The 136,101-nt window shown below is 43.6% G+C and overlaps 1 protein-coding gene and 1 long non-coding RNA gene across 2 annotated transcripts; both read right to left on the bottom strand.

Moving 5' to 3' along the window:
• Positions 1-19,030: 19,030 nt before the first annotated feature.
• Positions 19,031-71,364, bottom strand: PRKCQ (protein kinase C theta). The gene is made up of 19 exons (XM_053943362.1): positions 71,253-71,364; positions 55,993-56,376; positions 54,725-54,850; positions 50,179-50,378; positions 48,913-48,973; positions 47,148-47,310; positions 46,530-46,561; positions 46,348-46,433; positions 45,105-45,234; positions 44,383-44,492; positions 44,111-44,228; positions 42,905-43,080; positions 39,263-39,436; positions 30,235-30,326; positions 28,737-28,799; positions 25,065-25,203; positions 22,218-22,406; positions 21,540-21,668; positions 19,031-20,908 (listed from the first exon to the last, which is right to left on the bottom strand). Exons 3-19 carry the CDS (start codon positions 54,840-54,842, stop codon positions 20,753-20,755), a joined length of 2,136 nt encoding a protein of 711 aa, XP_053799337.1. The 5' UTR covers positions 54,843-54,850; positions 55,993-56,376; positions 71,253-71,364; the 3' UTR covers positions 19,031-20,752.
• A 60,543-nt stretch (positions 71,365-131,907) lies between these two features.
• Positions 131,908-133,820, bottom strand: LOC128788709 (uncharacterized). Its single transcript, XR_008431170.1, has 2 exons — positions 133,684-133,820; positions 131,908-132,171 (listed from the first exon to the last, which is right to left on the bottom strand). It is a non-coding gene; the product is annotated as an uncharacterized LOC128788709 (long non-coding RNA).
• Positions 133,821-136,101: the final 2,281 nt, after the last annotated feature.

Here is a 136,101-nt window from a genome sequence, read left to right as displayed (position 1 = left end):
AATGTGATTCATAAATGTCTCAGTCACGTGCACACAGGGCTTAGCCACAGAAGCCAAGAGAGGAAGGGTTTTGATGTTGTGAGGAATTGGTTTTCCTCATTTTCATTAAAATTTGCTAGTCTGACACATCTTTTCTGGGGTGAGCCTCACATACTCACGTGACTCCTGGAGCAGTGAGTTGCCATCTGCTCCATCTCCCTGGTAGCTGATGCTTCTTTTCCTCAAGTTCTTTTTGGTGTTGGCTCAGTCTGGTCCAGTGGCTCAAGTCTCACACACGTCAGTCAGAGCTTTTCCTTGGAGAGCAGCAAAGAGCTGGGAATTTGCATTGCATCCACAGTGGACTGAGAAGTCTTTCCCAAATGCTGACATTTCCCAAATGTGCTGCAGACACAGCAGCTCTGAATTTGGTTACAGTATAATCCTGGATAGTGCATTTTTTTGTTGCTAGTTTTTGCTCAGCTTGTGATGTATTTGCCATCTGGCACTTTCTGCCTGGACTAATGAGGATTTTCATAGAATCAGAGCAACATTTAGTTTGGAAAAGATCTCTAATGTCATCAAATCCAACCATTAATGCAGCACTGCCAAGTCTGACACTAATCCATGTCCCTAAGTGCTACATCTACACATCTTTTAAATCCTTCAGGGGTGATGACTCCACCACTGCCCTGAGCAACCCATTCCAATGCTTGGCAAGCCTTTCAGTGAAAGAATTTTTCCTAATATCCAGTCTTAATCTCCTCTGGAGTAATTTGAAGCACTGAGTTTAGATATTCTTCATTTGGGTTATTGATCCCACAACATTTGTGAGGGAGGAGCCCTAATTTCTACATGACCATGCTCATTTCTAATAACTCTCATTTTAAACATGCCAAGGCATTTCTAATAATTCTCCTTTTAAACATGCCAAGAATCAGAAGCAGTGTAAGGTTACAAGCAAGGCTGGCAGTTGGTGGATGGCAGCACCATCTTGTGTTCACTTCTGGAGAAGGGACAGAGGCTTTTTCCTTCACTGAACAGGCCACAGATTCTCAATCTCTTCTCAGGCAGCTTTCCTGAGAAAAATAATTACTGGCAAACACTGGATCAACACAGTCAGAGGCACAAAGACATCTAGGCATCTAGGCCAGGCTCCATCTCCATCCCACCCAGGGTCTCCAGGTAGTACTTTTATTTTTTTTGCACATCATAGTTGATTAAAGGTGTGTGACACTCATATCCCAGGAGGTGCTTCAGCTTTGTGCTCACTCCTATCATAAATGGTCTGGCAAGTCACTACAATCACCCTTTAAACCCAGACATTTGATTATTTTTCCCACCCTGTAAAGTTTCAGTGCATGGAGCCTTTGCATTATCTAGTCTTACAGGCTATATCTGGACTTCATTATTGTGTTATTAAATCCAGCCAGCAATTCCCTCCCAGAAAAAGCTCTTGAAAATTTTCAAGACAGTTTTGGCCTCTTTTCAAAAAGCAGGGAACTGCCAGATTAAATCTTGCCCAGTCAACCTACATGTACAAAAAAATTGCTCACAGCAACATTTGTATTTGTCATTTTGTGTAATTCCTACCACACTGTCACCTCAGTGCCCAGTTTTTGACCAAGACCTGCACTAGACATTTGCAAGAGAAACCAGGTGACTTTTGGCCAGATTTGAAGCAGTGACAGATTTGCTGCTGGTTGCAAAATTGCTGGTGTGTGTCATAACTCACAGTTTTCTTTGGGAAAACTGTGAGATCAGAGACCATGGTTCTGAAGGAGGGATGAGATTGACCATCATCTATGCATTTATGTGACCTGCTTTGAGGGATAATTAAGAATTCCCACTGTGGGCCAGGTCTCCCTGGACACAAGCACACCAGTACATGGATATACCCCGTGTATAATTATGCAGATAAAACTGGTCAAGGGTGCTGGAAGTATTGCTGGCCACTGCCAATGTTTGTGAAATATAAGAACATTCCCTGGCACAAATTTGGCTTATTTCTACTAATTTCTACATTCCCACATTTGGGAATTAATCCAGTCCAGGGACCATTCCCAGCTGGCAGTTTGCTCACAGCCTTGCTCTGGCTGCTGGGTCAGTGCCACAGCGTCAAGCCATGACATTCAAGGTGGCCCCAGTAGATGGGAGCATCCCCTGGCACATTTATTTCACTCATTAGTGTGAACGGTTTTAACCCCAGAGCACTGGAAAGGTGGGAAGTTTTATTATCCAGATGGAAAACAGGAGAGGAGAGCGTGATCCAGGCACAGGAAATATGCAAACAAATACCACGAGTGGGAAGATTTGCAGTGGCACTTCCTGCCCTGCTGCCCACCAAACCACATCAGTGTGGGAAAAGATAATACAGCTGGAGAACTTCTGGAAAAGTCTCCCCTTTCCTTTCCAGGCACAAGGTTTGGGAGCTGTGTTTCATGACACAGGCAACTCAAGGAGAGGGTTATAGAGTTTGGAAAGATATGAGCTGCGATATAAATTGTCATATTTGCCAGCCATGCAGCTCTTGCACAGGCAGCACACAGGAGGTGCAGAGAGAAAAAAAAGTAAATTGTGGCCCTCCCTGAGTGCATCATCATGGACTCCTAGGATCATTTAGGCTAAATAAGACCTCACTGAGTCCAACCCTTGAATCATGAAACAGTTCAGGGGGGTGTGAGTGCCCTGTTCTGTTGCCCTGAGAAGGGGTGGCAACTTTTGCTCCCTCTGAGTTCAGAGGGGGCCTGGGATAGTGCACGATTCCCACCCTGTGCATCTAAGATCAGCTTTGCTCACCCATCCTGAGGCTTCTCTGTATGGAATTGTATGGGAATTATTGGTGAGGCCTCTCAGCAGTGGGAAATGAGCTGTGATTGCCAGCTGATTTTATTGTTACCAACAAATGGCTGTCAGATAAAAATTACTTCCTTTCATACCCGACCTCAACTGGATACAGCAGCTGTACAAGTGAAGTGGATGTATAGAACAGACTCAGACAACTTCAGTACTCAGGAATCATGGTTCCAGGCATAAAAGTGCCCCAGATTTAATGCACCACAGCAATTACTGTCAAATCAGTGCAGTGGATATTCACTCTAATTTCTAGACACGCTCACAACTGATAGATATTCTTCTGCATTTACCTTCTATGCATATTTTAGCAAATGAGTTTGCTGGCAGAAAACTCCACTCAAACAGCTAATTAAAGCAACTCATTTGGAGAGCAGATTTCAAATTTGCAAGAATCAAACAGGCACGCTGGAAATGTGCTCTAAGTGCAACACTCACCCAGGTGGGCACAATAAAAATGCTCTGAGTGACCTTGATGGGGCTCACAGTCTCACAAGGATGGGCACAAATCAGCAGGCTTGGTCACCCAGAGCTACAAAATATCTTCTTTAATTCCTTGTTTTCTCAGGAAAAATCTTTGCTAAAAAGCTCCAGCAGAAGGTCATGGTCTTAGAGCTATTTTCAACTCAAGGGCATGAGACCCCAATTAATGTGGTCCACAGTTAGTCAGACTGAGTTTGTGACAGGGAAGTGTTGCTTGTGGAAGAATTATAAATAATTCACGAGATTTGGGCAATGCCTGACCATCAGCTGGGATTCAAGTCTGAAGGAACATCCCCATCTGCTGACTCTAAAAACAAGGGAAAAGAAGCTATTTTAAATTATTGGCCATGTGTTCTCCATGTAGCTTGTACTGTCCTTCACTTTAGAGCAGTTTGGAAAGGATTAGCTTCTTTCAGAGAAGCTCTTCTCTTCCCCTTTCAGAATTCTGTGAACCTTTGAGGCTCTGATGGCTCAAAAACAGAAATGTGGAGTAATCTGGCAGTACAAAGATGGTTCTTGACTTGCCACGAATGGGCACATTTTAATCACATGTCCAATAGCAAGAAATTGCACAAGACCTGGACTGCAATGGTTCAGTTAATAGAATGACTAAAAAAAAACCTCAAAAAAATAAACTCTCGCTGCCTGAGGTTCTTCCAGACAACTTCCACCATCCAAAACTTAGCATGGGTCAAAGGTTAGAGTTAGGGTTAGGGTCATCAAAGTCAGTTTTGATGAGATCTTTCTTGAAGGTGAAAGAGTTGCACTTGATGGAGATGATCAGGTTGTTGTCTGGGACCTCAGAGCCACAGAAAGTGCCCTGACTATGGTGACTTTCCTTGTAGGCACTCTCCTTTTTCTGCTTATTAATTTTGTTTTCAGTAGATCCAGAAGCTGAATGGAGCACAACAGAAAAAGATAAGCAAAGAAGAAACCAGAGCATAAGATTGTTAAGTCTTATTTAACTAGAAAAGGAAGAGGAAAATGAAAACTGAAATATTTTCTTTACTGAAATAGGTTTCAATTCAGTGTCCAGGGTGGTATGTTTAGGGGTGCACTGCATTACATGAAGTCTGCTTCTTAAGTCTGGGTTATATCCTAAATTCAGCTCAGGTGCTTGAAAATGAATTGCTTTTTCCTCTTGACTGTACAGGATGGCAGAATCTGTTAGATTTGTGTTTTAGGTGGCCATAATCACTTCCTGGAGGTATTAAATAGCCGTGTTGACCTAGTTAGTGTTTAACTTTGTGAGAAAGGTCATTATGCAGGTGATTGAAGTTAGGCTCAGGATCAGGCTGCTATCCTGAGTCAGAATTCCACCCCTCTCCTGGTTGCTCTCTGTTATTCCTTCTTTTCTTTGTCAGGAAAGCACTGACACAAGAGTAATTTGAGGAGAGAAAGGTGACTACAGATGGGTATTGCTGGATCTGTCCTTTTCTATGCAAAGGGTCTAAGGAGAGAACAGTTCAGAGCCAGTACAGTAGCACCAAATATGGTTGAGAGTAGTCTCCTTGAAGTCTTTCCCTGAAATGTGACTGGAAATTGGTTGATTTTGAGCCAGCTCTGTCTTGGAGAGGCTTCTTTCATGCCATTGTTTGGGTTTGAACTTGCCTGTTCTTTATTTTTGAATCTGACTCAAGCATACACAAGGGTAATCAACTTGCAATGTGGTTTTCTGTTTCAGAGGAAAAAAAAAAAGTTCTGTGAACTATGAAAAAAAGAAAAGGCTGGTGCCTTTCTTATTCCCATTGCCATGGGAATAAGATGTAGTTACAAGGAAGAGGGGTTCTGCGAAAATAGGACATTTCTCTGGCTCACAGGAACTAAAAAGTTCATAAGTTTTCTGCAATACCTTCCTTTGCTAACAAGCTCAGACTGGCAATGAGCAAATCTCTGCATTTTTAGCTTGTTTTATACTTTTTAAAAATTTATTTCACCCTGTTCTCAATCTGAGGAGAACCAATTCAGGGGAGACAAAATCCATAGATTAAAGTACCAAGCCTAAATCACTATCCACCAGGAGAAGCTTACAGTGGACATGAATCTTGGATTTAAATTTATCTCTGTGCTCAGGCGGGGCTGCAAATAAAACCCAAGGGCTTTAGTAACTAAACACCAGGAATTTGTTAGATGAAAACAAAGCATGTAGTTATTCCTGGAAATACAGTGTTCCCTTTAACCAGAAGAGATGTTAGTTCCAGGTTTTGGCTAAATAGAGCTGCCTAAAAGTGAAGAGTGTTTTAGACCCAGAACCAGCAAACAAAGTGGAAGATTTACAGTGAGACCATCACCCAACCAGGCTCATTAAATGCAAATAAATACAGATGTTGCAAAAGAATAAGCTACAAAGATCAGTGATGAGATGGCTGCTGAAAGCACTCCTCAAATAGCTGTGACTGACAAATGAGGTGGTCATTAATATTAAAATGAAAAATTAAAAGTCTGTGAACAGACAATTGTTAATCAGAAGATGCTGTGATTTTTTTTTTTTTTTTCCTTTCCTCTATTTTGATTTTTAGCTGGCTCCAGAGCTCCAACATCCAGATGCTGGATGTACAGCTCTGGAGCTTCTGCCTTTGCATATATTAATTACTATGCATGGAAAAGTGAAAAACATTATATCTTAAATTCCAGTTATGTCTAGGGAGTCCATCCAAATCTGTTCTGAGATTTTATACATGTACAGAGAGGGAGAGAGTAGATCTGTGCCAGAGAGCTTGGTGTAATTACATTGTGCCATATCATCTACAGTGACTTCAGGTTTCCAGTTTCTTGAAGGAAGTTAAGCATCTCAATATTCTGAAAATAGAAAGCACTTAGTTACAGCTGATATTGAAATTATACCTAATTACATGAAACCGGTCTTTCTAAGTAGACAGCATCTCTGAAGGCTTTGATACACCACTAGGAAACACAGAACACATGGATTTAGGAGAACTTGGGCTGTCTACTCCCATTTTGAGTAAATTTAATCCTATTTTACCTGGGGTCCTGGATATCTAGAGGGTTCAGTGATGGGTTTTGTGGATCACAGGCCCCTCCATTCTCTAAACACTGCTGGAAAGGCATCTGCAACAAACCACCCATGCATGGGGAAGGCAAGACACGTATGAGAGGGGCTGAAGAAGTCAGATGGCATTTTGAGCTCTCACGTGTGATTCCTTCATTGAGCTAAAATCTGGCTGTGCTCCTTTTGCACCCAAAAGTTGTCAGTTCTGTTTCTTTTCCATCGCTGCACATGCTTTTTGCTAGTCTGATTTTCTCTGCATCTTCAGAATTTGTTTACAGACATCCACATTTAACGAGATTAAAAGGAAATACTGAATAATTCATTCAAACGAAGAATTGAACTGCAGTGACCTATATGTTAATAAAAGTGCCCCTTTCCTCTGTGCAAACCCTTTAGCCTTTGCAGAGCAGGGAATTCACTGCATCTGTTGAATTCACAAGTGGCCTTTTTTTTTTTTTTTTTTTTGTTTCTGTTTGTTTTGTTTTAAATAACTGCCTAATAGCTGGAACCAGCATTGTGTTCCTCCTGCTGACTCACTGGTTTGCAAAAGCTCTGCGATGAGTGTGACATCTTTAAACACCACAGAATATACTGTTTCCTTTCAGCCAGGCATAATCTGCAACGATTCAACTCCTGCAAAAGAACCATGTGGGGAAAAGTATCCCAGCTGAATACGTCACCCTCCATACCTCCAGCCTCTGTGCCTTGCACCCGACGTGCTGCTGTGCCATGCAAATGCTGCTCACTACGGCAATCCATGAAAGGATTCTGCCTTTGTTTCAAAAATCGTGCAATGGACGTGGAATTTGGCCGAGGCAAAAAGAGCCCGTGCTCGTTAAAGTGGATCATTCCAGTTCTTGCCTCTGCTAGGGTGTGGAGTGTATTGACACTAACTACAAAGTGCTTACTTAGGGGATGTGATCCAGGACAGGCTGGAGATGTGGCTCTCTGCAGACCTGGTGAAGTTCAAAAAGGCCAAGTGCAAGGTCCTGCACCTGGGCAGAGGCAATCCCAAACACAAACACAGGCTGGGGGGAGAACGGATTGAGAGCAGCCCTGAGGAGGAGGACTCGGGGTGTTGGTGGATTGTTGGAATCCTGGATGCTGAGGATTTTAAACTTTCTGCGCTGAAAGGCACAGACCCACAAGAGAACACTGCATGTGACCTGAGGCTGTGGAGAAGACTTTAAAAATTGATTAGATAGTACTGGGATTACAGGTGTGCAGTTGGTTAGAAGTGTGTAGTATCACAGAGTGGAAAACTTAAGAGTTTGGGGTTTTAGAATATAGAAATAAATATGAAGCAAGATGGAGGTTTTAGGACAGAGGCAGGCTGTTCTTTACCTTCTTCTTCCTTCTTCTTCACCTTCTTCTCCTTTCTTCTTCCTGGGTTTGGGTGATGTTTTGTAATTGGACAGAAAAGTCCACATTAAGAGCTTTGAGGGGTCAGTTACTGGGTTAAAAGGGAAAATAATCAAGGAGTCATTTATTAATTGGATAGTTTAGTCTTAAAAGGCCTTGTAACAAGAGATTGTTAGCCATTTTGCGCCTTGCTAATGAAAGATTGCAGAACTCACAGTTGTGAGGCTGTTTCACTGATAAGAAACAATAAACACCTGAGTCCAAACACGGACTGCTGTCTCAAGTGCCTTCAATCCCGACCTCGAGAAACCAATAGTGGATGAGAAGCTCAGAATGTCTGGGCAAGGTGCACCCACAGCCTGAAAGCTCAGCCACATCCTGGGCTGCATCTCAAGTGTGACCAGCAGGTCGTGGGAGGGGATTCTGCCTCTCTGCCCTGCCCTGCTGAGACTCCACCTTCAGTGCTGCTTCCAGCTCTGGAGCCCCCAGCACTGGAAGGACGTGGAGCTGTTGGAGTGAGACCAGAGGAGGTCATGAAGATGCTCCAAGGGCTGCAGCCATGCTGGGAGAGCTGGGGGTGCTCACCTGGAGAAGAGAAGGCTCCAGGGAGAGCTCAGAGCCCCTGCCAGTGCTTAAAGGGGCTCCAGGAGAGCTGGAGAGGGACTTGGGACAAAGGCATGAAGGGACAGGACAGCGGATGGCTTTAAACTAAAAGACAGTGGTTTTACATTGGATATTAGAAGGAAATTCTTTATTGTGAGGGTGGTGAGGCCCTGGCACAAGGTGCCCAGAGAAGCTGTGGCTGCCCCTGGATCCCTGGAAGTGCCCAAGGCCAGGCTGGATGGGACTTGTAGCAACCTGGGCTGGTGGATTGTGTCCCTGCCCATAGCAAGGGGTGGAACAAAATGGTCTTCAGGGTCCTTTCCAACATGACTAAGATTTTACATAGGGAACACTTTGTGGGGTGGTACATTGTTTGGAGTTATCAAAGAGTGAAAGGCCAAAAATCCACGCACTGAAAAGTCCCTGAATCACTGCCTGGCAAAAAGCACCTAGACCTAACCTTGTGCAAGGCTGGATGCTCAGGGAGAGCAGAGGCTAATTTTGTTATTTTTTTTTCTATTTGCTGTATAATTTAGGAGAAGTCGCCTCTGTGGTCAGCATCAGCACCATGTTTGGAAAATGAGGACAGTACTGGATCTTTTTTTTTTTTTTTTATGTGCACTTAAACCAAACTCTCCACTAAGGAGGTAATTTCTCATCTGTGCCTCTACAGAACTGAACACAAGAGGGCTTTTCTTCTGGCTGAGATTTCAAGGTACCGCTGCAAAATAAAGGATCTGTGAGTTTTCTTGTGTTTATGTGCAAAACCTTTTTATTTGCTTTTTGTAGACTGAATGTTTACTTGTAAGAATGTCTGCAGAAAGTTAAGTTGTCAGGAGAATTGGTGAGAATAAATATTCATGAGAATACTCTCGTTTCAAACACTTTTGTGGCCATCTGTAAAAGCTTTTTTTATTATTCAAACAATGCTGAGCTTTTTGCAGATAATTTGCCAACAAAAATAAAAAAAGGAAAGGATGTTTCTTCCCTTTTTTTTTTTTTTTTTTTTTTTTTTTTTTGAGAGGCAGCTGATGCTGTAGTGGGAAAATCATAATTTCTGATGTGTGATTTGATATCCAACAGTGACACAAATAGCCAGGAAGGACTAATGAGAACACTGTTGATGTGCTATCAGAGAGACAAAAATATGTTTAAACCAACTATTTTGAACAGAGAGCAAATTAGTAAAAATACCACCTGTTTGTGAATAATTAAGGCAAACAAAACATTCTCAATATATCAAATAACTTGTTTATAGCAGCAATTATCTTTAACGTTGCTGTGATGCCTTAGTGTTGTTACACAGCAACCTTCTGCTCATCAGGAAAATTCTTCACTGTGGGAATTTTCTTTTCTTCATGTGAATCAGGAGTAACACAAACAACTTTTCCTTTATTGGTCTTTTTATCTAATATCTGTGGTTTTCATAATCATATCAGGAGATAATCTCCAAAGTTCTCTGGCTCTGTATTACCACACCTGCTTTTTAAGGAAGACTGGTAATCTCTTTTTCATCGGAAAGGAAGTGTGCAGAGGTAATATTTGCCCTTTGCTAAAGGCAAATCTGGAAAATGGGATTATACCCAAATGTCTTCTGTATTGCCATTGCCACAAAATTATTTTTTCTGTTGGTATTCTATTCCTTCTTTACATTAAGTTTGGAGCTGAAAGAGAGGGACATTTAAGAGGATCCTTTTTTTTCTTAGATTTCCCTGCACGAGGACTTCTCACCATGGTTGGTGAGCTGATTGTGCACCATGAGTTCTATTGATCTGACCCAGCTGGGAATTTCTCTTTTTATTCTTTTCCTATTCCACAAGTGTATTTGTTCAAGATTACTAAAACATTTGATGTGCTGTTAAATTCCACATTATCCTTCAGCAGCGATTTCCACAAGTTAATTATTCATTGCATGTAGCTGTTTCAAAATCTTTAATGGATTTGTCTTTTTGGTTATGAGGCTGTGTAAGGAATTTTGCTTCCCTGCAGTGCTGTGTATTCCAATGTGCCCATATCTCAAATTCCTAGGCTGTCACTTCTGCTGAAAGTCCTGGGGCCAGATATTTAATTTATCTCTACACTGAGAGGTGGAATCTGCTTTAAAAGTCGTTGGGATCTCTCACTTTTTCTTTAAATGGGGATTTTTCCACAGCACCTTGAATCTGTAAGAAATTTCACCTGAAAATGTCCCAGTGGAATCATTTTGGGCATTTCAATTTTTCTGAAATCAGTTACTGGAAACCTTGAACAATTCATAGGTGCAAAGGAGAGAGTTTCCTCCTGGCCCATTGCCCCAGGGTGGGAAGAAGGCAGGGACCCACTTCATGGTGCCCAGCCCATCGTGGGTGAAATTCAGGGCTCAGGGGATGAAGGCAGTGAGATCCCAGCATTTCCTTCTGCAGCAGCACTGATGAACACTTGAGGGAAGCAATGTCCTTCCAGAGGAGGCATCTCCAGCATTCCAGGGGCCAGCCCTGCCATCAGTCTGGGTGCACCACATCCTTGTGCACCTTCTCAGGTGAAATAGGTCAATATGCAGCCACAGGGAATGGGTCCAGAGGAAAATCCTCTTTTCTCCCTAACAAATGACTTGCAAGATTTTTTTCCCTTTCTTTTTCCCCTCTTTTTTTTTTTTTTTTTTAACATCCTGTCCCTCATCCTGAGCTATTATTATAATTTTGAACACTTCTCCTAAAGTGACTCAGTCTCTGCTGCAGACTCTGTCCAGATTCTGATTGATAGCAGAGACATGGATCAGGAAAACATGGCATTTATATGAGGGAGAATAGCAGCCCAAGCTCAAAATGAATTTTCTTTCTCCAGATCTCCTCTTTGATACCTAACCTTAGAGTTTTAATCTGTTTTCTTATATCTACTGTGATAATTGGGAGCCACCATGATAATAGTACCCAAAACCAGCTGGGTACTGTGTGGTTTGTGGATGGAGGAACAGATGGATTTTAAGCACAGACTTCACAAAGCTCTCAATTCTGAAGGACTTTGTACATATCAAACCTGAACCAAAATCAATAAGGATACATCTCATCCATGGCTTTATACCATGCCCTGCCTTAGACCCCCATTTGGATGTCACACACTGCAGTGAGTTTGGGCCCAGACTCTGAATTTATGATGAAAAATAAATTTCCCTCCCCACTCCGAACAAAACTGGCTCACATTCTGCAGCTCCTGTCCTCCTGCTCTCTCCCCCTCATCAATTCTCTTTTCCCTTTTACACATCAGCTGCAAACATCTCATTTGGCTGGGATGCTGAAGGCAGGCTCATCTCTGGCAGTTCCAGACTGTTGATTCAATCAGTTCTTACATCAGCACTAACATAAGTAAGTGGAAAAGGCTCTTGAATTTCATCACCTTGCTAAAAAACTCGGATGGATTTCTGGAAGGATTACTCGATTTGCTTCACTAGGTTTTATAAAGGTTTGTACACAGCATTTAAACTATTATTATTTACTTTTAACAAGCTATTTATGTCCTCCTCTCAACTGCCTAATCAATACTGCTCTCCCATCTGTTCCGAGATCCTGACATCAGCAAATTTCAGTTCTCTGCTGAGTGAGTAAAAAGGAAGGAATAATTTAAACACAGTGAGTGAATGAGAGAAAAAGAGCCCAAGAGAGACTGAGATGAACTAAATCTCCATGTCCAAAGATGGCCAGACATGCAGGAATTGTGGATCCAAGTCCTCAACTTGCTAAGGACTCTTCATAAGAGTTGGTTAATTTTTTTTTAATACATTTTTATCCTGGCTTACGGGTAAATCCTTGCAAAACCTAAACTCCTGCAAAATAGCTGGGTCACCTGCATCCAAATAGCAAAACTCCTAGAGGTGATGATTGAGGGGTATGGGAGTACTGCTGAGAGCACTGAAAGAAGATGCTAGGATTCAGAGTAGATAAAAGTGGTTTCTTTCCCTCACAGGAAGACTATTTTGATACTCATTAAAGCTACTAGAGGAAATTTTATTTCAAGTTAATTTGTTGAGGCTTCTGGATTTTTCTTTACTTTGCCCTGGAACAGACCCAGAGGTTTCAGCCAGGCATTTCAGAGTGCACGACTGGCACAAAGTGACTTCTGAAATAATTCTGGAGAGATGAAAGCCCCCCTCTGTGAGCTGAAAGGTGAGAGAAGGATGAACATCTGCACATGCAGAGGGGTGCAGAGGAGCAGAGGGTTGATCCAAAGGGAAGAGGTCTCAACCCTTTGCTGCCCTGCCATTGTCAAGGACTCAGGAGATACCTGGAATGTTTTACAGTGGTGTAGATCTGGAATAAAAACACTGATTTTTTTGGATGAGGTCACTTCAGCATGGGCTGATTTCTCCTTATTCGGAGATGGCAGGTCTAGGAAGAGAGGGATCAGAGCAATATCTTCAGCCTGTTGGCATTATCATCAGGAACTTAGCCAGATATCACAGAGATGACACCTGGGTTTACTTCACTATGGGGTTTTTTGAAGGAATTTTGAGTGAGTTAGAGATGGGATCTCTGAGTTTTTTAGATGATGTGATTTATTTTTCTTATCTTCTACACAGACAGGAAGGGTGAATTTGGCTCACATCTTTACTGTATAGTTCAGAAGGTCACAAGACCCTTAGTTAGAAGACCTTTTAAGGATTTATTGACTAATAAAACACTGCTAATAAGGATATTTATGTTTTTGATCCAATCCTTAAATATTTTGTCTTATAGACTCATATTGCAGTCTAAGTTTTCTTAGTCAGTCATGTTATGATGCACAAACTTATAGTACTGTATTCTAAACTTCTTGTTTATCTTTGTAATTACTTTTATTTTTTATATATCTTAAACTCTAAATCTCTCGACTTTCTTCTTCTTAACTTAATGTGTCTCTGCCTTAAACTATAAATCCACATTCTTTCTTCTAGTACTTTAGTTTGGAAGTCTTTTCCAAAGTCTCAGATTAAATCTTGTGTTTAATTCTGTTATGGCTTACAGTCCCACAGTTCTAAAAATTGCCTGCATTTTTGATTCCAACACTTCACAGCATTTTTGGTGCTTGCTGTCAAGGTAATAAACCCTTAGCACTCCATGGGCAAGCTGTAAGAGGGTTATAAGTTTCTCTGGCAGTAATAATTAGTCCTTAGTGACTGTAGAGGGAGCTGAGGTTGTGCTTAGTCAGGTACAAACACCTACACTCCACACACTCGAGTACAGGTATAAATCACAGGCTTGATTTCTGCAGCACTTTAATGTCACCTGGGCTGTAAATGTGTCACAGACACAATATTGGCTCAGTCCTGGTCTTACAGGCAGCTGGAGAGTGTTTCATTGGAATTTTTGTTGGTCCCCTTTTTGGCATGGGATCAACCTTCCTCTCCATGTGCCTCTGCTGATCCTGTGAGAAAACTCCGTGTGCTGTTGAGCTGGAGCCTTGGAGTACCAGGCAGTGTTGGATTCATGGCTGGAATCCATGGAATTAGAGGGTTTTTTTCAGTCTAAACAATCCAATGATTCCATGACCCCTATAGGTAAAGTCAGATGAAGAAAATAAGGCTTGTCCTATCATGGAAAATAGATTCCAAACTTAAAATCCAACTCAGTTCTACAGACTGTGAAGAAAAGGGATCCTTACCACGTTAAGCAAGGTTTATGTCGTTTGCAGAGCCACACTCAAATAAAAACACTTTCCAGACCTCTCCTCTGTAGCAGCAGCAGAAGCACAAGGTTAATCCAAAATCTCTAATCAAATGAACAGGCAGATGTTTGGGGCTGATTCCCTGGTGCAAATCAGGCATTGTGCCAGGGACACTGAGCTACACCTGTGGTAAGTCATGTTGGAAAGTTGCCTCCACTTCAGTGCTGACTTATTTCCTCTGAAAATGAGGAGCTTGGTCATAGTTTCACCACTCCAGTGTCAGTGTTTGGCTGAGCACAGATGGTGAGTAAGAATTGTGCATTTCAGAGAGTGACTCCACAGCAACCAGTCTTTATTATTTCTTTATACCAAGTGAAAAAAATGCACATTTTCTCCTACAGTGGCCCTCTGCAGCCCCAGCCTTGAATTTTCCTTGTCACCTTCTCAGCTATGTCTAGACATAAAATTTTGGAAGGCTTTGGAAGCACGAGATCTTAATCTCCCATATGCTCCTGTGCTGATAAAGAACCACATCACAGCTCCCTAGAGCTCCATTGGAGACTCTCCATTTGGAGCATGGGAAGTGCTGCAAGGTGGTTGCTGCTGCTAAAAGCAGTAGTTTGAACTGTTACAGCTGTCTCTCTTCAGTGGTTATTCCACATAAATCTGTGAGACTGTTGCTGATTCTCAACAAGGTATTTAATTGAAATATTAAAGCACTTAGTCCTCATTTCAGAAGGTTCAAGCCCTGCTTTTGGCTGTTTTTCAGCCAAAGCTGCTGTGGTGTTTTGTGGAGGCTTTCTGTCTATTCCTTTCTTTTCAGTACGCCCAAAGAAAAAGAAGCAAGTCTGTGATTTGGTGTAGAGACAGCCCAGCACAAAGGAAAACCAGCATTCCTCTTCCCATCTGAATTCCAGTGTCACTGGATCTCCTGAAGAACCAAACCACATTATTAAGCCTTAATGTCTTTATGAGAAAGGTCGCTCGGTGGCACTGCTGACCTCTCCCTCACTATCTCAAAAACTGTGCCCAGGATTTATTATCCCCATGATGATTGTGTGCTCCATTTCCCCCATTTTGTCAGTTTTTTTCACTCTTTTCATTTTGCCCAGAATGACCAGAACTGAGTTGATTTGCTGGGTGGATTATTGTTCCTTTTCAATGAGCGTTGCTATTTTGTCCCTTTTTCTCCACTGCTTTGCCCTTGTGACATTTTTTGGGCAGGAAGAGGGGAGGCAATGAGTGGCTATATCTTGAACAATTTCACCCTGGTGGAAAATACCAATAACTTAAAATAAATATGTTCACTGAGATATCACATTATCCTGCTGAGCTCATGTACAGCAGAGATAAAATGGCTTTTTTAGAACTTATTTTTCTTTCTCCACCAGCTGAATGGAATATCAAAATACACAATTTAAAGTAACTGTTAGAAAAAAGGTTACACACGATGCTATCAACAGAAGGGAGCTGAAAATTAAATGGAAATGATTACCAAAGAACTCATTTCCTTTGCTACTGGGAGGCTAACAACAATAATAAAATAGAATTTAGAAGTGAAAGCTGAGATTCTTCCTTTGATGTCTGAATATTTTCAGTTTATGTTCCTTTAAAATAAAAGGCCACATCATAAATTAAATGTGATACTTAATTTTTATTTTCTCTCCACTCAAGCAGCATGTTTTCCTCTAGGTGATTATTAAAATAATGATTCACCTCCCCAGCTGCTGTGTACTGGCAGGTTTTTGTTTAGGCAGAGGAGCAGCATGAGTTGGGAGATTGCTGGGTCCCAGACAAGCAGAATCCAGTTGACTCTTGGAACAGAGATTAAGGGTTGTTTTTTTTAAATTCAACATGTGAAAATGCAGAATGAGAAAGAGCTGATGCCCTTGAGCTTAATTGTAACTGAGCATCTCCTATGATCTATCTCCTGTGACTGAACCACAGAATGGTTTGGGTTGGAAAGGACCTTAAAGCCCATTTCATTCCACCCTCTGCCATGTGCAGGGACACCTTCCACTATCCCAGGTTGCTCCAAGTCCTGTCCAGCCTGGCCTTGGACACTTCCAGGGATCCAGGGGCAGCCACAGCTGCTCTGGGCACTCTGCCAGGGCCTCACTACTGTCTGAGTACAAAAAAAAATCTTAACATCTGATCTAAACCTACCTTCTTTTAGCTTAAAAGTGTTCGCCTTCAAGAGCAAAGACAGTTCTCAAAACATCATAACTGCTGAGCTTGGTGTCTCTCTCATTATCACTGCTTTAGTAGGGGAGAAGGGAATAGGCTTGCCAGTGAACTTGGGAATGCAGTGCACCTCTGGTCTCCCTTAATGAGCATGTACCAGGAGGATGGGGGATTTCCTTCATGCAGTTTCTTTAGCAAATGCAGAAAACATGTGGATAACTAATTTTTGATGTTTCTTCTTACAAGACTTGAGTGCAGGTGCCTGCTGGAGGGTGAGCTGATTCCGCTGTAAGCCTGATTCCACTGCTTACAGAGAGGTGTCCATGGCTGTTGAGGGTATTTGGGGGAAATAGGACTGTGGGATAAGCCACAGGTTGTAGGACAGACCCATATTTAGCAAAAGTCCTCCAGGATAACCCAAGGTGTCTCAGGGGTGCTACCTGACTAAAACCAAGCAGTTAAATTGCATTCCTCTGCTATAGACAGCCTAATGAAAATACTTTAACAGGGACTTGAATCCAGATTCAAAGCAGAAGTATTTGGATTTTTAGAGGAGATGTCAGAGCAGGAATGGCAGCTCTGTGCTGCCTGGGAGGCCAGATCAGAGCCATTCTGTTCTCAGGCTGTCCCATCCTCTAAAATCTCCAAAAGTTCTGTGCTTTGGCCACAAAAGCAACTCCGGGATGGTACTGATGGCTTTGAAGGAAAAGAGCAGAGCTCTAATTGAAACCAATGGATGAAGGGAAGTGTTACATAACATTACACCAACTTGTATCCCTCTTTTCTTCCTTACTTGTCTTTTCTGCGCTTGCTTCACCTTCCACAACTCGATGCTGTTTTTTCCTTTGTTTCACATCTCATCTATTTTTCAATTCTATCTTTGTGTACATAAACATTGAGGTGATGTAGAAGATAAGGGACTCCAAAGTTCCTGTTACCAACAGTGGAATGGACCCCAGTACAGCAGGTACAGTCACTGGGCTGTACCCAATGCCAGTTACAGAAGAGCTAAAAATACACTTCCTGTATTTCACCAGCTCTGCTTGTGCTGTGAGGTACCAGAGATAAAATTTCTGTGTAAGTAAGGAAGGTAGAAAAGCTTCACACCACAAGACACACTTTGAGCCACACACTCTTGATGATCTGGTGGCTGCAGGTGATGTGGCATCCCTGGAGTGAGGGAGCTGGTATGGTCCAAGCTGGGATCTCTAATGTGGGTTTTAGATGTCTGAGGTACAAGTACAATTACAAAGGGAGGAGCATTTCAACTGCCAGGACCCACTCTTTGGAGTTATCACACATGGACTCTTGGTGACACCTCTGTACTGCAAGAGTGTCTTGTAGCAACTGGGCAAAGTTGTCTTTCCTTTCAGCACAGGCTGCAAAGAGCATGGTGGGGTGCAGGACAGAGCTTGGTTTTCTCTTCTGAATGCTGAGGAGCTGTGAGACCAGCCCCCCTCCTCTTGGAAGTCTTTGCAGGAGTGCTGAAATCAGGGCTGTCATTTACAGGTGACTCCCACTCATCCTGATTTGGTGGATGCCAACAAGTAGGAGTTCATACATCCATCAGGTGAGGCAGCAAGACTCAGAAAGGAGCACTTGGGCACTGGGGACTCCCAAAACTTGAGTTGAAGCAGGTGGTGCTGGAGGTCAGACCCTGATGTTTGCTGTTGCCATGGTCCTGCAGTAGTGCTGTGATCCCACAGGGCTCCAGAACAGGACTGAGCCTTCAGCAAACAAATAACCAAACCTGTCAAGCCCCATCTACTATGCCATAAAATGAATATTTTATGGAGGAGGCGAGAGAAAGAAAGAGAAATAAGATGGGAATGGAGGTGCCAGGTTCAGCTAAGGCAAAGGAGCATCTCTGTGGGTACCTGGGCTCCTGCTCATTTCTGTGTGGGTGTTAGGCTTTCAGCCCTCCCTGGCTGGTATCTCTCAATCACTGTCACCACAGGAAAGCGTTTGCTGCTTCCCACGTCACTCTTCACACCCCACAGGCACAGCTGGGACGCACAGCGAGCAGGTTTGTGGTGGCTCATACCCACCTCCCCCATCCCCCTGCCCCCATCCTCACTGGGTTTATTGGGTTTTCAAGCTGAAGGTACCTGGCAGAGAGAAGCGGGTGCTTCTTCTTGTGGTTTGCATCAAAAGCTTCACACTAATCCTAATGCTGTGCCTGCTCTAGCAGTTACTCAACGAGTTCCTTCACAAGTCATGCTTGTGGTTCTATGGGACCACAGCTGGAGTGCAGAGAGCCCTCCTTCTGATCAGAGAGGTGTTAAAACCTGTTTCTCTTCAGTGACTTAACCACAAGAGGTGAACCAGCACCCTCCTTCCTCAGTCTATGCTCTTGGGTTCTCCCTGCATTGGTGTCAAGACCAAACTGCTGTGCTGCAACAGAGAGAACATCCCTAACAGTCCTCCAGGGATGCTGCCAGACTTCAAACGCTTAGAAATGCAGTCTCTAGCCTGGAGCAGGCTGGCCAGACTCCATCAGAGTCACAGACACACTCAGGCCCTCACAGGACTTGACTGACCCTCATTTGGGTGTCAAATGAAGATGTCCTAAGTCACCCTCTTTTAATAAAAACCTCTGCACATCTCCTCTGCAACCACTCTGAGATACCAGACCCCATATATTCAGAGCTGTGTCACCTTCTGGTAGTAAAAAGAAACATTTCACTCTCTTCCTGGGAACCTTTGCACAGCACCAAATCCTCGGTTTAGATATTGCCCTGTGGAGTAGCAGTTGTTCAAGTGCTTGCTGCTGCTGTGTATTTACAGGTCAAAATTCCCCTGGGGAATGTTCCCCAGACAGCACAGAGCTATTTTAATGGCTTTTCTAAGCGTCCCTGTTCTTTGTCCCTATTTAATCACTTCAATGCCCATTTCCCAATTATACACAACATTTTATTAAACTGTACAAACAGCACTGGCATTTTAAAAAATTCATGTTAACCATTCTAATTAAACATGATGACCAGCTCCACAAACTGCAAGCACAGCTGCCCCCTCCTGCATTTCACACAGCACAAACAAGGATTTCATCAGAGTCACTGGACTGAAACCTTTCTCAGGGTGTTCTGCTCTTCTTGTTGACTTCAGGCACTTCAGTCCTTGCTCCTGCTGGATTCTGTGCCTGCAGTCACTGCCAGTGATATCCCAGCACTGCCTGCAAGGCTGCATTCATCCTGTTGGGAGGTCCAAATGGACAGCCTGGACCCGCAGAACCAGGAAGGCACATCTGAAGGGAACCTGATTTTGGGATAACTCACCTGCTGCAGCTTTTCTTCTCCATGGACTGGAGGCTGATGCAACAAAGCTCCAAATTTACGTTCTTCAAATAGATCCCAACACCAACTTGAGTGACTGCCTAAAGCTAAGTTGTTTAAAAATCTTCTCTTTTAGGCTCTGACTTGATTTTGACCCAGCTTTGCACGGGTATCTCGGCGACAAGCAGTAACTTGTGGTGGTTTCACAAATCTCCACCCTCAGGAAACAGTGCACCTTTATTTAAAGGGATCCCCCGTTAAAGGATCACAGAAAATATTTTTGTTTTTTAAACCCACCCACATTCCCACAGACTGCAAAGGGACAGAACACACAGCAAAATGTCACAAGGTGGAGGTGAGGGCCACCCTCACCTGATGTGCCTCCTGCACCATCATGTAAAGCTCATTGACCTGTGCCCAAGAGCTGGGACATCATTTAGAGAAAGTAAATCAGCCTTTGCAGGACCAGTTAACACCTTTCAAGTGAAAACCCCAATTCTGTGACTGGAAGGCCACTTTTACAATGCTTAAACAATGCTTTGGGGAAACGTTGCATTTTTCTAATGTGATTTTAGGTTAAAATGTCAGAAAGCCCATTGAGACCTTGCCCTGAGTTTGGTGTGTCAGAAAACCCTTAAAGCTTTAGAACAGGGTTCTTGAAGCATTCTGCAACTTCCCATCCTTCCTGCTCAGGCACTAAGTGTAAACCTCTGGTTTTCTGTACCAATCTTGGCACTCCCTTCGCTAACGATCCACTGAGATGTGCAGATGGTGGAATGGGCACCTGAAAAAGGTCTCTTTGTCCTATGGAGAAAAATTGAGTCCTAACACCCGTGAACAGCATTTTTAAAGGGTGTAGGGAGTAAATTTCTTCTTCAAAGCTGTGCACAATTTGGCAATTCTGCACATGTACAAGTGGAGGTTGCCAAAGCATCCAACCTGAGTCTTCCCTGATACCCTCAGGCCTTGAGCAAACCACTTTTCCTTCAGAAGAAGGTGGGTCTGGGTCAGAGTTCCCAAAATGGGCACTGACATCACCAGAAGCTCAAATATACCTATTTTTCCTTACAGAGAAACCTGTTGGCTGTGTGTACAAGTAGTGGGGAACAGGTTTTGGCACCTCCCCATTTTCAGATGCTTTCAACTTCAAGAACATTGGGAAGAGAGAGAAGGGAGACCAAAAGATACCACAAAGAAACTTTATCATCAGTGAAGAGTGGGCTGGTACCTACTATGGACTGGAAAAAGTCAGAAGCCTCCAGGCATGGTACAAACTTTTGCTGAGGTGGTTTCTTTCTGGAGGGTTCTTGATAAAAACAACCATGCACAGTCTTCAGTTGACAAAGTGCTACTCAAATCATTACAGAGAATTCCTTCAGTAAGGCAGATCTCAGGAAAATATTTTCTCCATTTTAGGGTTCACAAAAGAGAAGTTGCTGAACATATTTTGGTCCATGCTGTTAATCAGTGCTCTGTCAGCACAGGACAGTCTGGGTTTTTCATTTAGGAATTCCTTGTCGAAGTTGCTACAGTCACTTGGAGATTTCTTCAAGAAAAGGAAAAAAAAAAAGATGTTAAACCACTAACAGTCAGATCTTTATTACCATGGTACTGGCCCTATCAGGCTGCTTCCTATGGGCTCAGCTCAACCTTCTGTTGGGAGCCAGTAAATATAAATATTATGAAGGAGGCACTGAGCCTGTGATCCAGGAATTCTGCCAGACAGGGATGTTACAGCGTTGTAACATGGCAGACTGAACTCACCAATTGTATAACAGTTGTGGAAGACTGTAAAATGAAAGTATGATGTGCTTGTCAAATTAAACTCTATCATTATTATTAACAGGGCTGTAATAATTTAACGAGACTGTTATTAATAGCCAGAATTATTCTGATGTAGCCAAACAATTGGTTCCTGAACTGTTTTACCTTCTGCAGTGCAATGAAAGATAATCCCTTCAGAATGGGCTGCAGTTCTGTGGTGATGGGAAGGTGTTACCCTGCTGCAGTAACTGAGGAAGCAATGAGTAATTTATGGTTTCTCAGGTGTGGGCATGCCAGACCCAGGCTTGCAGCCACCACGAAACAGTATTGTGAGGATCAGGTCAGGCAACCAGCAGAAATGCACAGTTTAGAAGACCTGAGATGGGTGGAACTGAAAGAAGATGCATCCTTACCACTCTTGGTTTGAAAGGAGGCTCCATCCTTCTCTCTTCTAAAGCTTCCCAGTTGATTTCCCGGAAAAAGGCGTGCTGGCGGATGTTCCCTCTCGTTCCCAGTCTCCTCTCAGGCTCTCTCACAAAAAGCTGCAATGTTGATCCCATAGGTTAAATTCTCTGATGATAATACAGTCATAAGGCAGGGTGGAATGTGTAATTATCCATAGTCAGTGCAATGAGAAGAGGCCATAATGGAGAAAATGTTGGGATTTTTTTTTTTTTCCTAAACAAGGAAGTTTACTGATTGGTATTAAGATGATTACTACCTCTGCTCCTGACAGAAGTACTGGCTGTTTGGGCAGAAAGGTGCCAGCATGTGCCCCAAAAAGAGATGTTCAGCATCTCAGTCTGATGTAACCCTTAGTTTGAAGTATTTTTTCCAGGAGTTATCGAGCCTTGCACCATAAAGACTGCTCTGCAAAGAAACTGATCTCTGCTGGTTTCTGTGAAGAGCCACCATCATGAATCAGGAGAAGGAACATACACAAATTCCTTATGGGAGAGGTGTGGTTTGATACCCACAGGAAAGACAGTGACTAAACGAAATCTGTTCCTCTCTACAACAGCTGAAGAAAAACAAATTGAAGACAGTAATTCTGGCAGAAAGACTTTCATTTGATGGGTGGTGATTCTTACCTTCACCAAAATGTCCTTTGCATCCTTGTCCAGCCAGCGAGGGTAGAAGGGGTTATCCATACGGATGGACTGGAAAAGCTCCTCCTCATCTTGGCCATGGAAAGGGGATTGGCCAATGAGCATCTCATACAGGAGGACACCAAAGGACCACCAGTCAACAGAGGTGTTGTACTTCTGCCCCAGCAATATCTGCCCAGAAAGAGGAGCCACAAAGGCAGAAGTAAAATGTCTGACACGAGTTTTTCAACTTCAGGAGGGTGGCCAGACTGGGGCCTTGCAACAGCTGCTTCTATCAGAGGTGCTTCCTGCCTGAAATCTGCCAGTGGAGCAGAGCATGTGGCTCCTGGAGCAACGAGGCACAGCCACACCTGGGTGCCAAAACAGTCCCTGGCTCTAGAGACAACAGGCTGCATGTAATTCTTACGTAACTTGAATAAATCCTTGGCTACTAGAGAGATCTCAAATGTAAGAGATGAGACAAGTCATCTTTAGCCTGCTCTCCAGGGGTTCAAATCAGGCTTGTGAAGTCCAAGAAGACAAATGGTCAGGTATCAGCATCTTGGGATTGATTCCAGTGAAACAAGCTGAGTTTTAAAATTACAAATGTGGCAGCATAAAGGTACTTTAGGACTATCAGTCACTTAAAATGGTGTGACTCTACCCCAGCAAAATCTTCCCCAGGAAAAACATGAAAGGGGATGTGTCCTCTTGAGACCAGCTGGGTTTTAGATGAAGGAATGGAAATTTGTCCTCAGTCTGTCCCTTGGTTTGTACCTTCCAGTGTCACCTATAAAGTGACGTCCAGCTGGAATGAAGACCTCACCGGGGCCTAAAGGACCATCACCAAGTTCTCAAACTTCCTCTCTGGAGAAGCAAAATTAATCTCACCTGCCTTTAGATGTCTGTTGTGGAGACATCTAGAGCTGAACCACTTATCACCAGCTCCTTTTATGGCCAAGGAAGGGAATTTGCCCAATTTTAAACATCCTGATAAATATCTACGTGCTGTAAAATACAAGCCCCGTTTGTCTCCTTTGGTTCTCAAAGAGCCTCAAAAACTTGCTCATACACAGATTTTTACATTGGAAATATCTAAAGGTTCACATGATGACTGTGGTGTGTAGGATTCTTATCAGAATTTTAGAGCTGTTGAGGGGAAAATTTAATTTTGAGGCACAATCTTTACTCTTGAGCCCACGTCTTTGTTGCAATGGGATGCTCTATACTACATCTGTCTCCAGAAGAGACAAAAAAAGAGATCTGAATATATGTTGTCATATATATAATGAGTTCCACTCAGAGCCAAAAGAAAAAGAAATCAGCAAAACCCCTTAATATATTTTTTCTGGATCACTTACAAACAAAATCATCCCAACCTTTCCTTCTGAAAAGAGAAATTATTTTTATAAGGCTTTTTCTTTAAAAGTCTAAAGTATCTGGAAATTGAGTATCTGAAATTGAAGTGTTTTATGGCAGTCAGAAAGAAAAAGGTTTATTTTGTTTTAAATTCTCTGGGATGAAAATAAACTCAGTAATTTCATTTCAGGCTGGTTTTTTTTCTTGTCAGGTATTTTTTGAAATGAAAAAATAATTGCTTGTCTACTGACCCAAACCCCCCTTATTTGCATGGCTGTGGCCAAGGTGTTGGGTCTGTAACAAATTACAGTGGCAGCAGCTGCAGTGAAATACTGACAGAGTCCAGTGCTCCTGCCTGTGGCAGGAGAGATGATCCATAAACTCCTGAAGTGCTTTCAATTTAGAGATAAAATGTTTTATATGCACTCGTTGAATCCCTAAAATAAACATGGTGTAGAAATAAAACTCTGAGCTATTTCAGTTTTTCTCTTTTCTAGAAAATAAAATCACAGATAATGGATCAAAACTTGGCTATATATATTTTTTTTAGGAGCAAAAAATAGCTTTTTTTTTTTCTTAAATAAAGGCATACAGAAGTAGAATAAAAGACAAATGCAGCTTGATTGCAGAGCACACTTACACCCATTCTTAGGCAATAGAAATCCAATTGATTTGAAGAGACCCTTGAGCCTGCAGTGGTGTAACCTCAGCCAGACTCGAGCCCTTAGTGCACAGTGAAGGAACAAGGAATTATAGTAGAGGGGGAAAAAAAACCCTCAAGGCTTTGACAATTCTTTGGAAAATACCAATATCCATCATGAAAACACTAAAATTACAAAATGGAATCTTGAAAGGTAAATAAATGGATTTCAGACTGATGTCAGACATGAGGCATGGATGACTTGTACATTTTTCTCTGAGCTAAAAAAATATTTTCTTTGGACACCTAATTAGTCAAAACCTCTCCATAGTAAGATCTATCATTGTGTGAAGTCATCAGGTGAAGGAAACTTTCTCTTTTCTGGAGGGATCTAGTTTAAAATACCTAAATTTTCTAGGAAAAAAAAAAAAAAGAACAAGTTTATGTCTGGTTAAAAATTGAAAGAAATAAGGGAAAGGGTACAGTCAGCATTCCTCAGGCTATGTCTGTCCCTCAATTGCAGAACCTCTTGGAGTTTATTCTGTCATGGCCCAAAAATAATTTCCATTAAGCATTCTCTTTCTTGGTTTAAGCCAAGTTCCATTTGCACAAAAAAAAAAAAAAAAAAAAAAAAAAAAAAAAAAAAAAAAAAAAAAAAAATTAGATACAGAAATAAGCAATGCCAAACAGCAACACAGACTCTGAGCCATGCTGAAATCCAGTTTCTGGCCTGGAACTGCTCCAAACCAGGTTATTACTCTTTGCAACCTCCACCAATGCACAACAGTTTTGTCTGGAGATGTGTTTCCCGTCCCACAGCACTTGCTGACCTCCCTGTGCCCCACACCTACCTCAGGGGCAATATAGTCAGGAGTCCCACAGAAAGTGCTTGTCTTTGCATCTCCAAACATGTTCTCCTTGCACATCCCAAAGTCAGCAATTTTGATGTGCCCCTCATTGTCCAGGAGGACATTGTCCAGCTTCAAGTCTCTGTGGAGGAAGAGAAGAAAACCCCGTTCTTCAAAGTGCAAAGCACGCCAAGTTATTTTAGCAGGTTGTATTTATTACACTTGTTCTCTGCCTCTGTGTAGTGCCTACATGCTGGAAATACAAAGGAAGGCTGAGGGATAAATGAGGAACTGCTTTCTTGGGCTTCAGCATCCCTCTTCTGCATTTTCTCTTCTCCCAGCACTGATTTATCTGCTGGAGAGCACACAGAATCATGGAATCACAGAATGGTTTGACTTGGAAGGGACCTTGAAGATCCCCCAGTTCCAATCCCTGCCATGGGCAGGGACATCTCCCACTAGACCAGGTTGCTCCAAGCCACATCCAGCCTGGCCTTGAACACTTCCAGGGATCACATCACCCAAGACAGCTTTTAGAAGCTGTTTCCTTCAAGGATGCACAATAGTGAAGCTAAGAAGGGCTTTGTGCCAGCTGGTGCTCCTGCCCTAACACAACCTGGAGAATGAGAGCAGGTAATCCTCACTCTCTCCTCCCCTGGGAATCTCAATATTCTCTCTGAAGCTGCTGCCAGATCTCCTTCTACAAATGTCACAAGAAGTAAGGATCCACAAGCCCTGCAGAGGGTCAGAATAATCCCAGACATCAGCAGAGCCCCCACCACTGCTGGCCTGCACCATCTGAACCCTGGGATTTACAAAGCCTTTCACGCTCAGCTGCCAGGCTGTTGTCTGAGTTTTCAGGCAGGCTCTGAGCTACTCTGGGAAGCAAAGAGCCCAGAGAGAGGAAGAAAACAGAAATGCAAAGAGAAGGAAATAAAAGCAAATGAGCTGATGAATCATGACCATTGGTGGAGAACAAAGAAGTCCTCAAGTGGGAACTAACTCTGAAAGGAGAGAAAAGCTTGTAAAGAAGAAAAAAAAGGCAGACAGAAAGGAAGGCTAGCATGGTTTCTATGCTAATTTTCTTAAATCTTACCTAAAGGTTTTGTTTTTATTTGATATAATGACCCAGGTAAAATGTTTGGATCAGTGATCCTGCACTTAATTGGGGATATAGGTAGAATTTGGGTCACCTGGTCTGTGAGCACACACATTCCTGCACTGCCTGGTTTGTGCTATCAGTCACTGCTCCTTCTCAGGGCTCCCAAAGCACCCAGACACATTTGCTTGTGCCCACAGCTGAGGGAGTAATTGTTATTTTTCACGCTAATTCACAGCCTACACATATTTTGGCCAAAAGGCCAAGTTGGATGGGGCCTGATCCTGTGCATGCTTCCCTGCTCATGGCAAGGGGGCTGGTGATCTTTAGGGTTCCTTCCAACCCAAACCACTCTGTGAATCTGTGATTTTCCACATCTCAGGCCAGAGGCCTAACAAGGAGGCCACTGCAGGGACACCCTCCCGCTGACAACTGTTTTACAATGTGGGGTTTTTTTCAGGAATGTTCCTCAAAGAAGGTAATTTCTAATGCTTGATGCTCCTTGGATAATGGCCCCCAGTTGCAGGGAAGATGATTCTTCAGCCTCTCTCTGTGCAGAGCTCCTTGTCTTGCTTGGGCCAGGTCCCCATCAGGGTAAGGGACATTGTAGTGCTTACACACTAAATTGTTGTCACAGGGCAACTGTTTGCTGCTGCAAGAATACGGCCCAAGACAAAATGGGAGTCATCAATCAAAGAGAAATACAGGAAAAAATGAGACATTTGCCTTCCAAGAGGCAGACACTCATGTTGTCACAATTTCCAGCTGGAATGGCTTATTTTAGTTACAACGTTAAGATCAATCTCGGGCTGCCAACACTGCTTTTATTCATCCGGTAGATCGAAGCAAAACAAAAAAAACCCATCACCTACAGTTTGCTTTCATTATTTTGATGAGTCTCAAACTCATTGGCTCCAGGGACTGGAGTTTCTGCCAAAAAACACCTCGGCGCATTCGTTAAAATTTAAGCCAATGTTTCCAAACGTGGGCGCATGAGACAGAACAGCTGGATTCATTATTCTTACGGCATCGCAAGAGATGTAGTTGCAAAAATTATTTCTATTCACTTTCCTAAGTGCTTAGTTTGTTCTGACAGAGATACTGATGACTCTGTGTTCTCAGCTGACCTTGCTGTCATTGTCTTCAGTGAAAAAGGGAAGAGAGTAGGACTGGTTAAACCTTTTCTCTCAACGCTTGATACCCAAAGCAATATCACCAACTCCTGGGAATGAGATATTTCTTCCCATCCACATGCTACCCAATGCCTAGATGTCCCAATTTTCCCTCAATTCCCAAAGCTCCAGACTCTAAACACCCCTCTCCTTTCAGGAAGAAATGGGTCCCAAATCCCAACACAGCACTGGCGCAGTGATTCCAAGTAAAAATGTGAATTATAAATAAAATGCCAGCATTAGCAGCCCTGCCATAAAGTCACCATGTCCTGTGGATATTTTTAATCAGATTTTCTGAGAAGACTGACTAAAAATAACAGACATGGCCAAGTGATTTGGGCACCAGAAAATTTTTCCCTTCACCCATGGAGAATAATAATTAGAGCCAGAAAAGTTGCTGAGGCCCCAGAGATCATCTTAGCTTAATGCCACTGATATTGATCTCATGTTTATGCAATCACCATCACTGGTCAATAAAGACTATAAATGGCTCCCACATGAGTACTAATAAAAATCAAAGCTCGTGTTTTAAAGGGAGAATGGATTGTGAGCAAGTCATCCACTTTCAGCATTTGCTCTAATGTTCATGCTACATGACAAACACTGAAATAAGCTCATTTTGGGTTCAGCAAACATCATTGCTGTAGGGAGCTTTCTCATTTATTTGTGACAAGTTATTTGTTTTCTGCTTTTAAAGAAGGCTGCAATGTAGTAACTGAATTTTGTCATGAGGTTGAGCTTAACCAGAGCTCCCCAGAAATTCAGTTCCTCCTTTTGGCCATGGGAAATCAGACTGTGGCCTAATTTCTGGTAGAACTGGGCACTTCCCATACACATTTTAACACAGGCTTGATGAACCTTAAAATGCCCTCTGCTCTCTGCTTACTACAAGAAGAACTTAACAGACAATTCAGATTCATGATGGTGAGTTGAATCCCATCTCCCCACTGTGCACAAAATTAATCCAAAATTAAGATACATCAGTGTCTTCCTGCTTTTGTTACTTGAGTTGAGCTTGTCACCACTGTCCCAAGGTAACCGGCACAGCAGAGGTAACAAATTTCTTGTGTCTGACTTGACCTTAGTATACCTTGATATGTTGAAAGCTTAAACAAGGTGCCTACACTGTGTGCTGTGTGAATGGCTCTGTGTAAATGCATCCAAAGGTTTGTTTTAATGATAACTGAAATAGAACTGGGTTCTGAAAGAAGGATCAAAACTGCCTTTTCTACACCCTTTCTTCAAAATAAAACACCCAAACTATGTAAAAGGGAAATCTGCAGAGAATTGCAATGCCAGTAAGAACAGCCAAGAAACAGCCTCTCTGCTGGCATTGGTGCTTGCAAGGAAAAGCAGAAAAGGTTTAGCATTTAGCATATTAATTACACTAAAGAGTTAAATTACCTGTATATTATGCCCTTGGAATGGAGGAACTGGAGCCCACAAATGATTTCAGCAGCATAAAACCTGAATGACAGAAGGCACAAGTCAGAACAGGAGCTTCCCAAAGATTTTTTCAACTAGACCCAAAAAGATGGAAACCTTGTCCCCACAAGAGCCAAAATTTCATTAGGTTCTCAGAAAGTTTGGAGTGTCTCCAGAAGGCTTTGGGTGACTGTGTTTTACTGATGGGTGATATGAGATTCCCAAAAGCAGGGGGGGGAATCTGGGATGGGGAGCACAGACTCCCTGCCCTCTTCCCTGCCCAGATTTATGACCTGCTTTTCAAAGAATCTTGGAGTTCTGGAATTATTTTTGCAGGAAAACCCCTCTAGCATCGAGTCCAACCATTAACCCAGCACTGCCAAAACCACCACTAAACCACATCCCCAAGTGCCACATCCACACTTCTTGAACACTTGCAGGGACAGTGATTCCACCACTTCCCTGGACAGCCTGTTCCAATAACTGACCACACTTTCAGTGAAGAAATTTTTTTTCTGATTTTGAAAGCTTATCCATAATATGGGCTATCCAGCAGGCTGGTGGCCTTTCTCTGGAGTTTCTTTGAGCTTGAAGTCGTTGTTCTCAGCACATTCTTACCCAAAGGACACCACCACATCCTGCTGCAAGGAGGCAGCATCAGTGTGAAGAATGAAAGTGCTGTCCCAGAAGGGAATGAAACCAGAGGATCATATCCCCATCCAGTGTGGCACAGCTTTACTCCCTTAGTCTTCAATGCATTGGCCCTTAATTCTGGACATTCAAATGCATTTGAAAAATATCATCAAACAGTGATTTAAAAGACGGTGTGGGGTTTTTGTTATTAAATTATTAAATAAAAGTAATTCCTATAGTGGTTTCAATATTGACTTTCAAAATACCTTTTGCTTGCAGAAGGATCAAAAGCACCTTTCATTTATTCTAATTCTTGTATTTACTTTAATCAAAGCTAAATATATTTTTAATTCTCTGCTGGTATATTAATTCTTTGTTTAAATTTACCTTTTGTGCTTTTGATAGGTTTTCACCCCACCCCCTTGAAATTTAAGGGGAAAAAAGGGAAAATCCCATTACTTCTAACAAACAACAGCTTCACTTCTGACCACTGGGCTGGGAACCTCAGCTTGGCTACGGAGTGTTGTAAAGAAGCAAGGTCATGTCTGAGTGAAACCAACTGTGTGGATGGAGTTTAAAAGTCATCTGTGGGAGGGAAAAGAGGATGGGAGGTGACTCACTCCAGTCCTTCACTGAGCTGGGAGGATGGCCTGTATGGTTTTGTTGAGTTTGGAGACTGCTGGGATAGAGAGGGACTTGGCTTCCAGCACAAGCATCCTCCCCACTTTTCAGCTGAGCAAGGTGAAGAGAGGTAAAATAATCTGCCCAAGATTTCCTCTGCAGGCCAGTAGCAGAGCTGGGAATAAAATCAAGTCAGGCCCAAAGGCAATGATAAACGTCTTACGTTGCTCTGGGAAGGTCGAACTTATGGCAGCTCTGGATGTGGAACATGAGGTCTCCTCCATTGAGGTATTCCATCACAAAAAAGAGGTTTTCCTAGAGAAGGAGACAAGGTGAGAATAAATAAGGGATGGTGAAGAGCGAGGTAAAAGTTTAAATATTAAAAAAAAAAAATCAAACCGCTCAGAAAGCAGAAGGAAAGTATTACTGAGGGTTTTGGAAAGAAAGCAGCTCTTTTTTACATTCCTCATTTCTCCTCTTGGTTCCCTAAGCCCATACTCACACTCCCTGCTCTGAGCTCTATAAACACACTAGCAAACACTGCAAACACTTCATAACCAGCTGGGCCTATGGTTTTTTACCAGCAGAGCTCCAGGCTCACAGAAAGGGGTCAGCGACTTTACAGTGCCTGTACAGCAGAAGGACAGATGGACAAGCTTCTCAGGGGACTAGTGGAAAAGACAAAAGTCACTCCCAGATCTCCTCTGGTCCCCATCCCAGTACAGTGCCCATCCAGTGGTGTGACTTCAAGCTGGTGTCACCTGCATTCCTGCAGAGCTTCTGTGGAGGCATCTGGGTCTGACTTTTTCAAGTTATCAGAGACACCAACCAGACACAGCAATTTGTTTTAAGCACATACTTGATTTTAAGCCTGAAAGCTTCTCTTTCCCCACTTGCTGGTGGGGAAAGCAATGAATTAATCACATTTCTAGACACCCATTGAGCACCTGCATGTCAGAGAAGCCTGGAAAAGTCGAGCTCTGGTCCCCAGTTTTATACAACCATCAGTTATTTGAGCAGGGCAGTGAAAAACTCTCCTCCTGGCACATAGAAATGATGGAATCTCTCTACGTATAATGGGCAGAACTGATCACTGAGGTTTCTTTTCCAATCCTTGATACAGAATCATGGAATCACTAAATGGTTTGGGTTGGAAGAGACCTTAAAGACCCCTAAAGTTCCATCTCCCTGCCATGGGCAGGGATGCCTCCCACTAGACCAGGTTGGTCATGTACATGACACTGATCCTCTCACAGCTTCATCAGCCAAAGCTCACCACCAGAACGCTGCAGAAGCTGGTTTGGATTGATCCCTTCCACACTGAATTGTCTCGAGAAAGCAGAAAGGACACATTTTTCTGAAGGAAAAGGATCTGCACACTGAGCTATGGTCCCAATTTAAACTTCTGTTTTAGCAATCTCACCTTTTGTGCATAAAAGCAGGAATAAAACAAAGTGGATGTAGTATTTTTTGCCCTCAAAAGCCTCTCTCTGTTCTGTACACACCTGAAGGCAGTCATCTCTAGGCTGTGCTATAAAGTTTATGAGTATCTTCCTTGTGTTGCCTATTGCCCATTACATTTTTTTTTTCTGGGGGGGAAATAGAGTTATTTTCACTTATATTTTTAACAGTTGAAGACTTTTATCCATAAGATCTAATGTAAGTATCTCTGGCAGCAAGCCAAGATCTGGCTATGTTTAAAAACCACAAAACTGCTTGTTCCTTTCAAACAACAGCTGTCTGCTCTAATTTGTGCAATTTCTTTAGCCAGATCCTCTTAATTACAGCACTCTTATTTAAATGGACTCACTGGAAACCCCACCTGTCATCCAACAAGCTCAAAGCCAGATCTGGCCTCCTGGGGAAAGAATACAAATTCCATCACTAAACCAAATGGGTGCAGGTTTTCAGCGTTTCTTGCATCTGCAGGGGGCTGTGCATGTAAATGAGCTCCAGCAAGTAAAAAGGCCAAAGGAAGGTGGGAAATTTAGTGAAGAAATGTATAAATCTTGGAAGCAACGTGAGCTCAGGAGCCCATTCAGGAAAATACTTGAACAGATGCTCTTTGGGAAGGGTACACAGGGAGGAGATGGGGTTTAGCCAACAACACACCAGCAACCACATTTGTCCTGCTGGGACTGAAGAAACCTCACGTGTCTTGAAATGGGTCAGACTCAGCTTTAGTGGGCTGGGAAGGAGAAAACCCCTCAGTTCCCCTGTAAAATCCACTGATTTTGGCTACATCTCTAACTGTAACTTGAAATCTATGTTTATCCAGTAGAATGAGCAGTCACGCTCTGCTTGTTCATGGACTTGAGCAACCATCTGATGTACCTGTTTAACTGAACCCAGGGACTCTGACTTGAAACTGGGGACTCTGGCATCATCCTTGAGGGAAGAAAACCCCTCAGATTAATTTACACCCACATATACAAACCCTGTTGCTCAACTGCCTTAAGCTGTGGAGCTGGAGAATACAAACTTAGGAATGTTTAGTACTGAAGTTTGTATCAGGAGCTATAGAGTGGTACATAAACCCTATTGAAAAGACAGACAAGATCACTCTGACTTTCCTGCTCTGGGGCTTGGAAGTTTCCCTTGCTTCTTAAGAAGTGCCAATGCCTGGAATAGCTCGTGGAGGAGATCTGGTTGAGAACAGCTCTACGTCATTATAAGTGCTGAGGTGTAACCAAGAAAGGCAAAGTGCAACAACTTACTGGAGTCATTTTCCTAGGTCTGAGATCTACAGTGCCACAGAACACATTAAATATGGGAAGCAGCAAAACCCACTCTTGAAACCACCAAAAATTCAAGAGAGTGCTGGAGGTCAAAGGGTCAGAGTGGCACAGAGGATGTTCTTGCACAGAGGCTCCAGCTTCACTTCCTCTTGTCCTGGAAAAATTAGCTCATGGCTCCTGCCTGCTGCTGGAGTCTGTCAGCACTTGGAGCAGGCAAGGGGGTTTTATCTGCTTGAAAATGTCCCTGCTCACTGCAGGGCAGCTGGACTAGATGACCTTTAAAGGTCCTTTCTAACCCAAACCATTCTCTGATTCTCAAGGCTCTGCCATGCCCTTATCCCCTGCAGGGGTCCTGCCTGTGGATGTTGAGCAAACAAGCAGGAATGTTCCCCAATGGTGAGACCCACACAGCTCTGCAGCAGGCTTGGAAAGAGTGCCCTGCCCCTCTGCCCTGCAGGCAGGTGACAGACAACTTGCTGACCACCTGTGGGAGCATCCCTGGGTAGCAAATGCTCAAGCCAGACTTTTGGTCATGGTTCTGGACTCACACAACAGAAAAGGTTTGGTCTCATGGCAGATCTCAGGACCATCCTTTGCGACCACAGAGCTCAAGGAGAATTGTAAAGGCACTTCCTACACTCAAGGATGGACACTGCATCAGGGTACTTATAAAATCATAGAAATTCTGAGTTGGAAGGGACCAACGAGGATCATCAAAGTCCAACTCGGGCCCTGCACAGGACACCCCTGAGAATCACACCATGTGCTTGGGAGCATTGTCCAAACACGTCCTGATGTATTTAACACCAGTCGTCTTAAGAGCATCCATGTATCAGCCATTCCTTACTTCTAGACCATCTCCCAGGGGCTTTCTCCATTGCAGCACCGGGGACAGGACAAACTCTTCTGTGGGAGGGTGAAGTGCTGCTCCTGCAGCAGACAGAGCCCTACAACACGAGGTTGTTCAGCACACAGACATGGCAGCAGTGTCCTGCACAAAATAACACAGCTCCTGCACACAACATTGTTCCTCAGCCAGGTGCTGAAAGGCTGGATTACTGCAGGAACTCAGCCTCCTGCCCTTTCAATCCCTCAGTGCCTGTGCTGAGCTGAGCTCCTCCCCACAGAGCCACCTGCTCCCTCTGCCTCCCCAGGACATGGCAGGGATGGAGTTAAACCAACCTGCTCCTGCTCTGCTGCGACTGCTGTGAGAATGAATAGTCACTATCAGAGATGCTTTCAACTTTATAAACAATGAGTATAAAGCAGGCAGCATTTAAATTGATCTTTTGAAGGTACATCCTTTAACAGGCTCTTAAAATCCTTTAACCAGCTGGAAGCCCTCCAGAGCACTTTTCTGCAGAGATTTTCAGATTTTGTTTTCTTTGCATTTTGAAAGCGCTTGCATACATACAAATACACATTTTAACACCATTTACTGAGGAGCAAAAATTCTTCTTCCCAGGGCTTCCAGGAGGATGAATGTCAGAATAATTAATGCTGCAGGACAGTGTGGTTTTACCTGGGTTTAGATCAGTTACCCTAACAAATGTCTCCACGTGGAGAAGGCTCCAGATCAAGTGACCCAATCCTGCTGCATTCCCACTGAACTAGGCTGTCCCTGGCCAAGAGAAAGGCTGGACACGATGCAATTCCTGCAGCTGCTTCTGGTCTCACCTTTTCATGCAGCTCAGCACAGTCTGGGTGCTGATCCACACCTTGGATCTATTTTATTTCATGGGATAGTTGGCAGCCAAAAGCCTCTCAAGCCTTTTCCACCACATCACTCAGTGCTGCAATCCCATCAGAGCATCCCATCCAGTGGGAAAGAGGGAAATGCAGTCCTCACTGTGTCCACTGTCACAAGGAACAGTTAACACAGGGTTACTCCTTTCTAGGAGGTGGCTACAGGCATTCAGCTGCACTGGAATTGGCACCAGAGCAATCCAAGCTTTAATGCTGTTCTCTGATTTAAAGGCTTTTCCCCTTGCTCTGTGTAATATCAGCCTATCTTCTGGAGATGGCAGCATTTCTTACAGCTGCCCAATAATCCAGTCCAGCCCCTGCTCTCACTGTTTATCCCTTGCTCTAATCCTTGCACTGTCAGCATTTCTAGCTGCGTGTTGAGCTGCTCATTTGGGATGCTCAGGGTGGTGTGCCCATCTGCTTGGCACAAAGCACAGGAATACATTTATACACATAAATAAAATACATTTGCAGAGATGAAGGTGCAGACTTGGCTTCCACTTGAGCTCTGAGATCCCAAGACCTTTACTCACACTCAGAGCAGACAGAGTCCATCACTCACTGATAAACTGAGGCACTATCAGCCCATGTCTTGCAAGAGGAAGTGGTTTTCCCTATCAGTGTCCAGCAGAATCTTGGAGAGAGACTAATTTTCTCAAGACTAGAGAAAGATTTGTCTGAAGTTTTGTGGATTAAAAAAAAAAAATCACCAGACCAAAAAAAAAAAAAAAAAAAAACCCGAAACAAAAAGAAGCCAAATCCATGAAACAGAAATATTTTAGCAGTTGAAAAACTATTAATTATAAAAGAAGAAAAATTAAAAAGAAAAAAAATTAAATGTTTTTATTTTAGGAAGTAATTTTTTTTCAGGATAAAGTGCAGCTAGACTGCAGATTTTTAGAAATCTTGGGCAAAGCTAAATGCATTTTGGGCTGATTTTCCTCAGGCTGCACAATGGGGAGGCAGTGACAATATGTGTATTGAATATAGCAATCATCTTTTACTTTAAAAACCCCACTGGTGAGCTGTCTTCCTCTTTTCCTGGCCAATGCCTTCCCCCAGTTCACACTACATGGGCTGACATCTAGAAGTGTCTTGCAAAAACTTCATGTATTAGATGTTATAATTATAGCTGCTCACACTTTCTCTGGCACAACCCTGTAGAAATCCCAAAGCTCTGCTGAGATGCTGCTATTTGTGCTAAACCACGTTGAAATTTTGGCCAGGATTGAACAAGACCTTGCCAGTTTCCCTGCCTGTTGGTTGCAAGATGCAAAATCCTCAAAGCTTTCCTAAAATTTCCCATCAGCTGCTTCAAATTTGGCCTTGAATCAGATTTTTTCCCAAGCTCAGAGTACTCAGAATACTACAAGGACGGACAGAGGTTTCCAAGAAAAAGGAGGATGGAGCTAGGGCTGTTCAGGAGGTCCATGGCACCACCAGGCAGTGGAGCTGAACATCCAAAGGGTGTGAAATGCCCACGTGCCAACCCCATGCTCTGATTCAGGGCAAATAAATCAGCCCTGCCCCTCAAGAGCAAGTCAGAGAGAGAAGAAAACTGAAATTGTGTGTGTAAAGAAAAATAATTTCAGGAATTGTGAAATTCCTGAGTTCTGAGAAGATATTTTAAGGAGAAATCTGAAAATACCCATGGAAAACAGAGACAAAGAATTTTCAAATTAGGACCACACTCCCGATTTATGATTCTTCCCTTCTTCTTGCCAGTGTAAGAGATTTTTCAGGTAGTATTAAGCACACAAGGGCAACAGAGCATGTGAAAAAGGCTCACCACCAGGAGAAAACATATAATACAACAGTAAAGCAGAAAATAAACATTTCTGTAATATTTTCTTTTAAATTGTAGTAACGATTACTTCTCTTTTGGGTTGAGATAATCTTCTCTGTTGCTATTTTGTGCTGCAAGTCAAAATGCCTCAAGATTTAATTTGCATTTAGGTAAAGGGTGTTAATAAAACTTGGTCAATGAAGTAAAGAAACAGAAATAAAAGTGACTTTCAAAAAGCAAAAGCCTATTTTTATGGCAGAAGATCAGTGAAATGCAAAAAAGAATAAAACATAAGCTCTGGGATGCTAGTCACTGTTTTGGCATTACTGATTTTGGGATTTCACAGAATTATAAACATATTTTTCCTCCTCTTTAACATAACAGCATTCCTTTAAATCTAATACAGCAGAATAGCTCTTTGAGCTTATTGTTAAAATTCAGAGTATGTAATTATGTCAGCTGAATATCTGGATACAAAGATAACTGCAGTAAAATAAAACAGAAAAATTCCAAAAGAGATTGGACAAAAAACCCACCAAACACTATGGGCTTGCATTTATTCTCATGCAATAAAACAAGAAAAGTATTCTGAGTTTTGAAAGCACTGATCATTCAAACTCCACTGGAATAGAGAGGGGCATTAAGTGCCTGGTGCCATCTAAACCTGTCTGAAGAGCTATCCAGATTTATATAATTGAGCAGTCACTCATTACCTGGGTGGAGGTGAGGAAGAACCTCATCCCAGAGCTCAGAGAGCTGTCAACAGATTAAAGGATTTTTCCCCACCCTTCTGGAAACACGTTGACTATTGAGGTCCTTGTTTTGGTGTAGGAATATTCCTGGTTTTACTGTCCTTTGCAGAGACACTCAGCACCTGGAGCAGCTCAGGTAAGCCAAAGCACAAGGGATTCAGAAAGGCATTGGCACATATGTTTCTGTTTGAAACTACTTATCTATCCAGTGAAACTTCAAGAAACAAAAAAATGTCATATTTTCAATATTAAAATCCATAGAGAGACTCTACACAGCGGTGCTGTGGGTTCTGCCCATGGCAGGAGGGTTGGAAATAGGTGATCTTTAAAGTCCTTTCCAACCCAAACCATTCCATGATCCTAAAGTGATTGCCATAAAAGACATTCTGACAATCACACTGCCCTTTGAGCCCTCGAAGACCATCCAAGGTTGTCACAGCTCCCAGCTCTGGGTGACTTTCCTGCACTGAGTGATCACTGCTGGCTTGCAAAGGTCAGAGGAGAAAAAACAGGAGCTGAAAATCAACCAGAGCCCAGAGGAGCTTTGGTCTGGGCAGCCCCATTCCAGCTCCTCTCTCTGTGAAGCCAAGATGGGGAGATCACACAGCTTTAAAGTGGCAGTGATGGCTTGGGATGAGATGGATGGGGATTCTTTCTCCATGACAGGAGGGCAATTCTATGCTGCTGCCCAGAAGTGTAGGGAAAAAAATCATCTGGCTTTTTGAGCCTGGCATCCATGAATTTTTCAGGCTCTCATTGCTTTTCCATCCTTAAGTTTTTCCCCTTAAACAGTTGGTAAATCCCACCTGGATCCTGACACGACTGCATTTGGTCTCTCCTCTTTTTGCTGAGGGAACTGAACCCAGAGCTCCAGACTGTCCCTGCTGTACCATCCTGAACCTGACCTACAGCTCCCAGACCAGGCTGGAGCACAGACAGCATGGTTCTGCTGCTGGCTTCAGTCAGCATCCCTCTGGAGATACAGGCAGCAATCCCTGGAGTAAAAGCTCCCTCACTGTGACTGTTGTGAGAGCTGTCACTGCTGTGAATGTTTTATCTCTTCAATTGAACCTTGACCTTCTTTGCTTTTGTAGTTGTGGCATTCATATTTTCCTCTGAAAACCAGCACCCCTCAAGCAGGGAGTTAACTCCTTTCCTTGCCAGGCAAAGATCCATTCCCAGCACACATTATCCCCACTGTCAGTCCCAAAGGGGTTAAACATGAATGCCTGGGCTCAGTGTCACATCAACTACAGCAGTTCCCAGATGTTCTCTGTTATAAATTTAACCTGTCTTTAAACAGGTGCCATGTCCCACAGATGACTGGGATGTACCACAGAGGTTGTATTTGTTTCTCCTGACCTAGCAGAAGAGCCTCCTCCTGAGCAGGTCCTAACCTTACAGTGAGCAGTGCCTCGTGCCACCAAATCCTGGGGCTGAGCAGGGACTGGGAGCATCCAAACAAAACCCTGAACAAGCAGCCATGAGACAGTGCTGCTCTGAATTTGAGCTACGAGATATCAATCATCTCTCAGGAATGGTTTGAGTAGGCCGGACAGAGAAGACAAACTCTCAAACTTCCATTGTTTCTTTCTGTACCTTGTGTGTGCTTTGGTGTTAAGGCTATTGGTTTTGGCTCTGGGAAGCTGAGCAGTTGCTGGCATGTTGGACCATGAAAATATGTGTATTAGTTAAATGTCACTTCAGTTTTGGTTTGGAGTCACAAGCGAGATTTCAGGAGGTACTCTGAACTGCAGAACCACCAGTGTCTGATGCCATTTAACAGTAATAGGGGCAAAGAAGTGAATGACAGCATGTTTATCCTCCAAAACCAGGGTTTCTTGAGTTGGCTTTGATCCAGGCTAGCTGCAGCACAATGCTCCATGGGCCAAGAGGTTCAGATAAAACATCAGCATGGGCACATCCTTACCCTGGCTGTGGGCTGTGGCCTTTGCACATCCTTGGCCCAGGGTACCAGGATGCAGATTTTACCTCAATGAGTCTTGGATGCCATAATCCTCAAATACACCATTTCATCCCCAGATTGATGTGGGGAAAGTAGATTAAATTTCTGGAGATATTTCCTGAGCGCTTAATCTGAAGATCCCTTCCCTGAGCACCACTTCATGTCCCAAGTGGACCCCAGCAGGCTGAAGCCATTCACCAAGCATCTGCATTTCAGTAAAGCATTCTCAGGCTGTGGAAGAAGGTGGCAGATCCTTGTCTTACCTTGGTCTGGAACGTGCAGAAGACATGAGTGAGGAATGGGTGCTCCCAAGCCAAGGAGAGGACTCTCTTCTCCACCATCGTACACTCCACGTCATCATCCATCAGCACCACGTCCTTCTTCAGGGCTTTCACAGCAAAATACTGGTCTGTGCTCTTCAGCTCTGCCAGGAACACCTAAAATGGAAACAGCTTCTCAGAAAGAGGGATTATCTCCTCTCAGAGCAGCCGTGTGAGGGTGGGAGCTGAGCTCCTGGGAATTCACTGGGGTACACCTTAAAAACTTTGATGCTTAAGGCCCCATTTGTGGCAGGTACATTCTTCTCTCAGGATTTTTTCACAGAGGAGCACAGAGAGAAGAAAGAGAAAACAATTTCTATTTCTGCTCCTTGTTTTTCCCATGTGGAATGTGTTTGGAGAATTGTTTACCTGGGGTGATTGCTTGATTGGATTCTGGTGAGGATTGTTTGAGCCTGGTGGCCAATCCAACCCACCTGTGGCTGGACTCTCCAGAGAGGGTCAGAGTTGTGGGTTAGAGACGGTAGTTAGAAAAGTAAGTATGTAGTTTTAGCATCTCCTTTAAATAATATATTAATGTATTATAGTATAGTTATAATAAATAAATCATTCAGCCTTCTGAGCTGGAGTCAGACATCAGCATTTCTTCCCACTGGCTTCACCTGCATTTACAATACCAATTCTTCCATTAAAGACTTTGAGTTTGCTCCCCACACCCAGAATAGTTTTATGAAGTTGAGCCCTGGAGAAGGATGTGAAGTTCTTGGCAATTACAGGAGCAGGGTCCTACATGCCTGGATGGACAGGACATGCCAGAGAGCCAAACATCTCTGATAACAGAAACCATCCTCATGCAAATGCTCCTGAGATACATTTCCTGTTTTCTGACTTCAAATAATAAAACACACAATATTGCTTCGTCATGAAATGCAAATACCCTGCCCCAGATCTTCAGCAGGTGGAAAATGATGTCCACCAGTAGTTAGACTGGTTTTATATCAGATGTCTTTCTCTCCTTCCTCTCAGTTTTCAGGTCTGAGCACACAGGCTGGGTCCCCTATGCTTTTGCAGTTCTCTGAGAATGGGAAAACACGTCCCAGAGGAGTCAGAACCTCTGTCTATTTTTCTAGGCAGGGAAAATGAAACCCAGAGCAGCAGAGAAGGGTTTTCTAGAGACCACAGAGCAAAGAAGTCTCTCCTGAAGGGCAGTGACAGTCCTGATCATCACACTAACAGCCTGCTGACCCTGTTTCTATAGACTGAATAAACGTGTAAGATTCATCAAAGAGGTCTTTGAAGTTCTCTGCCAGACTCTATTTCCTGAGTAAGCTCGGACATGTTTTAGCCCTGACAAAAGTTTTATTTACCCTTTTGGCAACTGCTGCATTTCACTTTGTAGCACCAGACAGAGAGTAGAGCCTAGAGCCTCCCTCTGTCTCTGTGCTGAATGACCAGAAATGCTCACAGTGCTGATGCTGCAGGAACCCTTTTTACCCTCATGTTTGTGCTGGGCACTGCTCTCCTGGGGAAACTGGGGAATGAATGTGCTGCATTTGTGACTTGTGCTGTGACTTCCAAGGAGCAGGAAGGCAATGCCAGACCACATACAGAGGTGGTGGTGGGAGATATCCTCATGGATCTGCCCCTCAACTCCCAGGATCACACAGAGATGGAGAGACTCCTCGGGCACTGAGCTCTGCACACCCTGTCCCCTCAATGGGGAAGTGAATCTTGCTCCAAGCAAATGAGGGCACCAGGAGTGACACCAGCACAGGAAACTCGTGGGTGAGATTTGTTGCAGAAAGGCACGAAATGGCCCATCCTCTCCACACCCACAATGTGCACTTCAGAGAGATGCAGAAGCTTGCAGGCTTGGAGAGTCCATGTCAGCATGAGGGCTAAAACAAGGTACAGAATGTGCTTCAATGGAGGCATTCAAGACTTGAATAGATGAACACCTGAGCAACTTCATCTCATTAGACCTGTTTTGAGGAATGCTTTAGATAAGAAGACCTCCAAAGATATTTTCCTTCCAATAATAATGTTTCCATTATATCCACGCTCTTGATTTCAGGTTAGTCTGGAATGTTGGTTTGGGATACTCTGGTTTAGCTGTGAGATGCCTCAGCTCTGGCTCCCATGCAAACTGTGGAATGACAAGTAGACACAACACTTTCTAGTGGAAAATTTCCCTGTCAATTCAGCTGGAACTAGATGGTCTTTAAGGTCCTTTTCAACCCAAACCATTCTATGATTTTATTACTTTCAAGTATGAAAGGCCAATACAGGAAATATTTCGCCAGTTGAAGAACTGGCTGCAGCAATTGCTCTAGATCATTTAGCAGGCAAAAAGCAGCCCTTTGTCAAGGTCCAGTTTCCCCCTTGGAGAGATGTGGGATGTGGGCAATGTGATCCATACTCCTTCTCCTTATTGGCTGTGAAAACACAATGGGGAGTCCCTCTGAAATTGCTTCTCTCAGCTTTGTGCTGGAACTGAGTAACATGAGTCCCCTCCCAGGGGATATCTGCAATGGGGAAGAACAATCCACAATTCACCAGGATGAATGAATCCACTGAAAACAGGTGGTTCTTGTTTCAAAAGCACAAATTCTTGGCTGCTGTAAAATTTGCTTTGGGCTCCAGCACAGATCAGAGCTGGAAAGAGCAGTTCCTGTTCCCAGCTGGGACCTGCTGCTCTGGAGAGCAGAGCTGATCCACTCAGCTTCTCAGCTCATTCTTCCACCTCCCTATGAAGAGGGAGAGCACAGAGACCTTTCCCAACAGCTCTCTGGGGATATCCTGGATCCATCAACCTGCACAGAAGGGAAAGTTGAAACCCTACCTGGGGCATTCCTGTCCTGTCATGAGCAGTCATGAGAGAGCAACTAATGGGACAGGGAGAAGGACAAGGCAAGGAGAAGATGGAGTTCAGGATTCAGCTATGCCAGAGCAAGGATTCTTTGAAGACTTGGAGATTTATCAGCCATCGTGTGGCAGCAGGACCAGGGCAGTGACCTGCACTGGGCCCTGGTGAGGCCACACCTCAAATCCTGTATTCAGTTTTGGGTCCATCACTGCAAGAAAGACACTGAGGTGCTGGAGCGTATCCAGAGAAGGGAATAGAGCTGGGGAAGGGGCTGGAGCACCAGGAGAGGCTGAGGGAGCTGGGAAAGGGGCTCAGCCTGGAGCAAAGGAGGCTCAGGGGGGACCTTGTGGCTCTGCACAAGTCCCTGACAAGAGGGGACAGCCGGGGGGGGGGTCAGGCTCTGCTCCCAGGAACAGGGACAGGAGGAGAGGGAATGACCTCAAGTTACACCAGGGGAGGTTGAGATGGGATATTACAGAAAAATTCTTCACTGGTCAGGCATTGGAAGGGGCTGCCCAGGGAAATGGTGAAGTCACTATCCCTGAAAGTGCTCAAAAAAAACGTGGATGTGGCACCTGGGGACACAGTTTGTGGTGGACTTGGTAGTGCTGGGTTAGTAGTTGGATGGAAAAATATTAGAGGTCTTTTCCAACGAAATGATTCCATATTTTTTCTAAGTGTCCCTTCAAACCAGATGTTATTTAGTGCCACACAAAGTGACATGCAAATGCACACAGTGGTGTCCCAGTCCCAATGCTTACCTTGCCAAAGCTGCCTTTCCCCAGCATCTTGTGCAGGACAAAATCTTCAATGGTCAGTTTTAACTGCACTTGGTGCTCCTGCTGTTCCTGGGACTGCTCTCCCAAGTCTGACTCTATGAGAGACTCTTCCTTCACTGTGTCCTCCACTGGAGTCTCCCAGGAGATGCCTTGTGGCTCTGCAACACACATCAAAGCACTTAAATAAACCCCTGGACAGGAGCAGAAAATCCCCAGAACACTCACAGGTATTCTGCTTAGAGGTTTAAAAGGGTATTTTAGACAAATGGAAGTGTGGTGGCCATCTCTGAGTAGATTGGGTCTGCTCCCACACTGCTTTCTCTCCAGAGGAAACTACTCCAGTGGAAACTGCATCTTCTTCAGTAGCTTTTTTAAAATTTACAAACCACTTTACAAACTCCTTCACTTGTCTATCTGTTTTGTGGCACCATATCCTTAATTTCTGGCCACCTGTCTCCACCAATCCTTCTTGCTGCTTGCCATTATGTTGCGGTTTCATTTTTTCAAGGTCTTTTCAAAACTCTAGGCAAAGCTAGATGAAAAGGTGGGATGGCATTTTCATACTGTGCTCCTGCTCTGGATGTGAAGCATTCCAGATCAACCATTCCAGCCAGCCTGGAGTGGAATCACTCTGAGTTTTTTCAATATTCCACTAACCTGGATTTATAAGAACTTTTAAGAAATGTTGCCCCTCACTGGATTTATCTCGTTGCTGTAACTGTTCTAAAACATTGAACACTACTCAGCAGGCAAACAGACCCACAAGTGAAACAGATGTGAACCCACCTGAGGCTTTACTGTCTCACATCAGCACAGCCAGTTCTACTTGTAGAACAGAACAAAAATAAAAACAGATGGGGACATCATTTATTTCTCCTTGGGGTCCAAAGGGCACAGTCTCTCATTTACCCTTCTAAACATCTGTTCTTGTACCATAGAGGGCTGTGACACCTAGATCAGCTCCTGGGTGAGTGAAGTGGAGGTCTATCAGTGGTTTTCAAAGCTACCAGAAGTCAACCTCCACCCAAAAATATGAACACAGAAAGAAAATTGGCCATGGTGATCAGAAGGATTCCAAATATCCTGTTTAGAGCTTGGCAATAAATTCCCCACTCATGTCACCTCCAACTAACCAGGAACCTACCAAACAACAACAAAGCTCTGGCCTGTATCACCAGGAGGAATTACCTTTTTTTCCTGAGGCTGGCAAGGCCTGAAGTGGTGTCACATCCTTCACAGGAACAGGGAAGCCAATTTCCAGAGGTCCATCCCTGGAGATTTGTTCACTGTCGCGCTGGCAGCGAGCCTGGGGCACAGAAACCAGCAAATTTTTGAGCCAAAAGTCATATGCTGAGCTAATGAACAACTCCATGACTTCTTGAGTGTGACTCACAAAAGCCAAAATCTAGAAGAGGTCTTTGCTTATGAGAAGATCATCTAAAAATGCTTAAACTATTTACCTGCTGAGTGCTCTCTATCATTGCCAGAGCTTCAGCCATCAGTTTCTGGTTCACTCCACAAAGATTTGCTACTTTTGCCTGGCACTTGTGGTGGACGTTCATGCCACACGCTGAAAGAAAGAACAGGAGGTGTCAGGACAATGAAGGCTGTAAAGAGTTGGGCAGGAGCAGAGATCAGCCACCTAAAGGGTTCTAGAGATGGCACTCAGCTAGTTTTTGGTTCCCTATGGAGACTATTTTTATATTTTCTTCTGGCCAGAGGTTGCACTTCCACATCCATCAGCCTTTGCAGGTTCAGGTTACTAGAACTACAAGCCATTTTCTCAGAGATAAACTGTAAGCACAGAAGAAGATCCTCCCATTGGTTTGGAATTATGAAGACAGTGAAATGTCTTGGGTGTGACAGTGGGAACAGAGCTTGCAAGTTCATACTGGGGGCGATTTGGGAAGATGAACAGTGCCACTGTGATGCTCTCTGTCTCTCTGGGAAGCAACTCATCATCCTGCTGGATCTCTCAGTACATGGACAGTTGTCCTCATTCTTGAAGAATGATCCTCCTTGAAGGACAGTCCTGTAGACCACTCCTTCACCCTCCTGGGTGCCACCTCATAGCAGTTTTTCAGAGAAGGGCCATAAATGAGATTTGGATTTCCAGACTGCCGCCCTCCAAGACAACGACCCCTCCCATGCTCAGCTGGTGCCACCTTCGCCAGGGACTCACCGTCACACTTCAGCCCCTGCCGTGCCAGGCCCCAGAGGAGGGTGCCACAGTGCTCACAGAAGGTGGGGCTCTTGTAGTTGTACACCTTGAAGCGGTGGGGCATGTCGATCTTGAACCTCTCCTTGTGGAACTGCAAGACAGAAGCCAGGCTGAAAATCCACTCCTCATTTCCACCTCGGCTCCGTGTGGAAAACCAAACGTGTACAACAGGAGTTGGTTTCTCTACTGCCCTTTTATCCTCGGGTATGACTGCCAAGCAGAAATTATTTATCAGGCACACAAACCCAAATTTTGATACATAGTGACTGCAATTCAGAGGGAATTGGGTCATTTCATCCCTGGCCTTGACCAAAGGACTGCTTGTGCCTCATTAATATACCCAGGCTTCCCTAATGCTCAGTGGGAAAACATTGGTACTTTTAAAAATTATTCACCTCATCCTGAAATGGATGTGTACATTTGTTGTCATGAATCACTCCTTGGAAGAGCCTGTTGTAATTCTTTTAGTATGAAAGGTGATGGCAAAGTTGGTTACATCTACCCTGGAGATGTCAGAAGAGAAGTGAGAACAATCTCATCTATAAAAATTGTAGAAGGAGAACAGGGTGGGACTGAGAATAAACAGAAGTTGTAGGACACAAGGAAAAAGGAATAGTCCTAGACAGAGTTTAACATCTGTTTTTGCCTACCAAAAAGAAAATTTTAGGATAAACTGACATGATAAAAATAAGGTAAATAACAGCAGAGATACCTCTGCAGATCTCCTACTGACTCTTTCAGTACAGATTTGTTCAAGCACAAATCTGAAAATTCAGCCTGATGTCCAGCCTAACATTGGATAGTGAAGAGTTTTCTCCAGTAAATCTCTACCTCATGTCCACGACTTCCCTCTGAGTTATACTTTATGCATTAGAAAAATGTCAGTTCTCATTCAGCAACTGCTTATTCTGCAGCTGCATTTGAGTAAATCTTAAGTAGGAGGTAATGAAATCACTGGGAACATAAAAAGCAAAGGTCACAGATCAGATCACAGAGTCCTTAGCCCAGTAGATCCTTTTGCTTCATCAGAAGTTGCTTTTCAGTGATGTAGGAGAGATCTGAATGACACTGAAGATTTTTTAAAAGGAATCATAAAAATAAAATAAAATAAAATAAAATAAAATAAAATAAAATAAAATAAAATAAAATAAAATAAAATAATAATATCAATAACAATAATAATAATAATAGCAATACAACCTACCATTGTTTCTCTGCTATTGATTGCTGATCCTGTACACTTGGCTATTACTTTGTCAATGCACTTCTTATGAATGGCAGCGTTACATTCTGCAACAGCAAGTGTGTCATGGTGTTAATAAAGAAATTCCTTAAGAAAAGATTAAGTAAATAATGACAATAAGAAAACAAAAAAGAGTTTCTTACGTCTGCATTGATAGCCTTGTTTATTCAGACCCCTGAAATGAACAGAGCAGTGGTTAATCCTGAGTTGTCTAAAAGCCTCAGCAGAAGAAAGGAGAGCAATAATTATCAAAGAAGAATAAAATTGCTTTGCTTTTTATCGCTCTTTGTAGAGATTATTTCATTTAATTATCTTCATTTAATCTAATGGTTCTAGTGGTTCTCTATGGTTCTCACTGCCTTTTCAGCACACATTCACATCCTGAATTTCATATCCAAACAGCAAACTGGACCAGTGAAAAATGCCTGTGCATTTTGCCAAACCCAAAAATATTTGTAAACAAATAAATTAAAAAGTAAGGGGAATTTTTCTCAGTTGGAATAACAACTGCAGACCGCATCCTTAAAGTGATGCAATAACTCTACACGTAAGATGCCAAGGGTCTTACAGGAGGAGCACAGATATTTAACAGGGAATCATGGCATCTTTTTAGGTTGGAAAAGACCTTTAAAATCATCCAGTCCAACCATTAACCAAGATCTGCCACATCCAACACCAAGCCATGTTCCCAAGCACCACATGGACACCAGAACTGGTTCCTGGGGCTGAAAGAGAAGAAGCAGAGATCCTTTTCCATTTACCATACAAACTCGTGGCACACAGAGCAGAAGGTGGGCTGTGGAAAGAAGGTGGCTGTGAACTCGTGACACTTGACGTTGTGGATTTTGGCCTGTTTGATGGCTCCCCTGCGCTGGTGCAAGGAGAAGAAGCCTTCAGTCTCACAGTCAGCCAGGTCCTTTGCATCTGGGAGGAGAGGAAAGGTATTTAAGTGTACCCTGTCCTGATCAGGTGCCTTCAGAAAATGCAGCCGCCCAAATACTATGTGACTGAAGCTGATGATTCACTCATGGTAATGAATACTCAAAGAAATATCATTTTATAAAACTTACAAAAGTTATTTACCATTCCTACACTAAAATGACTTTAGACTTGGGACACTGAGCTCTCTTGACTATTCATAACACTGCTCTTGAAACCTAGAAGAAAAATTTCCCAAGGAAAGGTAATTTAAACACAAAACTCTGACTTTGTACAACACTGAAGAAGTATGCCCTAAAAAGGGTGAAATTACATAAAAATCAATAATTACTGATATATGGACACAAAGACACATGTATATGTGTACATATATATATTTATAGGTATTTAACAGAATCCTTTCTGTGTGCATGTCCAAGTGTCAGTAAGCAGATATTTATGTCCCAGGATATTCTTCTTGTTATTTTTCCATGCCAATACTTGCTTTGCTGTTTGCTGTGCCCTTGCTGTAATTCACAGTTATTTAATATTTTTGGGACAGCAAACAAACCAATTCTGCCTTCAGGTGCACTTCTACATGCGCTTGTGCCTACAAATCTGATATTCACACAGAAAATCAATCTCCTTTTTGTTTCACTCCTGCACTGCACAGTGAGTCACACAGGTAACCTGTGGGAACTTGCTCCCTGTGTGCTCTGATGCTGATCTTGATATTTGTTATAGAAGCACAACTCGCATTTTCTATGCTTCAGCCTCCCTAACACCTTTTACCACACAAACAGCAGTCCAATCTATATTAAAGGTAGGGATGGTTAAGAAAATATCAGCATGGCCATGGCTGCTTTCAGTGCTTCTCTGTTTCTATAAATGGAAGTGTCTTCCAGATATCTGCACCTCACAGCTTCACCATACACATGAGGATGTGAGAATTTTGGCAACAAAGATGGGAGACTAAGACCAAGTATTTGAATTAAACCCATTTCTTCAACAAAGCAGAATGCAGCCCTTTCTATGAGAAATTTTCCTAATATCCAACCTGAGCCTCCCCTGGCCCAGCCAGAGGCTATTCCCCCTCCTCCTGTCCCTGTTCCCTGGAGCACAGCCCGACCCCCCCGGCTGTCCCCTCCTGTCAGGGACTTGTGCAGAGCCACAAGGTCCCCCTGAGCCTCCTTTGCTCCAGGCTGAGCACATTTCCCAGCTCCCTCAGCCTCTCCTGGTGCTCCAGACTTTTCCTCAGCTCCATTCCCTCCTCTGGACAAGCTCCAGCCCCTCCTTGTATTTCTCGTAGTACATAAAGCAGAATGATTTCAGAGGGAGCTGGCTCCTTATGTATCTGTTCTGTCTTGTTTAGCATAATGGGAATATCCGCCATTTAGTGGTAAACCAGCCAAAAAATCTGCCTTGCAAATCACAGAAGAATAGTCACCGCAGAATAAAAATTACTTTTCTGGAGCTTTTGTTTCAAACAGTTATGTTTGTTGTTATGGATCAGTCAGTAATAACATAGGCACTGCTTTTAGTGAAGACACCATGTCTGCCCCACAGCCCAGAAATCACAGTTATAAATTAACAAACAGAATCACTTGCCACTTATTTCCAGGAAGTATCTTGCATTCATCAGCATTCGCCCTTGAGGCTTCAGTTCTAGCTGGTTGAGATAAGTGAAAAACAAGAAAAAAGTCCATTAAACAGTCATTCAAAGAAGGAAAAATCTTTTCAGATGACTTTCAAGCGATCTCCTTTTCCCAGTGGGAACTGATGAACAGCAATGAATGCTAATTTTCAGGTTGCTCATACCCATGTGAGGCAACAAGGTAGGGTAGGAGCAACTACAGAGAGAGGAGGGTTGATCACCTCATATCAAACACTCAGCAGCATGATAGGAGAGATGAACGGGATTAAACCATAGAAGATGCAGGCAGTTTTTTAGACACCAAATTAGGACCACCACTATCTATACAGAAAACTTGTTCCCAATGGATTCTCCAAGGGGAAAGTGGGAGCAGTTCAAAAATCCCAGCCAGCTTCAGACAGGTGATGCTGAAATCTTTCAGGCACTCAGTTCTGCAAGTCTAACTTCTTTACAGTCAACCTGAGGGATGCTACAAGCTTATTAATGTGGTGCCATGGTCTAGTTGAGGTGTTGGACTCAATGATCCTGAAGGTCTCTTCCAAGCCAGTCATTCTGTGTGATTCAGGCATTTTTTGGGACCTTCTCTCTGGACTTGGCAATTCCCACCTACCTGACTCATCATCCATAAGTGCCTTTGGAAATCTGAATCCACTGGACTATGTATAAGCTGGATACTGCATTTTAAAGACTTCTGACAAGATCTTTCTTGCTTGGACTAGCAGGGAACACAACCTTACATTTAGCATTCTTGTGAAGACTGTACAGATTTACGCCACCGTAACTTCAGCAATTTTTAAGGAGTTGCTCTGACATAACTGTGAACTCAGGCAGCTGTGAATCAGCTACTTGATATTAGATAAAAATTTTAAAGCTGTTTCCCCAGAGAACATAAAATAACTCATGTTCAGCCAGTCATACTAACATTTGTTCCCAGTGGGTTTCCTCAGCAAAGATTAATAGGTGGGCACAGCTCACCTGAAGCAGGATCCTCACAGGGATCCTAGCACAGGGCAGGTTTCAATTAAAACAAAAGTGCCAAGCTCTTCTCTTCTGACAAGTCTCTCCCTCAAGTCATACCCAAGTTGTCTCAAAACATTACTCCAGCCAGTCCCCACCGTGCTGCTGGTGACAGCCACAGCCTGGCACAGACACAAGGACACATCCCTTCACCCTGCAGCAGCTCCCCAGCACATCCTGCAGGAGAAGAGAGTGATGCTCACCCATATCTCTGTCTTCCCATTGCTCTTTTTGCACCTCTCTGCCAGCACCTTGAGCTCCACTGTGGTCTCCGAGACCATTTCAGCACTTTTGTCCTTGACCACGATGTGCATGACCCGGCCGTTGTTGATGTGGGCATCAAAAGTGCTGTTCCAGGGTGGGTACATGGTGGGCTTCTTCTGCACATACACTTGGCCATTCTCTGTCGAGAGGGAGAACACAAATCCATGCAGTGAGGGCAGTTCATGAGACCAAATACAGACTTCTACCCCAAAAAAGGGAATTTCCACACTTGACTCCACCACTTCTGTTGAGGAGATCTCTAATGCTGACTCCAAGGCCATAAACATCCACTTCTAGTCAGATGAATCCCATCTCAGACAACTGCCTTTTATCTCCTGTTTTATTTTTATCTTATGTTTTATCTTATATTTATCTTTTATTTTTATTTTATTTTTTTTTTATCTCCTGTTTACAACTACCAGTTTATCTCCTGTCCCAGGGCACTGCAAAATGAGACAGGTTTGCTTCAAACCCCCCAAAAGCTGGGTGCACTTTGGGATTAATGTCCAGCCCAGCAGCCAACTAAGGGATGTTAAAACATGAACTGTCTTGCAGACCTGTAACCATCCCTCAGGGATGTAGAGTTTTCAAAGAAGCAAACTTTCCTTTATATTTTAATTCCTCTTCCTTCACAGCATCTTAATATGGTGATGGGTAAAAAAATCTCTGAGGTTTGCAGAGGGCTCTCTCTAACTGTGTCTCTCTGAAAAGAGTCTCAGCCAGATTTATTTATCTCACCGAGCCAGTTTGACTTCATACAGCCCTGTAAAAGTCTTGGATGCTTACACAAGGTAAATTTTATATCACAATTGCCCTCTGCAAATGTTCAACCCATCAAATCCTGAAGCTGAAGGAATAAGAGAAAAAAAGCAGCAGACCTGTGACCCCTGTCTAAAGACCCTGGTGCTATTTCCAATAATCCCAGATGGAAAAGAACATGCAGCTGGAAGGTAACACGTGCTGAAGAAAATTTTTCCCTAAATGAGAGGACTAATGCACAAAAAATCTGAGACAAAAATGAAACATAAACTTTCCAGCATCCTGGAAACCAGAAATCTCAATAAAGTACTATCATTTCTTTGCTGCATCAGTGAAAAAGCCACAGATGTGAAACACAGCACTTGCAAAACAAGTGCTTTCATTTGTGTTGCACTCCAGGACAGCAGGCTTAAAGAAACAAACCCTGGAATGTGAATGAACTGCCCGGTATATGGGATCAGACAGTCACCCCCGGTGCGTCCCCGCTGACGGCTGTGGAATTCTGCCAGGGATTAATCTAACCCCAGGTTCCTGAAAAATGAAATTGCAACTGTCTTTCCCGGGGAGCAGCTTACACTGTGGCTGGGAGAGCTTTTCCTGGAGGCTTTGCTGAGTTCAAACACGGAGCAGGAGCCTTCATGAAGCAAATGTCACCAAGGCAGGTGGCAAAATGGCACCCGGCCAGGTGGCTTGTGAAAGCAGAAGCCACTTTTAAAGGGCAGACTCTTTTTATATCTCAGAGGCACATAGAATTTCTGAAATATTTTGTCATCAGTTATAAATTGCTGTAACACCTCTAACTGTATGGAGGTGTGGTTTGGTTTTCAGGTTTTTTTGTTGGGTTGTTTTTTTTTTTTTTTTCATATTGTATTATACTGTGACAAGGTCCCTTTTACAAAATAAGCAAGTGGAAGAATATAAAAGGCTGCCCGAGATCTATCCAGAACTTCTGAAATTCTTCACTGTGGTCTTGCTGTGACATCCCTGTGTCCACAGAGGATGCTCATCACTCCCAGATCCCCGGGGACCAATGACCTTTTCGTTATGGCTGGTTGACAAGGGACAGCCTTTGGCATGAACCCAAAGTCAAACTCCCTGTTTTTGGAAACACATTTATCATCTACCACTGTTCTGACTGCAAAAACCCAGCCAACCAACCAAACAAAAACAAACCTGAAAAACCCCACACTTTGCCAGTGCTAAACATAGATCACAGAATGGTTTAGGTTGGAAGGGACCCTTAAACACCATCCAGTTCCAACCCCCTGCCATGGGCAGGGACAACTTCCACTAGACCAGGTTGCTCCTCGGCCTTGAACACTTAGGCATGTCCTGTCCTGCTCAACAATCATTTCTGCCCTGAAAAACTTCTCCATGGCCAAGTGTCACAGCAGAAGGCCAGGATGATTTGCATCCCTCACCAGCTGTGCAGCTGGTCCACTCCTACTCCTTGGTCATGTCAAAATTTTAGCCAAAATTTGTATATCAGGGATATATATATATATATATATATATTTTATTTTTAAATTTTTTTTCATCCAATTATAACTGAGTAGCAATTGCTTTGTCAAACTAGGGACCAGCAAATTATGACCAAAAAAAAAAAATCATGAAGCAGGGATAAGACACAGTTTAGTGGTGGAACTGTCAGCGCCGGATTAACAGCTGGACTTGACATTAGTGGAGGTCTTTCCCAATCTTAATGATTCCATGATTCTACCTCAAATATATTTAGTTAATGTCTGTCTGGAGACCTTTTGCCTTCTTGAAGCCTGTTAGAACACGACAGCTCCTTGGGATGGTCATGGAGAGCATTCCTGGAATGTAGAGTCAGGCTCATCTCCCTGCACGTCAGTGGTCTGAGTGGTCTGTCTGGTCAGAGGGGAGCATGGGGCTTTTCCAGGGTGTGATTCACCACACTCATCATGGATGTGCTCCTCAGGCTGGAATTGCTCACACATCAGTATCTGGGAATTACAGGGCCGATGGATTCCGTGGTGGCCTCACTTTTCTCAGTAAAGTTGGCCATCCACACATTTAAACACCCTCCAGCAGGTTAACACCTCCCACGGGTGCTTCAGCCCACCCTAGGAGGGGAGTCTGAGGTGAATCAGCCCCAGGAGGTTCACTGATGAGATGAGTCCCTCTGGCTGTTCCACCACGCTCTGAGGCATCACCAGATGAAATTACATCCCAGCAAACAGAAATCTCCTAATAGCAGAAAGTCACTTTCCTACGCTCAGACCTCACAAATGGAGAAAAGTTCCCTCAAATGCATTTTTTTATTTCTTGTTGGTAGAGGATTTATTATAATAATAATAATAAAATTATAATTATTACAGTGATAATTAAAATAAATGTAATTATTATAATGATTATTGACTCTGAGGAGGACAAAGATTAGAAAATAGTTTTATGTTTGCTGGATACCAGAAAACACTTTCAGCTCTGTGTTAGACAAATAAATACAGGTCTGTTCTGACCAAGCTGGTTTTATTCACTTTTGAACTGACACAGATTTCAATTTGAGTTATGGCTTTCAAAAGCCTCATTAAAGCAAACAGCCAAGCTCTGCACAGAGCTAAAATAGAAGGCATTTTCTGATAAAAGTGAGATCTTAGGGATATCTTGTCATGCAGTATTTTCTTTCCTTTTGAATTTATTATTCACCAGATTTTCCATTATTATTTGAAGTATCATTTAAGGCAAGACAAAGTTCAATGTGATAAATGCTGACTCTTAAACAAAAAATCAACCCCAGTGAAATACTGAACTATTTTAAAATTCTAATTTTTAAAAACTCCTTTAACATCCTCTGGGGATTACAGTCATGGGGATTCTCAATAAGTAGGGTTTTCTGAGTGGATTTTATTTTTCAAAGAATCACAGCAGTCAAATTAGAAATGTATCAAAGATTTAAGCTAAATATCAGCCAATATGACTAACTCCCTAACACTGAAGGTCTTGCTCTTCACGATTCTTCAAAAGCATAACTGGAGAACTTTTCATCCTTTCACCGGAATTATTTTCATGCATAAGACATATAATAAATGCTTTCCGAAAGAGGACTCATCAGTGTTGTTCAATCAGGATAAATGGGCAACAATCCATAGATTCAGACACAGCAAACAGCTTCTCAGGAGGTTTCATTTTCGAACCTTTTACACAGCACAGCAATTACACAGATAAATTAACTATTTCTGCAGAGACTGGGCTGTTTGAGTGCCTTTTTTTTTGTTTTGTTTTTTAATTATGGAAGTGGCTGGGTCTGTCAGTTTCCCCCCAAAAAGAGATTAACAAAGATGACCCTGCCAGAATATTTTAGCGCACTCAGATTTCACCTGTCTGGAGTCCCACTGACAAACCAACAACTGGTTGTGGAAGGGTGAAACCGAATACAGCTCGGCTCATCTGCTCTGTCACATGCTGGGGCTTGTAATGCAGCTGATAATATCCTCAAATTGAAGATACAGATTTGTTTGGCATCATCTTAAAATCAGGTTGCCTTGCAGACCACGCCAAACCCAAACTTGCACTGTGCTGGGACACACAAAGGGCTTCACTAATCTTTATAAAGCGGGGTTGGAAATGGATGATCTTTGAGGTCTCTTCCAAGCCAACCTATTTTATGGCTCATTCTAGTTACCTACACACAGGAAATGACACAGAAAAGCACAGACACGACTTACAGAAGCCCCAATCCACACTTAACCCCTCCCCACTTACCTGACTCCACGGCTTCTTTAACCATCACGGCGCAGTAGGGGTTAATCACCTCCCCCTGGGACGGCAGGTAAGGGCCGCTGTCATAGTTGGACAAACCAATGCGCAGGAAGGGAGACATGACAAGTCCTGTGCCAAACAAAAGACAGGCGACACTTGGGAGAGAGTCTAAAAATTCCCCTGGTTTTGACCAGCCCCTTATCTCCGTCGGGCAGCGGGACGCCGGCCGCTAGTTATCCATCCAGCTGGAGCCTCTCTGACTTCCTTCCACGGACTGAGCCAGCACTGCTGGACGTGCCCAAGGTACTGAAACTCAGCTGTCGGCTTAACCACGGAGCTGAACTCATCACAGGGCTGGGAAAACCCACAGGAGCAGCCCTGAGCACTGCTGACTTCACGCCGACCGTCGGGAACGAGGACGACAATGCGCAGGAGTCACAAATCAGAGCTTTGGGATAAACCTCTGCTATAATTGATGTTGAGTCACATCAAGAACCTGAATGCTATGGGAGTAGAGAGGGGTTTGGGAATACTGTTGGAAGCCTGCAAGCTGAATGTGAAACTGTGAAATAACTGTGCACTATTTATATACGGCATGGAAAGGAGCTCAGGCATTCCTGGGTGCTGAACCATATTCACAAGTGAAGCTATAAAGAGAAAGCTCAGCTCATATGAACCACACTGTATAGACAGTGAAACAAAATACCCCACCAGAAAAAACAGCACCTCAGGATTTATTTTGAGCAGCTGAAAACAGAAACAAATACAATCAAGGTGCCAGGAAACACTACAAAGCCTTTGGGTTGAAACACTACAAAACTTCCTCTACGAGGTCTTTCAAAGCCTTCAGAGAGAAGATTTAGTGAAACCAGAAATTATTAACTGCTGTAGCTAATGCCCATCATTTCACCATCTGGGCCCAAAACTGGGATTTGCCACCCAACTTTTGTCTCATTATCTGAGCTTGTCATTCCTGGCTTCTCCTCCAGTCAGTGGGGAGCAAGAGGCACTTTGAACTCAGCTGCAGATGTCTGTCTTGGACCACCAGAGTTAAAAGCCATCAGTGCTGTCACCAGCTGTTATCTGTCAAATATATTGACAACGACACATTGTTCAAGCACAACAGCAAAAGGATGAATGACTCGTGGTGTGGGATGCAGCCAAGTCTCTTCTGCATTTTACACATAAAAATGATCTTTCTGAAGAGAAGCTTCTCTAGCCTCACTTGGAAGAAGTTCCATGTTTTTTTGCTGGGAATAGCATTTTCTTACCTGCAAACGGTATTTTCCTGACAGATAAGTTCAGTCTCTGAGAGGGGCTTCTCTTTTCATCACTGCTGTGGACAACATGGAAAGGTTTTTCTCAGCTGAAGGAGTAACTGCTCCTCTGGCCAGGCTGATTTCAAAACCTGCCTCTCTGTTCAAGGACACAGGAGGCAAGACCATCAAGGAGAGAAGAGAAATTGAGGAACCAAGATGTAGCCCTTTGCTTGAGTGTCTTCTCTTTTCCCCAGCAGTGTGGAACGATGAGTTTCCATCAGCCCCTCGTACAAAAGTCGGGGGCTGCTACAAAACCCAGAACAACTTTTCCTCAGTGCACAGCCAGGTTGCAGCAGCTTGTTGTATCCTGGGTCTGATGAGATCTTCTCCTTCCTCCTGTTTTATAAAACAAAGACAAACTGCTGTAGTTATTGCAGGGACTAGAACACCAAATCTTCTGGCTGAGTATTCATAAGCACTGAGCACTCACATTCCAACATTTTCCGACACAGATGGCTCATGAAGCCAACTGTCCATGTTCTCTGACAAAGAATTTGCCTTCCCAGAAGGTTTCCCTAAATTAACTACTCTACATCAGGCCAATTTATACAATAAACAGCATCTGAAGACTCTCGTTCCCATTTGAGCTCCTGGGTGTGTTAGCCAACAACCAGGCTGAGTTTTCAGGAAAACAGCAAAAAAATCACAAACTCTCTTGGATACTGCACTCAAAAAAGAAGGAAACCATCAGGTTTCTGGGAAAGGGAGCATGGGGCAGAGAAAGAGAAAAATGTCCTGTGACTCATGTCTGTTGTGTATCTCTAGGAATGCAGAGGTCATGGATCTCTGCATGTGGCATTGCCCTCAACCAGGAAATCATCAGAGCTTCTGCAAAGTCCCAAAAGCTGGTGGGAAAGGCAAAGCACCAGGTGGGGCTGGATACAGGCAACCAGAACAATCCTGTTCTCCTCTGGATGAAGGCAGCACCTCTGAAGGATGTTTCACATTAGCCAAGTGCCTGATGAAGCTGCTTTGGAGAGCCACTTGCATTTAGATAGATCCTCAAGCATGGCTAGACCTGTGGCACTGCAGAGAAGTACAGTGAGTGGGTTTTGAGTGCTCTATGGCAAGAAAAGGCTAAAAGTTCTGCCTCAACTCACAGAAGCAGAGAAACCTGATCAAATTAAGAAGGGGAAAGTCTCTTCTGTGGAAAGAAATATGCATATATATGTATATATATTTTCCCTCACTCTGCGATGCAGACATTTTATTATTACTTAGACATTTCCTTTGTTTCAAAAAACAAGAAGCCCACGAAGTCTAAAGACAAAAGGAAAAACAAATCAAAGGGTCTCTGGAAGCAGAGGGGAATTCCAAGGAGCTGTATATCCCATGGCATCAGTGTGGAAAGCTAAAGATGGGCAAAGACTAACACCAACAGCCAAAACACCTTCATTGAACCTCTGTGTGTGAACAGAAATGTCCTCTCTACCATACTCCACCAATTCTGGTCACTGCTGGGCAAGAGGAAATTATGATCCTCTTCCAAATCCCTTGTTCCTACACCTCTGGCTTTAGGAACCTGTTCTTCCACAAGCAGGAGGAACTGCAAGGGGTTAAGCATTCCCTTACCAAGACTTTCCAAATTCACCTTTAAAGGCTCAGAGTGCCAGTTAGAATTATTAGTCAGTGTGTTGGGCATATAAGAACATGAGTGTTGCTACAGGAATCCAAAGATCTGTTGATGGCTCCTCAGCAATAAAATGTGGTGACACTATTGCCTCGGGTACTAAAGAAATAAAATTAGGACTAAACGTTTGAGCTGCAATTCATCACACTTCAATTAAATCAATGTATTCACAACATAGGTAGAACTGTGAAAGCACCTTGTCCTGCTAAATACACCTATCACTGGTCCAAAAATCACAGCTTGGATGTGCCACAAGACACCTGTTCAGGTCTGTGGATCAGCTCCCTGAGCAGTGGCATTTAAAACTTTCCTTCATCTTAAATGCTGGATGTTCCCTCCCTCCCCTCCAGTGCAACCCTAGATTTTGGCTCTCTGCAATCAAGCACTTCCTGATCAGGTATCCCAGAGATGTCATGGAATCTTCACTCTTGAAATATTCAAAAGCCACCTGGGCATGAGCCAGGGCAGCTCCTGGTGCCCCTGTTTAGACAGGAGAGGGGGACAAGAGGTCACTTCAAAGTTCAAGCAGCCTGTGGTTCTGCGAAGACACAGTGGGATAGATCTCACCAAGACCCAGATGTCTGCAGCATCTGCATCCCCACGTCAGGCAGTCATCTGGACTCCTGAGAGAGGAACAGAGCAAAATTGGCACCCTCAGATCCTGAGCTGGAACCACCAATGTGAGATTTCCCCACTTTGAGAGCCAATGGGAATACCTGGGGATGATCTGTTCACATGAAGCACCTTCACTGCAAGATCTGGTCTTGATCAGATTCCTCAAACCATTAAAATTTCAATGGATCCCTTCAATGTATCAAATCTGAGAGACCTGTGCTGGGACCTCACATGAACCAGTTTATTGCAGGAGATGCTCTGCAGCCTCCAGCAAACAGGTGAGAACTTCCCACCAGCTGCAAAGCACGTGGGTTTGGCACAGCAGGAATCAGCACTGATAAACCAACATCTGCCTTTCTAAGCCTTGCAAAGGCTGGCTCAAGCTTGCTAAAACCAGAGTTTGCTGCTGTACCAGCTTCGTGTGAGCACTCTGCTCTGGGGTGGATTTCTTTACCCTGCCCAATAAATCAGACACATAACTGGTTTCCTGCTTTTCTCTCTTCTCTCCCACACTGTCTTTCCTGAAACCACCTTGGCTTTGGCCCAAACATCTGTTTTCCAGGTCAGATTTCCAGCGTTTGCCACTACAGGACTGCTACTTGGCTGGCATCCATGGCCATAAACAATTAAGCAACAACACAACTCAGCTCCAGCATGGCTCGCTGTAATAGCAGCAGTTTAATTTAACACCAGAAACAGCTGCACTGGATATGGAGAGTGTCTGCTTAATTTCCCAGTGGAAAGGATACTGTGAGGTATCTGGAAACCAAAGATGAAATGCAGCTTTCTGTAAGAGGCCACCTGCAACCTCTCCTACAGTGACACGTTAAACACGGCGTAATTGGGGTTCAGCAATGCTGCACCCCACTTTGCTGGCACAGGGGAGCTCTGCCCACTCTGGAGAAAAATGCAACATATGGAAATCATTCCCAGATGATATTAGGAAGTAATAAACTCCTTAACATCCCTAATCAATTGTGGTTAAGTAGAGAGGAAGAAATGAGTTCTTGCTCCCCGTCAGCAGAAGATCTGGATGGAGGACAGCTGCCTGTGATGGGATTTGTGCTTTTGCCTTTCACTGACTGAAAATGGATGCATGTATGACACAGTAAAGATGGCAATTTACTGAAAAAGGGCCAACTGAAAAGGGAAATATTTCTGGATTTGAGATGCTGCTTTTTAATGTCATCAAACTGTCATTTTCTCAAGGTCAGAGGGAACATTTCCATCTCTCTCTCCTTTTTTTTTGAAGCAAAACTGCTTGCAAAATGAGTTCATAACCTCCAGATCACCATCACTAAGAGGGAAAGGATCCAGGAGTTATAGCTGGAGGGTATGAACTTTCTTTCACCCCCTTTCCAAGGCATGTCCCAGCAAAAAAGGCAGGTCCTGACCCTGCAGAGATCTGTTTGTAAGGTTAGTGGAGACCTGCACATGAGCATTACACACCTCAAGGCCTTCCTGCAGATTTCAAGCACAACACTGAACATCAGTAGGGATGGCTGAAGTCCCTTTCTCCATCCCCTGACTCCTCATATCCCACAGACCAAACAGGAGGGAATGGGGATCTAAGTAACTCCCCCGAGTGACTTATTTTGGGTGCCCCTATCAGCTGTTATTTCAAAGGAGATCAAACCTCATGAAGGAGGAAGTTCAGAACCCCTCTGGCTGCCATCCAGCATTTCTCACACTTTCCTTTGATGGATCAGAGGAGGGAAAGGAGGGGAAGTTGCAGAGCCCTTTGATTTTCCCTCTCTCTGTACATCTTGAACATTTCACAAAGGTGGAGGAGAGAGAGAGTGAGGCAAGCCAGGACAAGCTGTGTCTGATGGGATTGGTACAATACCAGACTCCATGCAACTGAAGAGCCTCCCAAAACTTCCTGGAACCACTTGATTTCAAAACAGAGGTGATGCTCCCCACACAAACCCTTTCCCATCACTTGCAAACACAGAAGACCTGGGCAAAGCATTTCTTTCCCCTCTGGAAATGAGGCTTGCAGGCTTTTCTAGGACCAGTGTCAGGCACAGGGATGGACATTTCTCTTTAAAACCCTCTGGGATGTCTTGTGAAACTGTGTTTGGAGTGAGTGGTGTGTATTGGCAACAGGACCTATCTCCTATACATACCCTACAAACTCTGTCTGGACTCTGCTGAGCTCAGGGGTTTTCTTTTGTTGTATTTGTGGTGCAAAAGGCAAGAACAGAGCCTCAGGTTTATTTTCAGACCTTAAACATGATCAAGACACAGTGGAGTTAACACAGGTGAACAGATTTACAGCTGTAGAAAGGTTGGTGTCCATCCCACTGGGGAATTGCAGGAAGAGCTGCTGGGAATGCCAGTGGTCACTATATCCATCCATGGATTCTGGGATGGAATCCTCAACCTTTCTAGGGACACATGTAGACCTTAAAACCAGGGAATTTGTGCTTTGCTATCCCCTTGGGTCTCCATGCAACAATTCCTGCAACCTGACCTAAACACAGGCTGTGCCCAAGGATTTTGTTCAGCTTTTCACCCCCTGTCACGCTGCAGCTTCCCAATCTCCTCCAGCATAGCCTGATGTCTCTTTAGAGCAGATTTCTCTGAAAGCAACCTCTCTTTTCTCTGCTTGACCAGTGAGTTTGCAGCTGCATCCACCCCCTGTTCTGACTGACCCTGCAGGGATGCGGGAGCCTGTCCTAAGCAGGAGTGATGATGGTGATGATGATGATGATTATGTATGGAGGTCGTGTGCAGCAACTACCTTTAGGCTGGGATACAGAGGCTGGGAAATTGTGGCCTGGCTGCCTGTGGAGAGATTAAGGGTGGATTCACAAGAATGTACAGAGAAAACTGCACTGCACATATGGGCTGCCAGCCGAACTCCCAGAACACCCAGGACAGAGATATAAACATTTGTAGGGGTGCATCTTCTCATCCTAAAGAGAGTGTTTCAAATAAAGCCAACCCCATCCCGGAATTGCTGTTTCTGCCCCGTGATTACACAAAGATGGCCAGGGTCAGTCCTAGCACTGATGGTCAGCTGTGCAGTGAAAAGGACCCAGATTTTAGGGTTTGATCCAGGAGCAGATGCATTCGTGTCTAACAGTGATGACAGTGAAAAAACATCTGAGTGAGGACCCCACACCAAAACCATCCACCCGGGAATGTGCTTAGAAATGGAAAAAGGGTCCAATGCACAGAAACACCCCTGAGAACTTTTTAATTTGCTCATGAAGGATATAAATTCTTACACCAGCAGAAGACTCTCTCTCAGACATGCCTTTTGTTTTCCAGCAGACAATGTGAATTTATCTACCTTGGCAGGGTGTTTAAAGCTGAAACCCCTGTTATTTGTGCAAACTGGAAATAGAAGCAGAGCAGACACACCAAATCTTTATTTGGATTAAACCCCCTCCAGGTCCTGTCCCTGAAGCCAGGTCAGATCCCTTTTTTTCCTCATTTTTTGTCACATGTGGTCCTGAAACAAAGCAATCTTTCTCACTTGTACTGTTGGAAAAATGCCCAACTATTCAGCTTACTCTCCTTTGTAAAACTTTTCTCTTTTTTTGTGCATTTTTGGGGTCCAGTGTGTTAAGAGCAACTTGTCAATTTTGCTTCCTTATTTTCTTGGAAAGCTTATGGTTAATTTTTTTTTTCCTGTATCACTTCATTTCTGTAACACCTGGACCACACAAGCTCAGAAGAAATGTTTTCAAAGTTATTCTCCCTATTGTACTTACCTATAATTTTTAATACTATATTTTCAGGTTTTAATTATCTGCTAACAAACACTGACCAAACCAGAAGTGGCAGAGCACTGTTTAAGAAACACTGAACACAAAATTATTTCAACAGCTTTTCGATGTAATGTGGGAAATAAAAATATCCCAAGCTGAGATGTAGCTACAATATGTCCTTTCCTTTTGCCTCTTGTTCATTAGCACAGCAATTTCTCTCCTTCTGCATGATTTTGGCACTGGTTCACAGATTTCTGGCTCTGGCCTTTTGGGTAATTTTTTAGTGCTTTTTTAAATGACACAGGTGGAGTGTTCCTTAAATACTTCACCATCTTGTACCAGGATGTTTTTTAATGCACTGACTTCCTGCCAGTGCCAGCATCTGCATCTATTTTTTATTTTCTTTCTCTTAAAAAGAAAGAAAAAAAAAATCCCAAAGAGGGGTAGAGACTTATGAACATCCTTCCTTGTACAGGCACAGTTTCATGCTTTGATGAACCTAATTCAGCAGAGGAGGCCTTTGAGCTCTTTGTTTAATCCAGAAATCTGCTCAGGGTATTTGGACCCTGGATTACAAAAATATTGGGCTGGAAAAGAGCGCTTCACTCACGCCTCTGCCACCCACAAGACTGTGTCTACCTCATCCTTGAGGTATCTGTCTGGCCATCTGTCAGCAGTGAAGCTTCTTCTGTGCTTGGTGTTGCCACACACTCCTCGAAAAATGGGCAAATTTGTCACAGGAGACTCAGATCATAACTGGAGTCCACAGTGGACATGCACACCTGATTTCTGTGCGACAAAATGGGCTTTTGGAGATGTAGGCCAGGCTGGATGGGGCTTGGAGCAACCTGGGATAGTGGAAGGTGTCCCTGCCCATGGCAGGGGCTTGGAATCAGATGATCCTTAAGGTCCCTCCCAACCCAAACCATTCTATAATTCCATGTATTTTAGGAAACTAATTTCGATCGAGGATTGTCCCGTGTTTCTCCAGAGCTTGCACCATTATTTAAAGAGAATCACTGTTTTCTCCTCACTCCTCTGCAGCACTGGATGTTTTTTTATCAGGCTCAGCAGATAGGAACTGCAAAAAGATGTCTGACCATCCAGATAATACATTTTAGGCACCTCAACACCACGAGCCCAGCTCTGGCCCACAGCCCTCAGCTGCCTCCTCCTTGCCTGAAATCCCCCCAGGAAGTCTGCAGTAATCTCTGCTCCTGTGAGCACCTGGCCCAGCTCACATTTTACAACAAACAGCACCAGGGGTATCTCAGGTAATTCAGCCTTTTCCACACCTTTGCAGCTTCATGTTTATTCTGCTAAATATAATTACATAAAGATATATTAGAATCAATCTTTCTTTTGCACAGCAGATGTTGGCAGACCTACAGTTTCTGCCTTCATTCTCTGCTCCATCAATTTTTGCTGCCATGGCTTCCCCACAATCACCCCCAATTCGTTGTTGCTGTTGTTGCTTCCATCAATTTCAGGTGCCACATCTGTGCCATCTCTTGTCAGCACCATCCCAAATCCACCTTCTGTGTCTTTCCCACTCCCAATGCCTCTGGACTCCAGCCACCTCTTTAAATAAACTCTGATATATCATTTCCTCTTCTTCAGGCATATTCAATTTAAAACTGCACTTCTACTTAAATAAAGAAGCTCCAGTTATGCTGAAAGTCCTCTTCCCATTTATAGTCTGGTGTCCTATTCTCAGTGTCAGAGCTCCAGATCAGTTCCTGGGAGACCTTCCAGCTCTCCATATCTTCCCACCCCACTCACCATTGAACTCACATCAACTTTATCATTTATCCACCAGTTTCTTTCTGTGCTTCTGCCCTTAGTTATCTCCCTGACTGGGAGGGATATAGCACGCCCAGTGGGATGAAAAATGAAATAGAAAACATAGAGAAAATTTATTTTAGACCAATTGCTGTTGTTGTTTTAGTTTCTAATTTAGTTTCTGGGGTTTTTTGTTTAGGTTTTTTTTTGTTTTTTTTTTTTTTTTTTTAACATCACCATATGGCTGCTTAAGCAAACCTTCATGAGTTCATCTTCACATTGTGAAAAAAGTTAAATCATGAACATGCAGACAATGTCTGCTTCACCTCAGCATCACTGTCCCAGCTCAGCTAAGCAGTGCAGAGCACAGGGAATGTGCTGCTCCTCCTCACAGACCACTAGCCAGAGAAAAGCTCAGTCACACACCCAGATGTCCAGGTACACTCACAAAATCCCAAACTGGGACACACTGAAGGCCCCTTCCCTCTCCTCTTCACCCAAATAAGCCAATTCCTGACACCCAGCTTTAGACCTCCACTCTCCTACCTCCTCCACACACATTTGCATGTGGACTGTTCACCCCAGGCCCCTTCACAAACAGCAGAAAGAAAGAGATCTGCTGGGTTTTCAATTTCCATTATCTCCACGTGGCTGACTGAAATGGGTCAAATGCCTGCTGACCTCAAATGCCTCCCTCCCCCAGGGCCGAGGGCAGCCCGGTTCAGGTGGAGGTGTGTGTCTGGCATGCCAGCTTCTGACACAAGAGGGGATGGTTCTCACCTGCCAGAAGCTGAGTTCATTCAGAGATCAGCTCATGGGTGTTTTGTTCTGCATTGAAACCCCCAGGAGCTAACACGGGTATTGCAGACAGAGGCAAAAAAAAAAAAAAAAGCTGAGGACAGGATGGTTTACAGCCCTCCCTAAGTACAACAGACTGAATTAAAATGCACTGAAACCTTTATTTACTTTCCATGGGGTTTGAATCAGGTCTATAAAAAAAGGCAGAAGGACAATGCTAATGACTAGGAACTGGGAAAACTGACTGGGGCTGTATAATTGAATTTTCTCATGAAGATATTTGGTAAAAGCACCATCCTTTCCAATTTCACTACAAAATATATTGCAGAGAATCACCTTGTTTTGACTGGGGGAGGGGACAGGGAGAAAAAGGGCTATTCTCAGGAGTTTTTATTTACTTAACCAATGTTTTAATTGTTCTAATAACAATGTCTGTAGTTGTCCTGACACCCTTCCCTGGCATGAGGAGGAGGGACGGGGAGCTGAAAACGGAAGCTGGAGGATGCACATTTTTTACTATTTCACCCGTGTTGTAAATCAAAACATAAATAGCAAGTGTTACTGTAAGGGTGGGAGGGGAAAACCTGGGTAAATTCAGCCCTCAACACATGCACACCTTCAAGACAAGCAACAGTGACTCCCACAACTGCACTTGTCTCTGTTTTCTGGGGATAAGCAGGGCACAAGCGTTTTTAAATCCCATTCACAAGTCAGAGCAGATCTCCATAAGCCTCAGCTGCTCTTTCTGTTCTCAACTATCAGCCCCAAAATGCCTCCCCTCTCACTCAGGTTCTCCTCCCACCTCAGCTGTCCCTGGTTTTGCTGCTGATTTAGGTGAGAAAGAGGAGCAGCCTCAGCAGCACACAGAAACTGCACAGCAAAGTGAAACGGCCACATCAAAAACCTCCTCGGGAGAAAATGCTCGGATCCAAGTGAAAAATTAATCACATGCAAGTCTAGTTTTGAAACAAAATAGAAGTTAAGCTTCTGCTTCCCAGCACAATCTGGAGTCAGGTTCCTGGGGATTTATGGCACCAGGTGATCCCAGTGTGATGACAGAGGAGGAGTCTGTGCTTGACTTAGAGCTGTTCTTCAGGGTTTTAGCTGTCTGCTGTACTCTTCCTGGATCTTCTAAATGCCTCATACGCCAGAGAACCATAGAATGGTTTGGGTTGGAAAAGATCTTAAAGATCACTTGCCATGGGCAAGTTCTTTGCACTAGTTCTTTCCACTAGACCAGGTTGCTCCTGTGCATTGCACTGATCCCCCACTGCTCCTTCAGCCATACCTTTACCACCAAAGCCCTTCAGTAACATGTGCCAGACCTAAACACAGCTGAATCTATACCTTAAACCTTCATCCTTCTGCAGGAGGGAGGCCTGTATGAGCTGTTCCAGCCCCACACACTCCTCTCACCATAGACTTATCTTATACCCACCTCCTTACCATCTTTTTCTCAGGTTTTTTTTTTTCCACTCAGGTATTTTCCTGCCTCAGACTGCAGTCCTGGTGAGTCGGAGGTCTAGCCCACCTCCTCAGCTCAGGGGTCCACTTCTGCAGGCACACTCACACCCTCCCTTGCATTACTACCAATGTCTGGGATCACCTTTTCAAACATCATTTTCCTGCCTTTCTAAATGATTGAACCCATGGGCAGCAGGTGGTGAGAAGTGCTTTTTGTTGCCATAGAAAATTCTAGCAAGCATAAAGAATCTCTTTCTTTCAACTAAAAAATATGGATATATTCTGAAGCAAAGTGATGGGTTTTGCTGTAGGAGCTGAAATATTTTGATAAAGCAAACTAATCATAATGACTCATCCATAAGGTTCCTAAATATCCTCATTCTTTCTGCCAGCCAGATTTATCCACAGATCCACATCTTCCCTGATCAGCATTGCCATGGACACTGGAGAGGGAGCCAACACCTTTCTGCACCACACGAAGATGTCACGTTGCACTTTGGAAACCCCAGGAAACAACTGAATGGAAATGCACGGATCATCTTTAACTAAATTCCTACAAGACACAATAACAGTTCAGAATCAAAACATCTTTGTTGTGGACCAAAACATTTTCCATTAAAGAATTTAAAAAAACCCTGACCATGTTCTGTGTTTTGGAAAGGAAAGCATCTTCATTTCTCTTGTCCTCTAAAGACATCTGAGCCTGTAAACCGTGATGCTTTCAGCCTAGATCCTGTTGTAACCCCTTACCAGGGAGCAGGTCAGTGTGCCCAGGAAGAGCTGGAATCTTGCTACACACAAGCCTGCAACACCTCCTCCTTCTTTCACCTTTTCTACTTCCACATGTACCATTATCTTTGCCAAGTTTACTTTCACTCATACACATTGTAGGTAAGAATGCATATATATATAGAATTAACTTATTTTTATGGATTCATGTGTGGTCTCATCCCCCTCTGCTATCAGGGCAGTTTTAATTATGGGAACAGTCCTCCCACTGATAAGTTTGCTGATAATTATCATGTGGTAAGTAAAAAAGTTTTTTAACGTAATTTTTGGATTTCTTTAAATATCATAGAAGATGTTCTAACTTTCTCCTCTAGACGTCACATCAAATACTTTCCTTTAACTGTCCATGGTCTGGTAACCTTGGATGAAAACTGATCTTTTTCATCACTGTGGGTTCCCTGTCTATGTCAGGAGGTGATATTTTGGTAAATGAATGCAGATTTCTCATTAAGAACCCCTGGAAATGTCCGAGGCCAGGTTGGACAGGGCTTGGAACAACCTGGTCTAATGGAAGGTGTCCCTGCCCATGGCATGGGGTGGAACTGGGTGATCTTAAGGTCCCTTCTGACCCAAACCATTCTGTGATCTATGATTCTAACAGAATCAGGCTGAATATGATACATGGATGGGCCCAAGATTCATCACCTCCCTCTCCTCATTTGTTTATCAACCAGAAACTTTTTTTGTCTTTTAGCATTGGTATTTCCTATGAAAATGCTCTGACTATTTTTATTTCCTGCAGATAAGTGGGACAATCTGCAGGAATTGAGGAAGGAAAAGGCAAAGAGGACTTCTGCTTCACAATGAATGCCAAGAAGATTAAATGCCACAGCAATTGAGGCAGTTGATTACTGAGAAGCAATCCAGCCCAAAATGGGTCAAATGTGAGGTGGAAATGACCATTTTAAAAAGAAACAAAACAGAAAGATGTCACGTTGAGCTTATCCCCTGGATATTTCATGGGTCAGCTGAGATAAATATCAGGAAATTCACCTGGGAGATAATTGAGCCCTACATCCTCACTACACGTGGCACTGTGGTGACAGAGATGGGGCACAGTTTAGTGAAAGCTGCACCAGCTTCTTTTCATCTCAACCTGGGTATATCCTTTAAAATTGTACACTTACTCCACTCAGCATTTCTGCCCCAAAGGAGCAAACACAGCCCATGTTCTTATACATAGGTGGAAATAAAAATACCCCCAAAAGGGATGTCACCACTCTGCCCCAGAAAACCACTCAGAAGCAATGGTGCAACTAAAAGGTACAATGCAAACCAGAGGAATTATCCATTGCTAAGGCAGCTGGGTATGATTTGAAAAGTAATTTGGGTCCCTTCCACTCTCACCATCACAGTTAATAAATGTTATCTCTGCTGCTGGATGTGATCTGGCTGGTGGTGAGAGATGAAAAATCTCCAACAGGCCCGATAAATAACAATATTAACACAAGGAAGCAACGACGCAGATAAATCACAAAATTGATACAAACAAGCCATGATACAATGAAAACACTGTGCAATTGGTTACAGAGAAGGGTTTGCAGTTTGGGCTGCCTTTGCCAATATGTTCCTCCCAACCAGGAGCTGGATGCAAGGCAAGGAGGCAAACAGAGAACAACAGCACGGGATGGAAACAAACTGTCAGTGAGTGTTTGCAGGCTGCTTCCAATGTCGATCACCAGCGTGATCCAGGGAACGTTTCTGTGTGAGAACTGGCACATGAGCAGCCCTGGGAGAGAGCTGTGCAAAGCTCCTGGTACCTGTGACTACAGGCTCAAGGTTCTGATTAATCCTTTCCACGGTTTCACACATACAGGTTTTGGATGCTCATGCTCCTGTATTGACTTTCTCTTCCTTTTCTATTTTAAGAGTCACTTTCTTGAAGCTTGGGCAAAGAACAACACTCTGTTTACACAAATCCTGGCTTTGGCAAAATAGGAAGCAACAGCAGAAGTTGCAGCCAAGTGTTTTAACTTGGATGCACAAACATATGCATTAAAAAAGCCAAGAGCAAACAGCTCTCCTGGCAAAGCCCTGGAAGGTGCTGCATACTTCACCTCCCTCCCAGGCTGCTGCAGAGCTCTTTGCAATTAAATTCAGCTAATAAGAGAAGAAACCAAAAAGTTGCCATCAGAAGTTATGTTCACCATATCACTTCCTTCAGAACAATGTGGAAGGATAAACAAAGACTAACCTGGAAAAGATCCCAAGGAAGAAAAATAAAAACTTGGCATGCTGGGAAAGCTAAGCTGATTCTCTTGTTCCCTCCATCCCTCTTTCCTTGTCTCTCCCTCTTTCCTTGGAGCTCTCCACCTCTGATGGGATACTGAGCCACATGCTGCTTCTGTGAGAAGCTCTGAGAGTCAACCAAACAACTTTCTTTGAGAGGAAACACACTTGAGGCAGGAAAAAAAGCTTAGTTAGCTCCACCCTGGCAGTGTAATAATATTCACAGCTCTCCTTGGGGTGGGAAAAAAAAATTAAAAGGTTTCCCCAGTGCAGCAACATGAGTACAAACTGAAGCTGGGCACAGGGGGCTGCTGAGCTGCAGGGTAGAGGTTCAGGAGGGAGATCTGAATCTTCAGTAGGGCCTTAAAAAACAAATCATAAAATACATGTAAGAGTGAGAGGAAAGTCTAACTAAACTCTGCATTGCCTGTGCCAGTGCAACTGTGGCACCATCTTAAGGCAGGGATTCTTTCCAGGCCAAAAACTTCTGCACAGGTTGAGCATCACTTGCTTAATTCACCTCATGTCCACACAGGGCTTGGGTAAAGAGTTACATGAGGAAAACGAGGGGTCCAGCAGGGACTGGGGAGCCTTGGCAAGTAAAGGCTGGCAGACACCAAAGTCTCATATCCTGCAGAGACAGCAAAAAAGAGACAGAGGCAACAGCACTGGGATTCAGACTGAACTCTGATGTCAGGTGCTCAGGCAAGGGCAGCTCCATGGTGAACTCCAGGAAAGCAGCATCTTAGCAGGCCATCTGGTACTTCCAGCTGAATGCAGTCCTGCTCCACCACAACCAGGTGGGACAAGAACCTCCTTGGAGCAGGTGCTCCTCGCTGGTCCCTCAACTCCGCTCCTAAAGCTCATTCCCCAGAAACCCACAATGCCTGGTGGCCTCGACAGGGATGTGAAGTCCTTTCTTCAATTAAAAAGAAGGATAAAAAGAGAAATTAAAAAAAAAAAAAAAAAAAAAAAAACCATGCATGCAGGGCCTCGAGGACTTGGCTGTTCAAGAATACAAAAGTTTGAACATTGCCCTTTTCACTTCAAATAGTTCTGCAAATAGGCTGCTCCCCCGCCTTTTTTTTTTTTTTAATAACAAGTTCAGTGAAACTTTATCTCTTCCTGCCCTAGTAACCCTACTAAATAATCTGCTGTTAGCATGACTCAATTGAGTGGCTTTCAGCAGCTGAAGTTTTTTTTGCTACTATTCTTTCATCGGTGCAAATGAAAAAAAAGAAAAACCAAACAAAAACTTGTAAAAAGCTTTCCTCTCTGAAAAGTATCACACTCCTGGAGATTAAAGTACAGCCGAGAAGTTGGTTACTTGCCTTGTAGAAAGGATCTGATTACACCCAAGAGTTTAACTCCGCTCGAGTGCAACGGGTAGCAGAGAGCTCAGCCGGGCTGGGGCTTCGAGTCCCCTCTCCGAAAGGAAATGCAGCTCGAACACTGCGGAGTGGAGGAGGGATGGAGGCCGTTCATTCCTCTTTTACTGCCCAAATCTGCCCTCAAACTTATCGCAGCTCTTGTTTCTGGAACATTACAAACTCGACCCCAAAGCCATATACCCAGCCGCTGAGATGCAGCGTCGCATCTAAAACTACTCTTCTGTCTGGCTGTCCTATCACATACTGCTGTAACCATGAAACACCTACAAATCATCACTGAGCCCAGCAGGAGAAAGGGTTTTCCCTCTATATCTTCCCCAGTTTGTTCACTCTGTTGACTAAAACTGTTTGTAGTCGGTTTTCATTGTGTTTCTCACTTTTCCCTTTTCTCTGTTACATGAAGATACACGGGAGAAAACAACGCTCTTTTTTTAAAGGCAGGAAAATGTGATGGCGAGACCACAAACGCTCGCTAGACACATCAGGTGAAGAAGCTGAAAGCAATTTAGACTCTTATTTAAGGGCAAAAAGATAAAAAAATCAAACACAACTCTCCGGACAAATACCAAGTTGTCACCTTTAAAATCCCGTCACAGCAGCGCCGATGGCTGCAGCGGAGCCTCCAGGGACACTGAAACGCACCAAGCAGTGCCCTCAACTTTCCCGGTGCTGCTGCACAGGTTCTCCCTGCGGAGGTCCCACCCTCCCCTGGCACATCGCCCTGGAGCGGGACACCCTGCCCGGCCCTGCCCGCGCATCCCCGCGCATCCCGCTCCGCTCCGCTGGCGGTACCTGCTGCCCGCGCAGCGCAGCGCGGCTCGGCTCGGATCAGCCCCTTTCGGCTCAGCTCGGCTCGGATCAGTCCGGTTCGGCTCAGTTCCGCTCGGTTTGGCTTAAGCCCAGTCCCGCCCAGCACAGCCCGGCTCGGCTCTGCCTGGCTCGGTTCAGCCCCCGGCACAGCGCGGCTCGATTTAGCCCGGCTCTGCAGGGCTCTGCCTGGCTCCGCTAAGCCTGGTACGGCTCAGCACAACCCAGCCCGGCTCTGCTGAGCTCCGCCCGGCACAGCCCGGCTCAGCACAACCCAGCCCGGCTCTGCTGAGCTCCGCCCGGCACAGCCCGGCTCGGCACAGCCCAGCCCGGCTCTGCTGAGCTCCGCTCGGCACAGCCCAGCCCGGCTCGGCGCTCCCGCCGCCCCCGCAAGGAAGCAGAGCTCTCCGGGCTGTCCGCAGCCACCACCAGTGCTGCCCTAGCCGCCCTTCCTCCTCCTCCTCCTCCTCCTCGGCACCACCCCTCTCCCCGCCCCCGAGTGTCCTCTCCGCTTGCCCCCATCCCGACCCTGGGGGCTGGCGGTGCTGGGCATGGTGTCGATCCTGCACAGGACCCTGCCTTAGCGCTGGGGGTCCCTGTTGCCGACAGGGAAACTGGCTGCAGTGAAACTCTCTCCCAGAATAATGAAACAACCTGGTTTTTCTGTCCAGGCTGCCAAGCGTTGTTGTCGTGGCTGGCAGGGGGCGTTGCTGAGGGGTGCAGAGGAGATGTCTGCAAAGTCCTGTCCTCATTCATCTCTCACTGTGTTATGTTCTTGGACATAGGTGTTAGGAACCTCAATCCAGGTTGTTGTGTGGAAGAAGGACGGGGAGTACCTGTTTGGTGCACTCCTTTCAGGGGCTGAGGGTGTCAAAAGTGAGTTTTGCTCAGGATATTCCCTAGGAGACCTTCTCAGCTCCACAGGAATCATGGTTTCCTCCTGTGCTGTCAGAAAAGGTGTGATGCTGGCGGTCATGGATGGGTGGATCTGGAGCGGGAAACTGGTCCAGGAACAAGGGAGAGGAGCCACAAGAAGGAAAGGAAACCCCAGAAATGTGGTGGCAAGGGATTCTGGAGAAGACAGTGGGAAATTCGCCTGTCCTCCAGGGCCACACCAGCTCTGTGAGTCTCATGGGCTTTGCTGACAGACAAATCAATATGATCACAGCTATAGCAAGGAGACCTAAAGGTGTCCTTCAGCTTCCTGGAGTACCCACAGAAAATATGAGACCATGTTCAGCCACCTTCTATGGCTCCAAAGGCTCCAGTGAAGAATCTCAAATAGTGTTTCTCTAAAAGGCCAATGTACAGAACAGGACACCTGGCAGTTCTGTGAAAGATGTTTTGTTTGAGATCATCCAAATGAGGTGCTTAGAATTTTTAGGGCCAGTAAGTGTTCACTTTGAGCAGGCTGGGATGGCCCTTTGAATATTATTGTGATTAGTCTGTCCTTGATGCTAATCTCTAAAATGTAAATTATGCATTAAAATAAAAGGAGGCAAAGGAAAGGGAAGGGAAAAGCTGCTGGGATTTTGGAAATCGGGAGAAATGAATTGCTTTCAAAAAGTGGTTCTTTTCTATTTTCTGAGACAATTAGGGCTGACTGTAATACCTATTCCTGTCACTGGCAGGAGAGAAAAAGACATTTCATGAGGCAGATGATTTTGCATTTTAATTGCTCACACCCCATTAACTTACACATCACCCTTCCTGTCTGCATCAGAGTCCATTATACCAGGCTGTTGATACCAAAAGCATATGAAAAGAATAGATTCTTTCACCCCAGGTGAAAGCGAGCTGTAGATAATTAAAACTCCATGTATTCCCATCCCAAGCTTCAGTTTTCAGCTCTGCTGGTTGCTGATGTTGTTGCTGAAATTTGCACAGGAGCCTGATGTTTAGAGGACCATATCTATCTGCACTTAGGCTAGGAGCAAGCTTTGGGTGTTGTACTGGCATATCCCCAGCTGGGATGCAGCCCCATGGTCTGTCCCCCATTCCCTGACCCCATTGCTTGACTCACATAGGTCGGATCCCATCCCTGGAAGTGTTGAAGACAAGGTTGGATGGGGCTCTGAGTAACCTGGTCTGGTGGAAGGTGTCCCTGACCATGGCAGGGGGTTGGAACGAGGTGATTTTTAAGGTCCTTTCCAACCCAAACCATCCTAGGATTCTGTGATTCTGTGATCTGGGGATCAGAGCATGACATAGCAGGTGGCTACATGAAGATCACTTTGCCTACAGGAACTTGGCAGATGTGCAAATATTTAGGCTCAGGGTTACTGTCCATGGATCACACACAAAACAGTGCACCAGGCCACTTACCTCCAGTCTGGCAGAAGGTTTGAGCCTGCATCCTCCCCCAGCAACACATTTGACTGTGCAACAGCAAGATCTCAGATCAGGGAGAACTGTTGGCATGTCAAGCCAAGGGTTCCAATACCTGGTGCAAGGGAAAATAAATCAGCACGAGCCCTTTCTGAAGGGGCATTCACCCATCTTGTCACTCCAGACCTCTGGTGAGGTCCACACCTGCCTGCCACAGCCTGTCCCAAAGTTGTCCTTCACTGCCCTTCATGTGTAACCTAAACCTTCATTGCTGGGATTTAAAGCCCATTTCTTGTTATGGGATCACAGAACCAGAGCATGGTTTGGACTGGAAAGGATCTTTTAAGGCTGTCAAGTCCATACCCCCTGCAACGAGCAGGGACGTCTTCAACTCCATCCTGTCTACAAGGGATACAGATACATTCTTCACTTCTTTCCACTTCTTTTTTTCTTTTTTTCTTTTTTTTTTTTTTTCCACAGCAGCTTTTTATCATATTTAAAAGCTCTGTGGTCTGGGAGGCAGCTGTCATATTAATTACCCAGACTCAGGATAATTACCTAGCTGACACTGAGCTTCCACTGAAGCACACAACGACTGCTGAGCATTGTTATTGTCATTTAACTTGACTCCACAACTAATCAGGTGTTGCCTTCTACAACAGAGGAGGCCACTCCTGTGGGTGGAGGTATCTGGAAACCAAAAGCCCTTAAAGCTGCATCTTTCTGGTGGAAAATATCACCACAAGCCATCGTATTTTCTTTCCTGTATTTGAAAACCACCCACATTTTCAGTAAGAAAAAAAAAATAATCCAAAACTAATTGAGCGTTTTGCCTGGGCAGTGGGCCTTTCTGAAGAGTTTAATTCTCAAAAATATTTGGTCTCTGTTGTTTGTTTTTTTAAGGGTAGTTGTTTGTAATTCATTGTTAATTTAGAGAAGGAGGTGGAACAAGGGAACATAGTTAATAACTGCTGTGAAAGCAGATATATTATTCTTCTTGGTCTGTGCTTTGAATTCATTGAAATGAATGAATGAATGTGTTTGAAAAATAAAGAAAAAACTATAGCAGGTCAAGTTATTTTCAGAGTTTTTTTGTATTTTCGTTTTTTTTTCTTTTCACCCTCAAAGGTTTCTACTTCTTCCACAAGAGTGCACTGCATGTTGCCATGAGGTTTAATTTACATTTCAGTCTCTTCTAGCAGTGACTAAAAAAAAAAAAACTGCTCAGAAAGGAGTAGAGAGGTCACTTCATCCCTTTTACCATACAGCAGGTCCAGCACTTCCCCTGTTCCCATGAGATGTCTGCCCAGCTGGAGGTTACACAATTCCAGCTCAGGGATTCCCTGGCCTGCCCAGAAGAGGACAGGAAATGCAGTGAGCAAATCAAACCACTTGCAAAATGCTGTGTGACGATGCCCATCTGCCAGGTTTCACCAGAAAATGTTGAGTACATCTTTCTATGAGGTCCAGCCTGATTTGACTTCCTTGGCACTCCTTGACTGGAGATATTTGTCCTTTTCAAGCTATAAAGAGAAATAAATCAACAGTGGTGCTGGTGTTAGAAAATCCTTCAGATTGTTATTCTCACGCCAAGGATCAACTGAGCAAATGGTGCTAAATGTGTTCCCAGCCCATAAAGTTTGCTCATCTCTGATTTTATAAAGTTTCAAAGCTTTTTTTATCTGTCATTTTGGGCTCAATACTCTGGTTTGTCAGCAGCACTCAAAGTAATCAGTTTAATCAGGTGTATAAAATGCATTTTAGGGCACAGGTTGAGGGAGGCAAAGCCTCTGCTGGTTTCCACACTCTGCCTGTCTCCTCCCTCCCCATTCCAGGCTATGGCTTCCTCACTTTGCTGACTCAACCCATCACCTCAATGCTCTCAGCCAGAGCAGCACAACAGCCTGAACGTAAGAAACACAAGCAAAGCAAAACTGAAAAAAAAAAAAAAAAAAAAAAAAACAAAAACAAAAAAAACAAAACAACACCCCATGAAAAGAAAACAAAAAAACAAATGGGGTTGCCCTTTGCCTGTAAGAGGCATCATTTTCACAGGAAATGGCCATGTGAAGGGCTGAGTGATCAGAGTGATGGGGGGGAAAGAGGTAGAGGGGTGGGAGTGGGTGAAAACCTCCACATTTCTAAAAGGTTCATGGTGTGTGAGCATGCACTCCAGGTGACACGACATGAGAGGTGAGCTGCTTTGGAACTGCTGGAGAAATGCAAAGTCACTTGTGATTGAAAGCTCCTCTCCTGTCCTGGAGAACAGTCTGCCATTACTTGTGTGAAAACAATACCCCCCCTCTGACTCCTGCAGAGACACAACCCCTGATAATTCTCCCTGAAATGGGGACCATGGAAAGCCACTCCAAGCATTATTCTTCACCACAACTGGAGACAAAGTGCCTGGTCCTGGAGGGCTGCAGGACCATTTCTGTCTCTTTTGGTGACATTAACTAATAACACAGGGAAATCTGAAGCAAAATCAACATGCAAAAATCAGCTTAGAAATCACAGAGACACAGAATGTCTGAGCTGGGAAGGGACCTTGTCCAACCTCTTTCCTCAAGCAGGGCCACACAGATCTCATTGCCCAGGACCATGTCCAGGCAGCTTCTGAATGCTTCCAAGGATGGAGAATCCATCTGAATGACACTGGGATCTTTTTGTTATGTGTTTATACATCCTCTGTCTTGTCAATTAAAAGAGCTTTTGGTTGGTTTCATTTGGAATCAGTAGAAGGCATTGCCCAAGGAGGTCACAGGGGTTAAGAGATCAGCAAGGTTTCCAGTATGCTTACATCTATCTTTGTTATCCTTTTTACTCCTCTAGAGGGTACTCTAAAAGCAAGATGACTGTGAGGCTGATTTTTTTTTTAATTTTCAGTTTTAGATTTGGATGTCTGAATTTTGTTCCTTTCTGCTGACAGCTCACGCCATGGGGTCCTCTCATGACTGAGGTCTGTACCAAGATTGAATCTGCAGCATCTGAATCTGAAATGAATCTGGAATCTGAAATGAACATCACGGCTGGAAGATGCTGCTGATGCTTGCAGAGGTGGGACAGAGGTTCTTGGAGTCACCTGCTTCAAACTAAAAGCTGCTAAGGGCTCTTGCATTTATGTAGTGAGTGTGCACTCACAGCAGGTTTGAAAACTCCTCGCATGAATCCAAAAATTTTGTTTTTGTTTAATCCGTACCATTTCAGCAGACACACAGTTGAAGCAGTTTGTCAGAAAGAGCAGTAAGACATCCAATTTGGATCTTAGATGCCTGCCCATCTCATGTAATGGTGAGGAGGGGGGAGGTTTTGCCTGACAACTTTGATTCTGGGCTATGCACTGTAGTAAATCAAAGCAGTTAATCACTCATAATTGGGAAGTGCTGAGTGTCCAATAGAGAAAGCTCTTGTGCTGGGTCCTAAAAAGGGACCCTTTTTTTGCTATTGCTGTTTGCTTCTAACAGCAAATAATCTGGATAGGGAAAGCCAGAGCAAACAAGATGTTTAAGGCAGGACCAAAGGTTTTCACATCCACTATATTAATATCTTGTAGTTTTTAATGAATTTTTCCTTACTGATCCTGAAAAGGATTAGCCTTCCCTCTTTTACTGACAAGGGGTCAAAGGCTTGGGACACAGAAGGGCAGTGTCTGGCTCTTGGGTAATCAGGCATACCTTATAAGTCCCAGGACATTTTATTTCCAGGTGTCTTTTGCACTTGGACACGTCTGTAAGGTGTGTGGTGAGAACTGACAGGTCAGGCCCGACAGGAGAAATGTGGAGACTTGTCCTACTGGAGAGTCTTTCCTCAGATTATTGCACAGGCATAAGTTAATGACAGAATCCCAGAATGGTTTGGGTTGGAAAGGACCTTAAAGATCTTTCCAAGCCCTCTGCCATGGGCAGGGACACCTTCCACTATCCCAGGTTGCTCCAAGCCCCATCAAGCCTGGCCTTGAACACTTTCAGGGATGGGGCAGCTTCTCTGGGAACTTGTGCCAGGGCCTCAACACCCTCTGCCTAAAGAATGGGGGAAACTGCTGCAGATGGTGAAGATTTAGGCAAATGAAGAGCTGATTTAGCAAGGGAAAAGCTTGGGGAGTTGTGGCAGGAGCTGGTAGCTGTGCACACAGCACTGATGAAGATGTAAGCACCAAACCGACCCCTTCACCAAAATGGTATCAGGTGCTTTAGGGGCCTTCGCACTCTCAGATGTGCTTTTTCCAAGAAGGGCTTTGAGACAAGTCATCAGTAGTTTAGGAAATGGGTCTTTGAAACTGAGACAGAGTTTGGAAGGTGCTGACCCTGACTCAGCCCATTCTGCCTCCCCCCAACCCAAGACAGGGGCTGAGCAGCCCCTTGCTCCCTTCCCATCCCTCTACCCCTCTGTGTGCTGCAAAATGAGCTTTGATCTGCCCCCTCTGCTTGCTTTGCCAGTGCCACCCGCCAGCTAGGACCAGCCACCCAAACCCCAGCCCTTCCTGTGAGTTTTACCTCTCCTCTGTAACCCACCACGGGCAGCTGAGAGCCAAAGATGATCTGTGAGGGTGCTTGTTCTATTTCTCCGAATTCTGTCTGTGTTTCTCACATGAGCTCACGTATTAATTCTTGTGAAGTGCCCTGTTCACAAGAAGCAAGGGCGCTGCCAGACAGTGTTGTTTCCCAGTGAAATTGTGCTAATAATGGGTTATTCAGTTGGGTACTGTTGTCTGCACGCTCCTTCTAGGTTTCCCAGAAATCATCCCCCTCTGCTGCAGGTTAATGTAAGTCAGGGTGCGCAGCGGCTGCTGACGGTAACTTTTCAGACCTGACCTCTGTGTGGTGAATATTTTGGGTGAGGAGTGGGTTTGCTGGCTTGCTTTTTCTTAGTGGTTAAGGTAAAAGGTCAAAACGTTTTCTCAGTGCTATGAAAATTTCTGATGTGAGAGCATTTACCATCAGGGCTGGCTGGTGGAAACACATCAGGGCCTGGTTAAGGGAACCATTGTCACATCATTGCCACACATTTTAATCGATCCTGTGACCCTGCATTAATTGATTCTGTGATTCTGTGTTGACAAGGTGGTGATTGGTGGTCATAGGTTGGACTTGATGATCTCAGAGGTCTTTTACAACCTAAGTGGTTCTGTGGTTCTGTGATTCTGTGATCCTTTCTATTATGTCCGTAAAATTCTCCAAATGATGACTTGCCAGCATAACCTCAGTTCCCTGGAAGACACTGGGTGTCCAGGAGACTTTTTCCATCAATGATCTCAGCTTTGGGACACACAGAAAGAGACCAAATGGACTCAATTTTCAGCAGTATAGAAATGAACAAAATAAGATGGTGATAATGTGTCACCTTCCCTCTAAAAACCAAGTGCCCTCAGACCAGCTCTGGCCCTCAGAGGTAGATGCTCCAGAGTTCTCAACTAGGCTGTGGAGGAGACACTTGGGACAATGTCCTGAGCAATTCCAGCTTTAGGAAGGTACCTGAAGTTAAAGTAAGCAATGATCCTCTCACTCTGTCACTGTCCACAGCCAATTTGTAACCCATGTAGGTGCCCAAGTGTCTGCAGCATTGCTAGCTGGAGTAGAAATGGGATTTTGGCAAAGGTAAATATAAATGGGAGATCTCCAGACATTTCACGGCTGTGGTGCTCACTGTTTCTATTTTCCTACAAATGCCTGAAGGCCACTCCATCAACCCCTTTGAAACTTTGATAGCTTGGTGTGACACTCATGTCCACTCTGGCCAAGGGGTATTGCAGTGTGGGCAGAAGCACTGGAACCTCCACGCTCCTGTTAGGAGACCAGGGGGAGAAAAAAGGGAAAGGAATTAAGGAGAGATTATTGCTGTAGGTGGTCTCCTGTACCCTGTGTAAGCCATGGGAAGAGCAGAGGGCTGTGAGGGAGGCACAGGAAGAGCTCCTGTCAGGAGGTGAGGGTTTGGGGCAGCACGCAGCGGGGACACTGCTGTGGGCAGGTGTGAACACAGAGGATGTCACCTCACTCAGAGTGGTTTTGGGGATGCCGGTGCTGCTGCCCTCAGTTCAGTGCAGAAATACCTGAGCTCAGCTGAAACGAGCTCAGGGAGCTGCTCTGTGACACTACAGATCTGGAGGAAGGGCTGGTTGATCATTGGTATCTGTGCATTGCATCACAATCTTTGACACTACAGCAATGAAAATGCAATTTTGGGATAGCCTAACAATTGGCTGCAAGTACTCTGGTCCCTTGGCATGAAACAAATCCTGGGCTGCTTCACTGAAAGTTGGACTTGATGGTCTTGGAGGTATTTTCCAACCTTAATGATTCTCTGTCCCTCAGTGCTCTTGTTGTATGTTGGCAACAAATGAAAGCCATGGCATTGTTGCATAATCTTCTCTTTCTGGAGAAGGTCAGGACCTGAAGGGTGAAAATATCCCAGAGCATCCTTCCTGTAGGATATCTCCTAGCTGTGCTCTAGGGGCCTCACGCATTTACCCCAAACACACAGTCCTGAAGCTTTCATTTATTATTTAAAGTAGGTCATCACAGTGTCAGCTCAGGCTGTTTTGTCTTGATGGATGTGAACATTTTGCTTTCCAGACAATGACAGACACATCCGTGTATGAATCATTTTTTACCCCCAGCTTTGTCTGATTCTTAGAGAGAGCTCGCAGAGAGGATTAGGTGGCTGGAAGCCTGCTAGGCAGTGCCTGCTAATGAGAGGAGAAACAAAAGATGGAGAGGAAAAACAAAACTACAATCTGTTTTCTTGCTTTCTGATCCCAAGTGGTTGATCCTATGATTTCCTTCAGGATACATAAGAAAAAGCTCAAACATGCCCTGAAATTAAATGACTGTATTACAGAGGGTCCCCCACACAGGAGTTGAGTGCAGCACTCCAGTTGTACTTGAAATCTATTTTGGAGGCTCAAGTGGGACTTTGGTGATAAGAAGGCTTTGTGTTTTATCTTCCAGTACAGCCTTGCAGATTTGGACTTAATCTGGGTGTTGTGTAAGGCATCAAGGTGCTGTAGCACTAAATGTAACAATTGAAACCAGCAATTCTACATTGGTGCCTCTGCTTTGCACTCAAGTGCTCTTATAATTTGTGAGCACTCTGCTGTGCACAGTAGCATTTGTCAAAAGTCCTTTTCCAGGTGAGGGAATGCAGGGCTCCATTTATTAACAATGAAAGAGACTTAATTCTCTTGAAGTCCCAGAGTGTCTAAGGTTGCAGAGCCAGGGGAACAGGGGAACAGTGCAGCCACAAAAATGATTTTGAAAGGTCACCTCACATAACTGAGAAAGTCAGGTCTTACCCACCAACCCTAGGAAAGGCAGGGGCTTGTTTAATATTCATTGTGGGCTTTCCCTAAAAGTCAGTGAATGTTTAAAAATGTCAATGCACAAACTCCTAATTCCTTTTATTTCTTATGCCCTTGCATGTTCAGTAATGGGGAATCAGCTCTGTATTGCAATTGGAAGGTCATGAGGTGCACAGGGCCTTGACTTTTTGTAATGTCACTACACTTAGCACTGGGTATGAATACATGCATCTATTTTTGTAATTTCATTCCAGTGGTGTGCCTTTCTTCCCCCAGTTCTTTTGATTTGGATCTCTGAGCTCTTTGGGGCAGCAATTTTCACTTCTACAGGTCTGGACACATCCTAGCATGAGGGTTTTTAACCAAGGTGCTGGTGAAATATGAATGCTAAATAATAACTGTGATGCTAAGACAGTATGTATTCCCTTTAGGAATTATGCCTTTTCCTTCTGAAATTCATGTAGAATTTCACTTCCATGAAGAACTGCCAGTCAGATTCAGATCCATCTTGTCAAGAAGGTGAAGTCAAAGCGGCAGCTCCTTGTAAATCAGAAGGAGTTCATTGACTTGAGGAGGTTTGTGCTCATTTAAACCACAGCATGAACATCTCCAGTCATTTTAGAAGTCTGGATCAAGAGGAGTACTTGTATGAGTTTACTTCAGTGTCACTGGAAGGGTTTGTTTTGTTTGAGTCTGGGGGCAGAAGGAATGTGCTGGAACAAAAAGTTACATGGACTGGTTTGTATTTGAGGTTTGCTGGAAGAGTAAGTTAAGAGCTTAATTTAAGAGTGAGATCTTAATTTAAGAGTTAAGGTCAAGAGCTTAATTTAAGAGTAAAAAACATGCTTTTTAAGAGCCAGAAAACTGAATGCTGAAACCATTGTGCATTAATCTAGAGGCATACAAGTAACAAACCCCAAGGTATTTATAAATGCAAATCCGTATTCAGGCACAGAGTCACTTAGGTTGGAGAAACACTTTTTAAATCACCAAGTCCAACTGTAACCCTAACACTGCCAAGCCACATTCATATGCACTCTGCAGAAGTGTTTAGATGCAGGGATGTAGCAGGGGCATAATCTACATAGGGTATCAGAAGATCCTACAGATGTACACCCCCAGACACTTCAGGGTATGATCACAGGTGTCTGCATCTAAAACCAAGGAGAGAGCCTTGTCACCTGCAGCAGCAGGGCAAACAGGAGGTGACAACAAGTTAGAGATGCCCAGATGATAAAAGAGAATTGCAGGAGCAGAACAGTTTTGTGCCCCATCTGCCCATGCATGTGTTTATTTGTATTCCCCACCACTCTCAGTATTAATTTTGCAAATGTTCTCAATGCATTTGCCCAGATATTGGAAGCCAGGGGGGATGTGCTGTGCCATGGCAGTGACATAGAGCCAGGGGAGCTGTTCCAGGCTGTTATTCCTGTGCAGACATTTCCCCCTCTAATGTGAAAGAATTGTGGAAGTGGATGGACTGACTCTTCCATGCTTGAGCCTGTAGTCCTTGCTCTTGTGCCTCAGCACAGTGTCCGAGTCAGCTCCAGTCCCTCAGCTGAGGAGTCTAATGGACACAAGGGAAAATGAGAAAAAATGCAGAGATGGGCACAGCCATGTGCTGCTAAAGATGATGTAGGAGACATTTCAGAAAGTGAGAGTCTGCTTTTGAGGAGATAATCTAGAGGATGTGGAGCGGGAGGTGAAGAGGACCAACAACTATAGCTTTAATTCAGGTTGGAGTTGCAGAGCTATTTTCTTCCCACTTGAACAAAGTTGATGTAATTTTGCTTTTGCTGTTCCTGCTGAGGTCTGTGGGGCTGTGGAGGAGGTGGCTGCTCGTGTCTAACCAGCCCAAGTGTCCCCAAACATAGAATGGTTTGGGTTGTAAGGGACCTTAAACATCATTCTGTTCCAACCCCCTGCCATGGGCAGGGACACCTTTTACTATCCCAGATTGCTCCAAGCTCTGTCCAACCTGGCCTTGGACATTTCCAGGGATGGGGCAACCACAGCTTCTCTGGGCAACCTGTGCCAGTGCCTCACAGGGAAGAATTTCTTCCTCATATCTGATCTAAATATGTCATTTTTCAGTTTGAAGCCATTGTGCCTTGTTCTATCACTACTCTTGTCAAAAGTCCCTCTCCTGCTCTCTGGATTCCTTGCTGCAGAGGTGGCACTGTCTCTCCAGCTGGCTGTAGAGAGGGCTGTCACTTACACTGCCACACCTTTCAGCAGCCACAGCCTGGATGTGACTTCCCTCCTCCAGCCTAAACCCCGAGGCATCGCTCTGATTATTGCACAGGTTTGTTTGCCTGCTTTTCATCAGGCTGCTCTACTAAGCCCACTAGCAAGAGCTTTTACCCCTTGCCCAAATAAAATGCAAGCTCCCTGTGAGCAGTTTGTCCCCTCTGGGCAGAGCCTGGTTTTTCTCTTTGTGTGGTATCTGCAGTGCAAGGGCAGAAAGGGGAACTGATCACTTGGCACTGGGCAGTATAACAAGCAGAAGGTGATGACACATGCGAGGCTGAAGGGAAGGCAGGAAGTGCTTGTTTGGAGATGAGTAGGTTTGAATCTAACTCATGTGACCTATGACCACGTTGGCCTGAGGGCAGGCAGCAGAATCCTAGGGCAGTGAGCACACTAAAAACCACAGCAGAACGGAGAGGGATAACCAGGATATCTCTGTCCAGCCTGCCAGAGGTGCACTCCTGTGCCAATCCATCTTCCAAAGCAGCTCAGAGACCAAACTGCAGACCACAGGAAAGCCAAAGGGATCATTTTCATACGTGTGTGTGTGTGTGTGTGTGTGTGAGACTTTCACTTTGAATCCTTCTGCTCTCAATTTGACAGAAAGAGAAGAACAGAGAAGCCTCTGCTCAACCCAGCGGGGCAGATTAAGTGAAAATTCAAGATCATCAACTGCAAAATAAAGGGGTTTAATGTCTGCCTCCTGGTGGAGAGTGTGTCAGACATGACATCAGAATTTTTGGAGTGCCAGCCAACAACATTATCACAGAGTCACAGAATGCTTTGGGTTTGAAGGGACCTTAAAGATCATCTGGTTCCAACTTTCTGCTTTGGGCAGTGACACCTTCCACTAGAGCAGGGGGCTCAGGACCCATCCAGCCAACCAGCATCTGGGACACACTTTCTTCTGGTAGGTGCCTCAGAGATTATAATAATTCAGGCAACAACCTTGACATTATTCAGAAGTAATTACCATGCAGGGACTTTCAATTTCACTGTGATCACTTTATCTGAATACAAATCTGAACCCTCTGTACATCCTCAGGACATGAAAATGTCTTACCACCTAATCATGTTTTTCTCAGATTTTTTTTTTTTCACTGACAGGCTGTTGGTTTATTGTTTCCTAGGATAGAGGAAGAGTGATTTGTGTTTGCCCTTTGCTGTCATGGATTTGAGAGTCAACACTGTCATCAGGGTCACTGTGACATGTGAATAGCCCCCAACTCCAAAGGGGAATCCCATCCTAAAAGAGCTTTTTTACAGTCTGCATCACTAACTGGGAAGCTGGCAGCTGCTGAAGGTGGACCTGCAAACCCACAAATTTCCTGGAAGTAGATTGGATCTAGAAATATTCCTGGGATCACAGCAGTAGTAGCCTGTGTTTGGTCACTCCCAGGAGAAGATCATCCCCAAATTCTTTCTGGTGTACATAGTATTATATGAACAGTGCAAGAATTCCCTATTACAAATGAAGTTAGGCTCCAGTATGGAGTGACATCCCAGAAAGTGTATAAAGGATTCAGATTTCCTCACTGATGGAAAATTAACTGGAAAATTTTATTAAATCCTTGCTGTAAAATCCTCAGACTCCCACCCCTGAAAAAATTGAGCAAATGAGCTGTCTCTCCTCTGAACATGGAAAAGCCAACATTTCCAGGGGCAATTTGTCATTGGAGTTTGTGTGCAGTTTCTTTGTTTTTATTCACCCAGATGGGGAAAAAAAAATAACAGAAGAAAGCTATTGATTTTTAAAGTAATCCTTTCTGTCAATACAAGCCAAGCAGGTTTTGACTTCAAACAATTTATAGAGGTTTGCACACCTCATTTCAAGTATCATGCCATGATCCTGCCTCCACGCTGCAAGTTATTTAATTAGACACATTAATCCACTAAGTGATGGCAAAATGTTTAGTAATGATGTCTAACCAGGGCATTTCAAGGGAATTTTGTTGTTTAATTAGGAGATAATTGATGATAGTGCAGAGAGTACCTGGTTGTAAAAGGCTCCTGCATGTCAATTGGGCTTGTGCTGAGCTCAATGGCTGTTAAATGCTGCTCATATTACTTGCCATTATTATGGTACATAGATTTAAGAGTGGCTATTATTCACAAAAAAAAAATAAATTAAAACATTAGCATTTCTTTAGATCTGGCTAATTAGCCGTAGGGGCAATGAAATGCACCTGGAAGGAGTGGAAAGGTGGTGAATTAACCAGCTGGCATGGAATTAGCCACTGTGATGGCACTGGCTGAGTAATCAGCTCCATGAGGGACCTTGGACATGGAACTGTTGAGGCTTCACCTTTGTGCTGCTGTGAATGTAGCACTGATTTAGGAACCTGAATACTCGTGTGGATGTGGGCTGTGGAGTCCAGGTCAGTCCTTGCTGCTGATCTCCATGGCTGTGTCACGGCTGAGGTGGCAGTGCCTGTCAAACCCAAGGTCATCTTTTAGTCATTTCCACCACGGAAATAATTTAGTCATTTCTGCCACGGAAAGTCAGTGCCTGCCCTTGTGAGGAAGGTCAGCTGTTGATCCCTCAGGTGTGGAGATTTGGGAAAGGAAGGAGCATCCTGGTGTGCAGAGCCACAGCACTGGGGTCTCAGGGGGAAAAAATACCTGTTACAGGCTTTGCTGAGAGCAAGGAACTCAAGTGATTCCATCTTTTCCTGCCACAGTTCAGCTTCTTGCTTCACTTCCACTCCATGACCCAGCAGAGCTCAGCCGCTGTTTTCTGCTGCCCTGCACAATTTATATTTTATCTGTCAAAGTATATGGGAGTTGACCTGGTGCTGTGAGTCTGGCATCAAAGAACACACAGGGAAAGCTGGTCTTTGTAGCAATGACTCAAATCATTGTCATGGCATTTTTGTAGCTTCCAATAATTCTACAGTTTAGCATGGCTCAAGATGAAAGTTTGTCAGTCCTGCTCTGCATGAGTGGACTCAAAGGAATGGTATTTTTCTCCTCTAACTTTAGTTATCTTTCTGTAGGTAAGGCTTCTGGAGCTTCAGGGTTGTCACTGAAGACCCAGTCAATAGTCAGTGGAATTTAAAGTGCAATTTAATTGACTGAATGTGGACATTTACTTCAGAATGGGATAAACTGCATCATGAACAGCATTGATTGTCTGCCTTCTTGACACATGCAATCAAGCTTATCCTCCTACCATACAATCTATTTCACCACCTCGTTCCCTTTACCACTGGAAAGACAATTTATCATTAACATGCAATACAAATCCATCTTGATAAACCTCTGACTTCTTATCCTGTGATGCAGACCTCTAAAAACCACGAGTGCCATTGAGACAACACGTAAGAGATGACTGCCTACAGTCTTTTCTAGCACAAGAACACCAAATTACCATCAAATTATATGAAAGAAATATGTTCAGACAAATGTGCAGATGCAGTTCTTCTTGCAGCATGCAAGGCCTGTAATTAAGTTATGGAACCTCTCACTGGAGGATGTTGAAAGCTTAAGCAGGTTCAAAAAGCAAATGTACAGATAAAAATCCATTGAGGGTTATTAAATTCCAGTAGACTCTCTAGTTTAGGAAATGCAAGTTCCTGAAGGTGGAAAATATCAAAGGAAACATGTGTGTTTGGCTGATTATAATTTTTCTTAGTTCATTGGGCATTAGTAAGTCTCGGAGACTGGACGCTGTCTTGCCTGCACTGAATTTGTCTTGTCTTAACACTAAATTGCTCCAACTCATTCTACTTTTTCTTGGAGGTGTTGCTTTCTTAGCCTCTGAGGTGTTTTTTGCCATCCTTTCCTTTTCCATACCTTTCTTGAAGAGCAGGCTCCAGGCTGGACCTCACCCTCCATGGGTACCAAGAAAACACCACAAACAAGAAGCTTATCTCACCTTCTGATTTTTTTTTTTTTTTTTTTTTTTAAGCTGATGGGGGTAAAAAAGACAGGCATTTGAAGTCCTGTGAATTTACCTTCCATTCCTGGGAAGGTGTAGTCATCCACATCCAGTTGTCCTCACCCCATATCACCTCATCTCTGGTAAATCTGGGAAGAAATGTCACTTATAAGGTGAAAAACCCAGTAGAGGGGTACAGTACATCTGCAATTAATTCCTGCAGCTGAGAAAGATTCAGTGATTGAACTCCTGATCACTGAATTTATCAGGTACCTGTGACTCCACACCTGCCTTGCTTGCTGGGCTCATCAGAGACCTTGGGTGCTGGGACCTCCATGTTAATATTATTTCTATTTCTTTTTTTCTTTTATTCAGCAAGATCCCAAGCCTGGAGCTCTTGACAGTTCATGAGGTGTAAGATCTAGATCCATACTCAAATTTTTATGCTTGGGGCCATTTTCTAGAAATGAGACAGATGTTATTTGCCTGTACCATCTTGTTTAAAAATGCCATGATCCTCTGAATTAGCATAGGTCTAATGAGGAACATATATTTCAGGATGCTATTTAATAATTCCCAGGTACATTTTGTAGGAGATATTATGTTCCAACAAATACCCTCTACAGAAGCATTGCCTTCCGGTGCTTCTGAAATCCCTTAGTGGGTGGAATCTGATTATCAGGAAAAAAATATGTAAAATATACAAAGGTTAAAGCAGACAGCTGAGGTATTTTCAGATCTGAACATCTTGATCTTTGTGATAATTTGTATTCAGACATGCTATGTTTGCTAAAGGAAAGCTTAAAATAAAAGTTAGCAAAGTACTTTGTTTTAGGGATTTGCTGGCTGGCTGTGAAGTGCCAGACTGCTCTTTAACTTCCCTCGGCATTTAGAGGTTCAGCACTTGCTGCATTGCACTGAAATGTCACATCCTCGGCAGAAAATTGAGATAATTTTGTGGGGCCTGGACTCTGAGGGTGCCAGACTGTTGTTCTCTTTAGGTGTCTGGTGCAGTTTTAGATGTTCCTGAGTGCCACACGTCCAGAAAGGCACAGGTCCTACGTAGCCAGCCTCACCTGAACGTCTCAGGTATCCTCAGATGGTTCCAGGCATCTAAGTTTAGGTCAGTGAAAGAAGCCCTGCCTCTTTCTCATGAGAATTCAATTTGTTAATGATTGCTTTAGGAGCATTCCACTGAAATACAGAAATAAAACAGGCAATTAAAGCGTGATCCATCTTCTTCATTGAAATTATAATCTCCAGATGTTTCCCCACACTTTTTTTGTTCTAGCCTGTCATCACTAATCTTCAGGGAGACTTGGAAGGGAATGACACAAACTCCCTTGCACAAAGGCTCCCTGGTGCTCCATGAATATGCAGGATATCACTTGGGTTCATATGTCCCTCACACCTCACAGTCTTACACCTGCTGTTAGAAATAACTTTGTTTTCTCAGGTATAAACCGAAATCCTGCGACACAATTTTCCTGGAAGGCAAAAGAAATTGATTTACCAATTCTTTGACATCCAAAACAAAGCTCTTACCCATGTCTGGTGAAGATAACATCCTGTCTTCTTCTGGGTTTTCACCCACAATTTCTACCATGGTCTTTCATATTTGGCCTCCTCCCACATGATAGCCAAGCATTACCTTCTTCCTCTCCACAAAAGTCAGCTGGCCTCCCCCAGCTCAAGGAAATGAATATTTGATGTTGGTGGGGGAATTGTTTCAGACAGGGGAAGCTGTGGGCTGTCCTGGTGCTGGCAGATGACAGGAGAGCTGCCAAAAGGGGTTTTTGGGGCTGTTCTCTGTAACCACCCCCTGCACCACTGTCCCACAAAAACAGAGATGGCAATTGTACAGCTCAAGGTGTTGCACAGTGGGATGAGGTGAGGGCTAAAGCACGCAGCTCAGGAAATCTGGGGTCTTCGTCCCTTCAACAGCACACAGGAAGATCCCTGCCTCAGTTTCCCCCTTTCCCATTTCCCCCTTTCGCACAGAAGCAGAATGTGGTGGGCTGGGTTATTTCAGAGCTGACAGTTCAAGAAGGAAAGAAGTAATTCCATGAATTACCTGTGGATTTGCTGTAGGGAACTTGTTTCTTTGACTCACTTGCAAGGTGCAAGGAGCAGCACAGAGGTTTTGCCTGAGTGGATTCTCCAAGGTCTGATAAAGGTTGTGTTTGCAGCTACAACCTTTGTAGGTAGGGATGGATCCCCATCTTCTGCATTTCAGTGAAAGGTGAAATTCTTAGAGCCCTCAGGCTGATCTTCAAACTGACCCAAAGGTGTGCAGCAAGGGATACACACAAGATAAGGCTCCACAATCCCCATTTTTATATGGAATGAGGCTGAGGCATGGCTCCAAACATGTGCTCCAGAGGAATTATTGCCCTGTAAGTCAGGGACACGGCAAAGAAAAGTTCCTCAGCAATGTCCAACACTGAAATAAATCCCAGTGGTGCCTTTGCAGGCCAGGAAAAATCAGATTAAACCAAGAAGTGAAACCCTGATTTAATTGGGATAATGAATTGTTACCACTGTTGCAGTATTACAGGTCCCTTTGTGAGGCTGAAATAAAAAACAGATGCCCAGGACCATGGGTCTGTCTCGAGGAAGCAAAATGTTTGCGTGGCCAAAATGTAGCACACATAGGAGTGGCTGGAAACACAGGAGAATAACATTTAAAAAACAGCAGTGGCTTGGAAGAAGGAGCTGGAAGCCAACTTCAGCACCTAACAGAGTCTTCAGACCACAGGTAGGGGAATAAAAGGTATTTTCTGCTGTAGAGTGGCCTCACAAACTTTGGGTTTTTTTGGCCAGATTCTGGTCTCTCCCACACAGCATCTGAGGTTGTTGCTCTGTGGAGAAACACCTAAAAATGTTTATTAGTACCTAACCAAACCAGGCACTGTTTGCCTGTCCTGGGAATGTTCCTGGCTATGTCCAAACTACATTGCCCTTGGGCCTGGCTCTTCTCCATGACATGTCTTATGTTCCTGTGGTTCCGAGATGTCCCTTTAGGGTCTTGTTTTCAGGCCAAGATCACAACAATCAGGCTGCAGTGGGGTCTGATACCCTTGTGCTCCACAGCAGGAACCTGTCAACAACTGTTTTGTCCCTTGGGATGTGGCATGAGGATATATTAGCAAGCAGCAGCCCATTCTTGAGCTTATTCCCCATCTCTCTTTCATTTGTACAACATCTGCAGGGCCAGGAGAGATGCTGTGGGAGTTCTCCTTGCAGTGTATCAGTCTGATGTCAAACAAGGGAAAAACATTTAGGAGAGGGATAGAAGTGTGATAGACCCTTCTTGTACTCCTCAGCCACCTCCTCAGTCTGGAAGTGAGTCCAAGGTTATATTTTTATCATCTTTGTCATCTTTCTCTGCACCTTTCTTGAGCTGTAAATCAAAGCTCTCACTTTCATGTTTTTTTACAAGTGAGTAAACACAAGACCTGAAAGACATATTTACAGAGAAATTCTCCTTAATGTATTATTCATCTGACTTTTTACTAGAAGTGCTTCTGTAGCCCTGATGTCCTGAGGATATTAGTAACATGAGGTTTGTAGAGAGAGGTAATGTTTTTATTAGAGCAATGGATAGATTTAAAGAGGTAAAAAAACCCACCGAGTTGTGGATGCATTTCTTGGGTTTGGGTGAATAGAGTTATTTTTCTTTCTAGTAGCTGGTACAGGGCTGGATTTTGGATTTAGGATCAGGTGAGTTAATAACATACTGATGTTTTAGTGGTTGCTGAGCAGTGCTTCCACTAAGTCAAGGACTTTTCAGCTTCTCAAGCTGTCCTGGCAGTGAGGAGCCTGGGGGGCAAAAGAAAGTGGGAGGGAACACAGCCAGGAGATCTCCCAAACTGGCCAAAGGGATATTCCAGACCATACAGCATCACTCTGAACAGGAAAACTGAACAGGGGGGAATAGTCCAGGGGGTGGCAGCTGCTGCTTCAACTCTTGCTGGGTCAGTAAGAGGTGACAATTGCAATGTGCATCACTTGTTTTATTCTTATTCTTATTCTTATTCTTATTCTTATTCTTATTCTTATTCTTATTCTTATTCTTATTCTTATTCTTATTCTTTCATCCCTTTTCTGTGTTATTAAACTGTCTTTATCTTAACCATGAATTTTACCCTTTTACTGATTCTCTCTCCCATCCCTCTGAGGGTGAGTGAGGAGTTCTGTTCAGCTTCCTGCCAGGTTAAACCACACCAACAGAGAAGCCCAACTTAAAACCCTTTTGGGAAAGGTTCTTGTAAGTATGAACTTATCTATATTCCAGTTGCTAGCTGGTGTCATACAAGATTGGACATCTTTCCCCAGCATGGCTTTTTCCTTTTTTTTTTATGGAGAAAAGGTGCTCAATGTAAAGGTTAAAAGCTGTGCAATGCTGTTGTCTGCTGAGCTAATTAACTTCATACTGCTGTCAATGCAAACTGCTGGGATGGTGCATGTCCTGTCATTGACAGGCTGATGTATTTTGGGTTGCCATTAACCTCTTCTCATGGATTTACTCTGCCAGGGAAGATCACCTGCATCAAAATAAGTGTCCATTTTCAAAATTTGTACTGATTTTGCTCTGTTGATTCCATTTTGCACCTTCAACTGTGTCACAGTGGCATCCTCATGCTGAGTAATTTGGACCTGTGGATCTACACTATTGATGTTAAGTGGTGATGAGATAAATGCATGCCATACTCTAAGCATGTCATGTCAGAAGATAAGCAAATAAAATTAATGGCATTATAAAATAGAGTAAATAAAGAAAAAAGATCTGCAGTGTATCAATCTGCTTGAAATGCACATTCCTTGGTAATGAGATTCCACTTTGGCTTTTTTTTTCTGATGTTTGGGATGAATTATTATTGTGTGCTATATCAAACTATCTTGAAGCAACCTGTTCTAGTGGAAGGTGTCCCTGCCTGTGGCAGGGTCCTGGAGCTAGATGGCCTGTAAGGTCCCAAACCCTTCTCTGATTCTATGATTATAAACCTTTCAAAAGCTAAAAACTCCATCTGGTTTTACCATTCTACCCCTTTCACTATAGAGATTTTTAGACTAGATAACATCACTGCAGAGTGTGATTTCACAGGTAAGGACTCAGTCTGATGTTCATTCCACCAACTCTGCTCCAGGGATGGGAATATCTGGTGGAAACAGAGCAACAGGCAGGAAGAGAGGGCAGGATCTTGAACACAGCACAGCTCTCAGCTTGGTGCTCTGTGCTGCTTCCAGGCCTGCTGCAACAGATCAGTCTTGGTGGCTGGAATTCCCTTGGGCTCCTGTGAGTTCCTGAATCCTGAGATATTAAATTAAGCAAAATAAACAAGGGAGTCAGGAACGGAAGAGGAAAGCGAAATATTAGGGAAATACTTGCAACCAAAGCTTAGTTTGCAGCTTGAAGGGTAAATATCCAGCCAGGCTCGATGTAATGGACAAGTCCCACTGAAACAGGCTCCAAGGAAAGGAAAAATTGCTGTTTTAATGCAGGCTGGGAAACCTGTATTAAAAGGCTGGACCATTTAGGAGTCACCATTACTTTGGCTGCAGTGAGTGCCAGGTGGTCTCTAATGTGTTTTTTGAGGAGGCCAGAGGATGGTAACAGGGATTAGGGTGTAGGGAACATGGCCATGGAAATAGATGGAAGCCATGGAGGATGTTCAGGTCAAGAGAAGTGAGCAGCAAAGCGTAATGCACAAACTTCTTTCAAATCAGTCAATAGAAGCAAAGGAAGAGATGTATGTTTCTCTGTGTCTGCTGAGGACAAAGCATTTTGGCCTGAAACTGCAGGAATGGCCTTAAACAATGTTGGGATGTAATTGGAGGAAGGTGACATGGGTAATTTTTGTCACTTATCAATGAAACAGGTAACAGCAGGGTGCTGAGTGAGCTGAGCTCTGGATATCTACACTGTGTGCATTGGATCCAAACTGGATAAATCAGACCTGGGCTTATGCAAAATCCATGTAGATATTGCCCCCAGGTCCTGCAGGATGTGGGGCCATCAAGTCCTTAAAACTGACCCCATGGGCAAACAGCCAAATGTAAATCTTTCCCTTTAATTTATTTGTTTTTTCATACCTCAGGTCATAGGATTAGGTCAACTTTGCTTATATTTCCTGTCCTACAAAATGCAATCAAGATGAAACCAACCTCAAATCAATCCCTCTTGTGAGGAGTCTTTGAGGGACACATTTTCCATGAGAGAGTCAAGGGTTACAGATGACACAAAGGAAGAAGAAAGAATATTTAAAAGAATAAAGGAGTCTTTACAGCAGCCTCCAGTTACACCATATGAAGTTAAAAAAACTCCAGCGCTCCCAGCTGAAAAGCCTGGGAATAAAAGAAACTAAAATAAACCTCTTCAGCTTCATGCACAGAGGATTATTATTCTTTTCTCCGTTGCTATACTTTCATGTTGGTGTAACTCCAAATAATTCATTTGTGCTACTTCTGTTTATGCCAAATTTGGGGAGAAGAGATTCAGACCCAAGCACTGTGTTGATGATTTACTTATCTTTTCCCATACAAAGAGAAAAACAGTGAACTGAGTTTTTATGGCTAAATCTGGATTTCAAACTGCATAAATTAAATATATATATATATATATATATACACACACATTTAGATGCATATACATATATGCATGTGTTTGCATGTGTATGGATGTGTACTTTCTTTTGAATTTCACTAAAACACATTGAATCCTGGGATTTTTTGACAGACTCTTGAAATGCACCACTTAAAGTGGATTTATGTTTGAGGTAGATCTCAAATGTGAAATTTTGAAGATTGTCTGACACCATGACATGCCAAAATAAAACAGATGATGCAAGCTCGAAAACTGACTGGATAATGGCACATCCTGGTAACCTATTATTCATGTAGGGTTTTTTATAAATGTGTATATTATTCTTTTCTTTTTTAATGCAATAATTCAAGGAAAGGCTGTTTTCTAGCACATTTCTACAGAAATATGAGGATCAATTCAGACTTCAGCTGTTTGGACTTCTAAATCAGGCCTGAAGCACATGAACGGCACATAATCTTAAAAAAAAAAGAAGAAATATGTTTTTTTGAATGAATGTTGTCAATATTTATGAGTCCACAAGCTTACTGGAATAAAACTGTGCAAATGTTTGCAGGATGGAGCTATTAATTAAATAAGAAGTCATATAGGGTAATGAATGTATGACACACCACCTTGCTGTCAGAGTATCACTTTCTGTCTCTCTTTGACAGCAAGTGCTTAAGAGGAAAAAAAATGGTGCCTTATAATGTATTCTTCCTTTGTAAAAAAGGAACCCACAATAAGGCAATTATTACCCTAAACCACCAAAAGGGCATTTGCTGTGAGGTGCATTCACTGGCTCCAAAGACAGGAACAGGACTGGCAGTAATGGGTTCAAACTCCAGCAAGGAAGAATTAGGGCACACATTGGGGCTGCTTCATGAGAGGTGACCAAGAGAATCTGACCAGGTTGGTTGGAGATGTTCCATTGCCTGAGGTCTGAAGAGCAAGTCAGTTGAACCTGCACGTGTACAAAAACTTGTGGGAGAGTTCAATAAGGAATTAAGCAAGGTCAGGCTTGGGACAAGGCTTCAGGCTGGAAAAGGGGAGATTTAGACTAGATATTAGGAAGAAAACCTTTATTGTGAGGCACTGGCACAGGCGCCCAGAGAAGCTGTGGCTGCCCCATCCCTGGAAGTGTCCAAGGCCAGGTTGGATGGGGCTTGGAGCAACCTGGGACACTGGAAGGTGTCCTTGCCCATGGCAGGGAGTGGAACTGGAGGGTCTTTAAGGTCCCTTCCAACCCAACCCATTGTGTGATTCTGTGCTGCAGAGAAGTGAGACACGTAGAGTTGAACCCACTCTGAGACAGATGATGGAAGAGATGATCTCTTAAGATCCCAATTTACTGTGATTCTGTGATTTCTCTGAACACACTCACACCACCTCTGAGTCTGGATTAATATTTTTCTGTAAATATTTGTGTACAGCACAAATAAGAGTGATTACTGTAGATGGGAACCTCAGTGAGTTTCAGTGGGCAACGTAAGGTTCCAACCCACGTCACATTTAGTGGAAATTATGCATCTGAGTTACAGACCAAACTACACCACAGAAAAGATGTTTGCAGACTGCCTGTACATCTGGATGTTGAATTAAGAGAGTTTTAATTACAATTAATGTAACAAAGTTTTGCTCTTAGACAGTGAGTGGTAAATCTTGACTTCAAAATCCTAAAACAGGTAATGTTTAACTTGTCTAAAGTTAAATGGGACAAAGAAGCACTGCATGAAAAAATCTACTGCAGTATTTAAACTACTCATTTACTTTCTGAACTTTATAAAGTTTCCCTCCTGACAATGAGGGAGAGTTTCTCCTTTTTGATCTTATTAAGATGAGCGATGCTCTGTTTCGGAAAGATGGGCACTTGAGAGGAAGGGGCAGCATTAAAGGGACGTGGTCAGCAGCACTGAGGTCACACTGAAATTGTCATTGAAATAGATCGACCATGAAATGTCAGAGGCTTGTTCACTTGGAGTCAAATTCATTCTTGCTGAACATGTCTGGAGAGCCAGAGTTCCAGTCCTGGAAGTCAAAGAGAAAAGTAGGAATCCAAGTAGTCCTCTTAGGAGAGGACTTTCAGAATACTTCGAAGCTGCTGATGGATTTTTGTGTCCATGATAGGGATAATCTGTTAGAAAGGCTGAGTGTCAACCCCTGAAAATGAGGCTTTCTTAAAACTCTTTGCTGAGGACCCAAAAATGAAGCTTCCCTAAACACTGCCGGCTTTTCAGATCTTGGGAGATGTGCTGGAGGAGAATCCTTGTGAAGATTAACTCTGCTGGGACTGAGGAACTAGGAATGAAGGACTGAAATTCTTCTCAGCTTTTCAATCTTTTGAGATCTCTTCTGGCCTTGATTTATTGTCTGACAGGGCTGGCAGGCAGCTCAAACATTATTCCAGCGGCAGTCTGATGCACGTGTGTATTGAACACAGCAGCAGAAGTCAGGTCATGAATCTCATTTCACAAGGCAGTAATGAGCCAGTCAATACGCCAAGCGAGTTTTACATGTTTTTCCCAACAATGAGAGCTTTTACTCTGCAATCAATATTCTAGGATGAGCACGGAGATGTAGCCACATCACAGTTACTGAAAACCACCAGGTATGAGCGAGACACCTCAGTGGTTCTAAATAAAGGAAACAAAGAGCCTTGCATTTGGAAAGCTCTGGTTTGGCAAGCTCCCATGAACTGGAAAACGTGGAAACACAAGCAGTCGATCAGAAGCAGCTAATGTGTGGTAACAGAATAGTTCACAGTAATCCCCAAGTGTGAAAACATCCTGGTTGCACAGCGAGAAATAACTGAAACTCAGACCCTGGAGAAAGCAGGGCCCTGGCACAGCCATTGAGAGTGATTAGTGAACTTTTATTGGTGTAAGGAATAAACTAAAGTAATGTAAAGGAGCAATGCAGTGTCTGGAAGATGTGCCTGGAAATAAGCACTAATGGAACTACATCTTTAGGGAGAGAGGAGAGTGACTGCTTCATTTTGCATCATCTAGAAAAGCATGCCATGGCAGGAAAACATTTCTGACAGCAGCTGGCTGTGAAACACTTCATTCTTTTAATGTTTTTCAGCTAACTCAGGCAGAGGAAGTTAACAACAAAAGTGTGGAGTAGGGATGGAAGGAGTACTGCACTCCACATAAGACATGTGAGAGTGATCCTTTAAGCCAGCTATTATCAAAAGAAGGTGAAAACATGGAAGACTTTGTGGCTGATCTAAGGTCGAAGAGAAATTCTTGCTTTGTGGGAGGCTAGATCCCTTGATCAGAGATCAGAGAGTGGTAGTAATCAGGAACTGAAACATCAGAAAGAAAAAAGTATTGACAGATTGAGAATTAAGCCTTGACAACATGGTTAGGACACATTAAGGAAAAACTGGGAGACACAGCCAGAAGTGTGACACCTGAACTTGACATCATGAATCCCCACGAGCAGCTGAGGTCATTTCAAGTTCTGCTTTCTGTTGACTATAGGTACTCTAGTCATTCTTCTGTTGGTATTATGGACATCTGGGCCTGGGAAAGAATATGTGCAGAACTGTGTTTTGAAGAGGTGCAGAAGGGCTTTTACCTCCCAGCTGCCCCTCCAGCATCAAAGAAAAGGAGTTCAAGTTGAGTTAAGAAGTGGACAGAACCAGGGCACTCATAAACTTCCGAGCTCAGTAAATGAAATTAATAAAATAAAAATACAGACGGGGAGTGGGAGATGATTTCAGAGAAAGATGTTGTTGAGGGGAGTTCTTTGGAAATCAACAAAGCCACCCAGAGAAGGTCTCTTTAAGTCAGGTTGAAATGTTTTGTTCCTTGTCAGGTTCAGTGGTTTCTTTTATTTGCCCTGTATTTAACCCCCTGTCAGTGTTCACAGTTAACTCTGCTTCTCACAGCGAACAGGTTGCTCAGACCCCCAAAATTTCATTTTTAGAGAGGCAGAAATACAAAATCTTAACACTTTTATTCCTCCTTTTTTTAGAGGTGAGTTTCTTTGTTGTATTCTGCCCAGGTTGCTATGCACTTTTGGCCACGCCAATTTTTCCTTTTGTTATCTCCCTCACACACTCCCACTCATCAGCCAGAGCCCATTTCCATGTGTTTTGCTAACCTGCCCCACCAGTCTGAGTCACCACTTCTTGTCCCACTCATCCTGAATCTGAACTGGTACCACCTGGCTTGGGGTCTGCAAAGGTCTGGAAGGACCTGGTCCAGGGACCAAGAGTCAGGGTCTCTCCTGAGATGATGATCTCCCATTCTTTACTCTTCAAGACTCCCTTGGAAGTATAATTCCCAGAGCCAAGTGAAATGTCTTGTGGGTCCCTTCAAAATCAGGATATTTTGAGATTATGTGATCTGGCGTTTTTGTACAGGGGACCATGCAAGAGCTGGCGTCATGGAGTGACCACAGCAAATTTGGGCATGAAGTCTCTGAGTCACAGACTTTTCCACAAGGTTCAAATCCTCTGACCAGGCCTCCAGGAGGCTGGCTCTTCTTTAACTTCCTCATAAACAAGTACCATAATATTTGACTTTCCTTCTAGGAAAAGCAGAAGATTGTGAATCACAAAGGGCCTTTGTTATGAGAGCAGCTCTGCTTTCACTCTGCCTCCTCAGAGCAGCCCTTTGATGCCTATTTCCTGTGGCAAGTAAAAACAAAAGAAAAGAAGTATGGAAACACATTTTTATTGTTTTTCTTTGACCCTGTTTATGATGATTCAGTAGCACCTATCAGGCCCCAACAGCCTCTCATGCACTGCATTACTCTTCCCTGGGGTGAAGGCATGGGGGGGAAGATGGAAACCAGCAGATGGATCCATACTGTGGATTCACTGGGGCTTGGGACTTCTGCACCTGGGAAAACTGCAGAGTCCCATGGATCAAGGCCCCAAAGCTTACCTGGGACTGATTGGGATGGGACACCACAAACTAACTGCCCCTGAGGTTTCTTCTTGAGTTTATTTTCCCCTTGCTCAGGTATCTCTGAGGGTGAATGATTCAGGGGACTTGAGGGAAGAGTGAGAAACTCTCCAGCCTCTGCCTCCCCACGGAGCCCAGAGGAAGGAGATATTGTCTCTGTGGTTAGAAAACCAGACATGTGTCAAACGTTTGCCTTCGAGTCTTCAGTAGAAAAGATTGTCACATGAGCTGCACCTTAGCTTGCGGTGGAGCTTTATCTGCTTGGCCCACTGAGGGCTGGTTTGAGGTGGAAAAATGTAACACCCAAATGCAGATGTTTGCCTCCTGAAGAAGGATACTTGCAAACTTTCCCACCTTTGGGGGTTTCAGGCATCTCTCCTCCCTGATGTGCAGCCCATGGCGCTGGAGGAGCGGGGCAGACAGCAGGAGCAAAGCAGCTCCCTGAAAATCAGACTTTCTGACTGTGCTTTTAAGAAAAAGAAGTGTTTGGTCTTTCTTTTTTTCTTTTTTTCAATGTGTGAAACCGAAGCAGGGTGAGATAAATAAGCATGGTCTGGCATACAATCAATTTACATTACACAGGCACGAGCTGTCTGTAATTATTTCGGCACACGGACCAGAGGAACATCCTTCCCACCATGGACCCTAGCTGCCAGCCCTGTGCAGAGCTGTTCACCATCCCAAATAGATGCTCCCCATGCTGTCCTTCCATGTGAGGGGTTGGTCTGACTTTGTGTGCTTGGTTTAGATGATACCTCAGGTTTCAGCTTTTGTATTTTTCACACTCTGTGCTGCTTTAGGGTGTGGGTCTGGGTTTCATATTAGGGGATGGTGAGCTCTCTGCACAGAGCAGGGAGACAAAACAATTCCTGCTCCAGCTGGGCACCAAGGACAAATGATCCAAATCTCAGGCCCAGGAGCACAAACAGCGTGGGCTGGAGAGAGAAAAACAAGCAGGATGGGAGTGCATGGGCTAAAGCTGGAATGGGACAATGAACTGCAAGGTGCAAATGGAGCAGAGCTGACCCCAGTGAGAGCCCCCGGGAGCGCTCGTGCATTTTGGGACCATTTTGGTTCATCTTGGGTGCAGCCCTGGCTGGGCTCTGGTGCTGCCCAAGGTGGATCCATTGAGGTCTTTTATTAAATACCTACTTTATTCTTTAGCTCTCTCTAGTCTCTGTTCTAGCTCAGCCTTCACAAGGCATCATAGAGGCCAGAGGCATCAGAGGTATAGAGACCATAGAGGCATCAGAGAGGCCGTGCCAATGGGCAGAGAAGGTGTCCTGACCTATTTATCTCACTGCTACAGCTACATGACTGTAGGTTCAGGTCAGCTCTTGGCCCCTCTCTACAAGAAGGACACTGAAGTGATGGAGCAAGTCCAGAAAACGGAGCTGGAGAAGGGTCTGGAGCACCAGGAGCACCAGGAGGAGCTGAGGGGGCAGGGGGGGCTCAGCCTGGAGCAAAGGAGGCTCAGGGGGGACCTTGTGGCTCTGCACAAATCCCTGACAGGAGGGGACAACCAGGGGGTTGGGCTCTGCTCCCAGGGAACAGGGACAGGAGGAGAGGAAATGACCTCAAGTTGATCCAGGGGAGGTTTAGATTGGATACCAGGAAACCTTTTTTCATCAAAAAGGTGTTCCAGCGCTGGAACAGTCTGCCCAGGGAAGTGATGTAATTACCATTCCTGGGAGTGTTCAGAGGATATGTGGCATTTAGGGTGGCACTTGGCACCGTGGTTTGGTGGTGGCCTTGGCAGTGCTGGGTTAATGGTTGGAATTGATGGCCTAAGAGGGCTTTTCCAGCCTTAATAATTCCTTGCTTTTGTGTTGTCTTGGCTACCTAGGGTGTCTTTTAAGTTATTTCCTGTAATTGGCTCCCTTATTGGGATTCTGCATGACCCAGGACCCAGAAGAAAGGACAATTCCTATACTCCAAGTTTTCTTTCGACAGCAAATAGTGATAACTGGTTGACATAAAGAGTATGCAGCAAGGCTTGATCCTAAATTTGTCAATGAAAATAAAATTAGCACTTCTAAAAAAAAAAAAAAAAACCCGCCAAAAATCTCCTCCTGACTTACTGTTGGGTGTCTGGAACAAAAGCTGCAGGAGGGAGTGTGCAGCGCTTGAAGTGGGCACGGATGGTCGTGTTCTGCCTCAGCAGATGGTTCCTTTACAGGAAGCCACCAGAATATTTGTTCTGCAGCTGAACAGATCACAAAAACCCGCAGTGCTGCCACCTCACCCATCCACATCAGTGAGAAAAGTTAAAGGAACCATTTTTCTTCAGCCCTTTTTGGGGGCCTGAAGATTCAGCGGGGACCATTTTGTAAATGGTGCTTGGTTTAGATGATGCCTCAGGTTTAGCTTTTTTATTTTTCAGATTCTGTACTGCTTTAGTGTGTAGTTCTGAGCTTCATATAATGGGATGGTGAGCTTTCTTCACAGAGCAGGGAGACAAAACAATTCCTGCTCCAGCTGGGCACCAAGGACAAATGATCCAAAGCTCAGGCCCAGGAGCACAAACAGCGTGGGCTGGAGAGAGAAAAACAAGCAGGGTGGGAGTGCCTGGGCTAAAGCTGGAATGGGACAATGAACTGCAAGGTGCAAATGGAGCAGAGCTGATCCCAGTGAGAGCCCCCGGGAGCGCTCGTGCATTTTGGGACCATTTTGGTTCCTCTTGGGTGCAGTCCTGGCTGGGCTCTGGTGCTGCCCAAGGTGGATCCATTGAGGTCTTTTATTAAATCCCTGCTTTATTCTTTAACTCTCTCTAGTCTCTGTTCTAGGTCAGCCTCCACAAGGCATCACAACATGGAGCCAAAGCAGATACACCTGAGTCATGAATATTTGTCATGCTGGGCATTGTCACTGGCAGTGCAGGACACCAAAATAGCAAATCCATTCTGTCCATTTATGCAGGAACATCAAGCTCTTACTGGCTGGACAGTTATTGACCCTGTGAGCCACTGAGTCACTTTGCAAGTTCCTGTATTTTCCTTAGGAGGAAATGATACCAGACATCCAAACCATCCGGTTTAGCTTTGTATCCCTTTACCAGGCTGAGATTGTCACAATGTTGTGGTGCTGAGCTGTGATGCCTGGAGGGTATTAGTTCTGTTCCTTTGATTTTTCTTCTACCAGGCAACTAATCCAAATTGTTCTTTGGCAACAGCTGCTTGAATAGAAAATGTTATATGAAATTGAATGACCACAAAAGCTCAGAACATAGGAACAATTTCTTCTCACAGGTCAATAACTTGAGTTTACAGGTCAGGACATCATAAATCCTGTGATGGGTTTGTCACCTTAGTAACAAATAGGGTCCAAACACAGACAAAGAAATATTATACAACTTTTCAGTGATTGGTATTGTGGTCAGAGTGTAGTAGGTTAATAATTGCCAAGATGGTATAAGTGAAATGAGCATTTCTCAAACATATGAAGCTCTTTAAGAACATCCATGGTAGAAGATAATTTAGCAATTGAGTGTGTTTTGCTTACAGATATTCCAGGTGTGGCTCCATCAAAGAGCTGTTAGCCACAACTGAGAGTTAAACACTTACTGAGGCCAGTGGAAACATAAACATCCTGTAAAAACACACTGAGCTAGCTTAGAAATGAGAAAGAGGGATTTCTTCTTCCTACAAATAAAATTTTATAGGAAAACTACTAATTGTTAAATGTTAATCTTATGATTACAGAGCTGTCTGAAGAACTCATGCTGATTCACGTGTGTAAGTTAAATGCATGTGTTGGATCTGTTGATAAGACTACATTATGAGAAAAAATGTGATCAAGCATGGGATTCTTTTCCATCTGGGCAGCAGTTAAAAGAGAGTAATATGTGCAAAAGAAACACAAAATCTAAGTCACTGTCAAGCTGAGGAGAGACACTTGGATGTTTGTGGAAATAAATTAACATATGTTATGTGTGAAGGGTACAGCCATTCTTTAAAAGACCCGTGACAAAACCTAATCAAATGACAGCTCTAATGACTCGAGCCCGAAGGGAGCTGTTACAATAATTACACAACATGCAGAGGGTTGTAATAGCAGGGCCTCACCCGCTGGAAGATGAAAGGATCATGGCAAATGGAAGCATTTGTATTCCCAGAGATACCAGGGAGGCACAAAGAGAAGAGCAGAGGAAAGGTGCATCAGGAATCAATTTAGCTTAAGCAGTTTTGGCCCCAGGGGCTGTGTACTTGGGCTGATATGGGAGTGGGATGTGAATTGATCAGTGCAGGGTGTGAACAGAAAAAGCAGATCCAGCCTCCGACTAAAAATACATGAGGAGGTGATGAAGATCTGCAGGAGGGTAGCTGGTGGTCTGAGGCACAGCTCTGGCTGTCAGGGTACAAGATTCCCGTTTTTAGAACATGATTCAGTGAATCACCTCCTTTTACCCTCACACAGGTCATCTTTGTCTTGCCTAAGCTGATATTTCACAGAATTCACAGAATCCCAGGGTTGGAAGAGACCTTCAAGAGCATCAAGCCCAGCCCAGCCCAACAGCTCAGGCAGACCCAGTGCCACGTCCAGGCTTTTTAAACACATCCAGGGGTGGTGACCCCACCACCTCCCCGGGCAGCCATTCCAGAACTTTATCACCTTTCTGGAAAAGCTTTTTCCTGATATCCAACCTGAATTTCCCTGGGCTCAGCCTGAGCCTGTGTGCTCTGGCTCTGTCAGTGCTGCCTGGAGACAGAGCCCAAGCCCAGCTGAGCACAGGCACCTTTCAGGAGCTGTGGAGAGAGCTGAGGCCAGCCCTGAGTCTCCTTTTCTCCAGGCTGAGCACCCCCAGCTCAGTTCCTCACAGGCTTTGTGTTCCCAGCCCCTCTCCAGCCTCGTTGTCCCCTCTGGATGTACTCAAGGGTCTCAAGGTCCTTCCCAAACTGGAGGGCCCAGAACTGGACACAGCACTCAAGGTGAGGCCTCACCTCACTTGCAATGCCCCTGGGTGATGTCTCCAAAGAAAAGGAGGCTTGAAGTGCACAGCAGTGTGGATCTCAAGTGAGCACTAGCAGAGTTTTTCTCCTTACTTAACACTTTTTTCTTAAGAAGACCACCTTCTTGATTTTTCTTCATCGCTTTCTTCATCTGTTGCAGGCACTCACTGTTGCAGCAAAAACATTAAAATAGGTGTTTATCAAGACAGTGTAGGTAAATCCCTTGATGCACAGTCACATTTTCTTTTATAAGTGAAAGAAAGAGTAGATAATATGAACTAGGGAGGCCTGCACTTCAGGCAAGGCCTGTGATAAGTTCAAAGTGTTGTGCCTCTTGTATTGCCATATATTAAATTTCAGTGCAAACAAAGCTATGGACTGTTAGTGATCATCCTATAGAACGAGAACTTGATAGGGAAAGAAAGCTATGCCACAGATTTGATGTGCTACATTTCACAGGTCAAAAAATTGTACTATCAAGATCTGAAGTCGCCTCCTCTTCAGAGTGAGAAAAAAAGAACATGTTCTTCCCTAGGTGTCCCTAATTTTCTCAAAAACATGCCAGCTTTATTTTCCTTTAAAGGAATACTAATAATGTGTGTGGCTTGCCTTCACTTAAAGGACTGATTTTCCTGAGGGCCAAGAGGAACACTGTGTTCCAAGCTTTTTGTCCTTTAGGTTATCTTCTCCATGGCAATCTGGATGGATGAACCTTCCTAACAGCTGGGACTCCCAGAGTTATTCCTAGATTTCTGAGAAGAAATTAAATAGCTGCTGGGGAGCCAATGGTCAGTGGAAATAAGTCTGAGGTGTGGACTTGTAGTTTGAGCAAATTGGAAAAAGACAATTTCAAGCATGAATGTCAGTGATGCTGGAGCCAGAACCACGTGTTGGATCTGTGATTGTTTAAGTTGTACTTTTATCTAATTTTCCACCATAGCAAACCTGTGGTAGTTTATCACAATTCTCTGAGTAATGCATCCGTTTTTCCCTCAGTAGCTCACAATTATTAAAAATCCCTTGTACTGTGAGGGCCTGAGTCACTCCTAACTAGTTCTGGCTCAGACCTAGACCAGAGTATGAATGGCAGTGGATAAGAGCCAGTGGCTCCAGGCTGTCTCAGGGAGGGATTGATGTCACCTCCTGCTTGGATTTGTTCTGGATTGTATATCCTACCATAAAAAAAAAATTAGTTTAAAATACCATTAAAATCCCTGTGTTCATTTTATCCCTGTGATTTCCTTTAATATTTCTTTCTCTGAGCACTATTAATTCAGTTTATTCCCAGCTGTTGCCTGACGATCAAGAAACAAATGTTTATCCTCTTCTGGCCACGGCCCACAGGTATTAAGGGATAGTTCCACTAATGCTCTACACCAAGACTTCACTGCCACTTGACATATGGAGTAATTTACCCCTGTTGGCAAAAGGAAGCAAAATCAGCACGTTCCTTTTACAGCCTAATCCTGTACGTCGTGTTGATGTGTAAACAGTGACACACGAGGGTTTTACTACCTGACATAAAACATGCATTAGCACTGAGGGAATGTGTCTGTGCATTGGAGGGAAGTTGGGTTGGTTTTTTTTTGTTTTTTTTTTTTTTTTTTTGCTTCAGGAAAAGGCTGTTTCCGTCACACAGAAATCCAGGTGAAATGAGATCAAACCACCTGGAAAAGCAAAGGGATGTAATACAGAGAGAGCAAAAGGAGATGATGCATCTCTTTTTGGAACCCTGAGAGATGCAGATGTTAAAATTTGGAATGCAAGTGCCAGCCCATGAATTTGATGGTTGCTCAGCATCCTCTGCAGTTTAGGGTTTTTATCCTGAGAGAAGCAGGCCCCTCCAGAAGACATTAAACTCAGACAATTGTAGACATGGAAATCAGGTCAGATGAATCATGTCTTAAAAATGACCATATTTTTCTTAAATTGTAAGTGGGGAAAGAGTGACTAACACCTACAGAAATGATATTAGGTGGGATGAATTCTACCCCCAATCTCTCTGAAAATGAAGCTATTTTAGCTGATGAGACACAAAGTTGATGTTTCAGACAGAAGGGACAATATGAGACTGTCTGAAAAATATGAAGCCCTTGGGATTTAGAAAATCTAGAGTCACAGCATTACTGTCTTGTCTGTATCTCTGTCTAGGTATTGAGATGTTTCCTCTGGATTTCTAGTTCTGTGCTCTTCAGCATGCTGTCTTGATGCTTTTTTTAAAATGAAAAATGCCTTTTTTTTTTTTTTAATTATTAGAAAGAGATTTTTTTACTGGCTTTGGGAGGGAGGGAAGACAGGCTCCAGAGCTGCACTGACCTGAGGACTTCTATTCACCCAGAATTCTTGCTATTGCACAGAGCAAACCATCTGGGGTTGCTGAGGACTCTCAAATAGACCAATGAAATTGGGCATGGGCAACCACAACTCCTGCTCACTAATTGTGGCACTTCTGCAAGGTCCATGATGGATGTGAGAGTAATTTGGGGTTTTTAATTGTTCTAAGACAAAACTTTATGATCAAGAAAATGCCATTTGTGTTCTGTGATGCAGCCTTTGCTAACAGAACAATAACAGAAATCATCATTACACTACTACATAAAACTTTCCACGGCCTTCAGATGATGTTATTTATTGTTGCTGTCCTGTCTCCCCACCTGAGAGCACAATATCCTGGGACTGGAAACCATGGCAGTGTGACAAAATGTTAAAATTTAGAATAATTTCTCTGTAATGAAGAATTACAAACTCTAGGATCTTATTTGTCTGAAAAAAAAAAAAAAAAGGTAGCTGAGGGGGCATCTGATACAAATGAATACAGGAACTTGTATCTAATTTTCCTAACACTAAACCTCAGGGGAACATCAAATAGCAGTGCTGCCTGATTAGTTCAGAAAAAAAAGGACATATTTCTTGTTGCAGGGTGAAGTACAGCTCTGATACACTTTGCCAAAAGATAAGGGGATGAGAATACGTAGAAGATTTCAAAAAGTGATAGATCATATTCTGGGAAGAAAATGTAATTAAGCATTTATCATCTTGGTAGCTGCTGAAGACTCAGAGCTGCTTGATGTCAGGATATTCTTGGTCTTCTTTACACATTTTCTGCTGGACATTGCAGGAGGCAGAACTCGGCTAAGCAGATCTTTAATCTCAGGCAGCTTCATGCTGCTCCATCTCATACAGCCTGTGCACTCTCAAGGAGCCTTCTTAAGCCACTGTGTCCACCAAATGCTTTACCTTGATCTGAAGCAGCAGGAAAAAATCAGGAAACTTGATGATTTGTGTAGCCTGGGTAAGATGTTTGTTTACAAAGTACTCATGTGTGTTATTAGCTTTAAGTCCACAGGGCACGGAGAAGGAGAATTTGTGAGATTCCAGCAAGGATTTAAGGCTGAGCATGTTTGAAGAACAAACCCCCCTGTTTTCCTGTGTATTTTATATGCTCTTTAGAAAGAGAAAGAAATACTTTTGGCACTGCTATCTACAAGGCACCACAGTGAGACTGGGAGTCCAAACATCCACAGTGGGCAGAGGGTTCCCAAAGTGAGGAGTATCAGGGTCCCCACTCACCAGCCCTGTCTACCTTTGTGTCTCCAGACTGTCCCACACAGTGAAGCTGGTGACACCTGGTGTCACCCTCCTGCAGCACAAAGCAGCTGCACCTTCATGGACATTGCAAGGGACAAGAGCAGTTCTGTCTCTGTGTAAGAATATCTGTGTTGAGGTTGCCCACTTGGCCACAAGCAAGCACTGGAGAGCCCAGTTTTGTTTTGTTCAAAGAGGCTCTCAGTAATTCTCACACCTGTGGTCTGGATCAAGTGTGGAGCAGGACAAATGGAGAGTGTCACATCTCACTGTGACATCCTGACCCACATGTCTGTGACCAGAAACACTGGATTTTTCTGATTGTGCCATAGGAGAGAGGTCAGGGCAGTGCAGACAGGACCCTCTTTCATGGCACCATGGGCATAAAAAACCTTCCAAATATCACCTGCTCATCTGATACCATCCTCCTTCACTACCACAAGAGCTTTCAGCCTGGGGGTTAAAACCCTCATGGAGCCTTAACAAATTCAGCCCTCAAGGTGAAATCACAGACCAAGTCAACACTCAGCTGCTGCAGAGCTGATTTGGTTTTCAGCATGAAAAACAGCATGGAAAAAATGTAGATGTTTCTGGCTTGTGATTTTTTTCTTTTCCCATTCCCAGCCTCTTCTCTCAAGAAAATGTATAAATTATTCCCACATACAAGGAAAGCCCAGGGAGCAGAAATGTTTCTGACCAGGCAGCTAAGTGAAGTGTTAAAGGTCTGAGGAACAAAACTTTCTGGTCCAGCAGGTCAGCTAACAGCATCTCTCACAGAGAGACAAACTGGGGGGAATTCAACTTCTTTAATCTCTGACAGAAATGTGCTTGAGAGCACAGAGTGCCTGTCAGAGCACATATCTGCTTCCAGTCCTCCCTGATAATGTCTGGGAGCACCAACAAGGTGGAACTGAGCTTAACACCAGGACAGCAGCCCCAGAGGTGCTACCAAGCAGCCCTGCAGGTGTTCATAGCTGGGGGCAGAGAAGAACACAAGCACTTTGGATTTTCTGCTGTGATTGCATCCCCTGACCATCACACTCACTCTGCACAACCCATGACTAAATAGCTTATGGACAGGAGGAAAGCTGAGGTATTTCAGAGAGCAAATGTGATGCAGGAAGAAAATGAAGGTAGCAGAAGGTAGGCAAGAAACTTTTGGGGAATTAATTTTATAGAGAGGACTGGACAGAAAATGGGGCTGATTGGAAGAGAGAATGTGAGGCCAATGATACCAAACTGCAAGAAATCAGACTTCCTTATTGAGAATAACTGTCCCTGAGGAGATCATGATAGCTATTTTGTTATATCTCACATTTGCCTAGGAATTCAGGAAGAAAGAATCCATGGGACGATTTTTCTCATGGTATTTTCTTTTCCTACCTGCAGGATAACACTTATGTTCATCCCTTGCAATACAAACTTTTCAACCTTTTCCTTTCTTGATGTATGAGACAATGGCCATGTTTTGGTTTCAAAACCTGTGCTAGAAAGTCCTCTAAGTGTGTTTGGAATCCTCTGTCCTCAACAAGTGAGACGTGACAACCTTGCCAGCGTGCATGGCAGCCCGATGGAAGGGACATCAACCAACCTAAGTCTGGTGGCTTTCATCCCACTGCTTCCAGGAAAGGTTCCCAGCTTAGGCTCCCTGGAATCACCATCCCCACTGACCCAGGTTGAAAGGCAAGATGTATTCCATTTGCCATCCCTATGGCAGTTGTCTTCTGTTAAGTGGGCAGTTTTCCTTATCTCTTCCACAACCAATCTTCTCTCAGGGGAGACATCTGCTGACAATGGGCCATTGAGTGTCACTGCATGACTGATAAAATTACAGCATCCCACTGGGAGATGCTCTGCCCAGAGGGAGGAGCCAAGCATTCCTACCTGGATATAATCTTGAGTTTCTGGCACACCAGCACGGCTTTTCCTGCACTGGATTTCCCAGAGGAACAGCTGCCTCTTCCACTGCCTCTTCAGAGGAAGACTACTCCTTTCTACAAGATCACTGCTCCAACAGAACCACCCTGACACTCCAGGACTGCAGCCACAATTCCAATTGGACTGCGGCCAACACCCTGTCCAACAGGGTGTCAGGTTGTATTCTGACTCTGTAAGTGTTGTTTTGGTTCACTGCATTGTTTATTTTATTTTTTTTTATTTTCTTCCCTAATAAAGAACTCTTATTCCTGCTCCCATATTTTTGCCTGAGAGCCCCCCTTAATTTCAAATTTATAACAATTGGGAGGGAGGGGGTGTGGAAACCCAGGGCATCAGGTTTGGTCTGCTCTAGGGTGTCCTGACCCCCAGGGGAGCACTGACTTTGACCCTCATTCACGGAGAAAACTTCCTAAGCCTCAAAGTAAACTAGAAACCACAAAAGTGTGAAATAGATTGTAGAGATTGTAGATAGTAGTATAGTATGTCACATGGGTGAGAAATTTAGGTTTTAGGATTTTTGGTATGTTATAGATGGGTTCAAGATGGAGGATATAGGGTGTTGTCTTGAGTTCCTTTCTTCTTCTTCCTCTTTCTTCTTGGGTTTAGATGGTGTCTTGTAATTGGGTAGAAAAATCTGCATTGCAGGTCTTTAGGGGTCAGTTATTGGGTTAGAAAGGAAAATAATTTAGGTGTCACTTCTTAATTGGGTAGCTTAGTTTTTTATTAGACTCAAAAGGCCTTGTAACACGAGATTGTTGGCCATTTTTGTGCTGTTTTCCTGCACGCAGAGTCTGGTGCAGACAGCGTGCTGAAGCTTTGATAAGATAACAAGAAACAGAAGCTGAAGACTGAAAAAGTCCAATGCGTCTCTCGTTCCTGACACAGAACTACTCCAGAAGGGTCTCCCCTGCCAGGGGAGCCCCCAGGGAGTTGCCCAACTTGGGACCAGCAAACTCACAAGGGGGTTTAATTTTTTTTTTTTTTTTTTTTTCCCCATTTCAGAGGAGGCTCCTGCCTTCCTTAGCGGACACCTGTCTTTCCAAACCAAGACACCCACAGGCAGGGGTGCTCAGCAGAGGAACATCACAGGGGACAACCACAGTTGAAGCAGAGCAGGAGCTGGAGATGGGGTGCAAGAGGGTCACTAAGGAGGAGGAGACAGGCTGTGACAATGAGACTCTATAAACTCAGTGGAGAGGGGCAGATAAAACTGGAGAATGATGCAAAACATTTTTTGGGAGCTAATTAGCCTTCCAGTACCTATGGGAGGCTTACAAGAAGGCGGGAGAGGGACTTCTCACAGCAGAATGTGGTGACTGGACAAGAGGGGATGGTTTTAACTGAAGAAGAGTAGATTTAGATTAGATATGAGGAAGAAGTTCTTTGCTAAGAGGGTGGAGAGCCCCTGGCACAGGTTGCCCAGAGAAGCTATGGCTGCCACACCCCTGGATGTGTTCAAGGTCAGGTTGGATGGGGCTTGGAGCAACCTGGGATAGTGGAAGGTATCCCTGCCATGGAATGAGACAATTTTTAAGGTCCCTTCCAACCCAAACAATTCCATGATTCTGTGATTCTGTAAATTAACACTCCTTTGACCACAGAGTGATTTACAGGTGACTGAGCTTGTTTAGCCTGTCCTGGTCATCTGAGAGAAGTTAGGCAGCAGCAGCCATGGTTGAAAACTGGGCAGTGCAACCCTTCCTCCTCTCACACTAATTAGCAGGGCTGTTGGGACAAGCTGTTTAATTACTGCTGGAATGCTGCTGCTTCCACTCCTGGGCCATGGTCCTTCTCCTGTTCAACCAGAAGGATCCAAAATTCACCCCTGCCAGGCCCTGGTTGAGCAATATTAACACAGCATCTGCCAGGCTGTTGTGAATAGCTGCTAAACATCTACGCTGCTTTAAGCGGGAAGAAAAGGCTTTTCAAGTGCTGCATACATTACCCATAGCAGTGGGGAAGGATGTTAATAATTCATTCATGCTCTCAGACTCTGGAGTGTGCTAGATCTTTCAACTCACAACAATAGACATCACCCTGCAGGCTGTCATGTCCCGCTTTTAACAAAGGGAAAGAAAAGAGAGGCGATAAAAAGAAGGAAGATTTCCTGTGTGGAAAATCTGAAGCCTGATGAAGAATTAAAGCCTGTTAAACGTCTACTTGAGCCAGCCATTGAGCAATAAAGCCTATTTGCAACCAGTTGCTGGAAGAAAGAGCTGCATGTGCAGGAAAAAGCATTTGTTGGGAAGATGCTGGCATTGCTTTCCATGGGTTGTGGAATACATCAGCCCCCTGGGGTGCCTGTTCAGCAAGATTTTCTTATTCAAACCAGAGCAGAGAGAGAAGAGGAAGGAGTCACCCTGAGAGAACATATGTGTGGAATTATTTTCATGTCACTGGACCATCTTTTGAGTACCTGATTTGCCTTCAGCTATACTCTACCCCCACAGGATGTTCCCAGTGGATGTGATAGAATCCCATATGTGTATTTCCAGCTCCAACAGAAATAAAGGCAGCCAGAAGTGACCAGAGGACTTGTCTAGGATGAAGTAGGTAGGAAGGCAGCCACTGCTGAAGGCACAGCAAGGACTTTTGGGCTGGTGACTGTTGCTCAAGTGTGGCTACCTGCAGTAACAATCATCATGCCCATGACAAGGAGAGAAGCCACACATTTCTTTAGGATTCATCCTGGGTCTGTATTCCTACTTTAATCTCCTCCTTCTACTTCTCTGAGCGGAAGAGCCTGTCCTGTCCTTACTCCTTCACTTCCAAGGTGGTAAAATCTTGCCTGTCATCTTGAGAAACCTCACACCAGTCTGAGAGTAAAGGAGTGTCCTAGTCATGGGGGAATTACATTTTAAAAGAGAAAGACTGAGGTCCTTTATGTGGTGGGTACTAAACTACACCCAAAAGTAACAGGAAGGTCCTTCCAGTAAAGAGAGGACCATGTGAGTGAGCAAGAGAAGGCAACAGAAGCAAAAGGTTTTCTTCCTGGGGAGGCAGGAGATAAATAAATAGAATTTAATCCTTCTGAAATCCAAACAGCCTTCTTATTTCTGTAGCCATGTCAACAGTTTTGAGCCATTTAACCAATTCCTCATGTGACTCTCCCCTCATTCTGATTCAGAATTATCCCAAATTGGTTGACAAATGGAGAAGAGGGCTCAAGTCGCACCACAACTAATGTCTTGATGAAAACTCTGGTTTTCATGACTATGCTGGCCCATTGAATTCAGTACTTTGCTCCCTAGAGTTCACTTACTGCTATTTTCCATGGAAAACTCCCTATGGACATTTTTGTGTACTTGGGAGAAGAAAAGCAATACTTTAATTCTTCTCTTGCACAAGTCTGCACATCAACCACAGAACAGTTTTCCTTCAGGACGGGTTCCCTCAAAGCAGAGTTTCAATTTTATTGCTGCTGCATGAAAGAACAAATTGGGGATTCCAGGCTTGCTTCACCCAGTTGCATTCTAAGTTTAATGCAGTCAGATACTGCTGGAAGGATATATTGATCCTTGTCAGCCAGCTCCACCAAACCCCCTAAAAAAAGCCACGGCAAAGATCATCTGGCAATCCCTGTGCCTCTCTGAGCCCAAAGCAGGGTCACTTTATCTTCTGGAGACATTCTAGGGACCAAGTGTTGTAGTCAGTGTGAGGAGCTGACCTGCCCTTTCACTCCTCTCAACTCTGGGGGCCTTATTCAAGGTTTTTCACAGTTCATCCTCACAGCCCAGCTTGGCATGGAGATCACAGAACCTTGGTGAGCCCTTGGAGGAGAGAGACAGGCACTGCCATGCCTTCCCTTGGTCCCTCCATTCACCCCTCTCCTCCCTGTCACCCTTGGCAGAAGTGCCAGTAGGATGTGACAAGATTGCAAAGTCTTGGCACACAACTCCTGATTTATTTTTTCTTTCCCTCTGCAGGGACATGGAGCCAAGAAAGTGTCAGCTCCATAACTCTGCCCCAGCAGAGCCCTGCAAACTCCCTCAGCCAAAGCAGCTGAATAGGAAATGGGATGGAGCTGGAAACTTGTCCTTGTCAGCTGGGTTCTTCATCCAACAACTCATAAAAATCCCTACATGAAAGCAGGCAGCACCATTACAGCTTACTCCTATCTGAGAAATGGCATTTAATCCCCACACTGTTTATTTAACTCTACACGACAGTTGTGTAATGTCATGCTGTTCTGTCCTGATCTTATTCCACAGGGAAGCTTTTCAGCTCAGGAAATTCATGGATCAAACTGCCAGGTCTCGGTGTTTTGAAGAGCTCTGCCATGTAAATGATTATTCTATAAAAGAAATCCCTCTAACCCACAAATTTTGACACCAAAATAAAATAAAAGTGCAAGTTTAGTTTTATTTTCATTTTAGATGTATTTGTGATGAAACATTTGAATTTATCTCAACCACAAAGGAACAAACAGGAAAATCTGGGTTCTCAGGCTTATAGGTTTTGGGTTTTTTACCTGTCATCATTTTTAAGGATCTTTTAGCACTGCTGAACCTTTAGGCTGTGCTTTTCTTTTCCACAATTACACCTGCATGACTGGATTTCCTATTGAAACCACTCAGCTGCAACCAAGGAGGGTAGCACATCTAAGAGCAAGATTTGGTCTCACGCTCCTCAAACAGGAGTTTTATAATTAACTCTTCAAAACCTGCTCACCTTCCAAAGCTGAAATCATGCAGAAGGGAGGTGTCTTGAATAAAATAAATTTCCCCCATGGTTGGAAAACAATAAGGAGCAGAGACATTTGTTTTGCATAGTGCAATGCAACTTTTTTTTTTGTGTATGTCTGTTTATCCTGAGAAAAATCACAGAAACAGAGAATGATTTGTTGGAAATTACTTTAAAGATCATCCAATTCCACCCCCTGCCATAGGCAGGGACACCTTCCACTATTCCGGATTGCTCCAAGCCCCATCCAACCTGGCCTTGGACACTTCCTGGGATCCAGGGGCAGCCACAGCTTCTCTGGGCAACCTCTTCCAGGACCTCACCACCCTCCAAGGGAAGAATTTCTTCCTAATTTCTAATCTAAATCTCTCCTCTTTTACTTCCCCCTGTATCTGTCCATGTGAAAATTCACTCTCCCTATTTTTCATAAGCCCCATTTAAGCACTGAGAGGATGCAGAAAATGAATATAGATCCTAGATTTAATAAGGTCTAAAAGGCATTTTCACTGGCATAGTATTTTTGGACATCATGTTATTTTCTTACTGCCAACTAGTGCTAAGAGCAATATGCCAAATGGTCACCATTAAGGCACTCATCCTAAACCTTGATCTGAGCTTAGGTAAGCAGGGAACTTCATGCAGGAGTTCTCACGGTCAGAAATGAGCACACAGAAAATTCAGTTTCCATTTAATTGTGTTGCAGGTAAATAATCACAGACAAATCTCAGGGAACAGGGCCGAGGGGCAGTGATGCTGTGAACCTGGTGAATTCTGTTGAAGTGGTTCCTGAAAATATGACTTGAGGTGTTTTTTTCCAGCAGTGGAGAGGCCAAAACTGCCTTGGGTAAGTGATGTCTGTGCTTTATCAGTCTCCTGATGGAAACTGCTGCCCATTCCCTCTGGACAACTCGGGGCTGCCTGTGCTGGCTCCAAACCCACCCTGAGTGTGTCTGCTCTCACAGAGCACAATCCAGAACAGCCTTTCTCCCACTCCCAGCCCTTTTTCCCCGCTGCACACATGGAGCAACAAATGGCATCTAAACACACGGCGAGCGGCGGGTACAACAAGCAGATGGTGGCAGAACAAGGGCCCGGATCCATTAGCAGAAATCTGGATCAACTCGAGGATGAATCAGCGACACAAATCAGGGGTAAATACACAACAGACACTGCACGCCAGCCGTTCTCCCAGGAGCTGGACATGTTGGGAGATAAATCCAGGGCTCTGGCATCCTCGCCTGTGTCTTTTTTGCGGATGTACACAGGAGGGCAGCAGACATTTACTCAGCGTTTGGCACTGCAGCCCCTTCCCTGACACAAATAGATGCTGCTGGGATAGTGTGAACTGTCCGTCAGCTCGAGGGGATGGATGGATGCCGGCTAAAAAGCCCCATAAAAAACCCCCAAGGTTGCTGTAATTAGAAACAGTGTAGGTCTTAGTAATTTTTTCCTGCTGTTGGGCTAAATTCACCCCCTCACCAAATTATCTCAGGATATTCCTTTCATGTCTCTAGTTCTTTTTATTGAGTGTTTGCTATTTTTTGTGTAAGTTACTGCTGTGGTTTTCATTCTCCAGGAAAAACATGTTTCTATTTTTCCCATTGAGGTGCTGACACAGGAATCTCAAACATCTCTCTCCCCTTGTTTCTTGGTGGACAATGTACTGGTGATGGGGGAACAGGAGAGTGTGTAAGAAACACCCTCTAATTCCAGCTAATGAAGCTTGTCAGTGAATATGAAAATCATTATTTAGGTTTGGAAAACAGAAGCCTGAAAGAGAGCGTTTCTCAGCAACGTTTCTTTTTTTTTTTTTTTTTTTTTTTCTGTGAGTGGGGATAATTAAAGCAATTGTCTTTAGTCTGCAAAAATACTCACTGCCTTCTTCCTGCTCCCAGCCCAGCTCCATTCATTCCTTTGAATTTGGCTTCTTGGTAACTTTGTCCATGATCCAGCACAAACAATTCTGCACACTGACGTTGATGCCAGCTCAGATTGAAGTCTTTCAGGCAGAGCAGTGTATTTTGCCTAAGTATTTGCTCAGGCTGATCATAATTAAAGTACTAATTGCCATGTGGTTGAGTTCTCTTCAGCTTCCTGAAAGGAGTTGAAGATGGGTGTCCAAGCTGAGCTGAGCTCCCCTCCACATTCTCAGTGACTGCAGGAGGAGTCAGTGATGTCTCAACCTTCCCATTTCACAAAATCATAGAATCACTGAGGCTGGAAAAGGAATCTAATATCCTTGAGTTCAACCATTCCCCCAGCACTGCAAAACCCACCACTAGGCCATATCTCTAAGCACCACATCTGCATGGCTCATTCAAATCCCTCCAGGGATGGTGCCTCCACCACTTCCTTGAACAGCCAGTTGCAATGCTTGGAAACCCTTTCTGTGAATAATTTTTTCCTTAATATCCCATTTCAACTTCCCTGGCACAACTTGAGGCCCTTTTCTCTTGTTCTCACTTCCTCTCTGAGAGCAGATCCTGACCATCCCCCGGCTGTCCCCTCCCGTCAGGGACTTGTGCAGAGCCACAAGGTCCCCCCTGAGCCTCCTTTGCTCCAGGCTGAGCCCCTTCCCAGCTCCCTCAACCTCTCCTGCTGCTCCAGACCCTTCAGCAGTCTAAAAGTAGGATGAATTCTGAGGAAAAAAAATCCCAAGTTTTCTTTCCATTTAACTTTATTTATGAGTCTGTAGGTGCATATCTGGTGTTCAAAGCACACCCACAGACCAAGAGCGCAGTGATCGCTCGGGTAGTTTGCACTGCCCTCTGAAAATAGCTGTTTTCTCCAGCAGCAGAGAGGGATTTTCAGAAATAATATCCTCAGGTAGGTGCTTAAAATTCCATAGGGTGCTTTGTGCCCAAAGGCCAAATTTTACAAGATTTTTGAGCACTGAAATTAATGAGATTTAGGAACCTACGTGCTTGAAAGGAAAAACCCAACCGAGTTGATCCTTCTGCCCACGATCAAAAGTGTGGCAAAAGTGTGACAGGAGCTGAACACAGATCTGTGAACTGGTGTAATCAGCTAAGAATAATCATCCATGCTGTGAGATTCCACAGCCTGACACACACAGAGCAATCCCAGCACAAACAACAGGCATCAAAAGTCACGGTGGGAAACTGACTGAAGTGTTTGAAACAGCAACACTGCCTGGTGCTGTAATCCTCACTATGATAATGTCTCTGGAGACTGGGATTCTGAGAGATGCTCTGTGGAATGAGGCTGGTTTGTGTCACAGGACTCCACTAAGACAAAACACACAATAAAGAAAAGCCTGACCAAGCAAAACCCAGACATTGTCCAGCTGTGGCTTCACGGCAGTAAATACGATTGGGGATTTTGCTTTATCTCCAAGTTTTATCCTGCCTTCTGCCACGGAATTGCAGCCCAAGCCATGAATGCTGATTTGAGGACTTCACCTCCTGAAACAGAAATGTGGATGTTGGGTGTGCCAGCAGTATGGGAACCATCTCAGTGTGTTGAAATAAAATCCCTGGCATGGTTTGCTCTAGTGGCTGTGTTGGGAATACAATGTTAATTGCTGGACCAGGCTTTGGGCAGCTAATGAATAAAGAATCTCAGTGGATTGGGGTCTTAATTACCTGATTTACTTTAACCTGATTTCCTCTAACCCAGCAGGTCAGTGGGACTAATCCCAGAATAAGACACTATGCTGTGTGATAGCTTCAAACAGGTCCAAAGATTTCCAGAGATGAGGAAAGAAGTGGGGAAAGGTGCTTGGCTCAGTGGAAATTAGACACCTCTGCCTAATATGATGATATAGAAATAACATTTTATTAGCTACTTACCAGCCTGAAGACTCAAAGATACACCAGATCTTGTTCCTTCCAAATACTTCCATGCTCAGACTTCTGTTTGTGCTCTCAGTCAAGCTAAAAAAGTAGCAAGCTCAACAATTTCTCATTTCTCTCAGCTGGAAATTAAAAAATAAACAAACAACACAAAAAACCCCAAATAAACCAAATTAAAAAAAAAAAAAAAGCCAAACAAAAAATAAAAACAAAACCAAAAACCCAAAACCAAAACCAATAAAAAAAAAACACAAAAAAAAAAAAAACAAAAACAAAAAAACAAGCCAAAACAAACCAAAAAAACCCAAAAAAAAACAAAAAGAGCAAAACCAAAAACTTCATAGACACACTGAATCACTAAATGACTCAAGATCAAGTCTAACCTTCATCCTTCATCATCAAGTCCAAATCTTATAAACTGAAAACACAATTCAGCCTGTGTCTGAACCAGTAAACACAGGAACTCTCAGCTGACCACAGGAACTTCAAAATTTTATCACTTTCTTCTCCCTGATGCTTGTCATTCTTTACAGCTTTGGTGTCACCAGTCCAGAAACTGAGGTTTGCACTAGGTGCAAATTCTTTGATTTCCATAACTCTGCTCACTTTTTTCCTATTTTTCCTATTTCTGTTACACTCTACACTTGGTTTATCCAGACAAGCTTCTTGTCTTGGTTTTCTCTTATCCTCTAAGGAGTAGCATTGGGTGCCACTGAGTGGTGAAAATCAGGTTAGAATGGGGTCCCTGAACCAATGGACAAAATCCTTGCTGGGCTCTGTGATGAGGATGATGAACTCTCACATCTGGAGAGGACACCTCTCTCCTCACCCTGTGTTATTCTCACAGCAGGATGGTCAAAAGACAAAATTAATTATTCCAATAACTTCAATTAAGTGAAATATTAATCTAAAAAAGCATTTTTTTTTCTGAGTTAAGGAACTTTTATAGTTCTTTTTGGTTTTCTGTGCTTTATCTCATACTCTGTGCTCCTTGTTTGGTGTGTTCAGACCTTGTTTCATTAAGAGAAAACGGAAAATAAATGGAAGACAATTAGCATATTATTTATGAAAACTTTTAAGCCAAAAATTAGTTGTAAACAATAATTTTCCAGCTAAGTTTCAGATTCATTTCACTTTCTTTAGTGGATTTTAGCCTAGACTACCTCAATCTTTAGTAGCCACGGACACAGGGAAAACACATACTTCTCCAGAGACTGATGTCTAAGATGATTTATCATTAATTTAATGTCTCACTGGGCCATAAGCTGAGCACATCTTGTGCTTGGAATGACACATATGCCTAAATAATTAGGATCTACAACTATTAGCAGTAAAAGCTGATATTCCTTGGGTTATCATGACATGCAAAGCCTGTTTATGTCAGGGAACCTGAGTCAAGCTTTACTTCAGAAATCTGTACCCACACATCCACAGTAGAGGGTCCTTTCCCAAACTGCTCCTGGAAGATCTTTGCCTTTCCTGGTCTTAAAAATTCCAGTAATGGAGAATCCATTACATGCGGGTGACTTAATTCTATGCTTACAACAATTTTGTGGTGAATTACTCTTCTGAATAGAGTATGTCAGTACCTTCCCCTTTAAGCAGAATTTCTAAAATTTTTAACTAATATTTTCCCCATCTTTAAAGCCCAGAACAAATCTTTTGCCCACCTTGTTTGACTTCCTGACAGCAGCTGTCCCCTCTATTCCTGTATTTAGCATCCAGACACAGTACATGCATTTTATAAGGACAACCAACCTTTAATAAATTTCACCTTTAAGTGAAATCCAATCAAGATTCTGATTTATATGTTTTATTACTTGTTTTTTTTTTTACAAATACAAAAAATTTGAAAAGTGAATGTAAAATTAGGAAGTGAAGTCTTTTCCCCCAGAATAATGTAAACAATACTGTTAACTCTGTTGCTCCCAACCACTGATCTGCTGCTCTGACCTTGTAATCAGAGAAGACTCCGAGCCCCGCATTTGTCTTTGAAGGCTGCTAATAATTAAATCCCATTGTTTCACTGAAACAGAACATGGCTCTCACAATTTGTAACCAGAAGCAGTATAGCTGCACTGAACAATGTTGGATAAACATGCCCTTCAAAGATCAAAGGATGTAGGGCTATGCCAATTAAAAAGAAGGAAAAAAATGGGCATAGCTAAACTGCTGTTTCTCAGCAGCTTGGTGCGGGTGCAGATCTGAGGCTGCTTTGCTTTCATTTCCCAGTCTCAAGGATATCCTTATTCCCCCCCAGTGCCTGGGGAAGCTGGCACACCCAGATGTGATCTGAGAGTCTGAGGGCAGAGGGAGAGAGTACCCCCCTCATCCCTAATTGCACATTCAAAGGATTCGTGCTCTCTCCAAGCTGCACATCTTTGTGGCATTAAATAAAAATGGGCCTCAAAGAGAAAACAAACGCACACACAATGTGTTCAACAAGGCAGTGGGCAAGAGGATAATGGGGGGATGTGGATTTGGAGTGATGCTGCTTGCTTTCATTTCTTCCCTGTGAGAACCCTTCCCTTCTCTGTGCATTTCCATCAGAGTTCACCCTCTGTGCCAAACATGGACTCACCTTGATGCCACTTTGGCCATGCAGCTCCAACAGGAGACAGGAGAAACCATGGTTGCTGAAAGAGTTTTCCCCTTCCCAGGAATGTCCATGTGATTTATGGCCAGTAAAGCCTCTTTAATTAACAGGACTCTCACTGGCAGTTTCCTGGTGGCCCAGAAAAGAGGAAAAACTTGGAGTAAATGAGCCCCAGCCATGGCTTGGCTTTGTCTGTTCTGTATTTCACAGCTTTTCATCTCTCTGCTGAACAACTTCCAGGGACACAAAGACTCCCTTGCTGAAATGTCTCTACTTGTGCAGGGACAGATCACTGCTGGGGAGGACAGATCCCACTCTCCATGGCCTGATCCCACTGGTAGGTGTTGTGGGGTCCAGTCCATCCCTATATGCATGCCACAAACTTCTCAAGTGTCTCTTGCTGATACCAAAGAATTTCTTTCTTGTGAGGGTGGTGAGGCCCTGGCACAGGGTGCCCAGAGAAGCTGTGGCTGCCCCTGGATCCCTGGAAGTGTCCAAGACCAGGCTGGATGGGGCTTGGAGCATCCTGGGATATTGGAAGGTGTCCCTGTCCATGGCAGGGGTGGAACTGGATGATTTTCAAGGTCCCTTCCAATCAAAGCCATTCTGTGATTGTGCCAGTGCATGTCTGTGGATATGATCCCCCATATTCTGGATGGCAAAAATGAATTTGATTTGTTTTCATTTTAGAGGAGGGTCAATTGAGGAGGATGCAAGCCAGAAAGGATAAAATCGTGCTGGAATCTTGCAGCAGAGCTGTCTCATGGATAGCACCGTACTTTCTGCTGAAGATTGTGTTAGCTTCAGAGGGGATGAACAAGCTTCAGCTCTCATTCTTGGTTTTTTTTCTTAATCTGAGTTTATTATTAGGTTAATGCAATATAAAAGCACTGTATAAAAGCAAGTATTCAAATGCTCCCTTTCCACTGCAAATGGAAAAGGCATTTTTATTCTGAGAATGAGGGCATTTGTTCCTGTTACCTCTTGTACTTCTGGACTCCAATGCTTCTATTATGTGTGTCGGGACTTGGATTTATTAGTTCAACGAGAAGAATGTAAAATATGTAATGCTGAACCTATGTGCCAGAGAGTTCTCTAACCCAGGCTCCTGCTTAAGAATTACAAGTATTTGTTGTTTGTTTGCTGCACTTCTTGGGAAAGCAGAGTTCTTCTATCCTGCTCCCTGTTGATACTCCATTTTTATTTCCCAGTTCTATACAATACAATTCCACCTCAGTGAATATTTTACAGTTTCCTTGAAATAAATCACTCTCTCCACCTTCCTGTCTACTAAAGACAAAACCTTATTGTAATGAGTTAAATTCCAGTATCAGCTAATCTGAGGAAAGAACCTGGCCCATAAAGTTTGACAAATGATGATCATTTAAAAAAATAAAATGTACACATTGTGTCTAAACACAATTGACCTCATTTCTCTCAGCTGTCCTGGTGTTCAGCTGCTTGGAAAGTTTCCTCGGGGGAAAATCTTTATTAAATGATTTGTGTGTCTTTTACATTTTGTTCCAAATTATCTGGCTCCCTCATTTTATTTCTTCTTCAGGCTGGCTGCTTGCTACAGCTAATTTGGTTGTCCTTGCTGGGACTACCATAAATACTCCTTCCCAGTAGTACTTTGCAAGCTGAATTAGTCAAGTGATCTTGGCTACGGCATCCAAGAAAATACTCAATGAGATTAAACACTGGTAGAATTTTACGGTTGGAGACACTGTTTTAAAGTCATCCATAAAGAAGCACGAGCAAAAAAAAAAAAAAAAAGCTGACATGGCAAAAAAAAAATTTCCTAGATGCTAAAATTGTGACCTTCAGGATTGTGTTTGAAAGGAGAACTGTTCACTCACTTCTCTTCCTGCAATGACTGTATTAAAGCATGACACCCTCTTAACAAGGAGCCCTTCATAAAAACACATGAAATATCAGATTAAAAACAAGGAGGTAAAGCCTGGACTGCAAATTGAAAGACAGAGCACTGAAGCCTGCAGGAGTCTCCAGGTATTCTGGGTCTGCCTGTGAAGCAGAGGAGGTGAGATCTTACCTGGGCTAAGTGGTACCAGAGTCACCAAAACAATAGAAAAAGCTGTTTCTTCATCTCCATCTCTTCTCTTATTTCACCCTGGCAGCACCTGGAGATTTAAGCTGTGCAGAGCTGTGGCTCTTGGAAGGAAATTGTAGTTGGATAAGTCTGCTGTTGGCTCAGGGTGGCATATATTTACCATTCCTCCCAAAATTTGTGGTTATCACCAGGCAGATTGGCTCTGTAGTTGTCCTTACAATGGCTTCATGTCTTTCTATCATGAGGTTGAAGCTCCTGACTTTATTTAAAGCTCTATAAACATTTCATTCATCAAAACCCAACTCCAGAGTAGCAGAGGGTGACAACAGGGCTGCAATTATTTCTGATTGGGTGGAATGGATGAAGACCTTTCTGTCAAAAATTCCCTTTTTAAAGATTTTTCCAGCCATGCACCAGTTAGAACATTTTATTTCAGCATTTCTGAAAGGAAATATACCTACTTTTGAGTTGTGAAATAATTGTTTTCAAGTCTGAAAGTGCCAGTGCTTCATTTAAAAGGGGTACAAAAATCATTACAAATGACCCATTAGCCATACAAAATGTTTTAACTTGGAACATCTCTTAATTAATTTTAAAAAATGCTTTTTTCTTCTTGAAGTTGATTTTATATAACTGTCCTCCCTTCATCTCCCCAAAATAGAGTTTTCAAAATCATAAAATCATTATTATTAAGGTTAGAATCAATTACTCTTACAGTTTGCTCAAACCTTTTGAGATGTGGTCGACAGAGCTACTTTCATGTCAAGATTGACTTTAAATAAAGAAGGTTTCTAATACTAAATTGAAAAGTCTCAGACTTTATCCTAGTGAAAAAGGTGAATGATTACAATGGGAAAAGTATTAAAATATCAGTATTTCTTGTAGAATTAGAAGTCTATATTTCCTTAACCCTCCTGCACCACACACAAGGATAGATAGGTCTTTATTTTCACAAGATCTTTCTTCATGTTAAAAGGTAAGTCTACTCATCTTATAATAAACCTGGAAAATTCCAGGGTGAAGAAATGCATGAGACAGCATAAACATGATCTGAGACATTTTGGATACAAGCAACAATTCCACTTTTCTTGTAACAGATGACACTGCTTGACATTAGAACAAGAAGCACCTGTTGCCTCTGCTGTAAAATCTCTTGCAAATAGCTTCTGATTTGTGGCACTGATACAAAGGCTCTGTTTTATGGAGCTTACCCAACCAGCTTTGCTATGTCAGGTTATCACAGATACATTTTTTTTCCAATTCATTTTGAGACCAACTGCTGCTAAGAGGCTGTAACAAGGGTTGTAACTTGCTCCTTTCACTTCCATTCAGACAGTTTGAATAAACCTCCATTTCAGCCTTTTATGGGCCCTCTTTCCATTATGCCTCTTTTATTTTACTTTTCTCCACAGGGATTGAGCCACTTTATTCAGGTAATTTTCTGCAATATCATGTTAACCCATTAAAATGTCAGATAATTTATTGTCCATTCCGTCCACCTGCCTGTCCTTTTCCTTTAAAAAGCACAATCATTTCTGTGAGTTCTGCGTTCCCCTGCCTGTTCAAAGGGCCTCATGGTTGTCCTCACTTCCTCATTAAATCTCACCCAAGAGCAGTTGCCTTGGAAACCAGGGAGTTGATCCAGCAAAGGGGCTGAGCATCTTCACCTTGCCTTGACTTTGGTGGGAGGTGAGGCCATTCAGCACTTCTGAAAGGAGAGTTTAGTGCAAGGCCAGCAGAGAAACCACCAACTACAGTTTTCCTCTGGTTTCAAACGATGGGAAGTGTTGCTGCTCCTCTCACGGCTTCTGAGTGAAGAGCAGGAGTCAGAAGGAGGCTGAAACAGCTGATGCTTTTCTGGCATCTGTGGAATCATTTGAAGACAGTTTGGAAATGCAAATGTATTCTAAGTACTATTCAAATGAACAAACTTCTTCTGAAAGTCTAAGATAAACCAACTTTCTTTCTGGGCTATTTATAAAGTGCTGGTGAGGATTTGTAAGGGAGCTACCAGGGTTGTTACAGATTTGGAATAAGAAACCAGTTTGGATTAAAAACAAGAAAAGAAAATCAAATAAACAGCACATCTTAGATGGCTTTTGAGAGGAGAGACAGCATCCTTCCAAGGACTCAGCCAATGTAAGCACTAAATCTTAATGTTTCCAAGGAAAATGTGGCAGGGTTTGGAAACTTGCCAGTGAAGAAATGAAAGTGATTGCTGTGATAATCACAGCAAGAGATAACTTGTGCAGATAAACCATACCCTGAGAACAGAGCTGGCTCTGCTCAGGACTCCAGTTCAGCCCTGAATCAGGATATGTGTTTCCATGAAGCCTTCAGACCTCCCTATGAGCCCTTCCAGGCTCACCTGGTTCCATATGGAGCCATTCCTTGGACCTGAACCCCAATATAGGTGCCAGGAGCACTGGTCAAGGTCAAGAAGAGCAGAGTGTCTACCAAGCCTGTGAAACCCCAGGAAAAAAAGAGACAGGATCCTGGAGACAGCAAATCCTGTTTCATTCCTGGCTGGAGGTCTCACATTCTTTGGAGCTTGCTCCTGGTCTTTATGTGTTGGGATTGAAAAGGAAATATCTTGAAAGATATTTCCCTTCTGACTGAAGGTCATGCCAGGCTTTTCTCCTCTTCTGACTTAATGGAACCTTTTACCCTCAAACCAAGATTTTCTCCCATGGGGTTGCAAATCTTTCTCCCTCCAAGGAATATCCCCATCTTCTCAACCAGACACAACGTGCAATGATTGGCCTCTCTTTTCTTGATGCCAACTTTGAGTGGTAAATGCTCAGACAACTTCTGGTGATCCCAGGTTTTTTCAGATATCAAGACTTTTTTCAGAACATTTCCATAAATATTTCTCCCGACTCCTTCTCTTGATATTTTTGTTGTTTTTTCTCAACTAAGTTTTATATTTGTTTTGTTTTCTTGATGTTCAGTTGTGATGTATTTTATAACAGCAAATAAATTCCTTAAGGTCAAAAGGATTTATTTTCCTTTTACATGGAAAGGCATTTTTGAGAAAATGATCACTGGAAAGAAATCTGAACTAAAAACCCATTTGAGAAGTAGAACCTTTTTCTTTTACACATGTCCATCTGAAATCCTTTCTAACTAAAAGCAGTTTCTTACAAAATTCTGTGCTACAAACTGGCAAATCTTCCCACAGAAAGATGAGAGAACAAAAAAAAAAAAAGAAGTTTGCCACGTCACCTGATGCATTTCTTCAATTTTCCTCGTTTCTTTGTATCCATGTGCCAAGCTGATATTTTTAAAGAGAAACGCAAAAGACTTGAAGTTTGTATTTTGATCGTGTCTAGATGCACTAAATGGCATTAGAGCTACTGGCTAGTGGATGCTGTAGGAAAAACAAGGAAATTACTTTTCCTGCTTTGAAATCTTCTCAGTTGGGACACACACAAAAAAGGCTTCTCACTCAAGCTAACATACATTATTCCCTACCTTACATAATTAGTTGGTGTTAAATGTCTCTCCCTTGTGCCCTTTCCCCATCATTTGCACCATTGCCAAATTTTCTTCCAGAGACTGTTCCTTGAAAGAAAGCAAAGAAGCAACGGCAGAGAGTGAAAGAACAGGTAATAGGGAGCAGCTTTCTAGTACTCACAGCAAGGACAGAATAAAGTCAGGGCAGTTCCACCTGCAGAGAAGAATTCAAATTCACTGTTACCATCCCAACAGTGCAGCATTGGCACCTCACTTGGTGTTGACTTTATTCAATAATAGCAATCTCCCAGAGCATTCCCAGCCCTTCTGGGTCATGGATCTCAATTCCTTGCCCTGCTGTACACTGATTTTCTCTGCCATCCTGGGCAAGCTCAGATTGAATCCAGTGCCCAGACCCACCTTGAAAATAAGGATATATGTATCTCTGAAGTGCAAAATGTTTGGACAAAAGTCTCTTGCTTGCAGTAGATGGACTGGAGAGGAGGCAGGTTTGGATCCCCTGTGTTGCAGGGATTTACACCTCTAAAAGAGGCTTTTAGTACTGAATAATAGCATGCTTCTAATTAAGGCTGTTGGTGTAAAATCTCTAATCTGATAACACATTGTGCAGGAAGCAAGCAGACATCTGTTCCTACGAACACATCAATATTAAGGTGGATTTTGGATGCAAAACTATCCCCGTGCTGTTTAATAATGCCACTGGCAGAAGAGATCTCTCCCCTTAATATCTGGCAGCAAATGTTTTGCAACAGGGCCATGTATTCCGTGGAGGATGGTGTGAACATATGATCTAATTTTCCCTGGCAGAGTGTCCATCATGCATGTGAAATTTCTCGAGGAAGACAATAACCCCTCCCATCCATAAAATCAGGTTGATGGGTGAACAAGACTAGATAGAGACAGGAACACTCTCACCTCCAGCCTTACCATATGTGCCCTTCCTTTGGGACCTCTTAAGTGGGAAGTATTTGAAGTTGGGTGAGAGCTTCTGAAATGAGGAGTGAGTGGAAGAGCCTGCCTGGCTAAGATAACCCACCTGGCTTAAGGTGTTGGTCCCTACAGTGCCCAGGTACATTTTAGCCCCTTTTGTGCTCTGAGGATCTCAAAGCTATTCCTGAAGGGAAGTAGGGTAGTGCAGGACTGACTTTTCCAAAGCTAATTTTGTCCTGAGCCAGCAGTTCATCTCCACCACTAAGTCAAGCACAAATCCCTTGTGGTATTTCACAGAGGTAGCCTCCCCAGGTATTCCTTTTTCCCTCCAACAGCTTGCTCCTCAAAGTATTACAAGCCAGAATCAGACTCTTCCTCAATGCCTTTTTCTTCCACGAGCTTTTCCTGCTGCTTTTTTGACCCCGTGTAACATTACGGCATCCACATCCTTCTGAGGAAAATATTGGAGGACTTGGTACAGATTCTGAGAAGAGCTAAACATTTCTCCTCTCCTGCCAGTTTAATTTGCTGAAAGCTCCAGCCTTGTAGAGTTCTTCTGGAGATCAGTGAAAGTTCCCAAAAAGTTCCCAGAAAGTTCCCAATGCTCAGCAGCACCAGTGGGTGACCATCTCTTACTGAAACCCATCCTGCACTATAATCAGGTTAATTTTGAGTGTTTATTTTGGGTTGGCTGCAAAGTGCACTTGCTACAGATACACAGAACCATCAGGTTTCTGTCAGATATTTTTTTTTCCATTAATTTTGTTTTCTTCTATGTGAATTTGGAAGCAGTTTCTGATTCTGGCACACAGATGTGTTGGTGCCAGGGCCCAGCCCCTAGAAATAACTTTGTTGCTTACATCCAACACCAGACTTGCTGGTTTTGTTGGGAATGGAAGAGGAAGTTTGATTAACTCCACATAAGAGGAGTTAAGAAAGAATCCCCCAGCTCATCCTGAAACACTCTCCACACCTCCCTGACCAGAGGCTGCAGCCAGGTGGGGGTCAGGCTTTGCTTCCAGGCAACAAGGGACAGGACAAGAGGAAACTGGCTCAAATTGCACCAGGGGAGGTTTAGGTTGGATAGCAGGAAAAATTTCTGCGCTGCAAGAATGGTCAAGCACTGAAGTCACCATTCCTGGAGAGATTTAAGAACTGTGTGGATGTGGCACTTGGGGACATGATTTAGTGGTGGCTGTGCCAGTGCTGGGTTAATGGTTGGACTTGGTGAACTTTGAGCTCTTTTCCAACCTAAAAGAATGTATGGGAGAAGGAGCAGAGGCTCCATGCAGAGCCATGAGGCTGCCAAGGGACACAACTGTGCTTCATTTAAGATGCCAGCTTTGACACCAGGTTGTCCTGTGACCTTGAGCATCATGCATTTTGGATTTTTTATACATTGACAGGACAAGAAGAAGAGAGTTAGCAGCAGAAGAGGAGACATGGGTGCAGTAACACTGAATGATGTAGCAAGACAAAAAAAAAAAACCCGATCAAACCTGTGTCAGATTTAAAGATTTGCACTTCTCAGCCATCAGAATTACACAGGGGGATAGACTGGCAGATATATTATGTAAATAAGGATCAAAATACTTGCACATCTGCTTCAATCCAATTTTCTCAGCCTTTTAAAATAGTAATTGCAAGTGTAGGTATTACAGCTCAGACACTCAGATGGTTTTGGGCATCTACTTCCCACACTCCAAGAAAATATATCAGAGCACAGGACTAACAAGGAGCAAGGTGCTTCACAGCAGTTAAAGGCAGAATGCAAATGTAATACAGCTGCTTTTCTCTGTTCACTTGGAAATAGGCTCTAACCAAGGTTTCAGATGCAGGAAAGATTCAGCATGGCTTGGGGAGCTCCCAGACCAGCTATTTGTCATACAGCCAGCCTGTCTCTTCTGGGACAATGAAAAATATGTAATAACACAGCCTAATAAGTGGTATTGCCTCATGATTTTTGTTCTTTGAAAAAGAAAAGTTGTTAAAGTGGTGGCTCCCTTGCAGCTCTGATGACAAGAAATGAGCTGAATGCACAGTGAGGAGGCACGTGGCAATTTGGAGTGAGGAATTAACCCCTTAGGGCTTGGTTCTGGAAGCACTTGTGAGCTACTTTACTCATTTGTCACTGCTCAGCAGAGGCAAGGACAGCTGGACCCCAAATTCCTTGCAGATCCACCTGTGTACATGGTTTGTATGAGTTTCAAAGCTCCAGAAAAGCAGTTTATTTGAGTATTTGCTGGCAATAGTGCAGCATCACGTAACAAAGGGGAGCTGGGTACAGGCACTGCAGAAAGGGACACAGTACCAAGCATGACAAACTGATGGAATACATTGTCCAGAGAAGTTGTGGATCCCTGGAAGTGTTCAAGGCCAGGGTGGATGGGGCTCTGAGCAGCTTGGTCCAGTGGAAGGTATCCCTGCCCTTGGCAGGGGTGTGGAATGAGACAACACAAAAATCCCTTCCAACCTTAAAGAATTACATGATTTTATGACAGAAACAGACCCTCTTCTTGCCTGCAGAGGCTGGGTCAGTGTGTTACAGCCTCTCCATCCTGCCAGTCTCCCTATGTCTGTGTCAGGGAGACAGATGGGTCTGACCTCCCCAAGCCCCTTCTCAGCCCTGTCTCCATCTTGCATTAAATATCATTACATCATTATATAAATAAATATAATTATTATAAAATAAATATCATTATATAAATAAATATCATTATATAAATAAATATCATTATAGACCTAAACTATCTCACCCAAGGACATCAGATCCACAACTCAACAAGGTCAGCACCACTGAGATCTGCAGGGTGAAGCCCCAGCAAAGAGAAGAGCATGACTCTTCTCTTGTCCAAAACCAACAGAAATAGCCAGAAACCTTTGCTTCTACAGCAACTCTTGGCAGCTTTGGTGTTTTTTGTTTTCCCCCCCCCCGAACGAGGTGAGAGTGGATGTTTTTTGCATTAGTAGCAAGTTTCCACAGGAAAACAAGCTGCCCACTGTCACACCAAGAGCCTGTGGGAGCACAGCTGGGATCTCCAGCAGGTCACAGCACGTGTAGAATTCATGAGGCTCTATGTGCATCCCAGACACTTGTGCAGCCCAGCTGGGGCTGGGAATGGCTCAGGCACCTCCCAGACCATCTCATCTCCACAGCTTCCAAAAGCTTCCCTTCACTCTGAAGCCAGGCAGGACAGATGAAATCCCTTCTCCCCCAAATCCACGTCTCGATGACGAGATTTGCTCCTCAGAGCCAAGAACGCTGAACTCTTACCTTTCATTTTGATGGTTTCCATGGAAACCATAAAATTAAGCTATGCAGTTACTTACTGCAACATTATATAATCTGCCAAACACTCTGATGTTTTTCAACAAAAGTGGTTGTTCTGGGCTGGTTGGGTTTTTTTTTTTTCCTTTCCCAGTATGATCAGTCTGATCTGTGTTGATCTGATTAAACAAGGAGCAGTGGTGTAAAATCAGGTATTAAAATGCAACTTCTGTCAGTTCTCCTCTTCAGGGAATGGCAGCTCTGTCTGCTTCCACTGCTGGCTTGCAGCTGCAGTTTAAGGTTTTACAGCACTGCTCCTCTCCTGATCATACAGATGGGGTGGGATTGGAGAGGATCTGATCCCACTTCTGGCCTTGGGGATAATAAATAGCTTCCACATTGCACCAGGTGATCTGCATCCATAATAACAGTATGCAAAAATGTGGTCATATGCAGTGATTTTTTTGTTTAATGAGGGCCACAAGGCAGGGTGGAACGGGCTGCCTTCAGTTCAGTTTCCCACATGGATCTGAGGGATCACATTTTGGACAAACGCTGTGGAATACCCTGCAAATTTATTATTAAGGAAAAATCTCATTATAAAACAACGCCAATATGCATTTTTGATGTTCCTGGCACTCAGCCATCCCTGTTGGAACTGGACCAGGGGCAGCAGCAATGTTTGGGAAGAAGGGAGGTGCTGTGCAATCACTCTTTAACTTTTGTGGCCAGACTTATTATTTTAAATAGAGCTCAGCAAAACCACTTAGCTCTTCTTTGTTTTTCCAGGATACACAACCCTGCTGCTGTAGGGAATAATGCCAAAAACTTTCTCACCATTGGTGAGAATAAACTGTTTCTTTTGCAGCTGCAGAGGGCAAAGGAAAGACCTCAGCTGGACTTTGGGGCTTGCACAGAAAATGCAGTAGGAAAAGGGAGGTGACAAACACATCGATTTATGTCCTAAGAGAAGGGTATGAGAAGGATTGCAACTTGTAGGTCAGCACCCATCACCTTCCAGTGCTGTGTCTCTCAGGCTACATTTGATAGTGAACTAAAAATGTCCAGGAGATTACTCAGGCCAGATCAAGTAATTGTTTGGGTGTTTTAGCTCTGACTTGTTCCTGCACCAGGTCTCACATCACACCAAGGAGGGTGTGGATACAGCACAGAAGAGCGTGGCCCATTCTGGGTTCAGAACAAGAGAGTTCAGGTGTCACTGTGCTTCCCTGAAGCATCAGCCATGCCTGTTTTATTTGCTAGAGTTAAGAAGCATTTTCAAAGGAATGACCAAGTCCAGCAAGGGCAGTGTAAATTAAAGCTGACAGAGATGCAGTCTTTTCTCCTGGCAGCATCCTTTCTTATCTCTCCAATCAATTTATCCCTTCAGCAAAACCCACATCTTCCTTGAGCACTGCTCAGCCTTGGCATAGCATCTTGAAAATACTTTTTGGGGTGGGGGGGGGGGATGGATTTTGTTTATGAAATATTGCTGAGAAACCCAAGGGAGAGCTGGGATTCCTCCTCACCCCACTGACCATGTTTGCCATCAGGTGACATCACGGAAACACCATCCACATCCCTGGGAAATCTGTCTTTTCATGAGTTAATCTCATTCTGCTCCAGCCTCTTATCACTCACTGACTTTGTGTGACATGTGAGACAGTGATCTTAGTATGATATAAAGACATAAAATGCTGAGCATCTGAAGCAGCTGCTCGTGCACCATTCAAAGAGCACACACACCCAATAAAACAGGCATTTACAGTGACTATAAATAGCTGGGAATAGCAGATAACTAATTATTTGAGTGTCAAAAAAACTCTAGGCAACCTCATGCGACATAATGACACATGTCATGGGTAATAACTCCCAGCCTGAGATGAGGAGGGAATTTAAAAGAACTGGAGGTTTCCTGGGTTTGCCATAATGGTCAGTCTAATTTTTTTCCCATTTCAGTGCTAAATATTGGAGATGTTTTTTTGCTGAGTACTTATATATTCCACTTTGAAGTCAAGAGGTTCAGTCAGGTGAATTGGAATCCCTGAAAAGAAACTGCACCTGGACAGGGTGGTTCAGGAAGCCATTGTAAGTATTTATGGTATCTTTTGAGTTGTAGGAAAAGCTGTATTAACTTAAACTGCATAATAAATCTCTGCAAAATAAAAACTGCGTTTAACATCTCTGCAGGATCTCATATTTTCAATTTTCTGGTTTGCTGTTTCTCTTCTTTCTATGTATTTCTTGATGTGAAAAGTTTGCTCCCTCTATACTCATTTTCTACTACACCAAGCAGCATCACTTCTTGATTTTCACCACAATAAAGAATCATCATGACCTATAAAGAAAATATTAGATAATGCCAATACTGGTGGTTTTCTGCTTTCTCCTGAACTGGTTTTACTGAGCCTGCAGACAGACCTTCCTGTGAGCACCTCTATCCATGAACTTCCAGCATGTGCATGATAAACTCACAGGCTTGTCTTCCAAATATTTGTGATGCAGTTTAACTTCTTTTAATTTTTTAAAAATAAACTGTTGAAGATTACTAGCTGCCAAACCCAAAGGCAGTTGTTATCCCCTTTATTTTCTTTTTTGTTTCTTTCTACAGAAGATTCTTCAGACATTTCTGTGCTACATCAGAGCAGTGTAGTTACTACAGTTACTCTGGTTACTACCCCTATTTCCAACCTGAAGGATTATTCAAAACAGCAGAACATAGAAACAGGTTGAGCATGTGATCCAACGTGTTCAGGAACAGGAGGAGGACAGCATTGCTCTGGTATTAAATAGCAATTAAATAATCCACAAGCAATTAGCAGAACATATCTTCTTGGTGTTTTAGAGAGGGTCAGACAAAAATAAATAATTAAATAAATAAATGAGGGAAGTGATGTATTGGAAGTGCTGTGTGAAAAAGGAATGAAGCTACACCCAGCAGCCAGAGAATGATCAAAACAGTGAAAATTACTAATTTCAGCACATTCAGAATTATTAGTCCTGAAGGACTGAAGGGACCTCCAGAAGCCTGAGCAGAGTTATGATCTTTATAACCTGCAGGTGTCTGAGGTTAAATCCCAGGATTGCTCCTCAGGAACCTGGGCACTGCTCTTGAGAAGGACCTGTGAAATCATCTTATCCAAAGCTTATTAAATGCTCAACTCCACACAACTTCCTCTGCTCCCACCATCAGCTCTGTTTGCTTTTGTGGAAGAAAATTCTGTTTACTTCACTGTATTCTGGATCACAGCAGATCCTTGTGGTCCTTAAAATTTGCTTTTTTCTTTCTTGCACATGGATATAAATAGGAGATTTTATGAAGTGATCTGTTGCTATGGATGGAATTGCAGAAAACACAAGCTGGGTCTTTTGCCTAATCTGTAGAGATTTTATCTCTTTAATTTTCATTATTTATAGGCTCCTGATATTTTCCTACTGGAAGAATCCCATCTAGACCAAATTCTGGCCAATTAAATATAACATTGATCTTCCTAATAACCTTTCATAAACCTTTTTTTATTAACACACCAGAATAAACTTATGGATCACAGAGTAAAACTCACAGGTTAAAAGGATAAATCAGAGGCATTCATTTTGATACATCAAAATTGAATGCACAAGGACAGTGAAATGATTACAGATTAAGGTAACACTTGTGAGGTTTAGAAACTTCAACAGAAATTCAAATATTTTCTGCTACTTTAACATTCTTTCCTGCACTCCAGTCACAGAGAACAGATATCTCAGGGCTTTTCTACATGAGAAAATTGATGTCAAAAAGAAGTGCTGTCAATTCTTTGAGTTTAATTGGGTTTAACTTTAGAAGCATATAAAAAACGTTAAGTCTCACCTGTCTGAGCTGAAGAGGATTTTGCTTGGAGACTAATGGCTTAGCTAGTTTAGGTTTGGGTAAGTATTTCAGAAGGATTCTGAGCCTTAATGCTTGTGTAGTGCAGCTACCACTGGTGTGGTGTCAGAAGAGGTTCTTGAGAGAGAAGCCTGTGTCAACAGAAGTTTTCAAGCAGGAGGAAACTCTTTGGTGTGTTTTCTGGCACTGTGACATCAGGTGGATATGCCACAACTGTAGTTAAGATTTGCAGAACCTTATTGTGTCAGCCTTACCCTGGGGAGCACCAGGAACAAGCAACTGTTCTTATTTATACAGCAGAAAAACTTTCTCAAGGAAAAAGAATCTTGTTAGCAATTCTTTTAGAAAAGTCTCCACACCATGTGGCTTCAGGAGGAGGGAATTGCATCAGGATTGTGCATCCTTCCCTGCTGAATTCAGCTGCAGAGATCCTTCTCCACTGACATCAGCTCAATACAAATCATTTGTGCTGACAAGATCTTTAATTGGGATGGCTCAGAAATGATAAACCAAGACCCAGAGAAACATCCATTGCAAAAATCCGTTGGTTTTGCACCCAATTATTAAAAATTCCCATTCCCTGGTGCTTCTAGTGGGAAGCTGCCTGGGTTGGCAGACTTTCCTACTCCATAAGAATACAAAACTTAAGTCTGGGCAGCTGCAAAAGGATCTCGAATTTCTCCATAGACTCCTTCATGTAAAAAAAAAAAGGGGGGGAAAAAAAACCCACAAAAAACCAAACCAAACCTGAGAAATTCAACAGCATCAAATTATGAAGCAGAAGAGTGAAGCTAATTTCTACAAGATTGCCTATAGATCATATGTATTATAGATATATACAATAGAGATGTATTACATTATATATATATTTATGTAGACATATAAGATATAAAACAGATATAGTATATATTTAATATGGTTTTATCTACAACATATGTACTATATATTTATCTGCTATATAAATATACTTACATATATATAAAAAGAGGGAGAAATATCTATATCCTAGACAGGTATGTATTTCCACAAGTGTAAAATATCAATGATTTAATGACCCTGTCTGACATACATTAGTGCATATATTACATGCATCTGTGTAATTATATGTACAACTAAATACACTTACAAACAATTTCATGGCTCTGCATGGCAGTGCACAATTTGAAGGTATAGAAACATTAGGCATTGATTTCTCCCGAGCTAACAGGATTTGTGGCTGGATCCCTGCATCCCAGCAGGATGATTTAGAGCCAGGGAGGGACCTCTGTGCATGACAATTCCCCCCCTGTCGGGAGGCATCAGCTCACAGTTTGGAATTCCTTTTAAAACCCTCAGTGTGAAATGTGCCCTTCTGGGTAATTCTGGCTGCACATGCTCCAGCTGGATCCTTTGTGGGGATAAGGAAATGTAGCAGGGAGGGTGTGTTAAAATTCCTGATGAAGCATGAACTGAGCACTGCTCACTGGGAGGGGTTTCCCACTTCAGACCGGAGGTTTTGCACGGAGTTTGATCAGATCCACGATCAATATCGTCCAATACATCCTTTTATAAAAGGATGCTTTATAAAAGCATACCTACAGGTAGGTAGGTAGGCCACCCCTGTGCACTCTGAAGAATCATCACTGGGGAAATTTCACTGCTTTCCTGGCCCTCTTACTACATCTCCAATATAAACAGGGCAAAACTCAGCCCAAAATTTGAATTAGGTTTCCAATTAAGTGGCCAAAAAGTTATGTCAGTGGTTTTTGGGTCATAGAGTCAAACTGTTCTCACAACAGTTCAGCTCTATTTTCTCTGTACTGCAGAGACAATGAACCCTAAATTCTTTCTCTTTGTAGGGTAGAAAGTACAAGAAAGATTAGTTTGGTACCAGCAGGACGCTTGAACAAGTCATCGTTGTGCAGAAAAGACACTCCCAGGTGAAATCCATTGTAGAATACCTTGGTTTTTCACCTCTACCAGTCTCGTGGTGTTTTGAGGGTTCAACTCAAGGTAAAGCACAAATGATGGAGACCTCCCAGCTCCCATCTTCCTATCAGACCTCAGAATAAATCAGCTGGCAAAATCTCCTAAGCCATAATTCAAAATAAGTAATTTCTTATGACGTGGCCTCATCAGAATCACTTGACTGGAGCAAGGCAGAAGACCCTAAAGGCTCACTGTGCTCACTTCTGGCCATTTCTTAGACTTTCTTACTGATGACAAAGCACAGGAGAAGATTTTAAAAGAAAAAAAATCAGAACAGCCTTGATGAGGATAATTTTTAGTATGTATAAGTTACAAGTTCACACCTGGCACTCAGCTCTTCTCAGGAAGCAGCACTGCTGCTTGCCCTCTCCAAGTGGCACTGAGAGAGACACTCCCAGTGTTATTTTTGTGCTCCTCAGCCTGAGCATCTGC

This window comes from Vidua chalybeata, chromosome 5, assembly GCF_026979565.1.
Source record: "Vidua chalybeata isolate OUT-0048 chromosome 5, bVidCha1 merged haplotype, whole genome shotgun sequence".
Classification (NCBI taxonomy): Eukaryota; Metazoa; Chordata; class Aves; order Passeriformes; family Viduidae; genus Vidua; species Vidua chalybeata.
The sequence above is the reverse complement of the archived record's forward strand: the minus strand, read 5'-3'. Positions and strand labels throughout refer to the sequence as shown.

Bases quoted from the DNA above. Each gene is read 5' to 3' on its own strand.
- PRKCQ (XM_053943362.1), bottom strand. From the start codon at position 54,842: ATGTCTCCCTTCCTGCGCATTGGTTTGTCCAACTATGACAGCGGCCCT. The intron at 46,434-46,529 runs GTAAGAAACTCT...TTGCTGTTGCAG, and splicing joins ACAAGGCTATCAATGCAGAC to AATGTAACGCTGCCATTCAT. The intron at 44,493-45,104 runs GTGAGTCCCTGG...TCTTTCTTTCAG, and splicing joins GCAGGGGCTGAAGTGTGACG to CGTGTGGCATGAACGTCCAC.